Consider the following 144,179-nt stretch of genomic DNA (forward strand, 5'->3'; position numbering starts at 1 on the left):
TCGGTGTGGATTCCCATCCTTGGAGTAAAGACTGGTTTCCATGGTTTCAGCGGAGCATTAACCCTTTGATCCCCTTACAAAATGAGTGATTCAATTGATGCAATTGTACAGTGCCTACAGCAATAGCCTAAATTGATACTACTGTATGTGCATTTTTGGCACAAATTGGTCGCCAAATATTTTTAAAGTCTGCCTGGCATCATTTTCAGTGTTCACCAAGCAAGTGTCTGGTCAGGAGGTTGATTTATCTCCAGGGTTGCCCTGCATCAATAGACACAGCAGGACCCAGTTCAGGATGGAAGACAGGAAGGACTGAGTGGTGCTGAGCACAACTGTCCGCAAATGGAAGGAGTTCATTTTTAATGCAAGTACCTTTAATGAAAATGGTTTTAGGCGCAACTCACTGTAGGGAAAAGTGACACTTGCCCATTTTGCTTACAGATGTAAACGAGCCCTAATATGTAGGTTTATAATTGCTAGAACTTCAAAGATATATAGTTACAGATATACCAAATATACTATGTCATAGCATGATTGTAGGCTTAGACCAACAACTGGATTGTTGATGAAGTTTTGCACTTTCAGTCCAGCTAGAGCTTTCACTGGTAAATTACAATTGCTACTGGGGCTCATTTGGGTATCTCTCCTGCTCGCATGGCTCTCCCTGTGTCCAGACTATTCCACTGGTCCCCTGCAAATAATGTAGCTGTATAAAAGCCCATCATGCACTGGACATCTATTATATATCCAACTGCTTTGGAGTATCCCCTTCCTCTGTTGTGGTGCTCACCTAACTAAGATAAATTGGCCTTCAGCGTTATTACAGTTTTGCTTATGAAGGTGAATTGCCCTTTAAGCTGCAAGTCGCAGTTTCCCCAAGAGCCCTGCTTATCTTAAATTGAATCTTTGCATATCTTAAATTGTTACAAAAGTATCAGTTAGAAACATTGTATCTTTTTCTGGCTATTTAGTGCAGGAGGTCGAAGAGAGAGGGACAATTCTGTAACAATCCGGGACTGGGGGTTGAGCTGTCAAAATCCGACAGCGAAAAATGGGATAGTTGGGAGGTATAAAATTCTTCCCATACAATATCCTAATCTTTGAGGCGAAATCCAATCTGTCTCCAGAAGTACCTTTCTATCAGCTTGGTTTGTGGGCGCTACCCAATGAGCTGAACAGCCAATTTCTGCCCTCCAGTCTGCACTTAATAAGGAGCTCTGGTTCTTGTGTTGTTCTATGTATGTGAAAACTCCAGCTGTGTGTCCTGTGTATGAACAAACAGAGCATTGTATAACCTTTTTTTTCAGGAATATTTCATCCTGCATATTAACAAGAAATAACTAGTGATAGGCCAATTTATCCCGATTTGCTTCGCCTGGGTCAATTTGCAGGCATCAAAAATCGGCGCCCACGCCAATGCAGACACCGTGACAATATGAGCTGCATTAAAGTCAATCGGTGTACGTTTAATCATCGTGGCAATTTCGCAAATGTATTCGCTGGCGGTCGAAACTCGCAAATTCGCTGCAGATTTGCGCCTGCCGAATAAATTCGCCCATCACTAGAAATAACACACTATGGTCCAGATTCAAATTAATGAGAAAAGATTATCTCCCAATTTTAAGCCAGATGAAACAGCAGACTGCAAGTTGACTTGGAAAGGGCCTGACATCAACTCCAAATATTATTGAACTACCAATAACACTGTAATGTTTGAAGGGTTAACATGCCTACGTGCCGACCCTTGTAGGCCTCTGTACTTGTTTTTCTGTACGACCCTGTACTGTCTCTTCTTAGACAACCTTGCATAAGTATCATCATGTACTATAAACAATATTATCAGCTTGCCTCAGACAAAATATCTTAGCTAATGCGCATGCACATATTTGTCTCTTTTCTATCTTGTCCATCCTGAAGGATATACCTATTACAGACATATACTATGCTAATAACTATGCTAATAACTATGCTGATACGTCACTATATTGGGACGTCTTTACTTATAACCTATATAAGCCTATGTTTGACCTTCAATAAACGGAACTTGTTATTCTTATCCACTCGTTGGTGTTTCTTTGTGCAAGTTCCCCGGATCCGGAATTCGAGGCATTGTGGGACAGCTAGAATCCAAAGTTCCAGTGGCAGTCGGTTCGTTTGTCCCCTTCAGTCTGGTGTCAGAAGCGGGAAACGGCAAGCGGCACGGACAGGTAAGAAAACATCTGTTTTATATTTTTCTTGCCATCCGTATATGCTTAATGCTGTATTCTTAAGCTTACTGGGGAGATAAAAGAAATCCCTGACGAGGGATTTTAAGTTACATAAAGGAAATCCCTGACGGGGGATTCCAAAGGAGTTTTAGGTAAACTCCCGGTTTCTGGAGTTTTAGGTAAACTCCCGGTTTCTGGAGTTTTAGGTAAACTCCCGGTTTCTGGAGTTTTAGGTAAACTCCGGTTTCACAAGTTTTTAAGTAAACTCCAAGGTTTAGTTAGGATCCTGGTTCATATATTGTTACTCCTGGAACGGATTTCTGCTGTGACATCATTGCTTTGTATTCAACTGCATGTTGTATGTGTCTGTGTTTTACTGTTTGTATGTTATGACAATGTTTAAAGGTTAAGGCATATTTTTTGTTGTGTATAATTACATGTAAAACGATCGCTATATTAAGCAATACCTCTGTCAGTTGACAAGGTTTTGTCGGGACCCTCGATCCCAAGACAGCCCGTCAATTGTCTTGATTTATTGCGATCGATTTACTCTATTTCTTTTTCACGTCTTGCTTGTGCTCAGTAGTTGTATTTGAGTTTAGAAACCACATGTTCCCTATAAATCACTATTAGTGCACATGAGCTCTGCCATTCAGAGACAGGCTGTATTTTTTAGTATTTCTGAAATCTAGGATATAAGTTGTAATAACCACTTATATCGTTTTTTTTTTTCAAAAAAGCAGTCTTCCTTAGTAACTTGCATGTAACACTACATACATTTAATTTTAGTATTTCTATCCGCCCTCTCTTCTTTTCTCACTAAGAAACTCACTACTTATTTGGTGCAAGCAAACAGCGTGCTTTATTTCAATATGGGTGCGAAAAATTCAAAGAAATTGCCACCACCCATTAATGGTGAAACTTGTAAAGAATATGTGTATAGATGCAGTCCCACAGTAGGGTTTTATGTTGATCCCTGGGTTGATAAAATAGCAGGATGGGGAGAAGCTTTGACTGCTAGTGATGGGCGAATTTGCGCCGTTTTGCTGCGCCGAAAAATTAGCGAAATTCGCAAAACGGCAAAAAATTCGCGAAACTGCGCCGGCGTCTCGTTTTTGACGCCGGCGCCCGTTTTTGACGCCGGCGTCCGAATTTTCGTGGGCGTTTCGCAAATTTATTCGCTGGCGGCGAAATGCGCAAATTCGCCACAAATTCGCGCCTGGAGAATAAATGCGCCCATCACTATTGACTGCTCATCAGCCGATACAAAGGACACAGGTCGACCAATAGAGGACGGGACGGAGACTGATCATCTCCGGGACACGGGAAGACCTATTTTCTTTTGTTTCTTACTCGTGTCAAACCTGCTATTATTGTTCATACCTGTTGTCTAAATCGACTCCTGGCAGCCAGCAAAAACAGGTATTTTCTTGCCTGCAGCTCTTTATTGAACCTGTATAGAGCTATCTATTACCCGGTTTATGTTTTATGTTTTGTGATATTCTCTTTCTGAGAGAGTAGAATTAGATGATTAATGCGTGTGGTATCCGGAAGTCGATAGGACGCTGATACAACTCTGTCTCTGTACATCATAATGATAAGGGTCTTGTAGAGACCGCTGAAGCGTGGTTCAAAGTTGCTAAATGCTTATACAAAGAATTTTGGTCCGAACAAAGATAATGTCTTAAATAAAAATAACCCTCAGAGTTTTGGGAAGGTTGAAAGCCTAAATGGTGTATAGAATAAAATCTAATAGATTCTGAAAGAAACATTAAAATCTTGGGTTAACTTCCTTCCATTGCTTTGTTTTCAATATGCACCAATCCAGGATGCCCTTACAAACTGTCACCCTATGACATTCTGTTTGGGTCAGCCCTAAGAATGGGATTGTATATGTAGCTGTTGTACAGAAATGTCTAAATGAAATACACAAATATGTTTTTGATTCTATTCCAGATCCAAATGTCAATACTGGTTCACACTATCTTAAACCGGGTGACTGGGTAGTGATTAAAAAACACGTGAGGAACATCTTGGACCCAAGGTTTGAAGCTCCTTTCTAAGTGCAATCAGTAACACCTACTTCAGTAAAATTACATAAAGATATATAGATACATGTTTCAAATTGTAGTAGAGCCCGACAAGCATGTATTTGTATTTTGAGAATTGTTTACCATAGTAAAGTATAATATTTTTTGGGGAATTGTAAATAGGATTAAAGAGTTACAATATGAAGCAAGGGCGATTAAGCATAAGGGGTGGAACCCTTTTAAAGGTTTCCAATTTAGTAATATATTTAGTTTACTTAAGCAAGATTTCTTGTTCATGGTTTTCATTATATTACTATAATTTTATGCCCTTTATAAACTTACTGTGTTTATTATTTCTCAAAGTACAAAACCTAAGGCTAAACATATCTACCGTGTCAGGATTCAAGATCCTGACTCTGAAATTCTTTATAAAAGTATCATGTGCCTGTTTAACCCGAGCAAGGTGCATACAAAAACTAATGGCTAATTGATAGCCCGCATTGATGGAGGTGTCCACACTTACTTTAAATTGCCATATTTACCCACACCAATATGGGACTTAACCTCCCAATGCAATTAGACAATACTAGATAACCAATAGCCATACAAAAGTAGTTGAATTAAAAAGCAATATTTATTATCACCATGCCAAAATTACTAAAACCATTTAAAATAAACAGTGTTTCTTAGGGGGTGGGGATCCCAATATCCCTATTGATTCTCACTATAAGATACAATACAATGAGGGAGACTGCGTGCACGCTGTTGGTAGAAGCCACCAATTGTTTCCAGTTGTAACGAATTTTTGGGCAAGTACACGAAGCATCAATCTAGATAAATCCATGAATAAGTGTTCATGTAAAGAGGATACCGATGTACCATCGCAACTGTGGTATGAGTCGCCAGTAGGGCGAAACAGCTGTCGAGGTACAGCGCTGCACGGGGAATATTGGAATCCCTCTCCCCTTTTCTCTTGAGGACGATGCGCAACAGTGGAACAAGCGGCTGTGACATTTGGATGTGAGCACGGAGCGTTGAGTATTCGGTGTGGGATGTGATCAGTTACGGTCAGTACATTTTTTTACTTTTACAGCGGCCTGTCACAGCTTGGTTGGATGATTGTATAGCGATTGCTACACCACCAAGACTGTGTGACTCTGATGTCCATTGGATATACATAAGTGACAATCATTTTCAGTGCCTAATGTTTACATGATACAGCTTGAACTATACTGGGCACCAAATATTTAACCCCACACCGACTCCGCTCCCACATACCGCAAAATATTATACTACTCATTAATCTTACGGGATCAACCATCTCTCTCGCCACGGAATTAAGCACCCTACTGGCGACTCATACCACAGTTGCGATGGTACATCGCTATCCTCTTTACATGAACACTTATTCACGGATTTATCTAGATTGATGCTTCGTGTACTTGCCCAAAAATTTGTTACAACTGGAAACAATTGGTGGCTTCTACCAACAGCGGGCACGCAGTCTCCCTCATTGTATTGTATCTAATAGTGAGAATCAATAGGGATATTGGGATCCTCACCCCCTAAGCAGTGCTGCTTATTTTAAATGGTTTTAGTAATTTTGGCATGGTGATAATAAATATTGCTTTTTAATTCAACTACTTTTGTATGGCCATTGGTTATCTAGTATTGTCTAATTGCATTGGGAGGTTAAGTCCCATATTGGTGTGGGTAAATATGGCTCTTTATAAAAGTAGTTTCTAACATTATAATTTGTTTACTTCTATAGAACAATTGAGCATGTGGAAGATTCTGGCAATTGTTTTTCTTGCTACATGTTTATGATGATTTCAAATGAACACTCTTTATTGATAATTCAAAATCGGTGATAGATAGGAACCATTCTTATTTCACAGTTCCCTTTAATTACGGACATCTTTTCCATGTCTCTTTCCAAAGCACTTTAAAGAAAAAGTTTGCTGACACCTGTCTCTACAAGAACACGACTATATCATGGAGATGCAAGTATACGAAGTTTATCACTTTTAAGAACTATAATTGAGACAATACCTTTGCAGATGCCTTTATTCAAACCATCTTTTCTAAACGGCACTGGAACACAGGTAAAGAGACTTGTGTTTACTAAACGCAATATTTCAAAATACATGGCATGGAATCTTTTGGGTGTTGGTTGAATTAGATCTGTAATACTTCATGATAATTCTTTTAAACTGAAGTAGTAGGCAAATAACAAGATTGGGATGGATTAGGAACTCTCCAGCATGTAGTTGTGTTAATTCTGCTGGTCAAGAATAAGTTCTTGGTTTTGAAGACAGGCCTAGCCCCTCTTCAGAGCATAGTAGTCTCAATACGGTTATTTGCATTTAGGTGAGTTTATAGTTTAGGTTAATTTTACCTATTGCCAATTATCAACTCCCTGTTTCTCTGTTTCGTTCACTTATTCATCATCATACTGACACTGTTGCTGCATATCGCAAACACACTGATAAATTGTATGATACTGTTATTAAAACTGTTGCTACCAAACACAGATTAATTTCTTTAGGTTCTCAGTAGGGATGTAGCGAACTGTTCGCCGGTGAACTTGTTCGCGCGAACTTCGACTGTTCGCGTCCGCCGAATGTTCGCGAACGTCGCGCGACGTTCGCATTTTGAGTTCACGTTCGATTCGAATACAAATCGTTCGACCATTCGACCATTCGAATTCCTTCGGCCGCTAAAAATCGAACGATTTCCATTCGTTCGAACGATTGTAAGCATTCGATCGAATGAAAAGCATTCGATCGAATGCTTCGATCGTTCAATTCGAATGAAAATCGTTCGATCGAACGATTAAAATCCTTCGATCGTTCGATTCGAACGATTTTAGCGGGTGTTCGAAGTTCGCGAACTGTTCGCGAACGTTCGCATTTTTTGCCGGTGTTCGCGAACGGCGTTCGCGAACACCAAATCGGCAGTTCGCTACATCCCTAGTTCTCAGTTACAAGATGATTTACAACACCATTGGTATGATGTGTTTAGTGGTTGGTCACCTACTGGCTCTGCTATCATGCATTGATGGGCGAATTTATTCGCCAGGCGCGAATTCGCGGCGAATTTGCGCAATTCGCCGCCAGCGAATAAATTCGCGAAATGTGCGAAAATTCACGGCAAAAATGCGCCGGCGTCAAAAAAAATTTTTCGTACAAACGGACGCCGGCGGAAAAAACGGGCATCGGCGTCAAAAACGGGCGCTGGCGTCAATAAAACGGGCGCCGTTTCGCGAATTTTTCGCCCATCACTAGTTACTATCATTCTTGTTCTTCTTGTTATTTTCAATTTATATCTTTCCTGCTCTTTTAGGAAGCGTATCCGCTCTATGATACGTACTTCAGAAAATTCTCAGTTGAAGCTCATTTGTCTTTTTCACATTAGATGATCATGTTGTAATCAAAGAGGGGGTTGAAGGGTTAACATGCCTACGTGCCGACCCTTGTAGGCCTCTGTACTTGTTTTTCTGTACGACCCTGTACTGTCTCTTTTTAGACAACCTTGCATAAGTATCATCATGTACTATAAACAATATTATCAGCTTGCCTCAGACAAAATATCTTAGCTAATGCGCATGCACATATTTGTCTCTTTTTTCTATCTTGTCCTGAAGGATATACCTATTACAGACATATACTATGCTAATAACTATGCTGATACGTCACTATATTGGGACGTCTTTACTTATAACTTATATAAGCCTATGTTTGACCTTCAATAAACGGAACTTGTTATTCTGATCCACTCGTTGGTGTTTCTTTGTGCAAGTTCCCCGGATCCGGAATTCGAGGCATTGTGGGACAGCTAGAATCCAAAGTTCCAGTGGCAGTCGGTTTGTTTGTCCCCTTCAATGTTCATCCTCACACCTCAATATACTTTGTCTTATGGGTTATTGGTCCCATTCTAAAGCTATCAAGGCAAACCTTCAAAATTATAAATTATTATAGTGTTTAAAATATTAATAACTTTTAGCGGTTAACCGGATGTTATTTTCCGAATTAAAAAGTTATGAACTTGAATTTCATGTTAAAGGAGAAGGAAAGGCTAAAATGAAGTAAGCTTTATTAGAAAGGTCTATAGAAATACACCAGTAAACCCTCAAAGTAATGCTGCTCTGAGCCCTCTGTCAAAAGAAACACAGCATTTATTTCCTTCTATTGTGTACTCATGGGCTTCTGTATCAGACTTCCTGTTCTCACCTTAAAGGGCATGTAAAGTCTAAAATAGAATAAGGCTAGAAATGCTGTATTTTGTATACTAAATATAAACATGAACTTACTGCACCAGAAGCCTAATCAAACAAATAATTAATGCTTTCAAAGTTGGCTACAGGGGGTCACCATATTGTAACTTTGTTAAACATATTTGCAAGACTAAGACTGTGCACATGCTCAGTGTGGTCTGGGCTGCTTAGGGATCGTCATAAACAAAGCTGCTTGAGTTCTGCATGGCTGGGAAGTAAGGAGGGGGCTCCCCATGCAGTTCATAAGTATGATTGTTTCCCTGCTCAGCAGTTAGGGACCGTCTGACAATTCCTATCCACAGCAGTAAATGAAGGGAGAATTTCACTGCATACAGTCAGGTTTCTTATAAAAATGTTACACATCTTTTAATTAAAGTATATTGGAGATAGGTTTCTTTTTCATTAAAGAAAGTAAAAATGGGATTTTATTTTTTTGCCTTTACATGCCCTTTAAACCTCAGTTTAAGCCTTGAGTATGCTCAGTTTGCTCCTCTCCCCCTCGCTCCTCCCCTCCCTGCTGTAATCTGAGCCCTGGGCTATGAGTAAACCGGGGAAGGCTCAGGCAAGAAGTGATGTCACACCAAGCCAATATGGCAGTTGCTATCCTAAACAAACAGAGAACACTTCAAGAGCTGTTCAAGTATGGTAAAGCATTCTGCAGAATAAATAGTGTTATAGCTTGCACTATTGTGGCTAATCTAATGGCAATAAACAGTTTCAGTAGCCTTCCTTCTTTAAGTTGTGGCGTGCTTTAAAAAAAAAAAGAGCTATACCAACATTGTCCGGCAAAAACGCTAGTAAAAACCAGAAACTGCGATACCGCAGTTCTGCAGAATTAACTTTATTCTTGTAAATCTTGAGCTGGTGATCAGCATTTCACAGCAGTACTGTACACACATAGTTCCACGGTTTCCCTCTTCTGACGATTAACTTGAGATATGTACTTTTTATTTATTTGTTTAAATTAAAAAATAACTTTTCTCTATCTGTAATGCAGTGAAGTCGCATTTTCCATGGCAGAAAAGTATTATGGGTGGTAGACCCTAAGACAGTAACCATTTAAAGTTGACCTTTATTGCAAACCCCTGCCATAGGGCAATAGAATATAGGAAGTTTTACAGTTTTTAAGGAATATCTGATTAGCAGTTTTCATATATCACTTATTAGGGGTCATTTACAACCCAGGCGATCAAAGATCAGGAGCAGCACGCAAAGATGTAGCTCAACCCTGTCCTTAAAGGAGGAGGAAAGTCACCATTGCTGGGGGGGGGGGAGCTACACACCTTCCCCCAGTGATTGCATTCACTTATCTTATAACCATCAACTTCTACAATCACTGGGGTGCCTACATTTTGGCAATCCCTGGAGATTATGACTTTCCTTCTGCTTCAAGGACAGGTCCCCAATGCAGGCTGTGTCTTCTGCCACTCCTTTATATTGTGCCTCTGAAGGTGCATAGGCAGCACTTGATTCAAGGTCTTTGAAGCAGTTCTTTGTACTGCAAAATGGGTTTCAGAGGCCTTTGGCTATTTGCACAATGTGCAATGGGCAAGTGCCCAAAAATGTCAGAAACCCCCTGAGGCAGAGCAAATAGGAAAAATACAAAATTATATATGAAATGAGAACTCATGTAACAAATGGATAAATAAGTAATAATAAATAAATAAAATTGGCCAGCATCGGACTGGGGGGGGGGGTCAGGGCCTATACCTGTATACCTGCTCTTTTCTGTTATTGAGGACCCGGAACCACCATTGTTTTCCCTGGTGTCCTGCTGACCCAGTCTGACCCTGAAATGGGTTTTATTTTCATGGCAACAAGGAAAAACCTCTCCTGGGGTTTTTGGCATTTTCATCATTCATGCATTGTGTGCCATATTGCACTGCACACTATCATACTCTGCTTCCCAACAATACAATTGAGTAAAAATAATTAGGTATGAATAACTGTAATGTTATGTGAACACTATGGCTCACAAAACATAGAGACGTTAACATGAATATGGCCATTGTGCTGTGTGTGTTGGCCTGGAACAGATTATTATATTAACTCATCTGTCATTAAACCACTGCTTCTGGGAACAGCACCAGAGGAAAAATACACAAGGACTGAATAACGTTTGCAATATTGCTGTGTTCCTGTTCAAATCTTGTTAGACAATTATTAATTTGTGCTGATTTATTGCTTTGTCTGGAAATACTTTGCAATGCATTTTAGGAGTAATTGATTTTGAGTAGACAGTAGCAAGGCTTTTGGCTTGAATTAACCCTTTTCTTGTCAGGAATGGTAGAATGTATGACACTGACTCAGAATTACCATCATACCAGTGCTGTGTGAAGGATTTGAACAAACTTTAATATCAACTAATTTTCCGTTCAAACCATTTCTTTAATGGGTAGTGTAGACCTTCTAGTCCTTACAAAAAAGCTTACAGTCTTCTTTCTGTGGATTCACCTGGTGGGCACTTGTACATCCTCTGAGTTCTAGTGCATGCTGGGTATTGTAGTTTTATTTTAACTCAATACAACCTAAATCATGCACCCCACCTAGTGGTAGACATGGGAATAGCAATGCAAACAAATCCTTTAGCAGAGGTGTCAGGTAGCTGCTATTTGGTTAGCTGCACATTGTTCTGCTGATGATAGTCACTCCAACTTGCAGTGTAGCAATAAGGGCAGAGACACTCGTGGAGATTCCGGGAGATTCAGTCGCCGGGCGACAAATTGCCTCTTCTTCGGGCGACTAATCTCCCTGAACTGCCTTCCCACCAGCTAGAATCTAAATCGACGGTGGGATGGCACTTGGAGCGCTTAGTTTTCCGAAGTTGCCTCACGAGGAAACTTTGGGAGACTTTGAAAAACGAAACACTCTGAGTGCCATCCCGTCAGAGATTTAGATTCTAGCCGAAGGGATGACCTTGCGGGGAGATTAGTCGCCTGAAGAAGAGGCTTTTTGTCACTGGGCAACTAATCTCCCCGAATCTTCACGTGTGTCTCTGCCCTAAACAGAGGCAGACATTTATCCGAACACAAGTCACATGACTGGGGACATTTGGGAAATGACTAACCCAATGTCAAATTTCAAAATTAAATATAAAAAAAATGAGTTTGTTCTTTTACAAAATGGATTTCAGCACTGAATTCTACTGACGCAGCACTATTAATGGATGCGTTTTGAAAAAAACACGTTTTTCCACAACAGTATCCCTATAAAGGAGAACTAAACCCTAATCATTTATATGACTAAAAATACCATGTTTTATATTCTGAACTTATTGCATCAGCCTAAAGTTTCAGCTGGTCAATAGCAGCAATGATCCAGGACTTCAAACTTGTCACAGGGGGTCACCATCTTGGAAAATCACATGCTCAATGGGCTCTGAGCAGCTGTTGAGAAGCAGCAGAAAATTAGATTTGTCTGTAATACAAGCTGATGCTACAGGGCTGAATATTCAATTCTGGTGCTTGTTGCACTGGTTTCTGTTCTGCCATGTAGTAATTATCTGTATTAATTATTAATCAGCCTTTTATTGTGACATTAATATTCTATGTGTACTGTATATTTGAGGTCCCTAAACTCAGTAAGTGACAGCAGCACAGAGCATGTGCAGTGAATCAGCAGAAAAGAAGATGGGGAGCTACTGGGGCATCTTTGGAGGCACAGATCTTTGCTGAAAATTCGCTGAAATGCATTGAAGTCTATGGGTGACAATTTATTTTTTGTCTATGGGTGTAATTTTTTGGGTTAAAACTTGGCAAAAAAAATCAACTACCAAAAGGTTATGTACAACATTTCTATCCTATTTCTTTATTTAAGCTAGTTTAGTAGCAGCAAACTATAGCTAAAAGAACTATATTACCAGCATGCACTGGGTAATTGATCAAAAACAGGGGGAGATGGACCATGTAGGGCTTGTATTTTGCACAAAAAAAAAGTTGGTGAGTTGGAAACCTTGACCTTTACTGTTATACTGTGGACTGCAGCAGTGGACATAAAGATGTGAGTGAGAGACTACAGCTCCCAGAAAGCCTTGCCTTCACAGGACATAGAAGAAAAATGCTGGAAGGAAGTGCATATTTAACTGGCTTCAGTTTCAGATCCTGCTCAAAACATATAGCTATAGTGTTATTTTCTGCTTCTTTTTTATATTCCCGTCTGACTTTGATTCAAGCATCTTGCCTTCATCTTTAGCATGTCCCTGACTGTCTCATCCTTGTCTGTTCCTCGTAACCATTGACCTAATTTCTGGAATGTTCAGGTCCCCTGCTGGTCCTACTGCAGAAAGTACTGGCGCCACAAAAAAGGAAGTCGGTTAAGAGGGTTGTTCACCTTCCAAACAAGGGAAAGTTGTGCTCACCACTAATTTTTAAAAACATTAAGCGGGGTGCAATGAGGCTGTGACCACAAAATTCACATAGACAAATACAAGAGGCCTTCTGCACTATACCCATTGCCCTTTTATTGGCCACCAGTGGGATCACCTGACTATAGCTGGGAAAGGTGGGAACTACACTAACCTTGTTTGTTATCATTTATACAGGAGCAGTGGCCAGCTCCATGTTGTAGCTCCCACCCTTCCCATCTATAGTCAGGTGAGTGCAGGGGACTTCTGGATTTGTCTATGTGAATTTTGTGGTCACAATCTCATTGCGCCTAATGTTTTTAAAAATTAGTGGTGAGCACAACTTTCCCTTGTTTGTTATAGTTATACAGGAGCAGTGACCAGCTCCATGTTGTAGCTCCCACCCCTCCCAGCTATAGTCAGGTGATCCCACTGGTGGGAGTTTTACTTTGAAAGCAGCAAGTAAGTTGCAGGTAAAACTTAGTCACTTTGTAAAAGGTTTAATGAAGCAATAGAATTTTTAATGAATCAGATGCAAGTTGAGTGTGTAATTTCCCTTTGTAAGATGTATAATGAAGCCATATAATTCCTAATGAATCAGATGCAATTGAGTGTAGGACTGGCCAGACATGGGATGACTTTGACGTAGTTGGCCAGCTTAAATATATTGCAATATATGGACAAACAATCCCTGTTTTGTTTAAAGGGTAAGGCATTTTTTAGTAGCAGTATGTACAAAATGTCTCTGTCTTAAATATATTGATAATGGGTTGAGTGCAGAGGACTCTTGTATTTGTCTATATGTATTTTGTGGTCACAGCCTCATTGCGTTTTTTGCTGAGAGGTTTGTTTTTGTAAGTAATTGTTAGTTGAAGTTCCTAAACCTGACAGTTTTGCCAACCCGACTGTCCCATCTCCGCCTGTCAGTTAACAGTTTCTAATGCTAATGGACTCCTGCTGCACAAATATGGCAGCCCCCTCATAGGTGATAACAGGGAGTCAGATAGGTAATGTAAAAGCTTTGGGCAAATACTTTATGGCAAAGTTATAAGTAGCTTTGAAAGGTAATATTTTGATAAAAAAGTTACATTTCTGGTTTCCATGTCACTTTAAAGAGTAAGGCATTTTTTAGTAGCAGTATGCACAAAATGTCTCAATGTCTTAAATATATTGATAACGAGTTGAGTGCAGAGGACCTCTTTTATCTTCTCCCTATGGGGAAAATTTACTTATCTCCGAATTTGCGCCAGCGGTGCCTTTGCCGCACTTCACCAGGCGTAGATTCGCCAGGGCTGTGTAAATTCACGAAGATCCGAAGTTGCACACAAGTTACCGATCGTTTGCAAAGTTGCGCTAGCGATGTTACGTAGTGGTTCAAAGTTACGCTAGCGAAGGCTAATTTGCATATGGCGCGAAATTTAAGTTTAAATGGACATGTATGCTGCAGCAAATACAGTACAGAAGCACAGGGAAACTTATAGAAAGTGTTCTAATGCCCTACACATGTGCCCACAGTATAGTTAAGATGCCATATGTAATCAAATGTAAGGGGGGAAAGAAAAAAAATTCAATCTATTTCAGCCTATCACCCTTTATAAAGTTAAAAACGCCAGTATTTTTTGGGGACTTTTTTTTCCAAACTCTATCTACTCTATTGCACTCTATTGCACTTCGCCTGTTCTGACCTGGCGAGGTAAACTCTGGCGAAAGAGTTAACGTTCAGAAAAAAAAACATAGTAAATTTGCGTAGTTTGGCCCTTTCGCAACTTGCAACTTTGACAGGCGTTAGGGTGCGAAGTTGTGCTAGTCTAGCTACTTCGCTAGCGACTTAATCTTGCTAGTGATTAATCTCCCCGAACTGCCTCCAGTCAGCTAGAATGTAAATCTTCGACGGGATGGCAATCGTTTTCCGAAGCCGCCGGAAGTTGCCTCACAAGGAAACTTTGGAAAACGAAGTGCTCCGAGTGCCATCCCACCATTTACATTCTAGCTGACGGGAGGCAGTTCAGGGAGATTAATCGCCCCGAGGAAGAGGAGATTTGCCACCGGGCGACTAATCTCCCCAAATCTGAAAGTGTGTCTCTGCCTCTGTGTATGAGCAACACTGCAGGACACAATATCTTATTTAATTCCCTTTCACATTGTATAATGGATTAAGGACGGCCTGTATACAGTATGTTATATCACCTAGTTGGAGATTATTTGTGCCTCCTTCAGGGTAGGGTAATTGAGAGGACATCTACATGCCTCTCCCCACTTTATCCTTTTGAATCAAGCACATCCTAACACACACCGAGCTTGATTCAAACAGTCTGCTGATTGGGTCAATTGCAGCCTTTTGTTGCACTTTGCACACTATGTGGGGCATTGTGATTGAGGCTTGAGGTGATTAAAGGGGTCATTCATTTAAATGTTTTATTCTATGCGCTTGCCACCTGATAAAGTCTCTATGTGGAATTCTTGTGATGAGACTCGTTTTTATTTACCTTGGGAGCAAAGTCTGGGCTCTCTAAGATGGGAAACAGTGGACTGGGCCTTGTTTGCAGTACGCACCACGGCCACACCTAATGGCGGGCTACACTGGCATGTCTAGAATTTACTTTGGTTAGGGCACTTTTGTGGTCATGTATTGCTTTTGGAACAATCAATCTTGCAAATGTGTAGCATTAAAGTCATTAAACAAGTAATTAAACAAGGTGTGAGTTGTTTTTGTGACTTTATGCCAAATAAAATATTTTGCTCTAGCTCAGAGCTACAGAGACTTGATATGGGATAAATCAAAAAAGAAACCTAAAAAAAAAATACCAACCACATCAAATAAATACTATATTCCGTTAGGTCTTGAGTATTTCGGCATGGTAATTGACTGTGCAACAAAAACATAAAACAATGAAAATTCAGAAGTGCTTAAATGTGCATTGCTACAGCTTGAGTTTGGTGTTACAATGATTGGAGTATGTTCAGGGGGATTTATCTGCCTGTGTGGCGGATTCACCCTATAATGGAATTCAGAATTCAACACTAACTTGGGATATTTTTGTGCCTAAGAATTTGGCTAGGGGTATAGAGACACTATAAAGGAAATAATTATTTAATACCACGTCATACAGAGTGACTTTGATGCCAATTTGGCAGTACCCCTCGGGAATACTCAAAGGCACTTAATGATACTGAGAGGTACGAGATTTGCTGCGAAATTCTGCGTTTCCACTTTAAAAATTGTCATTGAGAAAACTGTTATGAAAAATGCATCATCAATGCAATTGAAAAATACCCATTCACTTCAACTGTGTCTATTTTTCATTGTTTTGCAAATTTTTCAGACGGTCCCCCAATTTTTTCCTGTGAAGAGAAGCAGGACAGATAAAGTAATACCTTTGTAAACTCGTTGTATAGCACACAAAGGGAATTACCTTTCTGTTTTATAAGTATATTTTTAGGGGGTTATTTACTAAAATTAAATTTTTTGGAGTTATTTGAATGAAAAAGAAGGCAAAATCATGGATGGGAATTTGGCCGAGCTTTGTTTAATAAAAAAATGAGAAAAATTTGGATTTCAGTAAATTACCCCCTAAATGTCTACTAGAAAGAGGATGTGGAGATATAATTAATTATTTCAATCTTCACAGCTCTTGCTCAGCGTCTATGCATGGGAACCAGCTTTTTTTTATCACAGAGAAATATACTTTACGCCTTAATATCACACATTGACCCTAGTGCAAGTGTATAGATGAACTATATTTTCCACCATGTTTGTTCTCAGACTATGAAACCTTATTCGTTTTGCAGTGTTTGTAGTTTTGTAACACTTAGCTGCCATCCTGTTAATACTAATATGAAAATACATTTACCCTCGCTAGAGTGACATCAGAAAGGCCTTTTTATAGTTATAACTTTACTATAAACCAGGGTGTGAGTTGATGGCTCCATAATAAAAAAGTATCATGAAAACAATTTGCTAAATCTTAGTCACTTGGATTAAAACTTGACCCAAGACACTCCAGAGGCAATTTCTCAAGAAATTCTCAGGCATGTGTGCTGCTTCTCACCAGGGCCGGCCTAAGGCCAATTGGACCTATTATGCCCATACCATAAGAGTCAAGAATCAAAAACATCAAGAAAACCACAGTCACAGTGCTTTTATAGTGCAAAAAAAAAATTCAATTTATTTCAACATTTCGGCTCAAATCTTAAGCCGTCTCTAAGATACAAGATTGAAGTTCTTATATTATAAGGGTAAAAGATGTGGGGTTGCATTAGATGCTCTGTCTGTCCCTTTCTATCTTGAAATGTCTATTGTCCCTTGCATTTCAATACTGGTGGAGTTGCTCTCTGCATTACAGTTAAAATAACTTGATTTCAGGTTGATATATTTATTTACAATTTGTAATTTTGGATGGTAGATTAAAGGAACAGTAGCATCAAAAAATTAAAGTTTTAAAGTAATACAAAATATAATGCATTGTTGCCCTGCACTGGTAAAACTGCTGTGTTTGCTTCAGAAACTCTACTATTGTTTATATAAATAAGCTGCTGTGTAGCAATGGGGGCAGAATTCAAAGGAGAAAAGGCTCAGGTTACACAGCAGATAAGCTCTGTAGTACATAATGGTGTTATCTGTTATCCACTATTTAACCTGTGCCATATAGGGGCATGCCCCATAGTCTTTTTTCAATTTCCGCCATTGCTCCACAGCAGCTTTTTTATATGAACTAAAGTAGTGTTTCTGAAGCAAACACATGATATTTTCATTACTTTAAAACGCTTTCATTTTTTTGGTGTTACTGTTCCTTTAATGTAGCCTGAATAATAAATGTTACCGTGTCAGTGTTGGAAACTTGTGAGCTTTTGAAACTGTTTTAAAACCACAGCAAGTAACAGTTAGTTACACACATTACCCAGCATTGGCACAGGTGCTTCATTCTGTATACTGAGCAGCATCTAAAGTAGTGGCCTTCACCCTACAACTACTGCTCAAGGCATACTTGCTACACTAATTTAGTAGCACCAATGACATGATCAACAGCAGTTTACATTTGGGGGCAGATTTACTAAGCTCGAGTGAATAGTTCAAATAAAAAAAATATTCGAATTACGAAAGTAATTTTTTGAGTACTTCGTCCATCGAATTGGTCAAATTCGATTGAATCAATGATTCGAACGATTTGAAGTAAAAATCGTTCCACCATTCAATAATCGAAGTACTCTCTCTTTAAAAAAAACTTTGACTTCATACTTCGCTAAATTAAAGCTACCGAAGTCCAATGTTAGCCTATGGGGACCTTCCAAAGGACTTTTCTACGTTTTTTTTGGTTGAATAAAAATCCTTCGATCGATTGTTTAAAATTGTTCAAATTGTTCGATTCAGATGATTTCATCGTTCCATCAAACGATTTTTATTCGATCGTTCGATCAAAGCTTTTGCGCTAAAATCCTTTGAATTTGCTATTCGAATTAGAAGGATTTTACTTTGAGGGTCGAATTCAAGGGTTTTTTAACCCTCGAAATTCGACCCTTGATGTATCTACTGTGGAGGTCCATGGTACATGGTGCCCAATAACGTATTGTGATGAATTAACCCTTTAGGGTATGCACCACTGTCATACAGGGGGACTTGTAGTTGGACATGTCAAGCCCAAACAAAAAAAAAAGCCAAATAAAACATAATTCAAAGCAACTTTTAAATATACATTTATTAAAAATGTCCAGTGCTTTTGTAAAAACAGTTGCTATTAAAAACAGCATTTGCTTAACTCCTGGGCACCAGGGCAGAGAATAGAAAGGGGCAGACACTGCTTTCAATAGCAATACGTTTACAAATAACTTAAAAGCCATAAAAAAATGTAATGAATGTATATTGCAAAGTTGCTTCAAATAATGTTTTCTTTTTTAGGCAAAACAATATTTTTTAGTCCCTTTAAAGGTGAATAAACTGGAGGTCCTCATGCTCTTGCAGATGAACACAGAAATAACTTTATTCACTGACATCAGTATAATAGTAACTTCTACGATAAGTCCCAAAGTTATCAAACATATTTATAACAGAATATGAGTTTACAGGCAGTTGGGCATGCCCATGACCTACCTCCATGCCACTCTCTTTAGGTCAGGATCTCTATCCTATACAGACCTCAGGAACATGGATCGTAAGGCTTCCCAGGAGACCAGCGCACATTCTTACCTTCAGATGCACTGGTACCCGGGTGCCTCTGGCCGCAATAGAGGAAAATGCACAACGATTCATTGTTACATCGGCGGATGCTCTGACATCACGTATTGGCACCACATTCAAAAAAAAAAAGTGCTTTTGGCTTGTATTGAGTGCCCAAGCTTGTGCTCAGTTTCCTGACATCAGCTAAAGCCTTATATCTATTGGATCTTCTGGATATTGACCTTTTTGCCTGTCTTCTGACCTCCGTACCTTGCCGCCTGCCTTTTGGCCCTCCGCCTGTCCACAACTTTTCTCTGCCTGATCCTTTTTGTACCCTGACTCAGAATACCTTGGCCATGTTGAGGATCCTCACCTGTTCTGCAGCAGAAAGTTCCGGGGCCCCAAAAGGGCGTCAGTGAAAACCGGAATAAGGTGGAGCTCTCCGACTACACCTAAAGGGTAATTCTGACAGTCCTTGGGCTCCTATACATGCAGAGCGTAACTGGGGTATACAGTACCTTGTGTTGAGGTACTAGACCCAACTTAACCTAGTTCCCTCTTTCTCTGTCTAGAGAGGTACAGCTGGGGCACTGGTCCATTCCTTACTCATCAATGGATTATTAACTGCTCGACTAACTACTCTACCATATGCCACCTACAATGAGCTCCACACATTTAGCCTATCACTAGTGATGGGCGAATTTGCGCCGTTTCGCTTCACCGAAAATTCGCGAAACGGCGAAAAATTTGCGAAGCGGCTCCGGCCTCCTGTTTTTGACGCCGGCGCCCATTTTTCCGACGCCGGCGCCCGTTTTTTACGCCGCAAATTTTCACGGGCGTTTCGCGAATTCGCGCCTGGCGAATAAATTCGCCCATCACTACCTATCACTATCTACCCTGGCTAACCTCAGGCTCCCTGGTATCATTTACTCTTCTTCTCGAATCAGCCACAGAGGAGGTCATCCACAATTCTCTTCCTTATATAACCTCTTTAGGAATATCCCTTCCAAGTGCCACTGAGGGGAACCTGCTTTAGAATCTCCTCAGGAGGATCCCCAACCTAACAGTGCTATCTAGTTACAAGACCTAAAATAACACTTTTTACTCAATAAACTATTTCTACTTCTTACACCCATAGGGTTACATTTTCCTATGGCTTGGTTCATCTTTACTACTACTAAACTATTTTCCCTCTATGCTTTTGTCAGATAACTGTGGCCATAATGGGTGTGAGTGTGTGGGGGACAGGCAAAATCTAATTTTATATGTGGTGAGTCTGAGTTGGCTTGCATGTTTGTGCGAGTGTCCATTATTGTGCAGTAAGTGGGGCCTGGGTGGCATGGGTACATGTGTGTATATATATATATATATATATATATATATACTGTATATTTCCATAAAGTCTCTTGTGTTCTGGCTCAGTCTTCCCACTGATTGACAGTTCTGCTCCTGTTTGGCAGTCCTGCTTCATTTCATTTATTAATTGTAAAATAGATATAATAGTGATTGCCCAGCCTTCTATGTACAGTAAATGCACATAATGAACTTTTTGGCTTTTATCTGTTGCAGCTTGGATAGACACATAAGTGACTGCTTCCAGTGAAATGTTTTCAAATAGATTTTTCCCTGGGTTGTATAGTGCAGCATATTTTCAGGATTTATACTCAACTTAGTCCCCCTAGCTACACTATTGCATAAATTGTGAGCAACTTTATTGACTCTTTCCAAGTGATTTGAACCTAGTTATCATATACAGGCTTAGTCTTTAAAAACAGGTTGTATATGCAAGTCTTGGGGATGATGCAAAACTTGCCATGATGATGGCTTTTGCCAAATGGCACCTGCCGTTTTGCTTATTTTGAAAGCATTTACAGAAGGGGCATATCTGTACTCTACTACTTATTGTCAGATTAAATAGCCAGCACAAAGTGCAGAGGACTGTGAAGGCGGGCACAATGCAGCCCTCTACCTAACATCCGCCATAAAGCAGTAAGAAAGGGCAGGGCATTGTAGCATTACAGTATGTGCCTGCAGCTCCCTCACTTATACTTTATGTTGGCCTATCATAAACAAGATAGAAAGGAATTTGGAATTACTTCAGAAAGTGACAGCCATGGGTAGAAGATGAATATGGATCCAGTTGGTTCCATTTATTTAAGCAATGGGCCAAAACACAAGAGTTTAATAACTGTGCACAGAAATTCTGTTTAAAGTCAAGTGTTGGGTCATGTGTATAGTATAAATCAAGTACAAGTTGTACTGCAAAATCATGTATGAATAATACAGTGAGAATACACGGTATATAAATAATTTAGTATTTACTTCAAAGCACTTCATAACTCTGCCCCACCCAGTCTGAACTCATCTCTGTAAACTGATCCCAACTGCTAACTACGCTCCTCTGCTGACCTGCTACTCAAATCTTCTCTCATTACCTTCTCACACACTCACAAATTAAGACTTTGCAAGGGCTGCACCCCTCCTCTGGAATTCTCTCCCATGGCCTACCGTCACTCTTGCTTAACTACCAAATGCAATACCACATACTACATCTCTCACCTACTTAATTCTGATCTTGCCCTCTCCCACTCCTTGTGTCTTATTCCCTGACCTTTAGATTGTTAGCTCTTTTGCACAGGGCCGCACTCACCTTTTGTACTGGTATTGGTCGTGATGTATGTAACTCCACATGTTCTACGTATGTAATTCATGTCATTTAGTTGTATAAACACATTTACTTTACAGTGCTGCACAATATGTTGACACTATAAATACATGTTAATCATAATAATACTAGCCATTATTAATCTTTTCCATTCACCAGAATTTGAAAGGGGAATGTTTTAGAAAAGTGCTGCATTTGCTGGAAAAGAAAGGGCAAACCAAAAACAGTGTAATATGTATTTCACAGGGTACAATGAAGCTTCTGCAGCCAAGGTTCTGCTATGAACCTGTAACATTTGGCAAAGAAACAAGAGCTCCATATTCTCCCCCACACCATATTTTCTACATATTTCTATGATAATTCATATATACAAATCTTTTCTCATCACTCTCTGGGCTGAACCAACGTCCAGACTTAATTTTGGGGGTCCAGTTGCATCTCTAACCTCAGTGTCCATGTACACCTGGTGTATTCTTCCTGAGGCTATCTCTAGTTAGTGAGACACTTGTGCCATTGTAGGTGAAAGTTTGTGCTGCATTCCTCTATAGATGTAGGTAATTAGTTCAAATAAAATAGGAAAAAGTTGGAGGAGATATCGCAGGTAGATTCACGCCATAGAGCTCTCCTGCTTCTCGAGTCTCCTGGAGTTGTACTGAAAGGTACAAACAGGAAATTTGAATGAGGAAGGTTCAAATGATCTGTTTCCCGTCTGTGCTGTGTAGATTGCTAGTACTTAGGTTGTGGTTTTATATTATCTCTCCTATCTTTATAACAGCCTTTACTTCAGATATTAACCATTGCTATACTTGTTCTTTTATACATCAGTGACTGCTGTGCTTTTTTTTTTTTCTTTTAGGAGGTCAGAATCAATACTGTTACATGAACAAAAGGAAGAATTTGTCGGAGAAAACATTGATGTGAAGTTGACTTCTTTGTCCGGATCTGGTCACTGAGAAAAGGCAGAGAAAGGTCTATTGGGGTGTTCATGGACTGTTGGCTTTGTCGATGCAGTGACAGATACACATCGCTCAGATATTTTTCAAACACTGTTTCACAAAGGCTATGCAAAAGAACCAGCTTGGTTAGGGTGATAAAGGTCTAAAAGGAGCAAAATAGCCCTTCTCAAATGCAAGACGTGCACCAAGACCCAAACAGAAGATATTTATATTCTTCATGCTACTCACATAAAAATCATAGGAAAGTGTCAGTATCCAGTAAATGCTGCCCCAGCCCCCGCAAACCTGCATTCACCTGACCCTCCGACACTGATAAATGACCTTCTGAGCCGTTTCAGTGACTTCCATAGGCTGGAACAGGAATTCAGCCTATGGAAGGATCGCTCCGCGAGGAAGTAGTGTTCTGGCTATTATGTTAGACAGTCACTCCAGCCTGCTATACAATACATTTTGGGCTAACTAACTTTATCAGAAACCTTTTTTTATTTTGCTCAGCCTATCTATTTACCCAGGACACCGCCGTGTCCTCGGAGTGGACGCCCGCTGCGCTGCTCCCTTCTCTCATGTGCCGGCTTCCTCTAAGGTGCGCGCCGTGCGCACGTCTGTCTTTTAAAAGTGCAGTGCTCAGGCGTGTGACGTCAATTCAAATGTTTAAAAGGGGAATTTAGGTTGCAGCACACTGCCCAGGTTCTATTTAGAAGTTCCTGGGTGTTAATTCCTTGAGAATCCTGACTGATCTATTGTGTTTTGATCCTGGCCTGCCCGATTTACTACTCTGATCTCTCCAATCCTGATCCTGCCTGTCTGTGACTGTTCTGACCTCTCCAATCTGACCTTTGCCTGTCCATCGACTATTCTATGCACTCTATCCTGATTCCAGCCTGTCTGACCATTCTATCTGCTTGTGCTGGCCCGGCCTGCCTGTGCTCTTCCTTCCAGTATCCTGGTGAGACGATCGTGCCCCTTTGCTCGTCCAGAACCGTTAGCTTTGCTTCTCTCTCTGTTAAGACCTGGCGGCATCCAATTAGCCGAGGGCTCTTCCCGAGGTGCAAGGCGGCAGTTAAAGGCAGAAGTGAGAGCCGAGACCAGGGAGCTTAGCTTGGGTTCTGGATATAGGGTGCCGAACGTGACACCTCCATTTCATTGCCACATCGCATTGGCTGACACGTCCAGGGAGTTAATCAGATGAATAAATTAGTTAATAAATTCATGAAGTTCATGGGATATTCAAAAACCAATATATATCATCAAATAAATAAATACAAATCAGTGATTAAGATAGTTAAAAATGTTAAAAGTGTGAGACAGTAAATATTAAATAAAACAATTAATGTCGAGTTCTATATTTAATCCACAAGGTTGTAGCGTTTTCAAGGAAATTAGCCATTGTGTTTCCTCCTGTGAAATATTTGGACATTATTCCCACCTCTCCAATTCCTTATTTTGTGTGAAATTCCTATAACTCTCAAACCACTTGGATCATTATTATGGTGCTTTGAAAAGTGCTCAGAGACACTGTGTGTTTTTAAACCATTTTTATGTTCCTTATGTGCTCTCCTATCTGTACTTTTAATTTTAACATTAGACGTATAATATGTTAATTGATTTTTTTCTATACTCTTTGTTGGATTGATTTGACCTAAAACTACATGTCCTTCTCTCTTTATTTTTCAATATTTTGCAAGCACAGCATTTCATACATCTATTAAACCCTTTGTCATTTCCTAGCCACGTAAGTCCAGTTTCTTACTTAAAGGGATACTGTCATTGGAAAACATGTTTTTTTCAAAACACATCAGTCAATAGTGCTGCTCCCGCAGAATTCTGCACTGAAATCCATTTTTCAAAAGATCAAACAGATTTTTTTATATTCAATTTTGAAATCTGAAATGGGCTAGACATATTGTCAGTTACCCAGCTACCCAGAGTCATGTGACTTGCGCTCTGAAAAACATTAGTCACTCTTTACTGCTGTACTGCACGTTGGAGTGATATCACCCCCTCCCTTTCCCCCCCAGCAGCCTAACAAAAGAACAATGGGAAGGTAACCAGATAGCAGCTCCCTAACACAAGATAACTCAATAGTAAAAGCCAAGTCCCACTGAGACTGATTCAGTTACATTAAGTAGGAGAAATAACAGCCTGCCAGAAAGTGCAGGCACAAGTCACATGACTGGGGCAGCTGGGAAACTGACAATATATCTAGCTCCATGTCAGATTTCAAAATTGAATATAAAAAAAATCTGTTTGCTCTTTTGAGAAATGGATTTCAGTGCAGAAGTTTGCTGGAGTAGCACTATTAACTGATGCATTTTGAAAAAAAAACATCTTTTCCCATGACAGTATCCCTTTAAGGAAACTCGGGGCTAATGATTGTTTAAGTGTACTTGGTCGAGTGAAGATTAATGATGGGTGTTCTCCTACTATTCCCTGTAAGTCTGCATCTGTAGGCTATGCAAGTGTCTCTTTAAAATGTCAGTAAGTTTATAGCCACCTTTGCTGAATTCCGTTATAAGTGGCACACACCGTAAATCTTTCTGGACTTACGTGGCTAGAAAGTGACAAAGGGTTTTATAGATTTATGAAATGCTCTGCTTGCAAAATATTGAAAAATAAAGACAGGCGGACATGTAGTTTTAGGTCAAATCAAACCAACAAAGAGTATAAAATAAATCAATTAATAACGTTTGATACGTCTAATGTAGTGCATCTAACCTAAGAGACAAGGAAGGCGTTCTAATGAAAGAGGGACTAAGGGGCAGATTTAATAAGTTCAAAAAGTTCGAATTTCGAAGTAGTCTTTTGGATACTTCGACCATCGAATAGGATACTACAACTTTGACTTTGAATTAGATTAGAAGTAAAATCGTTCGAATATTCGACCATTCTATAATCAAAGTACTGTCTCTTTAAAAAAACTTTGACTTCAATACTTCGCCAAAATAAACCTGCCGAATTGCTATGTTAGCCTATGGGGACCTTGGGGTGAAAAAAATTCGAATTCGATGAATTTCAAGTATTTTGTACTTCGAAATTCGACCCTTGATAAATCTGCCCCTTAAAGTGTTGTGGTAAAAGTTTTACTACAGGAAGCACATACTGAATTTATTGTATCTTAAAGACCCAAGTTCAATGGTTTTGGGGGCAAAGAACATGATAACAGATCCCCTGTTACAAACAACAAGAAATTCTAAAAGTCTGCTTAGGGGATTGATATGATTTCTCTATATTTCATATTTTTCAGCACTGCTGTTTATGAACGTATGCTTTAAACAATGGTATCTGACTTGCCTCTGTTCTAATACTCTCTATGTAATACCACATATTTTAAGAGGTCAGTTTATATTAAAACTTAGCTTTAAAGAAAAAATGCAGTGAAAAATAAACTGTGAATTGTGCAATTGGTGAGTGGAAAAAGATCTCAGAAGTCAATATATTACAGAACACAGTTAGCAAAGTGCAAATAAAGGCTGCAGTCAAGTTGGGGTTTTTTGCACTTTGCACACTGTGTTGTACTCTGCGTGCATTGCTCCAGGTCTCTGTGATAATGCTTTGGGGCAACTTGCCTCTTGACAATGGGACTCCTCAATTGACCCTTCACCTTCAGCCACCACATTGAACCCCTTAGTTACACACAGTAATGAAACACAAAGAGCCAGAAATTGTGAAAATGGCCACAGCATTTATTAACATTTTATCAAATAAATAGGACCTTGCCAGACTCACCCCAAGGCAATATTCAAAGCCAGAATTCCATAAGGGGTCGCTACTATGCTCTGCCGCTCCTCACTTGAGATCAGCTAAAAACTTTGGTTTTTAGTTACCAAAGTTATGATCATAAAATTGAAAAGCCACCATACCACGTCAAGGTAAACCCCATATGGCGGTCCCTAACTTACTTATTAAAAAGAAATGTTTCTCTGCATAATAGCATTACCTGTGTTCAGTGTATGTTGAACATTGGTTTCAATTTGAAGGCTGAATCCTCCCCCGCCAGTAAAGGCTTTTAAGAGAGAGTGATTGCCCAAACCAACGCCCACATTTAAAAGCGTAGGACCACCATTAGTTTTAAGGGGTGGGTATGGGGTGCTATTGAAAAACCAAATGAAGCTACAGTATGCCACAGCTTCAGGCCAATATACTATATTAGAGGGAAATTGTGGAAGCACTCAAGGCTAAATCAAAATATATTTAAGTATAATGGAAGTGCTACTTACAATGCACTTCCCTGGGCCCCTGTCTCATAAATAATTCAGTATAAATGCAAGTGCATGTTTACAAAACAGGGGTTTTTAGTTACCAAAGTTATGATCATAAAATTGAAAAGCCACCATACCACGTCAAGGTAAACCCCATATGGCGGTCCCTAACTTACTTATTAAAAAGAAATGTTTCTCTGCATAATAGCATTACCTGTGTTCAGTGTATGTTGAGCATTGGTTTCAATTTGAAGGCTGAATCCTCCCCCGCCAGTAAAGGCTTTTAAGAGAGAGGGATTGCCCAAACCAACGCCCACATTTAAAAGCATAGGACCACCATTGTTAATTCTATATACTTGCCCAGATACAGTGAACCGCCTCTAACCCCCAATAGCTATGCTAGCCGAGTAGCATGAAGCTGCAAGCAACTTTGTGCTAAGTGTACGGTAGTATTATTACTATTATTTTTATTTTTTGCAGGCGCTATGGATTTTATGGAAACTTAAATAATAAAGTGAAATTAACTCTTTTCCAAGAGAGAATGCTTGCCAATAATCAAACGCCATGCTAAAATGCCAAGTCTAAAATAGAATAAGGCTAGAAATGCTGTATTTTGTATACTAAACATAAGCATGAACTTACTGCACCACAATCCTAATCAAACAAATGATTTATGCTTTCAAAGTTGGCCACAGGGGGCTGTCATCTTGTAACTTTGTTAAACATCTTTGCCTGACCCTGCACATGCTCAGTGTGGTCTGGGCTGCTTAGGGATTGTCATAAACAAAGCTGCTTGAATTCTGCATGGCTGGTAAGTAAGGGGGGGGGCTCCCCCTGCTGTTCATAAGTATGATTGTTTCCCTGCTCAGCAGTTAGGGACCATCTGACAATTCCTATCCACAGCAGTAAATGAAGGGAGAATTTCACTGCATACAGACAGATTTCTTATAAAAACGGTACACATTTTTTAATTAAAGTATATTGGAGATAGGTTTCTTTTTCATTAAAGAAAGTAAAAATGGGATTTTTTTTTTCCCTTTCCTTGTCCTTTAAGGAGAGTGCAGCATTTCCCAGGGCTCAGAGGTACCAAGGGGCTGCTAATGCGTCCAGGGGAAAGGTAAAAGACCCCTCTTGTGCTGGAATCTATTGTTGCTCTTGTCATCTTGGATTTAGGGGCCCATTAACTAAGGGTCGAAGTGAATTTTCGAATTCAAAAACTTCGAATTTCAAAGTCATTTTTTGGTACTTCGACCATCGAATAGGCCAAAATTCGATTTGAATTGAAAAAACTTCGATTTCGAAAATTGAAGTATTGCCTCTTTAAAAAACTTCAACACTTAACCACCTTAAACCTGCCAAATTGCTGTTTAGCCTATGGGGGACCTCCTATAAACTTTGGCTAAACTACTAAACTTTTGAGTATTCTATGTATTTTTTGTAAAATCGTTTGAATCGTTCAATTCAAACGATTTAATCAATCGAACGACTTTTACTTTGATCGAAAACTGCCGTTTTCGATCTAAAAAATACTATAAATACTACTAAAAAATTCAATGGTCGAATCTCAAAGTTTTTTAACTTCGAAATTCGACCCTTAGTAAATGTGCCCCTTAATGTACAATTTGGCCTGCTTGATACATGTGTAAATAATAAAAACACATTGGCACAAGTGATTTCGGTATGATGTTTTAGCACGCAGAGAGCTTTTTTATGCGTATTGTTTGGATCACTGGTAGCAATTAAAGGAACAGTTCAATGGAAAAATAAAAGCTTGGTTAAATAGGCTGTAGGGATGGGCGAATCTTTTCACCTTGTTTCGATGCAGAAATGACGCCCTTAGACTTGTATAGCGTCGTGCGTAAAAAAAAAAAAGACGCACGTCCAAAAAATTTCGACGCGCGACAACATTTTTGGAGAACAAAACGGGTCAAATTTGCCCATCCCTGGGCTGTGCTAAATAAAAATGTTTCTTACATACAGTAGTTAGTTAGCCAAAAATGTAATATATAAAGGCTGAAGTGAGTGGATGTCTAACATAATGGCCAGAATACTACTTCCTGCTTTTCAGCTCTCTAACTCTGAGTTAGTCAGTGACTAAAAAAAAAACGAAACCCTAAAAATTACAGAAGCACAAAACATAATGTATAGAGATGCACCGAATACACTATTTTGGATTCGGCCGAACTCCCGAATCCTTCTTGAAAGATTCGGCCGAATACCGAACCGAATCCTAATCCTAATTTACATATGCAAATTAGGGGTGGGAAGGGGAAAACATTTTTTACTTCCTCGTTTTGTGACAAAATGGTATGTGATTTCCCACCCGCCACCAATTTGCATATGAAAATTAGGATTCGGTTCGGCCAGGCAGAAGGATTCGCCCGAATCCGAATCCTGCTGAAAAAGGCCGAATCCTGCCCGAATCCCGAACCAAATCCTGGATTCGGTGCATCCCTAATAATGTATAACATTTCTAGCTACTTCTTTATTTAGGCTTTAGTTCTCCTTTAAAGGGGGTCACATGGGACATAACTGTTCAGTGAGTTTAATTTTTACACTGATCAATTCCTTTAGCAATCATACAGCACCCACATTCCCAGTAACCAATGCTTCTCAGCTGTTGGGAGAAAGTTCAAATCTACACCTTATGATAAGAGGGGACCCTGTAATTGCTGCCAGTGGTTAGAAGTCTTTTTTACTAAATATGCTCCCCAATCATCTGATAAAGCTGCTGCTCAGGTAATTATTCACTGGATCAGCTGATCAACACTTTAATGTGTAGCTCAGCGTAACAAGCCACATGCACAGGGAGAAATCTGATCCTGATGCTCTTATGCCTGGGAAACAAGCTTCTAATGAATTCAATTATTCACACATAGATAAACTGCATTCCTCTAAGCCTTGTTGTACTTTCAGATTTTCCAGGATACATGTCTAGACAAAGTTAATGTCGTAGTGCATGAAAATATCGAGAGAAACACAGTATATTAAAGGGGCATCATGTGTACAGCAGAAGATATGAGGCTCGAGACCATGAAACTGGGCGGGAGCATGGAATTGTTGATCACTGCAGGCATGGTTTTAGAAGACAGTTACAGTAAATAACTACGCCCATCATTTCCTTTGAAACAGCAAGGGGAGCAGAGGAGAGAAATGCAGAAATGAAAAAGCTGCCCATAAGGTAAATAGAAAAGGTAAATTGATATTGTATTTTATTGCACGTCAGGGCTATTATTATATACCGTGACTGCAGATACTGCTGGAACTATTTATATCTCCTATAGAAATCTTTATGTCCTATATATGCGTGCTGAGAAAGGAAACCAAGCTTCAGCGATGAGAACGAAAGGAAGTTGGCAAAAGCAAAGAAAATGCTATTAAATCATCTGTCTCTAACAGATTATTAACCCAATAGAGAATATACTGTAGCTACAAAGTGCAAAATGTAGCCAGTAGATAACACGCTGCAACACTACATCTGACAGATAAGCATATAAAACCTTAAAAACACACCTACAGCTCGTTTTTGTCGAGAAAAGGGCAGACATTTTAAAAACAACTTGCTCATAGCAAAATTGCACTTCAGTTTGTAAGCTTAACTTTTTAAAAGTTTAGAAAAACTAAATGTTGGACATTCTGATTAACTGGTGTTCCTATATTAGGTGCAAGCCTCTTTAACTGAATAGGTACCTCTAAAAAAGTTATTGGTGATTTTGGAGAGTGACCTCTTCCTACACCAGTATGGCTGATGCTCTATAAGTCCTAGCAAAAAAAGTGGTATTTCAGTTGCATTCTCTGAAGTCTAACTGTCACCTGTGAGCAGTTTCCAGTTATAGTCCTTGGCTTTGACCTTCATTGCCTAGAACTTTTGTTACTGGAAATGCTCCTGGGTTTTAAAAACTTCAACATGAACAGAAGAATTTCAATTATGTTATAATTTGAAATTTGTTCCCAATATTTGGTTTGACTCTATAAACTATAGTCATTAATAACGAGGCTTGAAACATAATTCCATTGCCACAATCATGACCTTTAAGCATGTCATATAAGGAATATGTGGGATACTATGCCCTACTTTTCTGCATTTATCCTATGGTCAAAAGTCTATATAAATATCAGGGTCCCAACTATAGAAGAACGACGATGTATTCTAAATCTTTGGGTAGGCAAAACTAAGAGAAAGAAGTGTGGCAAGAGTCTCATGTGGAGTATAGGCTGCTAAGTACTTGGTTTGCATTGCTGAGTGCTTTCTTGAGTTATTTATCCAAACAAAGTGGAATTTAATGGAAACGTAAGATACAACAGAGACCCATTTGGCCAGGTTATTGGGTCATTACCAATAGATTTATTTTATGCTATACTCCAGAATGTGGGTTTTGGCTGATCAAAATCATCACTATTGATTAACCAAAAACAGTAGAATAGATGATCACAACCCTATCCCACTTTATCAACCTTATAAATATTTATATCAGGGATCCCCAAACTTTTTTACCTGCGAGACACATTCAAATGTAAAAGTTGGAAAGCAACACAAGCATGAATAAAGTCCCTGGGGGTGCCAATTATGGGCTGCAATTGGCTGTTGGTAGTCCCAATGTGGATTGGCAGCATACAGGAGGCTCTGTTTGGCAATACACATGGTTTTATTCAAGTTATAATGTTTCCAATCCTGGAATTCAAAACGGAGCACCTGCATTGAGGCCACTGGTAGCGACATCCAAGGGGTTGGTAAGCAATGTGTTGCTCATGAGCCACTGTTTGGAGATTACTGCCTCTAAATGTTTGTCTTCTTTTAGCCAGCTACAGGTAGAGCAATGAAAGCAGACATATGATTGGTTGCAAGTATAAACTGGCTGGCAAATGAGCCCCACTATTTTTTCCCTATCTTTTATTTGTCATTTGGTTGTAGGATAGATACAGTATAAAGCAAGGAAAATTTTTCTTTCTGAGGCTTTTTACTGAGTTTACAACACATAAATTTGGACTGTAGCCAACTCTGGGTAAGCCTCCCACATACTGCATATTGAGGAAATATTAAACATGCTCCTTGCATGCAAGTAGTTTTTCCTAAAGGAGTTTACACTATGTTAATCTGCAGTGCCCTGTGAGATGCAGAGCCATATAACAGCATTATAGTAACAGACACTAAATAGGACTCCACATTGCGCTAACTACACATTGCACTGTTACCAGGAAGTTAAAAAGGAGAAACATGCTAAAAATGCAGTACTGTAACATGCACAGTCATTTTCTGCCAGGAAGGAAAGGCACACTATGTGATACTGGCCTACCAGAAAACCACTGAAAATACCAATGATTAATAGTCCCAAACACAACTTCTTCATTTAGTTTTTTTAAGTAAAGTCTGAGAATATATTAGTCAAAGAGGTAGCATATAATATCATCTGTTCCACAACCTGCCATTAGTGTTTGGTGGGTAATTTGGATAGGCAATGACAAGACTAAAACAGACTCTGTGTTAATGCTTCAAGAAGTAGGGTTTGGCTTTGAATAAGTTGAGGTTCCTTATGGAGAAATTCAGGAATGGAGTAGGAAGAAAGATATGCTTGAGGCAGAAGACAGCATGGGAAGTGGGTGATGGTAAAAGACAGTGACTAATAATGCAGTCAGTTTGTGAGGCAGTAATAAGGAACAATAGGGCACTGAAAGTTAAACAAATATTTTTTTTTCTTACAAAATCTTTCAGTAAATAAAAGCCATGATAACCATTTCAACAATGAAAGAGTTGGCTCTTAACCAGAAGCAGAAAAGACAGGAAAATTGTATAGATTGAACAGGCAGTTTTGGAGAAACCGGTTAGTAGAGTCCTGGGGTAGTCCCAATATTTGGAAAAAAACAAAGAGGGACAAAAATATCCGCCCCATGTAACTCAGCAAAAATAGTTTTTGGCCATGCACACTTTATGGTCAAACACCCTAATTATCATGCCCTTTTCATAAAATTTGGTAGGTTATGGAAAGTTTGAACACATTTCTGGGGGGGTTCAGGGTCATGTTTTATGTGAAAACATAAAGAAGTTGAAATTGCCACTTTAAGCTACAAGTCTCAGTTCCCCAATATACCTACTTATCTTATTAGTTACAGTTGTATCTAAGTGCAGGTGCTTAGTATTCTGGGCTCACTGCCAAAAGCATCCTAATCTAATTAAGTTTCAGAAACGTTGCATCTTTTTCTGGCATCAATGCAAGAGATCAAAGAAAAAGGTAGGCCTTTCAGTAAGAAACCATGACTGAGCGGTAAAAATTGGGACTGTCCTGTGAAATTCGGGACAGTTGGGAGGTATAGTCCTGGAACTGAATTAGGAGAAAATCTTTCTCCTGGAATTAAAACTTGCCCATGACTTTTCATGTGATAAACCATGAGATAACTTTTTCTCATTTAATTGAATTTGGCCCATAGTGAGAACACACAATCTTTTCTAGGAGGTTTGAGGCCAGAGGTAGGCCAAAAATGGGGCAGTATTTGGAGAAGCAGAATCAGTGGTTTCTGAAAATCACTTGATGCAGGCCTATTTAATTGAAAAAAGAGAAGTTCGGAATCTCTGGGAATAGGTTAGATGGGAAGAAGAAAAGGGCAGAGTTTCATATATAGATCTATAGAATTTTCCAGGCAGGAGGAACTATTATAGACCCTCTAGAGGTGAGTACCACTTTGTGAATGGAATGTTATTTTGAAGAAGCTGGTGTAAAAAAATAAATGATGAACTGTAAGAGCACACAATCTTTTCCTGGGGGTTTGAAGCCAGAGGTAGACACAAAATGGGGCAGTATTTAGAGAAGCAGAATCAGTGGCTTGTAACATTTCTGATTGTCATTTTTGCCACCTAAAGAGTTCTTGACAATTCCACCAATACTGCACCCCCGTTTATCTTCTATCTGAACCAGATGAAGGTTAAGAGACCGACCTGATGTTTCTATATGGGTCATTTACATATAGGCAGGCACAATTCTAAAGAACTTGAGACTAGAAATTGGAAAATGAAAGTTCTGTTCCATGGTCTCAGTGGCACAAAGGAGCTTTGTGCTTAACATCTGTTTCAAATGATGTACAAGTATTGTAATTGCATTGTAATGACTAAGCACTGCCATTATGGACACACCTTGCATATCTGGTACAAGTTGCCCTTGCAAGTGTGCAATTTGCTGATAAAAATGGAACTTAAAATCACTTGGTTCACACAAGACAAACCAGAGGGTCCTTGTTATCTGGTGGAGAGTATACTAGTGGCCCGCTATGACCTTGCTTGATATTCCCCAAGTATACCCAAAGGGGAAGTTGGTGTGCCCATTTGGAAATAAATACAATTTACAAGAAACTTAACTAATTTGGTAGGTAGCTGATACATCAAAAACTCCTTTTAGAAAAAGCTGGGACACTACATGGGTATCTCTGCTCCATCTCTAGTCTAGATCCAAAGCTTTGTAGAAACTTCAATGGGTTCTAGCAATATCTGAGTTGGTTTTTGATTGGTTGACAAGAAGAAAACTTAAAAAAACATGGTAGTACCTACTAGCACCCACTGGTCAAGCTAGCTACCTGTGTAGACTTAAACGAGGATGAAGAAAGAAAATACCTTAAAGAAGGTTGTTCACCTATAAATTAACTTTTATTAAGATGTAGGGAGTGTTATTCTAAGACAGTTTGCAATTATTTAGAATTTTTCATTATTTGTGGATTTTGAGTTATTTTGTATTTAATTCATCAGCTCTAGGGGTGAAATTACCCTAGCAACCATGCATTGATTTGAATAAGAGACTGGACTATAAATAGGAGAGAGCCTGAATAGAAAAAGACGAGTAATAAAAAGTAGCAATTACTACAAATGAGTAGCCTTACAGAGCATTTGCTTTTAGATAGGGTCAGTGATTTGAAAGAAAAGGCCAAATTATTCAAAAACTATAAAAAATAATGAACAATTGAAAAGTCATAACATACTAAAAGTCACTTTGGAGGCTCAAGTTAGAGTACTAGAGCAACAAATTGCAACACTTGAAAGGAGTCTTTCAGATAGTTTGGGGGGAACAGAACAGCAGCAGGATATTGAGGCAGCTAGCTGGGTGACAGTTAGAAAATCTAGGTGTATCTTATACATGGCAACTAATATGCCAGATTGTGTGAAGATGATGGGAGTATGAACTCTGGAATGGCAATTCTAGATGGGGCTGATCTCTCTAACACCCGGGAGACCAGTTTCTCTAGTAGTGGTGTGGAGGAGAGCAGAGACAGGCCTAAGCAGATTGTGGTTGCAGGGGACTCAATTATTAGGAAATTGGATAGGGTAATGTCGTCCGGATCGCTACAACTGAACAATTTGCTGTCTAGCTAGTGCCAGGGTTCGGCATGTGGTTGATCGGGTAGACTTTTTGGGTGGAATTATTGGGTGGGGCTGGGCACGACCCAACAGTCTATTGTGCATATCGGTACTAATGACAAAATAAATGGTAGATGGAAGACCTTAAAGAGTGATTTCAGGGATCTAGGCTCTAAGATCAGGGAAAGGTCTTCCAATGTCATCTTTTCTGAAATTTTGCCCGTGCTATGTGCAAGTTTAGGAAAACAGTGGGAGCTTAGGGAGCTAAATGCGTGGCTCAAGTCTTGGTGCAGAAAGGAAGGGTTTGGGTTCCTAGAGCACTGGGCTGATTTTTCCTTGGGGTACAACCTATACAGTCGTGACCAGGGCCGGATTTACCCCTACTGTAAAGCCCCCCCCCGCACGCATTTTCTGGATGTGAATCTTTTTCCAATCAGGACATTTATGCAAAAGTGGATCAGATGGATCAACTAGCAGTTAGGCTTGTTTGAGATATATCTATATATATTCTCTATATATAGACACCTTTTTATACATAGATGCAGAGAGAGATGTGTCCCTTGTTTTGATAAGTTTGTCAATTGTGCTCCAGTGGGCAGCCGCAGCATCAGTTAAATATTTATTATAAAATAAAAAAGTCAAATCTTGGCAGCAGCATAATCTTTGTAGTTCCTATTTCTCAGCAGACATTATCCCTTATAATACATGAGTGATACTCAGAGTTCCCTGTATAACTCAGCCTGCAGCCTTGTGCCTTTATATGGTCACAGAACAACCCCTCAGTGACTTCTAATATCCTTATCATTTACAGTAGGGGGTACATTATCCCTTATAATACAGTACATGAGTGATACTTAGAGTTCCCTGTATAACTCAGCCTGCAGCCTTGTGTCTTCATATGGTCACAGAACAACCCCGTCAGTAACTTCTAATATCCTTATCATTTACAGTAGGGGGTACATTATCCCTTATAATACATGAGTGATACTCAGAGTTCCCTGTATAACTCAGCCTGCAGCCTTGTGCCTTTATATGGCCATAGAACCCCTCAGTGACTTCTAATATCCTTATCATTTACAGTAGGGGGTACATGATCTCTTATTATACATGAGTAATTTTCAGAGTACCCTGTTTCCAGTTGAAAAGATAATTTACAAATAGAACAAACTGTGTCTGATGTTGCACTTGGTACTGCAGCGCAGCTTATCTTATAAGAAGCAGTTTCTGGCTGTATCTGCTGCTGCACAAGTCTGTATGTCAGATAACAGAAAACCATTATGTTCTGCTGAACCCTGCAGCTAAGATGCAAGTCAATCACATTTTGTAAACAAGGGAAAAGTGTAAGGAAGGAAACCTAATTCTGTAATAGGTTGAAACGAAAAAGGTCCCTTATGTCGCACTCTTGTAAATTTCTTCTTAATGAAATATAATAATCATTAATTAATTAAATGGAGTAAATGGATTTAAATTAATTGAGGTTTTTAATTTCATCACACAATATATATAAAATCATGTACAAAATTCATTTATCATCCATTAATTTATAGCATTAAATTCATATTATTAGTTTGTATATAAATTTTTATTTCATCTTGATTATCGTAGCAGTAACATAAAGCATAAAAAGTTCTATATTAAAAATAGACTAATTGCGTAATAGAACTGAAATGGTTTTCATTTTGTAGGAAGCAGGAAAGGGCCATAAAAACATCTGTAACAGGTTTAGAACACTTGTGATTCTGCACCTCCAGCAAATCTGCAAGTTGACTGTGACATATTTCTCTACATGGCCGATATACAGCAGATCTGCAGGGGAAATATTAAATGTACATACCAGCTAAGGAACAGATCAGCTTGCTGGGAAACACGCAGCACAGCAGAGGCAGCAGCAGCACGAGCACAGAGAGGAGTGGGAGGGGGCGGAGCCAAAGCGGGAGATAGGCTGGAGGAGCAGTCCTAAACCCAGCCGGATCTATCAGGAGCAGCCGACTTACACAAGATGTTAGGGGGCGCCTTCTTGCCGACCCTAACATCTTGCCGCCCTAGGCCTGGGCCTAGGGGGCCTTTCCCTAAATCCGGGCCTTTCCCTAAATCCGGGCCTTTCCCTAAATCCGGGTTTGCAACTCAATGGAAGGGGTCCACTGTGCTAGGGGAAGGAATGGCTAAGAGGTTGGAGGAGTGCTTAAACTAGGCAAGGGGGGGGCGGGTGAGATAAAGAATTATGGGGAAGCTAGGGTAGACGGGGCAGGGGGGTTAGTAAGGGGTCATGGGGGAGGAGTGAGGAGGCATATAGTTTACCAGTTATGGAGGTCCCTCTGTTACAAGGAAAACAGAATAATGCTAACTTAACATATAATTCTCCACTAAGTAATGCAAGTTTCAAAAGTAAAAGTAGTAACCTCCGCTGTATTCTGGCAAATGCACAGAGTGTGTCAGGTAAAATAATTAATTGCATGCATTGCATGATATAATTGGTATCACTGAGACCTGGTGGGATGAAACATGTGACTGGACTGTGAATTTAAATGGTTACACCCTTTTTAGGAGGGACAGAGGGATACAAAAAGGGTGGAGGAGTGTGTTTGTATGTAAAGCCTGAATTAAAGCCATGCACTAAAGAAATAACCATAGCTGGCACTGGTGAGGGTGTAGAATCACTCTGGGTAGAGATTTTGACTGAGCAAAAGGTTACAAAGAGAATTATCATTGGTATATGCTATAAACCACCTCATATAAGTGTCGAGTATGAAGCCGAGCTACTCTTGCAGATACAAGCGGCTTCACAGCTGGGTCAAGTTGTTGCTATGGGTGACTTCAATTATCCAGAAATTGACTGGGGTAATGGGGTTGCTAAGACAGAAAAAGCTAGTAGGTTTGTAAATATGCTGAATGACAACATTTTATTCCAGCTCGTTCAAGAACCTACTAGGAATAACTCACTTTTGGACCTTGTAATAACTAATAATACTGAACTCATCTCTAATAGTGATGGGTGAATTTATTCGCCAGGCGCGAATTTGCGGCGAATTTGCGCGATTTGCCGCCAGCTAATAAATTCGGGAAACGCCCGCGAAAACTCGAGGAAAAAATTCGCCGGCGTCAAAAAAATTTTTCCTAAAAAACGGACGCCAGCGTCAAAAATGGGCGACGGCGTCAAAAACGAGACGCTGGCGCCGTTTTGCGAATTTTTCGCCGTTTTGCGAATTTCGTGCGAAATTCGCTAATTTTTCGGCGAAGTGAAACGACGCAAATTCGCCCATCACTAATCTCTAACATTTGTGTTGGTGAGCATTTAGGGAATAGTGATCATAACATGGTCTCCTTTGAGATCCTATTGCAGAAGCAATTCTATAAGGAAGTAACTTAAACACTAAATGTCATTACGTGCAAACATTGACAGTATAAGGGCATCTCTGCAACATATTAAGTGGGAAATGCTTTTCACAGCATTAAGCACGGAACAAAAATGGGAAGTCTTTAAAATACTGCTTAATAAATATACATGTCAGTATAGTCCCCTTGTAAGCAAGGAACAACGTTGCAAAGCAAAACCTTTTTGGTTCAATAGAAGTGTTAGTGTTGAGGTGGGTAAGAAAAGACATGCTTTTAAGGCTTTCAAGTTAGCTATGACAGCCGAATCATTTATAAGGTACAAGGAGGCCAATACATCATGCAAAGAAGCTATAATGCAAGCTAAAATTGATATTGCAGCAAGCAGTAAAAGGATATTGCAGCAAGCAGTAAAAAGAATCCAAAATTATTTTTTAAATATGTTAATAGTAAAAAAATCAAGCAGGAAGGGGTGGGACCTTTAGTTTCAGAGGGGGGTCAGCTGATTGATGAAAACAGAATAAAAACGCAGATTCTAAATTCATATTTTCGTCTGTCTACACAAATGAGGAAGCAGTTATTGAAGGTTTCCTTCTTAATAGTCCTAATTCTAGTAATATAACTAATGATGCATGGTTCACACATGAGGAAGTTCAAAAGAGACTAGAACATGTTAAGATATCAGATGGTATTCATCCCAGGGTACTTAGTGAGCTTAGCTCTGTGATTGCAAAACCTCTTTACTTAATACTATGAGTTTGTGCCAGCATGGTTTTATGCGTAATAGATCTTGCCAGGCTAACTTAATTTCTTTTTATTAGAAATGGCATTGAAAGTAATGTTTCTATTTTTGCAGATGATACTAAATTGTGCAGAACTATAGGTTCCATGCAGGATGCTGCCACTTTGCAGAGTGATTTGTCTAAGTTGGGAAACTGGGCAGCAAACTGGAAAATGAGGTTCAATGTTGATAAATGCAAGGTTATGCAATTTGGCAAAAATAATATAAATGCAAGTTATACACTAAATGGCAGTGTATTGGGAGTTTCCTTAAATGAGAAGGATCTAGGGTTTTTGTAGATAACCTCTTTAAGTGCTTCTTAGATTCATTTAGTCAAGAATAGTTGAAATTTGTCCACAAATACATTAGTTAGATCAAAGAAAAAAGTCATAGTCATTTTTTTTGTCAGCAATGAGCAGTAGGAAAAAAGCAATAACCCCAAATGTACATTGCTTTTTTAGTGTGTTCAGTGTCGGACTGGCCCACAGGGATACCAGGAAAACTCCCGGTGGGCCCAGGTGTCAGTGGGCCCTTCTGTTTCAAAACATTTGGCCTATTTCATGGCCATTTCCTATTTCTAAGAGACTAAATAGATAGAATAATAGATTATACCATGTAAAGAAAAGAGACTGGCAGAATAGAGGTTGCATGAGGAGAGGAATTATAATAGTACTAAGAGTGGGCCCCTGATCTAAGGTCTTTTGGTAGGCCCCTGGTCTAAGATTATTGGGTGGGCCCCTGGTTTCCCAGTCCAACACTGGGTGTGTTTCTACTATGACAACCTTTAAAGGCAGAGGTTATTAGAAAATATAAAAGAACAAGGATACTAATAAAATATGGATCATTACCATTCCACTTCACTAGTTGGCAATAAGGGCTGCTTCCTTAGAGTCCCTGTCCAAATCAAACAGATCAAAAATCTCTAGGTCTTTTTATTTACAGATGAAAATGGAGTAAGGATTTGCATATTGATTGTCTATGAGCTATTAATTAGTGGGATTGTCTAATCACTGAAGAATCATTGGACACATAATAATGATAAATGTAATCTCTCACATTCAAGGAGGATGACATATATATACAGGTATGGGATCTGTTATCCAGAATGCTCAGGACGTGGGGCTTTCCGGATAATGGATCTTTCCGTAATTTGGATCTTTATACCTTAAGTCTACTAGAAAATCATGTAAACATTAAATAAACCCAATTGGCTGGTTTTGCTTCCAATAAGGATTCATGATATCTCAGTTTGGATCAAGTACAAGCTACTGTTTTATTATTACAGAGGAAAAATAAATACTTTTTAAAAATGTGGATTATTTGGATAAAGTATGTAAGACAACTAGTGATGGGCGAATTAGTCTCGGCGCCTGTGTCAATTCGCGGGTCTCAAATAAAAAAAACATTGGTGGTCAGGGGTTTAAAATAAAAAATATCATTGTTCTTCTCCCTCCTCAGCAGGCGGTGTTCTTCCTTCTTCTCCGGTGACGGCAGCTTCTTTGGCGGCTATGGCTCCCTTCAACGGCTTCAGCTCTCTTCTGTGGATTCAGCTCTCTTTGGCGGATTTGGTTGTTCTTTCGGATTCGGTTGCTTCATTAGCTGCTCAAGTGCAGAATGGCCCAATACCATTTCAAATTCAAATCCACTGGGATCGGGACAACTGTCCCCTCATGCCCCCCTGATGCCAGCCCTGTACAGTATTAATAGTGAAAGTATGCCCCAGCACTCTCTTCAGTGTGTAAGCAGGAATCTCAGTACTCGCTCCTTAGGAGACGCTGTCTCGTCCCCCGGTAATATACAAAATAGGAATGAATGAATCAGCACTCTAATAATGCAAAGAGTGTATTGAATAGTTAATAGTTAGTATGAGGTGGATGTTGGCTGGTGTAATGCACAATTTGGTTCCTATCCGTTGGTTTAGTGTACAATGAAGTACAGATCTGGCCATCCAGGCCTTTATATACCATCCCCCATACTAGACAATCTGTATAGCTACGGGGACACTATACTTGTATTTCCAAATTTGCAATTTATGTACTGACATGTCCGTGTGGTCTCATCTATATAGGTGAGACCACACAGATGGTAAAGTCACACATTTCTCAGCATCGTTTGAGCATAAATCTAGGCAATACTACATTACCTGTATCAAAACACTTTATAGATAAGGGACACACTGCAGATCAATTAAAATTTATGATATTGCAAACAATACCTCCACTAAAAAGAGGGGGTGATAGAGAACTGAAATTAAAGAGAAGTTTGGTGGATTAATAAACTCAAATCTGTACATCCATTAGGTTTAAACAAGGATTACGACCTCTTTTTGTATTTATGAATGGACATATGTTAATTAATTGGAAATAATTGTGATGCAAGTTATGAGGTCATTTCCTTTTCATTGCCTTAAATATGTTTCACCTGTGCAATGCTGTTATTCATTTGGCTTGATAAAGGGCAAATAGTTTCTCCGAAATGTCTCTATGTGATGTACTAACTTTTTAATACACTTTTTGCATTATTCGAGTGCTGCTTCATTCATTCATTATATATATACATGCCTATACCGACCTTTGATACGCACACAAATATAGAAAATCAGTGATGAGCAGGGATATTCCGTATTATATCATTTGCAAATATGTTCATAAAACTGCTGCAAAAGGTTGGCGCAAAATAACGTCCAATATATGACACAGCTCCATTCAGAAGTAAATTAAAAAGCCTTTATTTGGCACATGGCTGAAGATCTGCATCAATACAACGTTTCGGGCAACGCTGTATTATTGTTGCAGATCTTAAGCCATGTGCCAAATAAAGACTTTTTACTTTACTTCTGAACAGAGCTGTGACATATATTGGATTTGGATTGACTCGGTCGTCTAGTGGACCACTGGACGCATGCACCGTCGTATAATAAGAGGTGGACATTGGTGTGTGGAGTGCTGACTAAAAAACTGCAAAATAACATGTCAACACACATGGGGGAAATGCAATAAAATTTGCAAAGAGAACAAATTTCAACACTAATAAGAATAAAAATGTGCATGTTGCAATGTAATATTCTTCATTAGGCTTTTATTCCATTGTGAATCGTAATTGTGCATTGCAAACTTTTAAGACGTACTTCAAAGTGGCGGAAACTTTTGAAGCAAACTGTTTCAGTAAGAAGTTTTTACTACATACAGTGCACACTAGGGGTTTGCAAAATGTTCGCAAAGACAACATTTTTCGCAATGAGACCATTTATTCCCATTGCAAATGATTTTTACGTTAGCAACCAATATTACATTGCCCCATTAGACTCCAATTAATTGTTGCTAAAAAAGAAGTTGCCACAAAAAATACACGCCTATAGTAGTAAAAAGTCGCCATAGAGAAATACACATAGGTTATTTACAGTATCTAAATTATAAAAGTCATGAAAACTACGCCGAACAAATCCGCACAGATTTATTTCAACTTAGTAATGAATAAAATTTTCTGAAAATTACTTGTGCGGGAATAAACTTGACAAAAAAATCGTGGAAAAATCTAAATATTGCAACTTATTCGATTTGGCGCCTGAATAGCCGAATACTGTGACTTTTTTCAGATTTGGCGCCTGAATACCACAACTTTTTCAGAAACCCAGCGCAGATCAGGATTTCTTTGGAACATCTCCCATTGACTGCTACATGAACTCGGCACGTCTGAGTTGGAATACTTTTTTATTCGGACTTTTAACACCATCAGGGTTTAATAAATCATGAAAAATTCGATAAAACTGTGTTTTTCCACTTTAAAAAGCCAATGAGAAAAAAATTGGACTTCAATAGACTTCAATGTATTTGCTCCGAAAAGGCTGCCGCAAATAAAAGTCGCCGCTGAAGAAGTCACAGGGAAAAAACACCCATTGACTTCAATGCCTTTTGTGAATTTTCACAGTTTTTGTAAAATGTTAAAAGATATACACCAATATCTATACTAAAAAGGCATTCTGAAAATGAGGGAAGAGCCACTATGGAGCTGAATGTAATTACAGAGCATATAATACTGAATTATGAGAGAACTTTGCCATATCAACAAGAAGTAATTGCACAAATTATAAACAATAAACATGATAAATATAAAGGAAGGCACGGGTGATCTAGAAATCAAATGATGGTGCCTTCCTGGGCAGGGTTGTATTTAGATCCAGTGCCACCCTAGGCACCGGACCTCGAGGAGCAAACTGAGCATGCTCAAGCCCTAGCCCTGGAGGTTTATGCTAAAAACAGGAAGTCTGATACAGAAGCCCATGTGTACACAACAGAAGGTAAGAAAAGCTGTGTTTCTTTTGACAGAGGACTCAGAGCAGCATTGCAGTTTACTGGTGTATTTATGTAAACCTTTCTGATAAAGCTTACTTCATTTTAGCCTTTCCTTCTCCTTTAAGGCAAAGGCCACATAGGGCCAAAATAAGCCTGTTGAAATCCGCAGGCCAATTTCAGCCCTACTGCAAGCAGTATCTTTTAGCAGATTTCAGTGCGAAATGTGAAGTCTCAAATTTCTTCACCGAAATCCACCAAGTGTGTTTGCATGGATTTAAGCAGTCTGATTTCAGCCCTGTATGGCATAGCCTAAAGCAGTATCAAAAAGTGTAAATTGTGTACAAACCAAAGCCATTATCTTAGGCTTTATTAAAAGAAAAAACAATTTTTTCAAAGAAATCAAAAGTGGCAATGGAAAAAAGGAGACAAAAAGGAAAAAAAAAGGAAAAAGTATACCTCAGTCATATAACCATAGTGGTATATCCCAATATCACAATGTGAAGTTCATCAGTACAAGATGTGCTCAGAGGCTGCCCATTAACTACAAGAAGCCACAATAAATGTATTATCATTTGGCAAAGAAACAATCTTATATTAGCTGCAGTGTACTGTTCTTGAATCATGAATAAAGGAGGCTGCATCATTAAGAGCTCTCAAAGCTAAACCAGACATCAGTTTGCTTTACAGGAAGAGGCACATTTATCAAAGGTTGAATTTCAAATTTTTTAAAAAATCCTCCAAACTCCCAAATTCGACCAATCAAAATGTATTGAAAAAATAAAAGAAATATTAATTAAATCAACCCGAAATCTCAAATCGAATTTGAATTCTCCGTAAACAACTTGAATGTCAGGAAGGCTGCAAACAACTCCAAATTGATCCCTGGACCGCAAACAGAAATTCAGCAGGTTTTAGGTGGCGAATAGTTGAATTCTAATTCTTAAAGAGCCAGAGTATGATAAATCTCAAAAATCTAATTAGTTTTTAAAAAAAACAAAAAAAAAAACTTGAATCTAATTTGAATAACTCCCTAGTTGAATTTGACAGTTTGGACCATAAAAAATTTGAAAATTCAAATTTTCAATTCGACACTTGATAAATCTGCCACAAAATGTTATGTTGACATAGTTAAGTAAATCTTCCGGTAAACCTTTGGTCTGGCGCATGAAAACAAGCATTAACCCCTGCATTATCAGAACAACACTGGATAACCAAGCCCTCTATATGTGACAGCTAAACAATCTGTATGTAACTAGTGATGAGCTAATTTTTTTGCTACTTATGGATTTGCGGTGAAATTCTGCATTTTGCCATCAACTGATTCGCGAAACTGTGAAACAATTTGCCAAGAAAAAACATCTTAACATCAAGAGTTCTAGAAGGATAAAGCATGTCTCAAACTCTACTGTGTGAGTGCTCTAGTTTGTTATGTAGCATGTGTCTATTTCTAGGTATAGAAAGCAAATAAAATTAGCTGCATGATCTGTCTGCAATCGTTTTCTAGGATTTGGGGTGGAGGCACTAGATGCATGGGGGTTTTACTGTGAGTTATTATATTCTGAATCAACTTAAGCTTTTTCCTACATTTAGGAAGTTACTTCCATTATACAAAAATACAAAAGAGGGTAGATTCCTATTTTTGAAAAAGTAAGGTGGGCTTGCAGGCATTCTCCCAGAACATAATTTCTTCTACTATGAAGAGCGAGAAGAGTAAAGGGAAATTCCCAGTTAATTTGCATAGATAGAAGTCAAGATCACAAGACTGTTGAGCTAAATCTTGGTAGATTTAAATTATATATCTAGTTTCACATTCTTGATCTTCCTTGCAAGGTGTAGTATCTACTCTTCATTTGAAAACCTACAGAAGCTCATAAAATATCTAGAGGGTTTCCTCAGATGACACTTTAGATCAGGGATCCCCAACCTTTTGAAGCCGTGAGCAATATTCAGAAGTAAAAGGAGTTGGGGAGCAACACTAGCATGAAAAATGTTCTTGAGTGCCAAATAAGTGCTGTGATTGGCCATTTGGAAGCTCCATGTGGATTGTCAACCTCATTGAGGCTCTGTTTGGCAGTACTCTTGGTTTTTATACAACCAAAACTTGCCTCCAAGCTGTATTTCAAAAATAATCACCTGCTTTAAGGCCACTGGGAGCAACAGCCAAGGGGTTGGAGAGCAACATGTCGCTCACGAGCTACTGGTTGGGGATCACTGCTTTAGATCATGTGTGTTGTGGCATTTGGTCAATGGTCTGATTAAACAGGCCATTGAGAATCTACCTTAGTACCACTTAGACATCTTCAGGAATGCTGAATTTGTGGGGATAACTACAGTAAGTTGGCTTCTTTTTTCTGCATCCTCCAGTGAGCAGCTCAAGGTGTAGATATGGTGTGCCTTGTGCTTGCTTTGTAAATGACATTGGGGGTCATTTATAAAGTTCGCGCAGTGCAAAATAGTTCGCAACGGGGGCTTTGCGCTAGATTTCACTTGTACTTAAAGCTAATTGCGGCGCCTTGCTCTTATTCGCAGTTTTGCGATCTGTATTTTGTTTTGCGCGATAGTTGGAAATGTTCGCAGTCCGCACGCTAATTTGCGAGTGTGCACCTTTACTGACCGTATATTGCGAGGTCGCTCTTACATATGCGCGTTGCGCATAACGTGGGTTTTGGACTGTTTCGCTGCGACACTAAAGTAGTAGCGTAATTCAAGCTCTGAATAGCGATGTGTGAATGCGCAAGCGCGCTTTGCGACTTTCATTATTTTACAAGTTCTATTGCTATCAACGTTGTGTTTTTTATTTTGTATGTAGTTCTTACAGTTTCCATTTTTACATGTGTGTGTTAGTTGATGTTTTAATTGTTATAATTATGATAATAATTGATCTATTTTGCATATTCCAGTATAGGATCCCCTATCTGGAAACCCAATATCCAGAAAGATCTGAATGACAGAATGGCTCCCATAGAGGGTCATTTTATCCAAATAATCCACATTTTTAACAAAGATTTCCTTTTTCTGTGTCATAATAGTACCTTGCACTTCATCCCAACTAACATATAATTAACCCTTATTGGAAGCAAAACCAGTCTAGTATGGGTCAATTGGCTTTATTTAAAGTTTACCTGAATTTGTAGTAGACTTGTATGAAGATCCAAATTATGGAAATATCCGTTTTCCGGAAATCCCCAGGTCCCGAGCTTTCTGGATAACTGGTCTTATACCTGTACTTTACTAATTACATTACACAAGTATGTTTAGTGCTCCTTCACCAGCTACAAATACATAGTACATGACATATATGTTTTAGATCAGAGATCAGCAACTTAGTTAAACATGTGACCTACTTTTATTTGTGATAAAATATTGCAAATGATTCCAACCTATAAATAACTAATTTTAGTGATGCAATTGTATGCTAAAAGTGACTATTGCAACTCCCTCAGCAGTTTGTTTGCCTACTGTTTTGCATTAGTAGTTTTTATGCATTCTACATTAAACTGCAAGTGTTGAATACAGAATTATGTATTTTTAGCGTGTAAACAAGTAACCACATTTTGCTGGTGACGCACTGGAGTACACTGCCTTACAGGTTGTTGCTTTGCACTTCACCACCATTGTGAAAAATTTGCTTGCCTTTTTTAACTTGCATTAATACATGGAAAACACAAGTAAAATAATCGCCTTTTTGGATGAGATCCCAGAATACTCAGCAATTGGACAAATAATCATATTTGAAACAAGTTTAATTACTTTAATGAAGACATAGCCTTAAATCCATATGCGTTAATTTCCTTTGAGGAGAACACAGCACCCAATTAAACATCTTTGGCCTCCTAACAACAATTTTAAATGCTAACAAACACCCAGAACAAACCCTACTAGGCTTTTGATCCACAGCCAGTGTATGGCACACTCAGGAAACATAGGGCTGGCCAAGTTTGGCATACTCAGGAAGCATAGGGAAGCCATACTACGTTAGGAGACAGGGATAGCTATCATGACCACTGTACTACATACAGTTGACACAGTGCTGGTGCCCTTTCAGCAGATTGCATGAGCGTGAGCAGGTGAACAATGTAGTCATTTTAAATCTGGGTCACAGGTGTCAACAATACAGGGCTTGAACAATAGAGGTGTCACTATTGTGAACAATGCAGGGGGAATTACATGTGTGAAAAAAGATACTACATTACAGACAGTAGTGTGCAATTGAGGTTTAAACAATGCTGGGGCCAGTTTTAACAGTTAAAAAAAATTGTCTATAATCTGTTGACGTACTAGCACACCTTCAGGAGTATCTTCAGGATGGAACTGATCTATGTCTTCCACTTGACTGAGATCCTCTAAACCGTCAATATTCTCATTATGTACAAGGGCAAAATTATGTAATATACAGCAGCAAAAGATGATTAGACACACTTTTTCAGGCCGATAAAACAGTGCACCGCCAGTTTTGTCAAGACAACGGAATCTGCTTTTTAAAATCCCAAATGTTCTCTCTATTATGCATCTTGTTGTTTTGTGGCTTTTATTAAAGCGTTGTTCTGCTTGCGTCTCTGCATTTAACAGTGGTGTTATAAGCCATGGTTTTATTTGATAACCATTGTCCCCTTAAGGAAGAAAAAAATTCATAATTAACAATAGAAAGCAAAATGTAATCAATCATGAATAATGTTTGTACACAATTTGGGCAAATATATAATGTTGTAATGGCATGTTGTTTTCTTTAATGTTTAATGTGGTCATAGCATAAAATGTATTTTGTGTTGTATATGAAAGTTATATAATAATATTAAAAAATAAATACATACATATAATTAAAAAAGTGTAACAATAATAATTTTTAAATAAAAATAACTTATTTAAATGTTGTATTATGGTGAACACAAATAAATGCCTTAAACTGTATCTTACCAAGTAACCATCCTTCTTGTGCTTCTCCTTGACAAAGTCTGTCGTGTAAGTGTGAGTTTCTAAATATGAAAGAATCATGGCTTGAACCTGGATATTTGGCAACTACATCAAGAATTTTGGTATGTGCATCACAAACCACCTAGGAGAAAGATTTACAACATATGAGTACAACTTTGAACATGGAAGAAAACAACCACATTTACTTCTAAAATACTGTACCTGCACATTAACAGAGTGAAAGCCTTTCCGATTATAATATAGTCTTTCTTTATCAGAAGGTGGTATCAATGCAATGTGTGTGCAGTCTATAGCCCCAATAACATTTGGCATATGAGCCATTGCATAAAAGTCTTCCTTAATTCGACATAAGTTATTGGTGCTCATGTTGTAGTGAAGAAGCTGTGGTGCCAAACTAGTTATCCCTGCTAATACTTGGTTTAAAATTTTGGAAAAAGTAGGCTGGCTACAACCTGATACTGCAGAGACAGTTGTCTGGAATGATCCAGAGGCCAGAAAATGTAAAGTAGCTAAAAGCTTCCCAATTCCAGAAATTGCATGGTTGCGTTTCGTTTGTGGATCTAAGTATGGTTTCAACTTTGAATGTAAATCTAGAATGGCAGCTCTTCCAAACCGGTAGCGTAGTTTGATTTCCTCATTTGTTAAGTTGTCCAAAATGGTTCTTTTGTTAAATAGTCTGGGTCTGCGAATCACATTTTGTTCCTTTTCCTCATTAGAATGTTGCTGAAAAGCTAATAAAATCTGCAGCTGTGGAGTGAGTGACATTTCGCTGTGCGTGAAAGTTCAGGAAAAAATATTCGCACAAATAAAATAGTTTGTCACCGTGCGAGTGCGCATGCGCACAGGTTATTGAAGAGGTTAAAATAAAACCCCTGCGCATGCGCAGAGTAGTTTGCGAAACATAGGCGGTCTTTACTTTGCAACTAAGTATTCGCAGTATATTTGAGCAGATTTGCAAGCCATCAAATAATTATTATACAAACAAATCCCATATGTCTCAGTAGGCACATATATAAATGACCGTTCTGTAATTAATTTTATTACAAACACAACGGCTTAGGTATCTTAGATTCGCAATGCGAACACAACCGTTCCATTGCGCAGTTATTTTCGCAATGACGTATTTCCGGTTCCTTCATTTCCGCTTGTTACAACATATGCGTAGAGGCAACATGGCGGATGCATTAGACAGAGCTATTCGCTTCTCCCATGCTGAAGTGATGTTTATGCTGAAACATCTTGCTCAGTTTAAATATAAAAGCACAGAAGGGGATTCCAGTGTCAAGACACGTCGCAAAAAAGAAATCATGGAAAAAGTATCCAAGCTAATGTATGCAAAATTTGGAATACAAAGAACAGTGCTCCAACTTCAGAAAAGGCTGTCTGATGTTAAAAGACGTGGATTTCCAGTGTATGATGAATACATTAACATTATTTTCCAAGGTAAGTAATATTAATATTCAAAATGTAAATACTAATGCTCGGTTGAAATGAAAATATGTTCCACAAATACGTAGAATATATTCTAAGTAGTGTTTTATAAACTATTTGGGGAAAAAATTTAGAAGTATCATTTCAGTTTTGCTTTTTAGCTAAAGTCAAGTAAATTGCATATTATGTGATGCATGTTATTTTTTTGGGGGGGGGAATGATTGATAACTATGGTTCTATTATATCATAAAACGCAATAATGTTATTATGTATCAATTTACTCATGAAGTAGCATAACAATATTATAGATGGCACTATATACACTTACGTTTATACTATTAGGGAAGTATAGTGCAACATTTCCAACGTATGAAACTACAAGGAGTATATATTGTTATAAATATTTTTAAAAACACACAGTATATATATTAAATGAGGACAGGCATCTCTGGTTAAATGATAAATTAATTACCAACAACAGTTACACAACGGCGTTTATTTTTTTGAAAATTTTTTATTTTATCTAAACGCAACTGTAAAATGTACACATTTACAATGTGATAAACTGACTCGTTAATTAAATTTATTTGTCCCAAACAGGAAAATGTTATAAAAAACGACCTCTTAAAAAACAAGTCTCAACTACTGACCGTCAAAGTCTAAATTCTGAAGGTAGGTGAAATTTTGGACGATAGTAACAATTTTATTCTTATGTGTTATGCTTTTATTGGGATATATATTGTTTAGTGCAAGATTCTCCCTTCAATGAAGTGGAGATTGGTCTGGAGAAAAAATAAAAAGCAAAAAAAAAAACACTTCTTTTTATACTAATGTATTGAAAACAAAAGTCTCCAAAAAAACTTCTGTTTAAAGGGATACTGTCATGGGAATTTTTTTTTTTTCAAAATGAATCTGTTAATAGTGCAGCTCCAGCAGAATTCTGCACTGGAATCCATTTCTCAAAAGAGCAAACAGATTTTTTTATATTCAATTTTGAAATCTGACATGGGGCTAGACATTTTGTCAATTTCCCAGCTGCCCCATGTCATGTGACTTGTGCTCTGATAAACTTCAATCACTCTTTACGGCTGTACTACAAGTTGGAGTGATATCACCCCCCTCCCATTTCCCCCCCAGCAGCCAAACAAAAGAACAATGGGAAGGTAACCAGATAACAGCTCCCTAACACAAGATAACAGCTGCCTGGTAGATCTAAGAACAACACTCATTAGTAAAATCCCATGTCTCACTGAGACACATTCAGTTACATTGAGAAGGAAAAACAGCAGCCTGCCAGAAAGCATTTCTCTCCTGAAGTGCAGGCACAAGTCACATGACATGGGGCAGCAGGGAAATTGACAAAATGTCTAGCCCCATGTCAGATTTCAAAATTGAATATAAAAATATCTGTTTGCTCTTTTGAGAAATGGATTCCAGTGCAGAACTCTGCTATAGTAGCACTATTAACTGATGCGTTTTGAAAAAAAACATGTTTTCCCATGACAGTATCCCTTTAACGTAAGTTTAAATCACATGAGCCATCAAGCAGTGCCATTGATTGTGGGACAAATATTCACATAGGATATAACCAATGCCAAGCAATACAATTTTTACTTAAAATTTATAAACAACAGTTGGCGGTCTTTTTTAGAAAGGTCAGGCCCCTGGATAGATGAGTTATTGCCACGGCTGTTTCATTGAGCCTTAATATTAAATATCTAAGGGAATATTGACCTTAAACATTCTGCATATGTTTTTGGTATATTTAAAATTTTAGATTTAAGAGGTCGAAGTTCATGTGTGTATTGTATGTAGCTACATTTAGGATATCATATCTATTTTACTTTGTGAAGAACTGTGTCTTCATTTTGTGCTTCTGCAACAGCACCCACTTGAACTGCAATCAGTCATTAAACTTTAAATAGTAAAATAAATTAAAATGTAAATGTTTAAAAAAAAAAGTGTTGTATTAAAAATATTCTAACAATAATTATTTTTATTGCCGAATAGACAAGTCTGATGCACCTTCTACCTCATCTTCTCAAGCAAAAGCTGGAGAACTACTTAATTCCATTAAGGTGATGAAGCGTAAATCTCGTACATCATCGAGACACAGAAATTTGGTTGTGCAAAAATGTCATCGTTCAACATGTGTAATGTACCTTAATAAGATTCAAAAGCTTATCTGTGCCATGGGTAAATACTGGCATCATCTGAAAAGGTTGCATTAAGGCATAACATGGCACGTTTTAAATTGAAAAGGTTTATTTTCTATATTGTCATCATAATGTCTATGCTAATTTGTACAACTAAAAAATTTCTTTGTATGTAAATTGTTTAATATGTATCTGAACATTTAGAAAGTACAGCACTATTTGCACTATTGATACATTATTATTAATATTTGTTAATGGTTTTATATTATATGTAAGTTGAACTAGTAATTGTACTTTAAAATCTCACCATTTGTGCCTTTCCCCATCCACATGTTGATTTATCATGAAGGTTTTGTAGCTAGGTTGAACGACATAAACATTTGCAAACAAGCTCAAATGTTCAGTGCAGCTATTGTACACAGACTAGGGAAGGGTGTAGTTGTCATTCTGTTAATCGTGGTAAAACCACAGCCTGCGGACATCACAGCAAATATGTGTGACAAGGGCCTTCAAAAAACAGTTCAATGTGAAAATACAAACTGTAAATTGATTGTCTGTGCAAAAAAAAAAATGTATCTATTATGTTTAGTAAGCTAAAAAAATATGTATAAAGGCTGGAGTGAATGAATATCTTACATAAAAGCCTGAAGACTACTTCCTGCTTTTCAGCTCTATAACTTGAAGGGGGTCACGTGGGACATAAATGTTCAGTGAGTTTGCAATTAATCCCTAGCACGCTGCTCAAATTCATAAGCAACACTTATGACCCATGTGCCCCACCTCAAGTATTTGATTCGTTAATTCCTGGTGACCAGGTTAACCTTTTACTTCTAACCAAGAGAGCTGAAAAGCAGGAAGTAGTGTTCTACCTATTATGTTTCACATCCAGTTACTGCAGACTTTATACATTACATTTTTACTTCTGCACAGCCAATTTATTTACCTAGTTTTTAGTTTGACACTGAACAATTCGTTTCAGTTAATTTTCTTATAGCGAGCATTCAAGTGACAGTGTTGCACATAATGTTTTATTTTTTCTTGAAAAAATACATTGCATAGATTGCAACCTTGCCTGTATTTTTTTTTTATTTTACAACAAATACACATGTTAAAGCAATAGGTGACTAGTGAAAACTGATAAAAACAACAACCAACAAAGTGCAATAGGGTAAGTAACCTTCTCTATATATAATTGAAAATAGACTTGAAACCATTAGAATTTGTGTAGAAAAACGTAATTTGGAATAATCTTTATAATGTCTTCCACAGCCTACACTCATAGCACTTAATATTTCTTAGGTAAAGAAAATTACTATTTAGTTACATAAATATAAATTTTTTTTTACCATGCACTTTTAATTATGAGTATTTTAACAGTGGAAATCAATGGGCTATTTTTTTAGAAGGTATACCATAATACCACAAGCAAACACATACTTCAGCATGTGTGTTTAATATATAACGTTGATAATTCTTTCAATTGTTGCCATTACACTTTGAATATTCTATCATGTGCATATTAATGACTACATAATTGTTTCTATTGCTTTGTTTACACATTTTACAATTAATGTGGATTTAACTGATTACTTGCTTGCTATGTATTAAAATAAATACTTTGTTCAAAATGGGAATTGTGTTGTTTTCTATACTTATCATGAATTATTGTTTGCAAAACTGATATAGATATTTGACGTCACATTTAAAAGTTGGAGTTTACTAACGAGTATATTGATATTTTGAGACCTAAAATTTCAAATCACCCTTCACTCTATTTTATTCCTTAATTCTTGGCATAACAAACATATTACCACAAAACGCACAGCAATTGTTGATAATAATTACAATCACACTTTTTTTAAACAAAGTAACATTTATTTGAAAATGTAGTTCAAAAATAAATGGTGATTTTAGAAAGTAACAAAAAATGGTCAGATTGTTTTTTTTTTCATACCCATGCAAGAAAATCAAGAATGGCCTATCTTATTTCTGTAAATTAGCTAGAAGATACATTTTTAAAAAGTATTTGTTTTCAACAAACAAATAAAAATGTGTAACCATTTATACAAGTTTGATAATAAAATTGGTTAGACATAAAGTAATTTAACCAAAAAAACATCATGTTTTCAACCAGTTTATATTTACTTTGGTAATTACTATTTCTAAAGTAAACTTGATTTGAATAAAACAAAGCTTGTTATTTTGGACACATACAACTAAACTAAATATATAGAACAAAATAGTCCATTTGAGTGTTTACTGGGGTACAACTGTGTATTTTTACATGTTGTTATTAATAAGGAGGGGATATACTTGAAGGACCTTTGTCTATTAAGAAGGCCTGTACACTATTGGACTAAATATAAATACTTTATTTTGTAATTTTTTTCTTTTTTCTACTAGAGCAATCAAGTAATTCTTTTTTTCCTTTTACTTGATGGAGTGATCGTCTTAAAGGCTTATTCTTATCCAAAAATAGTACATCAACATCAGGCACATTGTCAACAGACAACTTTGTAGTAGTCATGTTCTCGTTTGTAACAACATTACTTGATTGAACATTAGTTTCTGCAATTACAGGACACAAAAAAGGATCCTTTTGTAAATCGATACTATCGTCTGCAAGACTGCTAATAGAGCCCTCTTCATTCTCCACAGCAAGCACCAAATGTCGTTCCATTTTTAAAAAATCAAAAAAAGCACTCTCTATTCTACAGACACTCTCTGAAAATTTTTTTAAAATACAATTTTGATCAAGAATTGCCTTAGTTTGTTCTCTCATAAGAGTTAGCATTTCCTCCTGCTTTTCACCGATTTTTTCCTGAATTTTTGAAGTTTCCAGGCACATTTCAAACATTTTTTTCCCCATGGCAGCCTTAGTATCTTTGCTGACTTCTTTTATTGGCAACGCTGTGTTGCTTCTGTTTATTTCTTCTTCACTTTCACAAATTTCAATGGTGTCTTTATGTGGCAAAACATTGTCTACAACAGCTGACAAAGATTAAAGGAACAAAGTTAGTTTTGATAATCTAGTTGATAAGGTAAGTATGTTGTTTACAAAAACAAACACATTTCCTTTATTTACTTATTACAGGTTTTTGTGCAAAAAATAAACGTGGGTAAGTAGCAGTAACAATATGCACACATGACTTCTACCCATTGAATGGCAGGTGCCTATTTCCTGTCATACAATATACATTTTGAATGATGGCCAAATAAGCTGTATCACTGCAGGCAGAGGTGAACATGTTTTTGCCTACACCTGACATTATGGTCACAAACTTCCATGGACTTAAAAAGAGTTTTACTGAAAAACGATTTACTAATCTCTACTGATATTTACAAAATAATTCCACTCATAGGCTCGTTAATTTGTTTATATATATTATAAACAATATTTACCATATGTAGCAACTGACTTGGGATCACTACTATCCAAAATTGAATCACCCTTCACTAAAATGTCCGGGATTGTTTCTTGAACCTAGTAGACATACAAAAAATTATTTATAATGATTGTATAAATGATTGTATAAATGAAGACTTAAAGTGTTATTTGGTCTACCTTTACCACAATATTACAGAAATCAGAAGTTAGTAGACTGGTGCTTTCATTTAATGTATAAGAAATCAACACAAGGAAAAGTAATTTCAATTATAAATATTAGTTTTAAAATATTAATAATTCTATGTCAACATAGATGATATCTATGATATTGATAATGGGTTGAGTGCAGAGGACCTCTTGTAGTTGACTATATGTATTTTGTGGTCACACCCTCATTGCACCCCCGCCTAATGGTTTTAAAAAATAGTGGTGAGCACAACTTTCCCTTGTTTGTTATAGTTATACATGAGCAGTGACCAGCTCCATGTTGTAGCTCCCACCCCTCCCAGCTATAGTCAGGTGATCCCACTGGTGTCTAATAAAAGGGCAGCCAAGTTTGGGAGTTTTACTTTGAAAGCAGCTAGTAAGTTGCAGGTAAAACTTAGTCCCTTTGTAAAATGTATAATTAAGCAATTGAATTCTTAATGAATCAGATGAAAATTAAGCGTAGGACTGGCCAGATATGGGATGACTTTGACGTAGTTGGCCAGCTTAAATATATTGCAATATATGGACAAACAATCCCTGTGTTGTTTAAAGGGTAAGGCATTTTTTAGTAGCAGTATGCACAAAATGTCTCTGTCTTAAATATATTGATAATGGGTTGAGTGCAGAGGACCTCTTGTAGTTGACTATATGTATTTTGTGGTCACACCCTCATTGCACCCCCGCCTAATGGTTTTAAAAAATAGTGGTGAGCACAACTTTCCCTTGTTTGTTAATATAAACCTAAATATACTTTTTTTATTTTACATACATACATTTTTATGGTACACCCAAACTGGCAATGTGTTCAGCCAAGTACAACATGAATAGCCGTTGATTTACTAAAACAGGCCATATTTTGACCTCATTGTAATTGTGTTTCCTGCGGCTACTTAGAATTCCCACTATAAATGTTTTTATCTTTCAATGGCCAAAATATTATGACAAACATTATAGTTTACCATTTAGATTGATCTTTTAAAACATGTACAGACAAATTATGGCAAAATATTATTTTATTTCATTATCCCAGAAATACTAAAACCAGACATTACTTGGCTCTCAAATTGACTGAGTTGTTTACTTTCTCCATCACCTCCTCCAGTTTTTCGCCTGCTCTTTTCTAATACACTTAATTTGTCCTTTGTGCGCCTAATACAAAACAGACATAGATATTATTAACTGGCTGGTTCTCTCTGCAAGTTCATTTTTAACATTTATAGTATTTACAGACCTACAAGAAAACATAATATTAGTAAAGAATCACATTGTAGACTAGAAATGGAGAATATTGGTTGCTTTACATACCGTCTAATATCTAGCCATCGTTTCTTGAGATGGACTACTGTTCTCTGGCCAACTCCTACTGCACAAACTTTATTTTTAATTCCTTCCCAGATTTGGTTTTTCCTTTGAGTCGATATTTTCCCAGATATAGACCCGTACAGCAATTCATAGTTTTCTGTAATCTAAAAAAAGGAGTTAGTTTTATACAACCCCAATTTAAATTGAAACAAGGAAACTAATAAACATGAAATATGTATAATCATGTATAAATGTTACAGTAATTTATTAGCTTTAATATAAACTTTAACCGCAGCATAGTATATTTTACTATCATATTGTAAAACAAACTGTTTGAACTGCAAGGGTTTAGCATTTCATCACTGATGTTAAACAAAGGAGGGCATGTAGAAGGTATGTGTGTTAGTCAAAATTACAATTAAACGCAATAAGGGTTTTGTGCTGGTATCCCTTATATTGACTAATTAGAGGCAGCACCCTTAAAATAAATTTTTTAATATCAAATTTGTGTACACCTCAAAGGTAAAAACCATTGAGGTGGAAAAATAACAGAAACATTATATATAGTGTAGTACTTATGAGTAAAATGTCAACAAATACACTAAAAGATGTAAGAGCCAATGTCACAACAAAATTTTTTGTTGCATGCCACCTTATTACATATGTTTTTTGTTGAATACAACCCCTATAAACAAAGGGTATAAAAAAAATTAGGTATTGCACCCATGGTGTCTAGTTGTAGTTCCACAAAAGGCCACTATCTGATTACTTTGTGAGTTTACCAAGTGATAATAATTACAGGAAGTAAGTTAAAGTAAGCGTTTAAGATTGGTAGTTGTCCTGCTTCCCTTATAATTATTTTGTATACTTAATATGTAAAATTCAGCAACATGTGTGAAAGCATTTAAACAGTTGAAAAAAATCCCTTTAAAAACATTGCAGCGCATCCATCTGTTAATCCGAGTCAGTTTGCATCTCTGCAATGTTCATAAAGGGATTTGAAAATAGAAATGTTTTGGAGTGTCATTTTTACAATTTCTTAAAACTCTTAAAACGCTTCCACACATGTTGCTTAATTTTACACACTAAGGATACAAATATATTATGCTAATTAGAACTTTATACTAATATATAAAAGAACAAACCTTCAAAACAAGTTGACTCCACAACCGCAATTATTTTATGTTTTAAACGTCTACTCTTGTAGACCAACTGTTAAATATGTAAGTGTTCCTTGGCCTAGAGTAACTACATAATTCTTGCATCTGCAAAGCATCACTAGAATTATGCTGCAGTTGTGCTATAACTTACCTCTCTTATTAAGACTTCTAGTTCATTATTGGTAAATTTTGCCATTCTTTTTCTATTTTTCTGTTTTCGAAAACCGTCATCCATTTCACATTGTTCGTCATTATCAGATGTTTCATTTTCTGACAGGACCTTAGAACAGGACTTCGATGTAACCTTCTTAAATGCTTCATGAGTACCTTTAGAGCATGAAGGCACCACATTTTTGTCTAATTCGACACTCTCCATATTAATATTACTTTGTACAGGCTGATCATTTGGGACAACAGCATGTGCATTTGCCCTAAGTACAGGTAACAATAATAACAGTTGTTTCCATTCAGATTCAGTCATGGACACCTGTTCTTCAGCCATAGCCATTTTGTGTTAAACGGCAGCGAATTCGCTTAAAATATTTCGCGCCATAAATAATCACATGACTCGTAATGCGAATTACGTCATCACGTAATATGCGAATTGCATATTGAATTTTCGCGGCTGTTTCTAAAACAAAAATTTGTTGAAATAAACAACTGACCCATTTCCACCAAGACACACATTAAAAGAATGTAAATTAGTCTATAAGAAAAACAAATATTGCCAACAAACATTTAAATGTGCATCTTTTAATTGAGTTTTAATGCGCATTTGTAGAACATGCGCTCGCTATTTGCGACTGGATCTTATGTCAACGCTAAAAATCACAAAAAACGCGCATTTTCTGTAAGATACAGTAGGTCGAAGAACTGAGGTACTATCCACTATGCACTATGCACTACCTTTGGTTATTTAACCTATTGTGTTCATGTCCAAACTTTTGGTATTGCTTTAACACAAGACATAGGGAATAGGCCATACCTACTTAGGTGCCTCTGAGAGGACAAAGTGTCAGTTTACTCTCATTGCACACCATTTTGGAATTAACACTTGTGCGATATTTCAAGATCCAGCATACAAGGTGTTGGTTTGTCCGATGTTTTTCCCACAATGGGAGCCACCTAATTTCTTTCACTATAGACACCCTCCTGCTCCCCACCCCAACTCATACTACTATTAGAGGGCATATAGGCTGATGTAATGATCTAGGTGGGACCAGTATTCTCATTACTCAGATATACTGCAATCCTTACAACCGTGAAACCAGGTCGGGATACATCATAATTTTAAGTGTTTTTATATTTTATTAATTCCCTCTTTTGATTTTAAATGAACTATTAAATGTTATGTTTTATTGAGCGATTCCTTCTTCTACAGACTAGTGGAATGCAAACTGTTGTTTACGTAATTAGCACTCCTTACACTATTGCACTTTATTAACTCTTAATTGTTCATCACAAGATATAATAATGACAACACATCAAAGTGTGGACACAATGAATTTATTTTGAATGAATTTATTTGCACTCATCCCAAAAATTTTTTTAAGGCATTAATTATTCCTTTCATGGTTTCCAAGTTACACACACAATCTAATTATATTTATTAACAAGGCTGTGCGTCCTCGTTAGCTATTCTGGTTCTATGTTATGAATTTGTACCAGAAAGAAAGGAACTGCAGATCCTTTCTTTCTGGTATAAATTCATAACATAGAACCAGACCTATGACCATGGACTGATAACAAAAAGAGGAAGGCTACATGAAGATACCAACTGCACTACCTATAGCCCAATTCTGACACTACTATGCCCCTTTTGTCTTGTCTTTACTCACTCCTGCTATATGGAAATCATCAAAGAATTACATTGCTGCTGACTGGATAGTCTATTACTTACTGAAACCCTTTACAAGGTTCTGAACCTAACCTAGTGACTGGACACCCTGCTTGCAGCAGGATAATGCTACTTTGCAGTGGCAGCAGACCTGACTCTACTAGTTACTCAAGCAATGATATAAACTGGGGAGCCTAGAACCTTGATCTGAGAGTAAACATAGATTTTAAAAAGATAGCTGGGGCTCATTTATGTAGATTAACCCATAAGAACTGTTTTTGTTTTTTTTTTTTGCCTGCTATGGGTTAATGAAAGCATACATGTATGTTAATCTTTTTTCTTCATTTGCAGATTGATAATTATAACCAAATGAAATATTGCAATGATGAATGGAATAAAGTTATTTGGAATATTGCTATTCGCTCTGTCTGTTGGCTTTGTCTACAAAACCACCAGAAAACAATTGAGTTTTGAACATTTCCCTGCCTTTTTTTCAAAGCCTTTAATCAATAACAATACTAATACCAATACAAATAGTAATACCAATACCAATACTCATACCAATACCAATACCAATGCTAATATCAATACCAATGTTAATACCAATACCAATGCCAGTATGAATCCAGAGGAAATTCTAAGAGACGGAAATGGAGTTATATTTTTGGAGACTACTGACAGAATGGAGCCCCCTTCTCTAGTGCTGTGTGCTATTGAGTCTGCGGCCCGTGTGTACCCTGATAGACCAGTGGTTTTCTTCATGAAAGGATTAACAGACATTAACTCAGAAGAGGATGAGAAACGAGCAAAGGAAAGATTTCCATCTTTGTCTGCTTTTAAGAATGTCTACATCTTCCCACTCAGAATGGAGGAATTATTTAAAGACACGCCACTTTTGGAATGGTATCTAAAGGTATGTATACAAATGTATGAAGTTAAAATTATTAAGGGCACATTTTGCATACTGTGTAAAGCAAAATGATATCCTTTTTATAAGAAAGATGTATATTCACTCTAATTTAAATAATTATATTTATTAGTACCTTTGGGGGCACATTCCAAGAGCTCTATCATCTGTTCAGTACTTGACACTCACATAATATAATGCTATAGTTAAAGACAATTTCTTTTTAAATATTTTAGTCCCCTTTGACCTTTATTAAAAGTACAAGGTAGTTAATACAGCTATGGGGCCTGTTATTCAGAATGCTCAGAACCTGGGGTTTTCCAGATCTTTCCATAATTTGGAACTTCATACTATGGGGCAAATTAACTTACCCTATATTGCGCTAGCGACGGCTTTGCTGACATCGCAACACTTCGCCAGGCATAGATTCGCCAGGACAACGCTAATTCCCAAAAATCTAAAGTCCAGGGCGCCAAACGCTTGCGAAGTTGCGCTATTGTTACTGCGGCAAGCAAAGCAAAGTTACACTAGCATTGGCTAATTTGCATACAGCGGGACGTTAAATGGACGTATATGTTGCAGCCAATACATTACACAAGCCCGGGAACCTTAATAAAAGAAAATAAAGTTGTGATATTGCCCTACACATGAGCCCAGTGTATAGTTTATGTGCCATATGTTAGGAAATGTAGGGGGAAGCCGGGTACCCCCCAAAAAAAACCGATCTTTTGCAGCCTATCACCCTGTAAAAAGTAAAAGACCAAGTCCTATCTACTCTATTGCACTTCGCCTGGTCTGAGCTGGTGAAGGCAAGTCTGGCAAGAGAGGTAATGTTCAGTCATATCTCAATGATATTTTTTATAGTGTAACTAAAATAAATAGTATGTTAATAGTATGTTAATATTGATGTTTACCCATAATGTGGGGTAAGTAGAGGTAACGCATCTATATTTTCTTGTATAAAATCGGCAGTGTACAGAGACACGTTATTTATAGTGTATTTATTACAGACAAGGCAATAGCCAGTGATAACAATAGCAAAGTATTAACAGAATTAGGGAGAGTGTGAGTTAGACATTTCCTGACCTGTGCATCACTATAAGGAAATCACTGTGTCCAAAGCACTGATTTACTCAGTATGTCTCTGAGTTCCATCAACCATGGCTCTTTGTGCATCCCATGGGCAGAAGACCTACTTTCTTGACATTGGGCCTTCTACTTTAACTTCAAGTTCAGCCTGGAGAGGTAACAATGAGCTGAACATACTTATTACTTCCCTGGTTCCCTGTGAAAAGGAGATAAAATGGGATGTCCAATCAAACAAATAAATTATAATTCACAAGCTCAGAGCTACAGAGTTAGGTACTGTAACTATCATGAGATCTTTGTTCAGCCATTATAACTTAATATTAAATGAACCATATTGAGGAACCAGAAACTACAAACCCCTTTTGAAGTTTTTAGTGGGGGGCCCTAACCCTAATTTTAAATTTTCTAATTTGATGCATCTGAGGCAGCTCTTTGCCAAGCTTAACTTTTCATTAGCATGTTTTTGTCCTTGCAAGTAGTGATGGGCAAATTTTTCCCGTTTTGCTTTGCCGAAAAATGTAAAATGTGAATTTTGATGCCCACTTCAATTCTGATGCTCGCGTCAACTTTGACGCCATCATTAAAGTCAATGAGCATCCAAGTAATGTTATGCGCGACGGTTTTGATACAAGCGACGTTTCGATATTTGAGAATTTTTGGAGCATTTTCGCAAATGTATTCACCAATGGCTAAAAGTGGAAATTCGCACCTGATAAATTTATTCGCCCATCACTACTTGTAAGGCCTCCTTCCTCCTCATTTTCCATGCCTTTCAGAGGTTCTGCTTGTGAGGCACAGGCTGACCTGCAGTCTTTAGCCACTGGGGAGGTGGTAAGTGGGCATGTTTGCTATAACCTTATTTACCTGAATAAAGCATTCTCAACTCTTGCCAAACTTCCAGTTTCTCTGTAATAAATGGACAGGCATAGGAGCTACATCGAAGTTTAGTTTAAAATACCAAATATCAATCAGCTGTTACTTTTGAAATGTCGACTACAAAATTACTGCAAAGACTTGTACTGACAACTGCACTTGTGTAAGTTAGCCCCTGTGTTTAGGGAGTTTGGTAAAAGACACGCTTAAGGTGCCCATACACTGAGAGATCCGCTTGTTTGGCAATGTCGCCAAACTAGCGGATCTCCCTCTGATATGCCCACCTTGAGGTGAGCAATATCGGGCTGATCCGATCGCTTTGTCCCATCCGATCGAGATCTGGCCGACTTTCGGCCAGATCTCGATCGCTGAAGCCCGTCGGGGGACCCCAAACACGGGCCAATAAGCTGCCGACACGGTCTGTCGGCAGCTTTTATCGGCCCGTGTATGGCAACCTTTAGTTGGATGAAGAGATGAGTTCTGCTGGGAGTAGTCCCCTGTAAATAGCAGAAACATTCATTTTTATCTGTTATGTTAAAAAATATTTTAGCTGATTTAGATATCCTATAATCATAGTCCGGCACACGGACAAATACAGAATTTTACCTTTTTTATTATTGTGTTCTAGGCTAATAAAAGGTGGGAACGTTACTGGATCCATAACCTCTCCGATGGCTGTAGGATGGCTATGATTTGGAGATATGGTGGACTTTACTTTGATGCTGATGTCATCTCAATGCGACCAATCCCAGAAAATAACTTTTTTACTGCTCAGAGTACTGATACATCTGGCAGTAGTGTTTTTGGCCTCACTCCTCGTAACAAGTTTGCCTGGAAGTGTTTGAATGACTTTGTGCTCAATTATAACGGAGATATTTGGGGACATCAAGGCCCAGACCTTTTTACACGTGTTCTGAAACCACTATGTGGGACTGAGTTTAAGGTAGTAGAGGATATCATCTGTGGAAATATTTCTTGCTTGAACCCCGAGCGCATCTACCCTATACCATATCAAAACTGGAGGAAGTATTTTGAGGTTTGGAAGGAATTGCCATCTTTCAGTAACTCCTATGGTGTGCATCTGTGGAATTATATGAACAGAGACGAGAAGAAGTCTATAGTTCCTGGAAGTAACACTTTGGTGGATCATCTCTACAAACAGTACTGTCCAACAGTACATGGATCCCTTTAATAACCTTAAGGACCATACAGTTGGATTATTAAATCTTGATCAGATATGTAAACATCTATACACCCTCAAAGTCATTGTTTCTCATAGGTTTCAGCTAAAACATAAGGTAAAGGTATTTTTTTTTATATGACTTTATCCTGATTTCTAAAATGATTATGTACGCATTATATAATATCAAATACTTTATTAGTCTTTCATTTGTTTTATTTTTCTTTGATCCAACATCTTAAATCTTGCAGATTTAAAATCATTCACCATACAAATTAGACTGGCCAGCACTTTTTTGGGCCTGTTATAATGATGAATATTTCTTGTTGATATGGTAACCATTTGGTGTAAATGTTCTCTTTCATTTTATTTGAAAATAAGCATTTGTAACTAAGGGTTTAACCAAGTGGCCAACCAGTTGATTATGTTAATAGATTTATATTTCAAATGATCTTCAGGCATAGTTTTTGCACTGTACAGATAAGAGCTATACTTTATGTATTATTTTATAGAACAGTTTGTTTATATATATTTTCCTATATGCATATGCTAAATATGCAGTTCAATCTGTTGGGTGTTGTAATTGTGACTATATTTTGCCACTTCTAGGGTTAACGTATACTGTATAACTGGGTATATGTTAAGGATAAAGCTCAGGTCGTTACACTGTTGTTTTCTGTTGGTGACAGATAGACATCCAATTTCTGCCAGTACTTACTGTCATTTCAGGGACATTGTGATAAAAATACACAAGTGCTTTATAAAGCTGAAACATTCTACTTTTTTTCTGTTGTATCGAGAATGCCAGTTTGTCCAGATACCCCCTGCAAGTCTTGCACCTCCGGGATAGGTTCCATTGTCCTGAATCATTTTATTTAAAATATTTAAAGATTTTAAATGGGTAGTTTACCTCTTCTGAAATTCTCTTCAAGTTATTTACAATTGCCAAACCAGTTAGGGACTTCAAAAAATGCAAAAAATATTTTTTTATTTCCTTTAAAAAGCAAGCATTTATCCAATCATAGGGGTCAAACTGTGTGCACTCTGGAGCAACCAGAGAAGCAAGGCTGTGTAGATTTCCATCTTGCAAATGCTCTATGTCTTCCTAAATCATTTGTAAAGCACTAATCATAATGGCTTTTTAAGTAATACTGATATTGATACTCTGCAAGTGAGCAGGGAAGGGATGTGCATGCAAAAAAGCAAACTTGATTTCCACTTCCAGTGGGAAAATAAAGACCAATGATCGGGTAAGCCCTTGCTTTCAAAGGTAATAGAAAAATATTTTTTTAACAAGTGCCAATTGCCAAAATGCTTATGTAGGGAATACTAAGGCAGACATTCACCAATGTTCAACTTGTTGTTTAGGTAAACTGCCCCTGTAAAAGTTTACTCTGTTACATTCACATGCAAAGTGTATTTTATGTTGTTTACAGTTTTACCCCAGCCTGCCCTTGGGCTCAGACATCATCAATACAATTTAATCTATAATCAAATATGGGGCACAACATTGTACTGCTCTTATTTTTTTAATATGATTGCAATATTTCAAAATACTACTTGCCTTTAGTCAACTGTACATTAAATCATTATTAAATGACTTCTTGGTAAATTGCCTCCTGCTTTTCACTGAATTTGGGAGTGAGGTAATAAGGTCAGCTTTCCAATGAAATGTCTTATGTACATAGAAACACCATCTTTATGGTTCATGGCAGGAATTGTACCCATACTCTCAGGATCTCAGACACACAAAACAAAGTAGGTTCAGTTATTTAGGGTAATAGCACAGAGTGTCATGAGTTATTTCACAATAGAATTTTATAGCTCCATGGCACAGTGGAAAGCATTAGGTGCAGATGATTCCCTTCAACATGAATTGGAGTAATTTACAGCATTTTGCACCCCTCAAGTGAAGCTACAAAACTTTGGAAACAAAATGCTCAAATTGCCTTTGCAATTGACCATAATTTATATGAAAGGCCCACTAACATGAAAGATAAATAATTAGGGTTCATGTACATCTGCTAGTGCAGAGTACAAAGTGCAAATAGACGTAACGATGGCGAAGTTTCGCTAGCGTTAATTCAGCAGGCATAGCGAAGTTGCACTAGCGTTGGCTAATTTGCATACGGTGGGAAGTTAAATCTCAATGGACGTATATGTTGCAGCAAATACATTACACTACACAAGTCCAGGGAGCCTTAATAAAATAACGTTGTTATTTTGCCCTACACATGAGCCCAGTGTATAGTTTATGTGCCATATGTAAGAAAATGTAGGGGGGAAGCCGGGTACCCTAAAAAAAAATTAGGATCTTTTGCAGCCTATTACCCTGAAAAACTGAAACGTCGCCAACATTTTTGGACTTTTTTTCTGAGGAACTCCTATCTACTCTATTGCACTTCGCCTGGTCTTGCGTAGTTACGTCCATTCGCCAGAATGAAAATTCGCCTAGCGTTAGAGTGCAAAGTAGCGCTACAGTCTATCTCCTAATTTAGGAGCGCAAATTTACGCCAGCGCCCGTTAATAAATTGGCGAAGTCCCGAAATGACATCATGCTGGAGAATTTTCGCCAGCGTTAGTCACTTTGCACTTTAATAAATTTGCCCCTTGGACTTTCTTTGTTTCACTCCCAATATCATTAATAAGTAATTAATACATTAATAAGTAATGTAGTATGCCTTTGCAAAATATCTAATATCTAAACTATAACCTGTGCTTAGTAATTTTACATTTGTCCCATGGTCTGTTAAGGCTAAGCTCAGGGATAGTAAATGAGTACAAAAAGTCATGTGCGCTCAGGTATGCACTGTGTTTGGAATGTAATCCCGTTAATAAATAACTCACACACACTTATACAAACTGGTGAAGACTTATGAGTGCAGTACCATACAATGTTCTTTTATATTAAATAAACAGTGTGTAGTATATTTATAGTGCCACTTCAATCAGTGATTAAGAAATAGCAATGTAGTGTAAAACAGAGCATTAATTGCTTGAATTCAAAAATATAAAATGAAAACTAACCGAGCAATGTTTCAGGCATATAGCCCCCTCCCCAGGTTCATAATAATGAAACCCACATAATGATACATCAGATTAAAAGGCTTACAGATATAGATATGGGACCTGTTATTTGGAATTCTTGGGACCTGGGGTTTTCCCAATAACGAATATTTCCATAATTTGGATCTTCATGCCTTGTCTCCTAGTTCTACTTCTATAATGGCAATATATAACTACAACCTCTTTTGATAATAGGATATTCTCCAAAACAGTGACTCAAACCTCTGTGAAATCATTTCCCTTTTCTACAAAACAATTAAGGGTTGGATTGGTAGCTTGTTTTGCTCTTGCTTAGTGGTTTCTCTAATAACCAACCTACTGTATTTCTAATAGCCAGAAGTGATCTTAAATCCAGGACTGGACTGGCAATCGGAGGATTCTGGCTAATGCCAGAGGGTCTGCTGTATGATGTTATAGAGAATAACTATTTATTAGGTTGCTGGGAATTGTTTTGGCCACTGTGTACTGGAAATGCCAGAGCCGATTCTTTACCATAAAAATGTACATAAAGTTTCAGCACAATCTTTATTCTTAAATCATGCTCTTTTTGATTCAAGTAGAACCCAAAAATTACCTCTTTCTTCAAGTCTTATTTGTGTACCCTTTCAACAAATGAAATAGATTATATATATATAAATTATGCTAAGGGAGTAGTAAATTTGCGAATTTCCCACGTAATTTGCGAAACGGTGAAAAATTAGCAAAAGGTGTATTTTGATGGCGGTGTAAATTCATGGGTGTCAAAATTGACGCTGGTGACAATTCCGACGCCGCCGACAGTTTGACGCTCATTAAAATCAATGGTGGTGCGTTTAATTGTCTCCAGCATCATAATTGTCGCTGGTATTGGAATGGTCGCAGAAGTCAAAAAAACTTTTTTTGCTGCAAATTTGCACATTTATTTGCCGGCTGCGAAACTTGGAAATTTGCCGCAAATTTGCGCCTGACGAATAAATTCGCCCATCACTATAGGGGAGTGTTTATTGTCCTTTTCAGGTGCATTCCTCTGATTGAGGTCCAACCTTTGAGGAGAATTACTTGTAGTTCATGCAAATTTCCAGATATGGGAAAACTTTCAAACTTTTCAAATTATTGCAGTGATTCTCAGGGTCGGACTGGACATGGGGGGGCCCACCGGGTAACTATACTTGGGGCCCCCCGCGCGCATGCGTGAACGTCTAGCCGCATGCCAGCGCACATGCGCAAACGTCTTGGAGCACCGATTAATTTTTATTTGGGGGCCCAGACATCGGCGGAGGGGGGCCAGAACAATGGGGGAGGGGGGCTGGGCCGGCGGGGACCCATGAAGGCCGGGGGGGGGGTTTCCCGCTGGCCCAGTCCGACACTGGTGATTCTGTTTTTTTAGCACAAACTAGCAAATTAAATTAAACTTTCAAAAACTTACATTTTAAAGATTTATTGAGCAAAAAGAACTTCAGATTTATATATTCTGCATCTGAAATTCAAAATATTCAAGGAAATAAAAAAAAAATCAATGTTAATAAATCAGCCCCTAAGCATTTATCCCAAATCTCACCCTAAACAACGTTTAAGTCTGGGCTTTTAGGTATATAAGAGAGAGCAAATGAGCATTCTCCCCAAATCATACTTAAATAGACTTTAGACTAAGTCCCCCCCTGCCACTGCTCCAGGCTCCACAGCAAGGCCAGACCCATGATTTCAGTTTGATAATAATATTACATTTGGTTGTACCTAGTTCCCTCTTGCTTTGTGGCATGACAAAATGAAGAAGTAAGACAAAGAGATTCCTCTTTCTATTAGTCAATAAGGCAGAGGCAGAATAAATATTTCGAAACATGTCACTAGGCAAAAGATCCTTTGACCAGTGGGCGCCCACTCTTCGGTTCCTAAGAAATACCCACACATTCTAAATCACAAGCCTCTCTCATGCATTACCTGCATTACCTCAGAACGTATTTCTATAACTTTTTCCCAGTTGAATATTTCCCCATACTTAAAACAGCCAAACTTGTCTGTACTTGTCGCAATTTTTAACTTCAATCATTGGCAGTTCTCCTAAGGATTTTATTTTATAGGCTGTAACCCTTCCAGTTCTCTGCCTCTTCACACAAAAAGATGACCCACAAGGGTAGTAATTCAGTCTAATGACTGTGCTTGTCTGTCAGGCACCTACTTGACAACAGTATGACATAGACAGCTCTATTCTAAAATAACTTGTAATTGGACCTGTTATCCAGAATGCTTGGGACACGGGGTTTTCCGGATGATGGATCTTTCAGTAATTTGCATCTTCATGCCTTAAGTCTACTAGAAAAGCATGTAAATATTAAATAAACCCAATAAGCTGGTTTTGCCTCCAATAAGGATTAATTATATCTTAGTTGGGATCAAGTATAAGTTACTGTTTTATTATTACAGAGAAAAAGGAAATCATTTTTAAAAATGTGGATTATTTAGATAAAATGGAGTCTATGGGAGACAGTCTTTATGTAACCCAGAGCTTTCTGGATAATGGATTTCTGGATAAGAGAACCGATACCTGTACTATGATGGAGTACTAATTTTCGTACTGATTTCTATGACAAGATTTTCTTGTAAAACATGATGTGCCTTTCTACCTGGAATGTGAAACTCTGGAGGAGTACAGATAGCATGGTGCAAACCATTGAATAAAATAGCAAGGGTTTACCCTGCTAGCATTACCTGTGTGCCAGTGAATTTCCTTTGATCCGTCATTTCAAGGTGGGACGCCAATTCTACCATTGCTGTGCACCAGGGATTATCTTCTATCCAAGGCCAGGGTGTGCGAGTGCAATTTGCTAATTTTCCAGGAGTACAGATAAGACCTTTATGGGGAAATATAATAAAACCAGTACTCAGAAAAACAAACATATAAATCAGAACAAATATTTGCACTTTGCAATGTAATATTTGTTGCTAGACAGTTATTGGAATCTTAATTTGTGCACAGCATAATTTTTAAGACCTGCTTAAAGGTGGCGTATTTTTGGGCACAACAATAACAACTCTTGCAGGAAGATGTTTTCTTGCATACACTGTGCACTGGTGGTGCAAGCTATAACATGCACAATCTTTCCTCCTGTGACCGATGGCTTGCTAAATACTACATTTGTGAATTTACAAAAGCAAAATCAGGCTTGCAAAGGAAAAGTGGTTTGCAGAAAGGCGTACTTTTTCCATTGCGCATATTTTTCCACTGAACTACTTTTACGACATTCCCATGTTAGTGAGAGATAGCACAGAGTGGTTTAAATACAGTTATGGTGACATTCCCTTTTTAATGGTCTCGTTGTCAAGATCAATAATTGTCATTAATTTACATAGGATATGAGCACAGCTATGGACATCAAGCCAGACTGACCTTTCTCTCCTGGGAAATACAAACCGTATGGAAATATAAGGCTACAGGTCTGTGTTCTATTCCATGATTCGGGTGATCTGTGTGAATGTTTTGAAATTTTGCAGACCGTTTGAATAACAAGGAGAATGATAAATGATGAACGAAAACAGTATATGCCATAATTAACTTAAGAGAAAACTGCAGACGTCAATAATTGGTTACGTTTAAAGATATTTTAAAATAAAGGTATTAAAAATGTAATACTAAATATGTTATGTAAACAGTTATGTATGTTGATATGTCATTAATTTGACAAAGGCTGTTAATAATTGAAAAAAAAAAATTTCCAATAAAAATTATTGAAATATAAAGATATTTTAAAAATAGTTTAGCAGGAATGATGCTCCCTGGATACCAAGGGGTTAAAAGAGGGGGAGATTTGACCAGGTTAGGAAGGCAGGGAGAACATGAATTAAAGCTAGATAGCAAAGGGGGTGGGAAAAGAGTTGCTGGATAAAAAAGGGGTGCAGGGAGTTATGATTCATCTTATGTTTTCTGCAGCATTCTGCCTGCTACCCCTGGTTTTTGGTTGGGTAGAAAGTTTATTGCCACAGCAGTGGGCTATTAGTGGTAGGGTATGCTTTCCAGGGGCTCATATTCCCCTTTTTAGTGGAGTGTACCTTGATACCTCCGTGGGTATCAGTCCCAGGATGCAGTGGTTTGGAGTGAGGCTTTCCTGCTTCCACTCGTCCATCAGAGTTCGGCTGTGCCTGGTGGCTGCCAAGGCAGGGGGTCTGTTCACTTCTGCAAAGTGTCTTAGACACAGTTATTTGTGTAATTAAAGCTGTGCCCTTTTATATCCATCCTGGACTCTGTATCAATGTATTCAAGGTGCCCAAGTCAAGGGTATGGTGGAGGGCAAAAAGAGTTAATTTTGCTATGAGACAACTAGATGTATTGATGTTTCCCCGGTCAAATAATAACTACAGTATAAAAGTATATGACATAGTATCAGGAGGGATGAGGGATCTTTTCATAATTTGGATCACCATACCTTATAGGGGTGGTTCACCTTTAAATAAACTTTTAGCATGTTATAGAATGGCCAATTCTAAGCAACTTTTCAATTTGTGTTCATTGTTTTATTTTTTTATCGTTTGAATTATTTGCCTTTTTCTTCTGACTTTTTCCAGCTTTCAAATTGGGGTCTTTAACCCCATCTAAAAACAAATGCTCTGTAAGGCTACAAATGTATTGTTAGTGCTACTTTTTATTACTCATCTTTGTATTCAGACCCTCTCCTATTCATATACCAGTCTCTTATTCATGGATAGCATGGATGCTAGGGTAATTGGGACTCTAGCAACCAGATTGCTGAATTTGAAAACTAGAGAGCTGCTGACTAAAAAGCTAAATAACTAAAAAAAAAAACACAAATAAATAATGTAAACCAATGCAAATTGTCTCAGAATATCATCGTTTACATCGTAATAAAAGTTAACTCAAAAGGTGAACAACCCCCTTAAGCCTTCTACAAAAATAATTAAACATTAAATAAACTCAATAGGATGGTTTTGCCACCAATATGAAAAAATGTCACCTCCAGCTTTCAAGTGCATTAAAGTTACATGGCATTAAAGTTAGAATGTGTTACAATGCTGGTGTTGAGTGCATTCCTACAATAAACTCTCAGGCAGTTCCTAACCATCCTGCATTATTTTGGGTAAGGGTCACCAATACATTGAGAGGCCTATGTATTAAAGGTTGAATTTTAGCGGTATTAGAGCTTTTTGAAACCATGATTAAAATAGTTTTTCTCTAAAACCACCAACACCATGAATGTTATGAAATTATCCTTATATAAATTTATTAATAATAATTAATAATATAAGTACCAACAGAAAAAAATGCTGAATGATGCATTAAAAAATACGAAAACCTCTAAAAATTTGAGTTTTTCTGACAAGGAAAAAAAATCCCCAAACCTCTAAAAATGATTAAAAAAAAGGAACAATAGGATCAGCACATCTTCCAATTCATTTCTACGGGACCTCGGCTGCTTTTTTGGTGCAGTTTGTATTAGAGTTTTTTTTTGTGGTTTTTACATGTAAAAAATCTTGAATATTAGAGAATTTAAAAAAAAAAATTTGAGAAAAAAAATACAATTCGTGATAAAAAAGGAAATCTGAATGTTAATAAATCAGCCCATAATATCTCCCCTAAAATGTGCTCCACGGGTGATTATAATTCTAGACTAATGAGCATGATACCCAACATTTTCCTTGAAACATTTAATTAGCATCACCCTGTGCAAAGAAGACTCCTAGCTTTGTTATGTTTAATGAACTGTAGGTACATGTGCTTGTCTAATGGTATTTCCGACAAATGTGTTCTGCCATTAGTCAGTTTCCTGATGTCAGGACCTCTGGATCTGCCCATTCATGAAACTGATTTCCAAAAAGGGACAAAAAAATAGAGTTAAATTTGTTGGTCTGTAAAAGAGTGATGCAAATATAACCGCTGAAACACGTAGCTGACTTAATGTAATAAACACCCGACACTACTCGGGATATTATCACTTCCAGACTCAAAAGCACAAAGCTGATACCGACTGAGAAAGTGTAAATAAGGCCCGAGTGTGTTACAAAAAAAAAAAAACCTGCAGTTTTGAGATGAGTGGCGCTTGGAAGTCTGTGCTAAGTGGCCACATCCTTCACATTGTTGTGTTTTTCCTGCAAAACATTTAGCTGTTGGATAAGCAATTATTTCTTAGCTAGGGACGTGCAGCCTTTGGCTCAGTTCTCTATAGAGAAGGATGGGAGGTGTAGCAAACTGAAGGGCAAGTCTATCACAGCTTCAGGAATGAGATATTTCTGGTACAGAAATACCTGCAAGCCAGGGTAATTTCTAGCCCTTTAACAGGAGAGTTAATGTTCTGCTCCAGGACTGCAATCTTATAACAGCTTTATTTATAACTTACACCCAAACCAGGAATTTCTTCCTCTTTAGGTTTCAGAGAGATAAGAACCAGCCTAGCTGGTCTTTTCTGGAAAGCTCTTGCTAATTTTTTAATATTTGAATTCCTGCATGAAATCATGTAATTAAATATGCCGCCTCAGACTGTTACTAGGCCAGAATCAGCCCCTACACTTTTCTATACATACTCATGAGTTTAAACTCTGAAAATCGTTCCATGCGCTTGCACCCAACGACTTTGGGTGCAGTCCCAGGGTTAGGCTGATGCAAGAGTAGGTGCTGATTCTCAGCCTGGGGTAGCATTAACCTTATACTTCTCCTCAATAGATGTTTTTACCCACAATTAAGATTTTCAATGACTTTTAAAACTGTCATTTTTGGCATATACAGGTATGGGACCTGTTATCCAGAATGCTCGGGACCTGGAGTTTTCCGAGAAACTGATTTTTATGTAAATTGGATCTTCATACCTTAAGTCTACTAGAAAATCATGTAAACACTAAACAAACCCAATAGGCTGGTTTTGCTTCCAATAATTATATCTTAGTTTGGGTCAAGTTCAAGGTACTGTATTATTGTTACAGATAAAAAGGTAAAATATTTAAAAAATTTAGATTATTTGCTTAAAATGAAGTCTATGCGAAATGGCCTTTCTGTAATTTGGAGCTTTCAGATAATGGGTTTCCAGATAACGGATCCCATACCTGTATACAATAATTTAGGCTATAGGTTATAAAAAATGTTCACTACCTGAAACACTGAAAAAACTGCTGGAATGCTGTAATAATGTAAATACAACTATGTTTTATTATCATTGGCACAAAGGTAAAAATCATGGAAAACAATGTGACACATAACTTTTCATAAATGAGAAAATAAATTGTACTTCTCCAAATCTGCACTAGAAATAAAAAAAATTGACCTTTAGTAAACTTGCCCTTAAAGGGAAGTGATGTAAACATCAGAGGTTTTTTTTAAGTGAGCTACTCCAATGGGGTCTTTGACACAAGCAAAAGAAGTAAACAATAAAGGGTGGGGGGATGGAAACACCAATATCTTAATCAATTGCTTGGTTAGGGGTTCTCATTTAGGTAAAAGTTAGAGAATATTAAAAATAGTGTTTAGGTGGATTAAGTCGGAAAGGTAGAACTTTGGATGATTTGCAGAAGGATGGGACAGGACAAGGTCATGGATAAAAGTTTTGAGGTCACAGTACACTAAGGGGCCGATTCACTAACTTCGAGTGAAGGATTCAAAGTAAAAAAAACTTCGAATTTCGAAGTATTTTTTGGGCTACTTCGACCATCGAATGGGCTACTTCGACCTTCGACTACGACTACGACTTCGAATCGAATGATTCGAAGTAAAAATCGTTCGACTATTCGACCATTTGATAGTCAAAGTACTGTCTCTTTAAAAAAACTTCGACCCCCTAGTTCGCCATCTAAAAGCTACCGAACTCAATGTTAGCCTATGGGGAAGGTCCCCATAGGCTTGCCTGAGTTTTTTTGATCGAAGGATATTCCTTCGATCGTTGGATTTAAATCCTTCGATCGTTGGATTTAAATCCTTCGAATCGTTCGATTCGAAGGATTTAATCGTTCGATCGAAGGAATAATCCTTCGATCGTTCGATCGTACTATCTGCGCTAAATCCTTCGACTTCAATATTCAAAGTCGAAGGATTTTAGTTCCTAGTCGAATATCGAGGGTTAATTAACCCTCGATATTCGACCCTTAGTGAATCAGCCCCTAAAGGTGGTGATGTAAGTATAAGAAAGAGCAATTGAGAATATGGAATCCCAGGAAGTGTGGAATTTGCTTTACATGGAGACTTTTTATGGTAAGGAAATGCAGAGGTTTAATTAGAAGTATAAGAACAGTATCCTTTTATCACCCCTTATCAGTGATAGGCGAAAACGTTGTGAATTTCTCCCAAAATTCGGGAAATGGTGAAAAATTTGTGAAAAGCGAATTTTGACACCCATTTCAGTTCGTGTCAATCCTGGGGCTTGCGTCAATGTTGACGGTGGTGTTAAAGTCACTGGCCATCTGAATATTGTTGACGCGGAACAGTTTCAATGCGAGCGACTATTCAGACGTTTGTCCAAATTCTTTTGACGTCGCCAAATTTTACGTGGCAGCTTTGCGATGAAACGTGGAAATTTGCAGCAAATTTGCCCTGACAAATTTATTCACCCATCACTACCCCTTATGTAATTTGCAACTTTATCTCAGGCTGTCTCAGTAGAGTATTCAAGTGCAAAACAAACTTGGATGGAGCCTAACAGATTATTGATGTGGAGCTAAACAGATTATTGATGTGGAGCAAAAAACTGATTATTGATGTTGAGTCTAGTAGCAAAAGATGTTTGTGTATGTGATTTAACTTGGTGCTGCCAGATGTAGAAGTGCCACAGGTACAGCTGGAGGGCCATCAAGTGGCAGAGGTAATACTGGGTGCTCTAAATCCATGGACTGAAGTAGACACATAGGCGTAGATTTATCAAAGAGTGAAGTTAGAGCTCTCCACAGTCCGCAGAGTGAAACACCGCCTCTCTCCATTCATTTCTATGGGATTTTTAAAGGCGTATTTATCAAATGGTGAACTTTCACTATCACCCTTTAATAAATACGCCTTTAAAAATCCCATAGAACTGAACGGAGAGACGCGGTATTTCACTCTGCGGACTGTGGAGATCTCTAACTTCACTCTTAGATAAATCTACCCCATAGAGGGTTATTTATTAAAGGTTGAGTTATTTTTTTTACCCCAAAAATTCAAAGTTTCAAGGGTATTTTTCAGTCAAAACTCGAATTTTAAGGTAAAGAAAAACTTTCATTTTTATTATATCCCAAGCTGGAAATAGCTTGAATCCAAAAATACTCCAGCTCAAACCTGTCGAGGTCATGTAGAAGTCAATGGCAGAGGTCCCTTGAACTACTTGAAAATGTTTGTAGCCTTCATGATGTTTTTTTCAGTGGGTTTTGCTAAAAAAACTCAAATAATTTAAGCGATTTGAGTTTTTTTTCACAGAAAACTCAATCAATTAGAGTATTCGAGTTTTTCACTTAGAATGCACTGATTCATCCCATTCAAGTTTTTTTTTATAAATCAGAAAACTTTGTGAGTGTGAGTTTATTCGAGGTATAAAAATCCTCATAGACGACACTTGATAAATAACCACCATTGTTTCCGTATGTCCACTGCTTTTCTGGGTCCTTGGGGTGATTGAGCCCCAGGACCCTCCTGTACCTCCACTTTACTAGGGGAACTGAACTATCTTTAAAAAATGGTTTAGGGCTCCCTGACCCAGAACTGCTGCAGATCATAACATTTACAATTTGGCAGGATGAGCCTTCTACTTGCACAGTGTATTACATTCTGTACCAGGGCTTATTTACAACTACCTGGGAATATTTTATATAGCCATGTGGGAAAGCTCTCCACATCTCTAATAAATCAATCCATAAAGTAAAAAAAAAAAGAAAATTCTCTCCCAACAGTGTCCCTGTAACAGAAAGCTCTGAAGTACAGGGGTGCCAGTTTCCAGACATTTTTTGACTGGTTTCCTTTCTCTTTGTAATAATGAAACAGTACTGTACCTTGTACCTGAAGCAAACTAAGCTGCATATACCCATGTTGATGGCAAAACAACTCTATTGAGAGTTTTTAATGTTTACATATTATTACAGGGAGGTGCCAAAATATTACGCACCCTGGAGTGAATTCAATCCCTATTTTTTTCCCTGGCTCCTTTTTAGGTGAAAAAAAAGAACTTAATGACTGGATTTGCTGGGGGTGAAGCCAGATCCCAAGCACTCCAGAAAATAAATCTCATAACTCAAGTGTGTTGTAATGATTCTACTTCTCTTACCTGAATATTTGGTGGGGTATATACTGTAAACTTGAGAACAACTGTAGACTGTTCTGTTCTGTCCTCCTTTTATACTACCTTAAAGGCAGCTGTGCCAATGTAGTATAGAATAATATCTGTTTTGGGTAGCTTATCTTTTATTTTGTCTTGGTAGTGCTTAATAGCACTATTTAATGCTAGGCTTCTCTTATCCTCCTATAAATAATGTTTACTTATCCAAATGAACTTGTTAGTATGGTCAAGTTTCAAGGGTTGAATAGCAATTTATGAGGGGTTGATTGTAGCAATTCTACCTATCCAAAACAGCATGTTTGTACATCAGTTGCTCCTTATATAATTGTATGCAAGAGAGAGGAAATTGGGACTAAATATAGAATGGGGGATAATTAAAATGCAATCCCCAATTCATCTGTATGGGAGCATCTACAGTACGTAGATGGGTCACATTTCGGCAACCATTTCTCTAAATGATGGACAGGATCAATATTATATTCGGTTACATATAAAACCATAAATATTAGATTAAGCAGTTTATGTCCAGTTCTATATTTAAGCCACAAGGCTTTAGTACTTCTAAGGATATTATCCACCTTGTTTCATATTGGGAAATAATTTGAATATTGCTCCTACTTCTCCAATTCCTTGTTTTATGAGAAATTGGGTCACTATTATGATGTTGGAGAAAATGTTCAGAGACAGTGTGTAATGGTTGGCACCCAGAATTTAGAACCAATGCCAAGCACCCGGGTCTCGGCTCGTGCTTCCGCCTGTAGCAGCCGCCTTTGGCCTCGGGAGGAGCCCTCAGCTACTCAGATGCCACCAGGTCTTAAAACGAGAGGTGCAAGGCGAAAGGTTCTAAACAAGCGAAGGGGCACAACTGTAAGCAAAGTCTTTGGGCAGAACATCATGGTGCAAGGTGTTTAGACAGAATCGTAGTCGGAACAGGCCAGGTCGAGGCAGGAAGAAAGTGAGCGTAAACAAATCAGGCCGGGTCTGAGCTGGCAGAGTTAAAACCGTGGTCAGGCAGGCAAGGGTCAAAACCGGGAGATCAAATAGATGGATAAAGCAGAAGAGATAGTCGGATTTCAAGCAGTGGATCAGGATACAGAGGTCAGAATCGTCAGGAACAGGCAGGGGTCACAACCGGTAGTCAGAATCAAGATCAAGAACAGAATAGCAAAAGCTAACAGCACCAGGAACAAATCCTATAACGGGCAAGGATTTTACACATAGATGTCCCTTTTAAACATTTGAATTTCGCACCATTGCGTGCTGACATCACAACGCCAGAGCGCATGTGCCTTTAAATACAGGCGACGCGTGCGCGCCTTAGGAAAGTTTCACTGAGGAGGAACACATCGTGGCAGGCGTCCCAGCCGAGGGGGCGGCAGGCGTCCCTGCGGTCCCCCCACTAGACTACCAGGGTGAGTCTCTTTTATTACACAGTGGGGCTCATTTATCAACACTGGGTAAATTTGCCCATGGGCTGTTACCTATAGCAACCAATCAGATTGCTGCATTCATTGTTCTTCTTTCAGCTGGCTTTAAAAAGCTAATCACTGATTGCTATAGGTAACAGCCCATGGGCAAATTTGCTAAATTTTATAATCTTTGTTTGTTTGGTTTTACCTGAAACTGCATATCTGCCTCTCTTTATGTTTTACTATTTTACAAGCAAAACATTGCAAGCACCTATAAAATCCTTTATTATTAACTAGCCATGTGAAATGGCTAGGTAATAACAAAGGATTTTATTTTGTAAGTTTATAAAATATCATCCTTTAACAAACAGGCACCTAGTCTGTCAAATGTGCCCTGCCAGAATGTGGTCATAGGAACACCCCGGTGATAATTGTAAGATATTGGCATTTTCTCATAATTACCTTTATGGAGATAAGTTTCATTTGATCAAACCCAGCCTCTTATTTGCTAACCTTGAAACCTTCATGAAACAATATAAACAGACCCAGTTACATTGGCTCTATTAACGATTGTATTCTGATGTGGCAGGGGGTGAGTTGGGTGATTTTAAGTTCTTATATTAACCATTTAACTACACCAATCAGATTTAGTGTGAACAGAAATGATTGCTCAAATAGTCATCAGTAATGCAGAACTGAAAATACTGAAAATATTAAAAATGTATTAAAGTTTCAAAATCATATTTTTTTTACCCAATTATAACACTTAGGGGGTGATTTATCATTGTACCAATTAGAATTTTGCCACAACCCGATTTTCTTGCTCAAAAACAAAATTGAGCTTTAGTTTCAAAAACTAGATTGTTTGGTATTTAATAAGCACAATAAAACTCGAATGTAAAATTTCAACATCTAAAAGCTTGAGGGTTAATGTAGAAGTCAATGGGAGTTGTCCCAAGCAAAATGTAAGCCATTTTTTAATTCAAGTTTTTTCCGTTTTTTTATCTGATAAACTCACAAATTCAAGATATTCGAGTTCTTTATAATCAGATTTTTAATAAATAAGCAAACATTCATGGTTTTTTTTAAAAGTGAGTTTATTCGAAGTAGAAAAAAACATCTAAAACCTCACAAATTCGATTTTTGATAGGTAACCCTATTAATGTGTTTTATTGAAACATGGAAGAGAGCAATGTGAGGTTGGATTGAAAAAAGTGAGGAATTGAAATAATAGAATGATGAGCCGAGGAAATGGGAATGTTCCATGAAACACAATCAAAGTAATGTAACAGAAATTGCTGTAGCCCTAAATTAACATATAAAAGAGGGCTGGAGATGGGTGGTGAGCTGGCTCCTACTGTGATGGTGCACATGGTATTTTGCCACCCGCAAAAATACCTTTGCATTGAAGTCAATATGAATCACAGCTCATACAATATTTGAATTGTGTAACAGAGCTAAATTGCCTTCTCTTGTGCAATTCAAATGTTTTACCACCGGAAATCAGGATGACTTCAGTCCAAAGGTATTGTGATGTTTTGCTGCAATGTCTCAATGGAAGTGATTTAGGATGGGCAACAAAACGTTACAATGGCCAAGAAATTTAGGGGCCTGTCTACATTCAGATTTCCTTTTTTATCACGATTTGTATTTTTTTTTGAAAATTTCTTTTTCTGTCATGTCTCTAAAACTTGAGTTTTTATTTTTCTAAAAAATTAAATGTAAATTAAGTTTATTAAGGGGCAGATTCACTAAGGGTCGAATTTCGAAGTTAAAAATACTTCGAAATTCGACCCTCGAATTGAAATCCTTCGACTTCGAATATCGAAGGATTTAGCGCTAAACGTTCGTTCGATCGATCGAAGGATTTTTCGTTCGATCGAACGATTAAATCCTTCGAATCGAACGATTCGAACGATTTTAATACATAGATCGAAGGAAAATCCTTCGATCAAAAAAAGGTTAGCAAACCTATGGGGACCTTCCCCATAGGCTAACATTGACTTCGGTAGGTTTTATCTGCCGAAGTAGGGGGTCGAAGTTTTTTTTAAAGGGAAAGTACTTCGACTATCGAATGGTCGAATAGTCGAACGATTTTTTGTTCGATTCGTTCGATTTCGTTCGTTTTCGAACGAATTTAACCAATTCGATGGTCGAAGTACCCAAAAAATACTTCGAAATTCGAATTTTTTTCATTCGAATCCTTCACTCGAGCTTAGTGAATCGGCCCAAAGTGTAAAAACCATGAAAAACTCAAATAAAAAACTTCTCCAAGTAAATGCAATCAAGGTCCCATAGAAGTCAATGGGAGCTGCGCTGATCCTTTTAGACCTTACTTTTAGCCATTCAGACTTCTTCTTTTTTGCTTGTAATTGTCTAAAAAAATAAATTTTTAGAAGTTTTATAGATCTTTTTGGACTGTTCAGCACTTTTTTACAAACTTTTTATATTCAGACAGATATTTGGCATTCATTATATTAGAGAAATAAAGTTTAATCAAGTTTTCAAAAAGTTCTAATACCACAAAAATTCAACCCTTAATTAATGAGCCTCTTAAAGAATCCTTTGTATGTCTGTGAATAGATGTATTTATATGTGTGTTTTGATTGAGTGCTTTATCAGATATACCATGCTGTATAATGGCAATTATCTAATATCTCTTCATTCGGGTGCGTTTATCCATATTTTGCAAATCTTAGAAATAGAAACCACAAGTTGTCTTTTCTAAAGGACTTCTGCATAAAATTAGGTAAGTCAGGGAAAACTATTTGTACTTGGGTAGAAGACCATCTAAGAACACTACCAGGGAACAAGTGAGTTCTCAGAATATAATTATAGTGTGGGAAAGCAAGAGTAAATATTGATATATCTTGTGTTGGTGGTTACTCCCTCCTTAATCTTTTTCTCTTAAACTTCTTTACCAAACCCTTCTTCAATATGCAGTATCGAAATCTGCTGATCCAAAAGCCAAATCTGCCGATGGAACCAAAGTTGTTCCTTTTCTGTGGCACAAACTATAAAATGTGAAAAATTGTATTTTCTTCTTGTCTCTAGTACGAGATCTCGACCAAAATGTTTGCCAATAATTTTGTGACTTTTTGGCTTGGCTTCAATTTTATGCCCCCTATCTAAATTCATATTTGAACCAGAAGCTTTCCTGTCATTTTGGGCAAAGTATGGGCCCCTGGTGTGAATTGGACTTGCCAACTTCCTCATGGTCACCCTAAACTTTTTTTTACCCTCCTGGACTTATCATATTCAAAATTCCTATGTAATATCCCCTGAACTGTCTCTACCTTTTTAGCTAATCATTAATTAATGCTTAGTATAATAATCTTGTTGTGCAGCACTCCATTTAGATTTGATAGTTGCCCTGTCCTAATTTCTCTTATTCAAACCTCCATCTTAAGTGCCAACTGTATGCACCAATGTCTGGTTCCACTTGGATTTTTTTCCTCCCTATTGTTCGTTAGTTATGTATGTTTTACAATCAATAAAAAAAATGCCTTTAAAAAATGTAGGCTGTGTTAAAATTGTTTGCAAAAGAAAAAAAAATGATCTTCTGCTTGGTGACCAGGAGGGGTAAGGAAGGTTTGTTGAGGGAGATAGCAGTGAATAGGTCCTGATAAGGTGTCTGTAACCTGGTTGTGCTAATCTGTATTTTTCAGTTGAGAAAGGCAATATGTTGTTTGCTGAGTGTTTGGTAGTGGGGTTCAGAAGAGGAGAAGAAGGTCTGTGGAGAGAGCCAGGGTTGTCAGAAGGGTATAATGTTCCTTTAATAATTCTCATTACATTGCTCCATCAGTGTGTACAAAATGTATGTGGACTCATCCATAAAGGGGCACAGAAGAAAACAGCTTCTGCTGAGGAGCAAAAAAGAACCAAAGTCATGAGGCTAAAATAAAGTTATGTTTTGTTTTTAACTGTTGATCAGATGTAGGTAACAAGAATTAAATAAACAGTTTTTACAGTACAATCACTTCTTGTTTCATAGAACTCAAGGTCATATTTCTAAAGTTGTGTATAAAAAATAGTGTTGGTATAAATCAGTCATCATTACACCATGGAATCCCATGTAAACCACTGATTTTTAAAGCTCTGTTATGAATTATAGTGTATATTTAGCTAATATAAGCTTGGGAAAAAAAACTGGCGGTGAGTGCTTAATAATTGTAACACAGCTTTTTACAACACTTTTCATGCCAGAATTTCTTGGCTGCCTAAATTTTCCTATTGAATTTAATGAGGTGTTGTATATAAGTATATTTTTACTTGTGTATGAGGCTTTTTAATCATTTTTAAAACATGTAACGAGCACAAGGGAATGGGGCAATAAATGAAAAGACACAGGCAGCAGAATGTTGTATGATTGTAAAAGAAAAAGATAATGCTGATATCTAATGTAACAATTCATTTTCTGCATTGGAATTAACTGAACAATCACTTAAAATGTTCATGTCCACATTTGATTTGCACTGGGGAACAAGGATTCAGAGAGAATGCTAAAATATCCTACTGGATTCTACAATTCTATCTGCATAAACATAATAGTTATTAATATTATTATTATTAATAATAATAATCACATATTTATAAAGCACCAACATATTCTACCACTCTGTACTTAAACATGTACTGAGGAGGAATCTAAGAGGATTGTAGGCTGCAGTAGTCAACACAGAATAGGATGGGGACATGAATAAGTGGTTTAGTAGTTGCCTGAAAAAAAAAAAGTACATTGACAATATTGCCATAGAAAAATGACAGGTTTTTCATTGCAGGAATGGTAAAAGGGCAGCAGGACCAGGATTGTAGAAAAGAGAATCAGTTCCAGTTTGAGATGCAGGAGCATATACAGTAGCTAGGAGGTAGTTAGAAATACAATGCCTGTATATCGGTTTTTAGTGAAGGGGTGTATAAGTATAACTGAATATCATCTGTATACATGAGATAGTAAAAACTAGTGATGGGCGAATTTGCATCGTTTCGATTCGCCGAAAAATTCGCGAATTTTGCGTGAAATTCGCGAAACGGCGAAAAATGGCACCAGCGTCTCGTTTTTGACGCCGGCGTCTTGTTTTTGACGCCGGCACCCGTTTTTGACGGCAGCAAAAAAAAATTTTCGCTGGCTGGCGAATCGCACAAATTCGCCGCGAATTCGCACCTGCCGAATAAATTCGCCCATCACTAGTAAAAACCAAAATAGTGAATAAGGGAATCCCAAAGAAAGAGTCTATAGGACAAATTTAGGAATTTAGGGGCAGATTCACTAACGGGCATATTTTCGCCAGCGTCAGCTTTGCACCCATCACACCACTTCGCCAGGTGCAAATATGCTATGAATACGAGAGTTTGAAATCTGACATGGGGCTAGACATATTGTCAATTTCCCAGCTGCCCCCAGTCATGTGACTTGTGCTCTGATAAACTTCAATCACTCTTTACTGCTGTACTGCAAGTTGGAGTGATATCACCCCCCTCCCTTTCAACCCCCAGCTGCCAAACAAAAGAACAATGGGAAGGTAACCAGATAACAGCTCCCTGACACAAGACAACAGCTGCCTGGTAGATCTAAGAACAACACTCAATAGTAAAAACCCATGTCCCACTGAGACACATTCAGTTACATTGAGAAGGAAAAACAGCAGCCTGCTGGAAAGCATTTCTCTCCTAAAGTGCAGGCACAAGTCACATGACCAGGGGCAGCTGGGAAATTGACAAAATGTCTAGCCCCATGTCAGATTTCAAAATTGAATATAAAAAAATCTGTTTGCTCTTTTGAGAAATGGATTTCAGTACAGAATTCTGCTGGAGTAGCACTATTAACTGATACATTTTGAAAAAAACATGTTTTCCGATGACAGGATCCCTTTAAATCTACTAGAGAATCATGCAAACATTAAGGGGCCGATTCATCAATAGTCGAATATCGAGGGTTAATTAACCCTCGATATTCGACTGGGAACTAAAATCGTTCGACTTCGAATATCGAAGTCGAACGATTTTGCGCAAATCCTGCGATCGATCGATCGGATGACCGCATTAAAGTTAATCGGTGTCCAAATAATGTTGACGCTCGACAGTTTTGACGCAAGCGACTATTCCGACAAGCATCCAAATTTTTTTTGACACCGGCGAATTTATTCGCCATCGGTGAAATGCGGAAATTTGTTGCGAATTCGCCCCTGCAAAATTTATTTGCCCATCTCTAGCCCCCATCTGTGTTCAGTAGGATGCATGTAAAGTTGTTGTAGGAATTGTCCCCAATACAGGTTTTCTGACGTGTGGCATCCTAAAAATGGCTGAAAGTTGGATAAACTCATAAGCAGTGAAAAATATTTGTTATTAAATATGATATACATGGTTACACTCAGATTCCCAATTATAAGGATGATTTTTTTGTGGTATTAGTGGTATTTAGTGGTGTTACATTTTGAAACTAATTTTCTCTAAGGGCACGGACAACTTGCAAGCGATTTTGGCAGATCCGACGCGCTGCACCAAAATGCAGGCGTCAAGTCGGATGTGAAGGAAAATAAGGTAAGCTATAGCCATACCGGATGATGTTGCAGCGTTCATCCAACGCAACACAACTGTCGGATGCAGACGCAGCGTGCAGGAAAAATAAAGTACACAGAGCTTTGCAGTAAACAAATATAAACTTTATCTAGAAATAGAAAGAGACAACAGCATCTAATACAAATACTGTAACAAGCCTGCACTGGGGACATGGTCTATATGGCTAACTAGCTCAATCTCAAATGTCACCGTCCTACACTTTTCTCTGGATGGGATATATATTTGCACAGTTCAGTCCCTAGTAGAGAAATTACAATAGCACCCAATATTCTTCTGAATGAAAAAACTTTATTGGTGCAAGGGCAAACCCAGGTTTTTCCTTGGTCATCCATTTTTGTTTGCTTGGAAAAGGAAAAGGAAAGGGGAAGGGGGCCTCTCACTTGATGCTACCTCTTTGCCTTTATCTGCCATTTGTCATGAATGACTATAATGTGTACATATCTCTACTCTACTCTATGTTAAAGGATACTAATGGGGTTATTTATTAAAGGTCAAGTTGTGTTTTTCCAAAACAGTCAAGTTTTTCAAGGGTAGTTGCACTATAAACTCAAATTTTGGAGATTTATTATGCCCCGAAGCTGCTAATATCCCGAATCACGAAATACTCCAGCTAAAACCTGTCAAGGTCATGTAGAAGTCAATGGCAGAGGTCCCGTGAACCATTTGCAGATATTTTTTGCCTTCATGATTTTCAGGTTTTTTTACTGTGGTTTTTGCTCAAAGACTTGATCAATTAGAGGTATTCAAGTTTTTTAGCCTATAACTCAATTAATTCAAAGGTACTTGAGTTTTTTTCCCCCAATTGCATTCAATCAAGTTTTTTAAATTTTGATGTTTTCATAAATAAGCAAACATTCAAGTTTTGAGTTTATTCAAGGTAGAAAAAAACCTCACAAACTCAACCCTTCATAAATAATCCCCTAAATGTATGTAGGGACCCATAGGGTTAATGTGCCCCTATGGCTTTAAATCCCTACCCTTCCTCATTTACCTAGTTGCTGGTCAAAAAGCCCTATATCTAGTTTTACATTTACCTATCCCAGTTATTGGCCAAGAGGTGTTATGACCACTTCCTGCCACACTTTAATATAGTGCTTGGAAAGGGGTGGATCTTCCTTTTTGGCTCCTGGTGTCCAAATCATCTGGATGTTCCCACTGAGCCTGTGTACATCAAGGGCCAATAAAGCCCCTTAGCCCTAGAGGGACCAGTACCTCTAGTGTACAAGTCAGGGAGCAGGGACCCCGTGAACGAGGCCAGCTAAAGACAGTATTAGATCTGTTATAGCACTCTCTAGGAGAGTAAGATAGTGAGGAAAGTGAGAAAAAGCAGCTTTGTGCTCCATCAAGGATTGTAGCAGGGAGCAGCTTCCTAAGCTGTAAGATTTGCCTACAGTGAAGGAACCACAGTGGATAGGGTGTCTTTAATGATCTCGTTAATGGGAACCTTGTGAGGTGAACAGTACCTTTAGATGCACAGGTGAACCCTGTGGGTTCCGGTTTTCACCGACGCCCCTTTTGGGGCCCCGGGCTTTCTGCTGCGGAAGCCAACAGGTGCGTAGCCAAAAGCAAGGTACCAGCAGGGATGAAGAGAAAACGTAGTCAGTTTCAGGCGAAGAGTTCAAGGCAGGCGGCAGAAGTCGTAGTCGATTTATCAGGCAAAGAATCAAAACCAGGAAGACAAAATGCAGACTAACGCTTGAGCAGGAACAGATAAACTGAAGCCTAGCTTGGGGACTTAAAAAATGGCGAATCAGGCTTAAATAGGGAACTTTGGCACCAAAGTTTGAATTTGGCGCCCAGCATCAAGCGCTAGCATCGGGCGCCGGCGAAAAAAGGTCAAACCGGAAGTGCGCGCCTGCGCACACAAAGAGAGGTGAGCCGGGAGGTAAGTAAATGATTAATTTTCCCGGCGCGTCTTACAGTGTCAGGTTTAGATTCTTCTCGCTGGCCACTCCACTGGGGAGTCACATTCTCAGCTGTCTTGTCCACCTCTCTTAGCCTGCTGAAGTTAATCTGCATATGCCTCATTGATGACAATGTGGATCATTTGTCTCTGACCCATAAACTTACTCCTTTGTTTTCACCGCAAGAACCTCCTGGCGTCTATTCTTTTACATGTTTTAAATGTTTACACTTTTATTCTTCCGCTTAGTGAAGGCCCTGGCTTAAGTGTTAGAGTCACATGTAAACCCTGCTTTAATCACTAGCTGCACATTAACCGTGTTTGGTCTAAACAGCCCAATATAATGTTAAACTTATATTTATCTTAAACGGCTTCAACTGTTTAAAGGTTAGCAAGCTGTGACTACATTGCTTATCAGTCTAGAACAGCAGAACACTGACTTTTAATACAAAGACAGAGGACAAAGAGAAACCGGAAAAGACACGATCTCATACCAAAGAACTCAAAGAACAGGATGCAGACATACAGTATGTAAGTGGAAAGACTATATATTTAAAAACCTACAAGTTAGTGGATGATAACATATTAACACGGATCTGTAATATACGGTACAACAATACTGTATATAAAATCAGGGTTAGGGATATTTACATTGAATAGCACTCGGGGCACCTTCTTGTTTTTCAAACCCTCCCAAAACCTACTTAGCATATGGTGAACTTTGTTGCCTATGAAAATCTGCTCTTAACCAGGTTACATAATTCCCAAATTCCTTTTGTATATTGGATTTAGTGTAAATTGGAGTGGGGAAACCCCTGAAAGACAATTACATAATTTGCCTGTGGCAATTTACATTCACTCTGTTGTGATTATGATATTTACATGAATACATATCAATTGTGTAATTGTGTGTAATCACAAATTAAGGTATGGGATCGTTATCCATTATGCAGAAAAGCTTTGAATTATGGAAAGTCCCATAGACTCCCATTTTATCCAAATAATCCATTTTTTTCTTTAAATCATTTTCTTTTTCTCTGTAATAATAAAACAGTACCTTTTACTTGATCCAAACTAAGATATAATTAATCCTTATTGGAAGCAAACCCATCCTATTGGGTTTATTTAGGGGCAGATTTACTAAGCTCGAGTGAATTTTTGAAGTTAAAAAAGTTCAACTTTCGAAGTAATTTTTTGAATCGACCATCGAATAGGATACTACGACTTTGAATTTACTTCGACTTCGATTCAAAGTAAAAATCATTTGAATATTCGACCATTCGATAGTTCGAAGTACTGTCTCTTTAAAAAAAACTTCGACTTCATACTTCGGCAAATTAAAGCTACCGAAGTGCAATGTTAGCCTATGGGGACCTTCCACAGCACTTTTCTAGTTCTTTTTTTGATCAAATAGAAATCCTTCGATCGATCGCTAAAAATCGTTCCAATCGTTCGATTCGAACTATTAAATTGTTCGATCGAACGATTTCTATTAATTGTTCGATCGGTCAAATATGCTAAAAATCCTTCGACTTCGATATTCAAAGTCGAAGGTTTTCAATTCGAGGGTCGAATTTCAAAGTTTTTTTAACTTCGAAATTTGACCCTTAGTAAATCTGCCCCTTAATGTTTAATTGTTTTTTTTTAGTAGAATTAAGGTATGAAGATCCAAATTACGGAAAGATCTGTTATTTGGAAAAGCCCAGGTCCCGAGCATTCCAGATAACAGGTACTATACCTGTAATTGTTTTGGAAGGTAAGTTTGTGTTATGTTTTATTGGAGGTGATATGCATTTATCTAAGTGCAAATATAGTTTGTTTACAATTTGAAAATAACTTTTGTGAAGATTAACTGCTTTTTAATTTTGTGCTGTTTCTCAAGCTATATTTCACTTTCCCATCTTTATCCCATACATTTGTCTTGTAAGTGTTTGAACACTCAGGTCTTAAAGAACAAATATATTTACGTTTATTAAATGTATTATTTATTAAGTTTATTACTGGGAGACTAATAAACTTAAATATATTTTTTGTTCTTTAAGACTTGAGTGTGTGGACTTCTTTTCGAATTGAATAACGTTGCTGTGGCTCTGCACCCAGGCAAGTAACTACATTTTTTCGAGAGTGCTGGCATCTAAATGGACTATATATATATGTCTCTCCACTTATCGGCACGCACCACTCTATGCAATAATTACCGGGTGCTCACCAAAATCCTCATACTCCACCAGATGAAAGCACTCACGGGTCAGTCATATGAGTACAAATAGCAAAATTTTATTCCAACAACCACATATCTACGCGTTTCGATCCCACTGGATCGTCATCAGGATGGTGCTTGGTAGTGAAACACACCCTTTTAACCCCACTTCCACCAATCAGTGAAGAACCACAGAATCATCACTCCCCAATTAATTATCTATCACTGTTAACATGCACCTGTGTAACATGATGGTCATAGAGTGCAAATATTGAATGACCCATAGCTAAAAAGATATAAATACTAATAAAACACTTAAAAAAAAAACTAGGTAAGACGGTAAGGCATCATCCAGAGTTGGAACATGGAAAAAGAGTTTATTGTGCACCGCACAAAATTTGCTTGAATTCATTAATTTAATCATAAAAATTCTTGATTATAAAAATTTTCTTGATTATATTAGTGAGAATTGCTTTAAGTATCTGGTGACTGATTTTCCAAAGTGTCCGATTATCTATACATTGCCCAAAGTGCATAAAAATCAGCACACCCCCCCTGGACGACCGATCATTTCGGCAAGGGGGTCCCTTTTTTCTAATGTGGCATGTTATCTTGATAGTTTCCTGCAACCTCTTTGTACTGATATGCCTTCTTATATTGCAGATACAGCATCTTTACTTGATATTTTGAAACAAGTGGATGTATTACCTGATAACACAATATTTGTGACGATGGATGTGTGCAATCTGTACACTATTATACCTACTGAGGATGGCATATCAGCATGTAGACAGGCTTTGTTGGGGAAGCACACGGGTAATCCACCAATTGAATTTTTATGTACACTGCTTGAGCTAGTACTAACCCGTAATTACTTCCGCTTTGAGAAAAGTTTTTTCTTACAAAAGACTGGCACAGCAATGGGCTCCAATGTGGCCCCCTCATATGCCAATCTGTTCATGGATGCTTTTGAGAAGAAACATATTTATCCAAATTATGGTGAACAGGTGCTTTTCTATCGTAGATTTATCGATGATATCTTACTGATTTGGCATGGGGACCACACTGGAGCCTTAAAGCTTGTGACTGACCTGAATGCTTTATCTACGCCTGTAAAATTTACCATTACATGTCATAGTGATGTTATAGATTTTCTTGATGTGAGACTTTTTAGAACAGCAGATGGGATTGGAACCACGTTATTTCGGAAAAATACTGACCGTAACACGGTTTTACATGCACATAGTTTCCACCCTCCTGCTGTTCTGAAATCTATACCATATACCCAATTTTTGAGAGTATTCAGGATAAACACTGATCTGGTGGTTGCAAAACAGCAGGCGTGTGAGATGCGAGACCGTTTCCTTGCTAGAGGATATACGCTTGATTTCCTTGAGGAGGAGATGGAAAGGGCATATAAAACCTGTGGAAAAACTGATGAGATGGTGAATAAAACTGTAACAGCTCGGCCACAGAATATGACGTTTGTGACGAACTATATGCCGGTGAGTCATAAAGTAAAAGAAATAATGAAAAAACACTGGCCAATACTACAGTTGGACTCTGGGTTGCCATTTACAAATATGTCCCCTCCTATGTGCACTTACCGCCGTGGTCGCTCATTGAGAGATATACTGATGGTCACAGATTTACAAAGGGGTGAGCCTGTAAGCTGGCTACCAATGATGAAGTTGGGATGCTTCCGATGTGGTGGGTGTAAGACATGTGGATGTCTGATAACTGGTGGTACCTTCTCCCACCCCCACTCTGGGAAGAAGTATAAGATCCAACATCGCTTAACTTGTACATCAGAATTTGTGATTTATTGCATTATGTGCCCATGTGGTTTATATTACATTGGGAAATGCGTCACTCCATTCCGGATACGCATGAATAACCACAGATCGGCTATCCGACTGGCATTATCCTCGGGACAATCTGAAATCCCCCTTGCGAGACATTTCTTTTTGCACAAACATCCTTTGCCTTCCCCAAGGGCGATATTGATTGATCATATCCCTACCTTACCAAGAGGAGGTGACAGAGCTAAGGCTTTATTACAACGTGAGGCGAAATGGATACGCATGCTTGATACAATTGCCCCTAGGGGATTGAATGAGATGCATTCACTGTCTTGCTTCCTGTGAGAACTTCAATAGGAATGATTTAGAATCTATATAATGAGAATTGATAATATTATCCCTCCTCAAGTGTGGATTAATGAAATTTGATGATTGTTTGCAAATTATAATGCTATACAAATCGTTTGGTTATATTTAAACGCTCGACATCACAGGTTCTTTCCTGTATTCATCAGCTGAAATGTTAAAGATAGAAATCTAATGTATTTTAATTTTTTTTTTAATATACTATTTTAGATGCACTTTGTCACAGCAATATTTATGGCACGTGGGTACTTTACTGTACTGTAATAGTAAGATTTTTGTTCACTAGTTTGGGATAAGGTCACATCACTGTGATAATTGGATTATATCTGGGGACGATGGGGACTAATTCAGAATTGGAACCAATGGGGTTTAACTAGGCTGTTACGGATGAGATGAGGTTGAAAGTTTATACTGAAAAATTTTTATAATCAAGAAAATTTTTATAATCAAGAATTTTTATGATTAAATTAATGAATTCAAGCAAATTTTGTGCGGTGCACAATAAACTCTTTTTCCATGTTCCAACTCTGGATGATGCCTTACCGTCTTACCTAGTTTTTTTTTTTAAGTGTTTTATTAGTATTTATATCTTTTTAGCTATGGGTCATTCAATATTTGCACTCTATGACCATCATGTTACACAGGTGCATGTTAACAGTGATAGATAATTAATTGGGGAGTGATGATTCTGTGGTTCTTCACTGATTGGTGGAAGTGGGGTTAAAAGGGTGTGTTTCACTACCAAGCACCATCCTGATGACGATCCAGTGGGATCGAAACGCGTAGATATGTGGTTGTTGGAATAAAATTTTGCTATTTGTACTCATATGACTGACCCGTGAGTGCTTTCATCTGGTGGAGTATATATATATATATATATATATATATATATATATATATATATATATATATATATGTATATATATATATATTTATATTTTTATATATATATATATATATTGTATGTGTAGGCAAGGGAGTCTATCCATAAGGGTATCTCCTCACTAGTGATGGGTGAATAAATTCGCCAGGCGCGAATTTGCGGCAAATAAATTTGGCCGCATCAAAAAAAGATTTGCGGAAAAGTCACGCCATCTCGCGTCAAAACTATTCGGATGCTTATTGACTTTAACGATGGTGTCAAAATTGACGTGAATTGACGTGGGTGGGAAATTTGCTAATTTTTCAACCCAAATGCTCTTCTTGTGGTTTCACAATGTAACCTCACACATAAAATACTAAGAAATGACAGTAAACTATGGGGCCGATTTATTAAGCCATAACTTTTTTGGGTCTGGCTTTTTGACAGCAAAAAAAGCAAAAAGTTGTGGGGGAAAAAAGCGTGACTGTTTTGGGATTTATTATGCAACAAAACTGTAATCATTCCTAATACGAAAATACTCCAGCTAAAACCTGTCAAAATCATGTAAAAGCCAATGGCAGATGGAAGATCTTTCTTTGATTCGTAGTTTATAGGTTTTCGGGTACTTTTAGAGCTGACTTTTGTGCAACAATACGAAAAAATAGCAGTTTTCACAAATTTTCTGTGACTTTTTTAGTTTGGATTTTTAAATAAATTTCATGACATTCCTGGTTTTAAAGAAGTTTAACGAGTAGTGAGTTTAGTGATTTCAAAACCTCTAAAGCCACTAAAATGTGATCTTTCATAAATAAGCCTCCACATCATACTATAATTTATAACTGCACCTATCAACTTAATATCACATATAATAAATATAGCTAATTATAATGAATTCTCTAAGGAAGAGTAATCCAAGCTAGCCACTTCCTTTTTATATGTAATAGAAACTACGTACTGAAGTTCAATGGAACTATTGTGATTGGATATGTGTAACTTTACTACCCTCAAGGGTTTAAATGCCGGGTCTTCCCTGCCACTCCAGCTGAACTGAAGAAGCCACTTGGATGAGTGGTGAAAAGTTTTCAAGAAAAACTCTAAATGTCCAGTTGCCTTTGAATTACTTCTACTAGATACAGTATAAAATGTATTTATAGCATTGTAAATCTCGAAAAGGTACACCTTGCAAAATGTCACCTTGCAAAATTTCACCTTGCAAATTTCTTGCATATCTTGCAAGCTAATAAATAAAATCTACGACAGTTATGGGATCCATTATCTGGAAACACATACAATAATTCATAAAGCTCCTTATTAAGGGATAGCCATCTCCCATAGTCTTAATTTTATCTAAATAATACAAATTTTTAAAAAATGATTTCCTTTTTATCTGTAATAATAAAACACATTATACTTTATACAAATTAAGATATAATTAATCTTTATTGGAGGCAAAACCAGCCTATTGGGCTTATTTAATGTTTAAATAATTGTCTAGTACACTTAGGGGCAGATTTATCAAGGGTCGAATTTAGAGTTTATGGGAGTTTATAAAAATTCCCATATACTTGATTTTTGAGTTAAAAATCGTTTTTTTTTGTAAATTCAGGTGAATGGGATCGACCCGCAAACTTGAATCAAATTCTAATCAAATTTAATTCGAGGTTTTTTTTCTGAAAAAAAAAATAGATTTTCAGGATGCCTCCAAATTGATTCCAGGACGTCCCCATAGGCTAAAACAGCAAAAAAAGTGGCAAATAGTTGAATTTGAATTCTTAAAGGGCCAGTACATGATACATTTCAAAATTCAGATTTTTTAAAAACTTTAATCGAATTTTAACTATTCCCTAGTCAAATTACACCAAAAGAACCTTGAAAATTAAATTTTTTAAATTTGAAATTCAAATTCAAATTTTCACTTCGACCCTAGATAAATATGAAGATCCAAATTACGGAAAGATCCATTATCTGGAAAACCCCAGGTCCCGAGCATTCTATAGAACAGGTCCCATACTTTATATAAATATATATGTATATGTGCCAATTTAAATAAATAAGATGTGTATCCAAAAGTGATGAAAAATCCAGTATAAAAAAAAATCCAGAGTATCAAAAGTACATGTCCAACTGCATTGCATGGCAGAAAATATCCAATGAAATCATTGTTACAGTCTGAGCAGTGAGTTACAGACCTGTAATATTTGCAGTGCTTATCTAAATATTGCACCATTGTTTCAGCACAATGTAAACGTTTACATTGGCACCAGTGTGGATGAGATAATACAGACAACATGTATATGCAAATAAACATGTAAAATAAAAATGTTATTAGGTAATATAATTGTACTTGCATAATCTTTATAGGCCACTGCCAGCATCACATAAAATCATTTCATGGGCTGACAGAGCAAACAATCCATCCTGGCACATTAGTTTCAACAAATGATGCATTTCACCATGAGCAAATATTATCACAAAACCACTAAAAACACAGGACAAGTCATGTATACCCCAATTTTGTTGTGCAAAAAAGATTCCAATGTCCTTTGTGCTGAAAAAGTTGCTGCAAATATTAGCAGATTCACTTGTTACTAGTACGCACTGCTTTATAAATAAACACAAACAGTGGTATAGTTATAAATCATACAGGTATGGGATCTTTTATCCAGAAACACGTTATCCAGAATGCTCTGAATTATGGAAAGGTCATATTCCATCCAAATAATCCAAATTTTTAAAAATGGTCTCTCTGTAATATAAAAACATGACCTTGTACTTGAGCCCAAATAAAATATAATTAATCCTTATTGGAAGAAAATCAACCTTTTTTGGTTTTTTTAATGATAAAATGATTTTCTAGTAGACTAAGGGGCAAATTCACTAAGATTCGTAGTTGCGCCAGGCGTCGCACTTCGCCAGACGTAGTTTCGCCAGCGCATTGCAAATTCACTAAAATCCGAAGTTGCACTCAGGAGTAGCGTAAGGTTGCGAAGTTGCGCTAGCGTTGATTCGCTAAGCGAAGCGAAGTCACGCTAGCGATGGTTAATTTGCAGAAGGCGCCAGATTCAAATTTCAATGGAGGAATATGTAGAATCACTACAAATGCCTGGGAAACCTTCAAACCATCAAATAAAATTTTTATTTTGCCCTACACATGTGCCCACTGTATAGTTAAGTTGCCATGAGTTAGGAAATGTAGGGGGGAAGGAGGGGAGCCCCAAAAATTTTTTCGATCTTTTTCAGCCTATCACCCATAATATAGAAAAAACGCCAGAGTTTTTTGGGACTTAAAACATTTTTTAACTTTTTTGGAATAAATCCCTTTCTACTCTATTGCGCTTCGCCTGGTCTGAGGTGGCGAAGGAAGTATCGCGTAAAAGGTAGCGTTCAGAACAATGCGCGCGTTAGTGAATTTGCGTAGTTACGTCCGTTGCGCAAATTCGCCAGGCGTAAGAGTGCGAAGTTACGCTAGCGAAGTTACGCCAGCGTCCGAAGTAACAAAAATGGCCAATGCTAGCGAATTGACGCTAGCGTTAGGCGCTTCGGCGCATAGTGAATTTGCCCCTTAAGGTATGAAGATCCAAATTACGGTAAGATCCATTTTATATATATATATATATATATATATATATATATATATATATATAAATGGGGTCCAAAGGCACTCACCATTCAAAAATTTTCTCGCCGGGTGCTGACCAATAAATCAATAAAAGTCCTAAGAAAGCACTCACGGCATTGACCATCCAGTATGTTTCAAAGTGTATTTATTCGTGCATGGTGCATCAACGCGTTTCGACTCACATAGAGCCGACGTCAGGATATATATGCTTAAGTCCTAGGTGTTTCAATACAAAGTTGAAATGAGGCCCCAAAGAGCTCACAGTCACAAAACAGAAACAAAAAAGTGTGGGGCATACTCATGAACAACATGTTGCTCACCAACCCCTTGGATGTTGCTCTCAGTGGCCTCAAAGTAGGTGCTTATTTTAATTCCAGGCTTGTAGGCAAGTTATTGTCATGATCGGCACCCAAAATTCAGAACCAATGCTAATCTCCCTGGTCTTGGCTCTTGCTTCTGCCTTTAACAACCGGCTTTCACCTTGGAAGGAGCCCTCGGCTAATCGTATGCCGCCAGGTCTTATAAAGAGAGGAGCCAAGCGAAGGGTTCTGGACGAGCAGAGGGGCACGATTGTTATGCAAAAGTCTTTTGGGCAGAAGGTCACAGAGAGAAAGGTTGGTGCAGGCAGAAAACAAGCAGAGTCAAACAAGCAGGGGTCAAAAGGCGGGAGATCGTCAAGAATGGTCAGAACAGGCACGGGTCAGAATACAGAAATCAGAATAGTCGGTTTACCAGGCAGGGGTCGGGATCACAGAAGTCAGCTTAGTCAGGCAGGGGTCAGAAACAGGTATCAGATATCAGTAACTGAAGAAATAGCACCCAGGAACTCAAGGAGATAAACCTATAACGGGCAATCAAAAAATACAAAATGTCTTTTTAAGTACTTTTGAATTTCGCGCCATTGCGCGCTGGCATGATGAACGCGCCTATAAATAAAGAAGATGCACGCCACATGTGCCCTAAGTTTACCGGCACATGGAAGAAGAGGCGCAGCGTGGCGGGCGTCCCTGCCTTACCACTAGACCTCCAAGGTGAGTTATTACAGTTATAAAAACCAGATGTACTGAAAATTGACAGAACCTCCTGTAGGTTGACAATCCACATAGGGGCTACCAAATAGCCAATTACAACCCTTATTTGACATCCCAAGGGCTTTTTCATGCTTGTGTTACTCCCCAACTCTTTTTACATTTGAATGTGGCTGACAGGTAAAAAAAAGGTTGGGGACCCCTGCTCTAGAAAATTATTTTGAAGGAGCTTTGAGAAGAGTGTTGGGGCTTTCCTGATGCAAAGAGGTAGAGTATATTCTTGTAAGAGATCCAATGTGGGAATAATTAGCAGTTTTAGGCATTGTTTTATTTAAGTTAAGCTTTAGCTCAACAGCTCTCTTAAGCAAGAAAGTGTAAGCAACCCTAACTGTCTATTGCATTTCCTGTGTTCAGTTATCTCTAGGTTTACTGACAAAAAGCCTGGTATTAGCAGTCTAAGTGGAAATTTACATCGATTTGTGTTTAGATCCCCTTTAACAGAAATGTAAATACAATATTGGCTGGGTGGCAGTGCTGCTGAGGGAGATAAGCACAGTACTGGATTTAGTCAGACTGCCCACGGGTGCAATAACATTTATTTTCAAGGAACAGTACCCCAAAAAAACAAAAACATTTTTAAAGTAAATAAAATACAATGTACTGTTGCCCAGCACTGGTAAACTGGTGTGTTTGCTTCATATAGTTTATATAAATAAGTTGCTGTGTAACCATGGAGGCAGCTTTTCAGTCTGAAAAATAGAAAAAAGGTACAGGTGACACAGCAGCTCCGTAAAATACAATGGTTGAGGATTCCTGTGAAAGAAATAGACCATTTCTTGGTGTTACTAAAAACCATACCCCCTTACCCTACATAAACCCCTCTCCCTGCTCCCCCCCCCCAGCTAAGCTGTTACCCCTGGTAAATGCCCCTAACTCTTTACTTACCCCTGGGTGCAGATTCAGGGGGGGTGGCCTATGGAGGAACTGGAGCATACGACTGGGGTGGGGGGTCACCAGGCAACATCCCTGGTGGGCTCTGGAAACACCCCAGTCTGACACTGAAGCCAGCAAAAAAAGGTACTCCACATAAAAAAGTACAAAAAGAAAGACCACACTGGCAATAACCACTCTAGTATTTAATCAGCACATACTTTAACTGAAGCTGAACTTTACTCATTACAAAAGGGACTTAACATTTGTGCTATCAATTACTTTTGACAGTTTTCAGTGGGACATTTACTTTTTTTACTTCATTCAACCATTGAACTTGAAATTCACAATGATGGGGAGCTCAATCCGCTATATAGCATACACTTGTGGACATGTTGGGTGCTTATTTAGATGCGGTCAGTATTTATCTATAGGAAAAAAAACTGTTGGTGTGCTCCTGTCCTTTTCCAGTGATACATCTTGAGATGTATCTGAAGGGTGTCTGAAATTGATGAGTAACTTCAAATATCGGGGATTTTTTGTTTTTTTTACCACACATAAATGAGGGTAAATGTAAGCTGTCAAATGAGCATGTGCAAGGTAGATTTTGGAGTCTTTACATGCCATGTAATTTGATAAACCTATGTTCATTGGATTTCAAACTGTTCATTGGACCTCTAGGTTTTACCTGGTTACCTAATGCTATGTGGGAGAGATGATGCTGTAGACTGGACTTTTTGAGGTAATTTTTCAAGAATTTTACAAATTGATATAAAAAGTAACTTTAGGAAAGAAATGCTTGTTAGTTTAGAGTAAAATTTTGGATTTGTCAGAATCTACAATTAGGGGGTTATTTACTAAACTCAGAATGCAAAAATCACAAAAAAATTGTGATTTGTCTTTATAAAATCAGACTTTTAAAAAATCACAATTTTTTTCGAATTTATTAAACCCAGAGGATGGAAAAGTCAGAATCAGAAAATTCGGCATCTCAGACCTGTCAAGGTTGCATATAAGTGAGTGGGAGAAGCCCCAATGATTTTTTGATGTGCGCTGGGTTTTGTGCAATACCCTGACGTTTTTGGAGTTTTCGGGTGAAAAATCCAGAAAAATCGTAAAATTCAGATGAAAAATCAGAAAAAAAAAGTGAAAATCTAATTTTTTTCCCAGAAAGTAATTTTCGGGAAAATGTAATAATAAATAAGCGGAAAAAACCCGAGCGGATTTGATCGGAGCTTGTAGCTGAAAATATTGAAATAAATTTGGACTAAATAACCCCATTAATATAGATATTGAAATGTATAGTTTCAGTGGGTGTGTGTTCATATGTGCGCTGGGATTGATTTGGAGGGGCAGAACTTGATGGATTTTGGTCTTTTTTTTCTCTCCTCTTCTGAACTGGGTGACTAGTTACTGACTTCTGCTGTTAATCTATAACTGCGAAAAACTCTGAGATCTGATAGCTGTTATACAACATTTCTTGTTATAGGACGTGTTCTAACATGGGCTGCAAAAAAAGAATCAGCCCCTATGTGTCTGTGTGTCAGAGAGAGTGATGGAATGAGTGTACAGTATTATGAGTCTATACCAGTGTGAGAAAGGATGTATGTGTGTGTGGCTGTGAGAAAGAGGTGTGTAGCAAGAGTTTGCAAAAGTATTCAGAGTGTGTGTATGATATTATTAAGCACTCTGTAATAGTAGGAGCAGGTTGTATTTTAGCTTTTTTTCACTTTAAGTAATAGACCTGTGGCTAAATACTTTATTCCCATTTATTAGCTGAATAGCTGATGAGAATATTATGAAGAACATACCGGTTTCTGAGATATCTTGTAATTAATTACAGTTATCCACTTCTATCTCTCATTCTAGAACTAACCACCTCATTCCTGCGACTAATTCTTTTGTTGTGGCTCCACACATGGCCCCTCCTTTTAACAGAAATCCTATTTTAGAAATACCTCTTAAATGTAGTCATTCTATTACAGCAGATACATGTTTACTTTTGGTTGGAACCAGGAGGGGCTGAGACATCAACATGATCATAAAAGGAACCTACAGAACAATTTTCCCAGCTAGGAAGGTGACAATACTTCTCTGTTAGCATTACTAGTTTTCATGGGTGCTTTCTAGTTTCAGCTAACAGTACTACCATGCAACATAACTTATCCTGATAATAAAATAAAACAATTGTGTTGGCTTGCATAATAAGTTTGTCATACTCTACTGCCAATGATCTTGGAGCAATGTAATAAAATACATCAAATGAATAAAAAGTTGCAAAACGAAGGTGCAAACTAGGGGTAAATGGAAACTCATACCACAAAGAAATGGCAGGCAACAGCAAGCTTTATTTTAGGCAAATGTGGAACTTAAGACAGTCTTATGCATTTTGTGCACCAGGGCACTTAATCAAAGGCTGAATAAACAGGATGCAGGATATAAAAAATTGTTATCCAACAGGAAAGGAGGGGATGGGGGATGGATCTTAAAACCAATGTGAATAGTAGAAGTGCAATGGTGTACAAAAGTATACAAGAGTACAAAAATAAAGTATTTTACAAAAATACAAGGTATCTTTAAAGCAATACTCATAGCAGCATGACACATCAAAAATGGAGTTTAAAATCTGGGGTTGTCTAGTCCCCAGTAAAATATATCTATTTCACTTTTTTTTATTGTATAACATAATACTACACCTTTTTTGTTTAGCATAGTCCTTTACCCATGGCTATTACAGATACAAAACTGATATTGCCGGACTGGCCCACCGGGATACTGCCGGATACTGCGGGAAGTGTCGGACTGGCCCACCTGGATACCAGGAAAAGTCCCGATGGGCCAAGGTGACATTGGGCCCTCATGCTGCTAAATATTTGACCTATTTCATGGCCATTACCTATTTCTATGAGAACAAAGAGGCTAAATAGATGGAAAAATGGCCAGGCCAACATTCCTTAATTTAACCAGTAACCTTCTGTGTGGCACTGTATCAAATACTTTAGCAAAGTCTAAGTAAATCACATCCACTGCCATCCCAGAATCAAGGTCCCTACTTACCTTCTCATAAAAATAAATTGCTCGTCTGGCAAGATCTATTGCGCATAAAACAATGCTGGCACAAACTCATAGTATTATGATTTGTTATGAAGTCCAGTATCTTATCCTTTATTAACCCTTCGAAAAGCTTTCCTACCACTGACGTCAGACTGGCCTATAGATTTGCGGGTGAGAATGGGATCCCTTTTTGAATAGAGGCACCACATTAGCAATTTACCAGTCTCTCTGCACTATGCCAGATCTCAAAGAATCCTGAAAGATTATGTTAAGAGGTTTGGCAATCACAGAGCTAAGCTCGCTAAGTACCGTGGAATGAATACCATCTGGCCCTTTATTTATCTTAACATGTAGTCTTTTTTGAATTTCCTCATGTGTGAACCATGAATCATTAGCTGTATGATTAGAATTGGGACTATGTAAAAGGAAACCTTGATTAACTGGTTCTTTATTTGTGTAGACAGGCGAAAAATAAGTGTTCAGAATCTGTGCTTTTTGTTTGTTTTCATCAACCAGCTGACCCCCCTCTGATATTAAAGGTCCCACCCCTTACTGCTTAATTTTTTTACTATAAACATATTTAAAAAATAATTTTGGATTCCTTTTATTGCTTGCTGCAATATGCTTTTCCATATCAATTTTAACTTGCCTTATAGCTTTTTTGCATGATTTATTGGCCTCCTTGTACCTTATAAATGATTCAGCTGTCCCAGATAACTTGAAAGCCTTAAATCATTGCCCAATGTAGGTCTATCCTCATAGTTCCTGGGTGTGCTTAAATATTGTCTGTTTGATGTTCTCGACCCTTGCCTGTTGTTTGACAACTACAGATTCTGATTGTGTACCGCGTTCCTGTATGGTTTGACCCAAGTCTGTGACCTCGACTACGCTTCTGCTCCTGGTTTGGTTCCGTATTGTCTGATCCTTGTTATTGACCCGGACTATTCCTAGACTATGTTCCTTGTTCCCCATCCTTTCTGTACTACGTACGGTTCCCTTGCCTGCCCAGAACTCTCTTCCTGGTCCTCTCACTATAAGACCTGACGGCACCCGAGTAGCGGAGGGCTCCTCCTGATTAAGCAAAAGGTGGTTGTTAGACTGGGACCTTGAGTATTGTTCTGCACTTCTAAAGGGCTGTGAAAAAAATTATGTACACCATTTCAGCCCTACTTCTTTAGTAAGGCTTTAGTTATCCTCTATAGTGGTCTGCCAGTTTGACCTTCATACTGCTTTTTGTACTTAATGCATGTTAGTATATAAATCAGATTTTTGGAACTGCAATTAATAGACTCTTTTATATGATATTCTATAGTGGTTGTAGTAGACACAAAGGTCTTCGTTACTGACACATAAGTGCAAGTTAAACATCTAACAGAATCACATTTGTACATGCCATTACATGTTAACCAAGTGGGAGAAGTAGCTGAAACAAGAAACCATACTGGAAGCTAAAATATTGCAGAGTGTTCTAATACTTCTTGTTACAAATTTGCAGCCATTCTTTAAAGGGCTGGTTCACCTTTCCATTAACTTTTAGTACATGATAGAATGGCTAATTCTAAGAAAATGTTTGATTGGCCTTTATTATTTTTTTTATAGGTTTTTTTAAATTATCTGCTTTCTTCTTCTGACTTTTTCCAGCTCTCAAATGGGGGGGGGTCACTGACCCCATCTAAAAACAAATGCTCTGTAAAGCTACGCATGTATTGTTATTGCTACTTTTTATTACTCATCTTTCTATTCAGGCCCCTCTTATTCATATTCAGGGGTCTCATTAAAATCAATGTATGGTTGATAGGGTCATTTGGAGCCTAGAAACCAGATTGCTAAAATTGTAAACTGGAGAGCAGCTGAATAAAAAAAAATTAAAAACTCAAAAACCACAAATAATAAAAAATGAAAACCAAATGCAAGTTGTCTCAGAATATCACTCTCTACATCATACTAATTAAGTCAAAGGTGAACAAATTCTTTAAGAGAGTGCCAAGGGCAGGATTGGTAAGGAGAATAGAAAAATTCTTGTTGACTATCTTTTTAATGTGAACAAATTAGTAACTAAGTAAAGATACACAAAGCAATTAAAAACTCTCCTTTGCAGTATGTAGCGTCCCCTGCATAAAGCATTTGTGCTTGGTGGTGCAATAGAAGCCCTGCATTTGCATGAAGCACAGATCACAGCACTGACAGGCTAAACAAAGCCCTGTACAGGAATGGGATCTGTGATCTGGAAACCTGTTATCCAGAAAGCTCTGCATTAAAGGATGCCCATCTCCCATAGACTCCATTTTATTCAAATAATCAGATTTTTAAAAATGGATTTCCTTTTTTCTCTGTAATAATAAAACAGTGCCTTGTACTTAATCCCAACTAAGATATAATTAATCTTTATTTGAAGTAAAACCAGCCTATTGGGTTTATTTGATGTTTGGGGGGCACATTAACTTAGCTCGAGTGAAGGAATAGAATAAAAAATACTTCGAATTTCGAAGTATTTTTTTGGCTACTTCGACCATCGAATTGGCTACTTCGACCTTCGACTAAAACTTCGACTTCAAATCGAACGATTCGAACTAAAAATCGTTCGACTATTTGACCATTCGATAGTCGAAGTACTGTCTCTTTAAAAAAACCTCGACCTCCTACTTCGCCACCTAAAACCTACCGAGCATCAATGTTAGCCTATGGGGAAGGTCCCCATAGATTTTCTAGCCAATTTCTGATCAAAGGAAAATCATTCAATCGATGGATTAAAATCCTTAGAATCATTCGATTCGAAGGATTTAATCGTTCCCCAACGATTATTCCTTCGATCATTCGATCGAACGAATAGCGCTAAATCCTTCGACTTCGATATTCGAAGTCGAAGGATTTAACTTCGAGGGTCGAATATCGAGGGTTAATTAACCCTCGATATTCGACCATTAGTAAATGTGCCCCTAAATGATTTTTTTTAGAAGACTTAAAATATGAAGAAACATATTATGGAAAGCAGCCTTCTGAATGAGATGCAAGCTTGGGGTGTTCCACAAGGCATACCCCCTCCTCCTGTATGCAATTCTATGAGTGCAGCAAATTGTGCTTAAGCCACAAGCAGCAACAGAGACAAGGTGCAAAATGCAATCAACTTGCCACTTGGTTTTTGAAGTTGTACCATGCTGTTTGGTTTGTAAAATGAGTCTGCCAGTTATTTTTACTGCCGGTGGATGTGTTGCTAATTGCAACTGCTGATTTGCAAAAATTGCATATATTATGCATTGAGCAAAGTTCGTCCTCTAATGTTACACTTCCCCATAAAGTCCCCTCATTGTGGTGTCATGCATTTGGCAATTGCTTTGTGGCCATTCAAATCCGTACAAATGTATTGTTCTTAGGGTACTAATAAGTTATAAAACCCCTGGTCATGAGCATTCTGGATAACAGGTCCATACCTGTATCATGCAATAGGTTTCATAAACTCCAAGCTTAGATCAAGCCTAAGAGATGTAAGAGTGTTTTAATGGGCGTTAATACGAGGAGGTAGTGTAACAGCCTCAGCAGGCACAGTTCCAGAAAACATTTAACTAACTACGCCTGCCTCTCGTGTGCTCTGAAACAGAAAGAAGAACATATCAGAATAGTGGAGAAATTATATCTATTTAAAAGGTAAGACTTGGTTTTTTTTAGTCGTGAATTCACAGTTCTGTACTCACATTCTTTACAAGCTGCTGCTGGTTACAGAAAATGTAAAAGTGTAAAAGAAGTCAAGCTACTGTATAAGGGAACAGGAAGACTTATAACTGTCAGTAGGAAATGTATGTAAATTGTGCCAACAGTGAACATTAACCTATTACAGGACATAGTCGTTCATTTTAAAATTTGTGAAAAATGTGAAAATGAGACAAAACCTTAATTAAAAATAAAAAATATCAGTGACATATATACAAATAAGGAACAGGAGTTCAGTGACCTGTTTCCCCCACAGTGCTTTTATAAACAAAGTTTGCTATTAACCACATACAATACTGATTAGTGCAGCGCTGGTACTGAATACAACTGTATTAAGAGTAAACTTGTTGAATTTGTCTTTTTCAGCTTACTGAGCCACATCTTTGCTGTAATAATTTCTGCATTCTGAATTTTGCCCGTGCCTGTTTCAAATTTAGGAAGACCGGAGGAGCTTAGGGAGCTAAATGCATGGCTCAAGTAGGTAGTCAAGGTAGAGTTTGGGTTCCTGGAGCACTAGGCTGATTTTTCTTTGGTGTACAACCTATATAGTAGGATTGCACCTCAATGGAAGGGGGTCCACTGTGCTGGGGGAAAGAATGGCTAAGAGGTTGGAGGAGTGTTTAAACTAGGCAAGGGGAGGGGCATGAGATAAAGAATTATTATGAGGGACAGCTGGATTAGAAAGGGTGGAGGAGTGTGTTTGTATGTAAAGCCTGAATTAAAGCCATGTACTAAAGAAATAATCATTGATGCCAATGGGGAGGGGGTATAATCCCTCTGGGTAGAGATTTAAATTGGGCAAAAGGTTACAAAGAAAATGATCATTGGTGTATGTTATAAACCACCTCGTATAAGTGACAAGAATGAAGCCCATCTACTTTTACAAATAGAAGTGGCTTTGCAACTAGGTCAAGTTATTATTATGGGTGACTTGAATTATCCAGACATTGACTGCGGTAATAGGGTTGTCAAGACAGAAAAAGCTAGTAGGTTTGTAAATATGCTGAATGACAACTTTTTATTCCAGCTCGTTCAAGAACCAACTAGGAATCAGTCTCTTTTGGATCTTGTAATAACTAATAATACAGAATTTATCTCTACCATTTGTGTGGGTGAGCATTTAGGGAACAGTGATCATAACATGGTCTCCTTTGAGATTATGTTGCAGAAACAACTCTATAAAGTAAAGTAAAGTAACTAAAACACAAAATTTTAGGCGTGCAAATTTTGAAGGTATAAGGGTATCTCTACAACATATTAACTGGGAAAGACACACAGGGTTAAACATGGAACAAAAATGGGATGTCTTTAAAATGCTGCTTAATAAGTATACATGTCAGTATATTTCCTTGTAAGCAAGTAACATTGTTTCAAAACAAAACCTTTGTGGTTCAATAGAAGTGTTAGCGTTGAGGTGGGTATGAAAAGATGTGCTTTTAGTTAGCTGGGACAGTCAAAAGGTTTATTAGGTACAAGGAGGCCAATAAATCATGCAAAAAAGTGAAAACCTATATGGAAAAAGATATTGCTGCAAGCAGAAAAAAGAATCCAAAGTTTTTTTAATCATGTAAATAGTAAAAAGGGGTGGGACCCTTAATATCAGGGGGGGGGATCAGCTGGTTGATGAGAAACAGAATAAAAGCAGAGATTCTGAACTGTTATTTTTCATCTGTCTATAGGGATGTCGCGGACTGTTCGCCGGCAAACTTGTTCGCCGGCGAACTTGTTCGCGCGAACATCGACTGTTCGCGCTCGCCGAATGTTTGCGAACGTCGCGCGACGTTCGCCAATTTGGGTTCGCCTTAGCTGGCGCATATTTTTGACCTCTCACCCCAGACCAGCAGATACATGGCAGCCAATCAGGAAGCTCTCCCTCCTGGACCACCCCCACACCCCCTGGACCACTCCCCTTCCATATATAACCTGAAGCCCTGCAGCGTTTTTTCATTCTGCCTGTGTGTGCTTGGAAGAGCTAGTGTAGGGAGAGAGCTGTTAGTGATTTGAGGGACAGTTGATAGTAAGTTTGCTGGCTAGTAATCTACTTGATACTGCTCTGTATTGGAGGGACAGAACTCTGCAGGGATTTGAGGGACATTTTAGGTTAGGTAGCTTTGCTGGCTAGTAATCTACCTTCTACTGCAGTGCTCTGTATGTAGCTGCTGTGGCTGGGCACTGATCTCTTCTGATCTCATCTGCTGACTGCTGTAATAACCCAATAGTCCTTGTAAGGACTGCTTTTATTTTCTTTTTTGTTTTTTTACTTTGCTACTATAAGAGCCCAGTGCTATTAGTCTAGCTGTGTTGGGGAGTGGGACTGGTGTGCTACTGTGCTGCTCCTAGTAGTTCAGCAGCACCAACCCGAGTAATTTTTTTTTTTTAATATACATATATTTTTTTTTTATTTTACTTATCTTACTGTTCTTTAACGTGTCCAGTGCTGTTTGCTGTTCTTCATAGTAGTGCACCAATAGTAGTGCACTTGCAGGCATTATTTGCCCAGTGTGTTCTTCAAACAACTGCCATCTAGCTGTGTGAGCTTTTTCACATTCTGTCTATATATCAATAATAATGCCGTCTCCAGAAACACCACCCGAGTGACTTTTTTCAAGCAGCAATAATATATTCCGTATCCACTGCTGTAGTGTATACGTTGACCTTGCAGGCATTGTTTCAATTTGTTTGCCCAGTGTGTTCTTCATTTTCAAACAACTACCATCTAGCTGTGTGAGCTTTTTCACATTCTGTCTAAATATCAACAATAATACCGTCTCCAGAACCACCACCCGAGTGACGTTTTTCAAGCAGCAATAATATATTCCGTATCCACTGCTGTAGTAGTGTATACGTTGACCTTGTAGGCATTGTTTGCCCAGTGTGTTCTTCAAACCACTGCCATCTAGCTGTGTGAGCTTTTTCACATTCTGTCTAAATATCAATAATAATACCGTCTCCAGAACCACCACCCGAGTGACGTTTTTCAAGCAGCAATAATATATTCCGTATCCACTGCTGTAGTAGTGTATACGTTGACCTTGTAGGCATTGTTTGCCCAGTGTGTTCTTCAAACCACTGCCATCTAGCTGTGTGAGCTTTTTCACATTCTGTCTAAATATCAATAATAATACCGTCTCCAGAACCACCACCCGAGTGACGTTTTTCAAGCAGCAATAATATATTCCGTATCCACTGCTGTAGTAGTGTATACGTTGACCTTGTAGGCATTGTTTGCCCAGTGTGTTCTTCAAACCACTGCCATCTAGCTGTGTGAGCTTTTTCACATTCTGTCTAAATATCAATAATAATACCGTCTCCAGAACCACCACCCAAGTGACGTTTTTCAAGCAGCAATAATATATTCCGTATCCACTGCTGTAGTAGTGTATACGTTGACCTTGTAGGCATTGTTTGCCCAGTGTGTTCTTCAAACCACTGCCATCTAGCTGTGTGAGCTTTTTCACATTCTGTCTAAATATCAATAATAATACCGTCTCCAGAACCACCACCCGAGTGACGTTTTTCAAGCAGCAATAATATATTCCGTATCCACTGCTGTAGTAGTGTATAAGTTGACCTTGTAGGCATTGTTTGCCCAGTGTGTTCTTCAAACAACTGCCATCTAGCTGTGTGAGCTTTTTCACATTCTGTCTAAATATCAATAATAATACCGTCTCCAGAACCACCACCCGAGTGACGTTTTTCAAGCAGCAATAATATATTCCGTATCCACTGCTGTAGTAGTGTATACGTTGACCTTGTAGGCATTGTTTGCCCAGTGTGTTCTTCAAACCACTGCCATCTAGCTGTGTGAGCTTTTTCACATTCTGTCTAAATATCAATAATAATACCGTCTCCAGAAACACCACCCGAGTGAAGTTTTTCAAGCAGCAATAATATATTCCGTATCCACTGCTGTAGTGTATACGTTGACCTTGCAGGCATTGTTTCAATTTGTTTGCCCAGTGTGTTCTTTTTTCAAACAACTGCCATCTAGCTGTGTGAGCTTTTTCACAATCTGTCTAAATATCAATAATAATACCGTCTCCAGAAACACCACCTGAGTTGTTGTTGTTGTTTTAAAAATAATGCCAGGCAAAGGCAGGCCGCCACGCAGAGGCACTAGGGGCCGTGCTGCTATGCTATCCTGTGGCCCTAGGAAATTGCCCAGTTTTAAAAAGGCAATGACCCTGAACTCCCAAAATGCTGAAGAGGTAGTTTACTGGCTTACACAGCACACCCCATCCTCTACCGTTTCTAACTTTACCACAACATCCTCATCCTCCACTGCTATGGGCACCCCACGTAACACTTCCTCCACCACCGGCGCCCCTTCTTCACTGGAGTCAGAGGAGTTATTTTCACATGAGTTTCTTGAACTGAGTGATGCGCAACCATTATTGGCAGAAGAAGATGAAGGAGATGAGGACGTTACACCAGATTTAATTCTGGCAGATAAGACAACAGAGATGGACATAATGAGTGATGACGAGGAGGTCCCTGCTGCTGCTTCCTTCTGTGAGCTGTTAGAAGAAATTGATGCATCTGAGGAGAATGATGATGAGGAGATTGATGTTTTGTGGGTGCCCAGTAGAAGAGAGCAAGAGGAGGATAGTTCAGATGGAGAGACGGAGAGTCAGAGAGGCAGGAGGAGAATAAGACTTAGAAGCAGGGAGGACAGCTCGCAGGGAACAGTAGGGCAACAACATGTATCGGCACCTGTGGTCAGCCGGCCAACGCACCCGCCATTGCCGCCAACGCCGCCGACTTCTACTGTTACCGCCAGATTGCCAGCTTCAAAAAGGTCAGCAGTGTGGGATTTTTTAATGTGTGTGCCTCTGACAAAAGCGTTGTAATTTGCAATGAGTGCAGTCAGAAACTGAGTCTTGGGAAGCCCAACAGCCACATAGGTACAACTTCTATGCGAAGGCACATGAACGGCAAGCACAAAGCACTTTGGGAGCAACACCTCAAAGGCAACAGACAAACTAAAAGCCACCCTCCTTCTGGTCCAGCATCTTACTGCTCTACCTCTGCTGTCCTTGACCCGTCTGAACCACCCTCCACTCCGCCTTCCACCTTGACCACCAGTTCCCATTCCCAGTCATCTGCCCCCAGCCAAGTTTCTGTGAGGGCCATGTTTGAGCGTAAGAAGCCAATGTCTGCGAGTCACCCCCTTGCCCGGCGTCTGACAGCTGGCTTGTCTGCACTCTTAGCCCGCCAGCTTTTACCATACCAGCTGGTGGACTCTGAGGCCTTCCGCAAATTTGTAGCAATTGGGACACCGCAGTGGAAGGTACCCAGCCGCAATTTTTTTTCAAAAAAGGGAATACCACACCTGTACCACCATGTGCAGAGCCAAGTCACCGCATCTCTGTCACTTAGTGTTGGGCCAAAGGTCCATATGACTACTGATGCATGGTCCTCCAAGCATGGTCAGGGCAGGTATGTCACCTACACTGCCCACTGGGTGAACTTGGTAATGGCTGGGAAGCAGGGAATGTGTGGCTCAACAACAACAGTGGAGTTGGTGTCACCGCCACAGATTGCACGCGGTTCTGCACCACCTCTACTCCTCCTTCGCTCTCTACCTCGTCTTCTTCCTCTTCTTCCTCCTCTGCTGCTGGGTCCTCCTCCTCCACACCTGTGCACCCCCAGCTCCCCCTAGGCTATTCGACGTGCCAGGTACGCCGTTGTCATGCTGTCTTGGGATGACGTGCCTGGAAAGCAGAAACCATACCGGATCTGTACTCCTGTCATCTCTGCAGTCACAGGCCGATCGGTGGCTGACCCCACACCAACTGAAGATCGGAAAAGTGGTGTGTGACAACGGAAGCAATCTGTTGGCAGCACTGAGACTGGGCAATTTAACACATGTGCCCTGCATGGCACATGTTCTGAATTTAATAGTCCAACGTTTTGTCTCGAAGTACCCAGGATTCCAGGACGTTCTCAGGCAGTCCAGGAAGGTGTCAGCCCATTTCAGACGTTCCTACACAGCCATGGCACGCCTTGCTGACATTCAGCAGCGGTACAACATGCCAGTCAGGCGTTTAATTTGCGACAGCCAGACTCGCTGGAATTCAACGTTCCTCATGTTGGAACGTTTGCTGCAACAACAAAGAGCCGTCAATGAATACCTGTTTGAACTGGGTGGTAGGACTGGATCTGCAGAGCTGGGGATTTTTTTCCCACGTTACTGGGTGCTTATGCGCGATGCCTGCAGGCTCATGCGCCCTTTTGAAGAGGTTACAAACATGGTCAGTCGCACCGAAGGCACCATCAGTGACCTAATACCCTTTGCTTTCTTCCTGGAGCGTGCCGTGCGACGAGTGACAGATGAGGCTGTAGACCAGCGTGACGAGGAGCAGGAAGCGCACGATTTCTGGTCGGAATCACCAGAACGAGCCCAGGCACCTGCTGCAACGCAGGGAGAGGTGTCAGAAGTGGAGTCAGAGGAGGAAGGTGGCTTTGTGGAGGAGGAGGACCAACAGGAGCAGGCTTCCCAGGGGGCTTGTGGTGACCTTTTGGGGACCCCTGGTCTTGTACGTGGCTGGGGGGAGGAGACCGTGGATGATGTAGTCCTTGATAACGAGGAAGCGGAGATGGATACCTCTGCATCCAACCTTGTGAGAATGGGGTCTTTCATGCTGTCATGCCTGTTGAAGGACCCCCGTATCAAGAGGCTTAAGGAGAAGGACCTGTATTGGGTCGCAACGCTACTAGACCCTCGGTACAAGCATAAAGTGGCAGAAATGTTACCAACGTACCACAAGTCCGAAAGGATGCTGCATTTACAAACCAGCCTGCAAAACATGTTGTACAATGCTTTTAAGGGTGATGTCACTTCAGGAACTCATCAACATTCCAGGGGCAGAGGTGCCAGTAATCCTGCCACGAGCGCACCTGCAAGGACAAAGCACTTTGGCCACTCTGTAACGTCAGACATGCAAATGTTTTTCAGTCCAAGGCAGCGCCAGAACCCTTCGGGATCCACCCTCAAAGAACGCCTCGACCGGCAGGTAGCGGACTACCTGGCATTAACTGCAGATATCGACACTCTGAGGAGCGATGAACCCCTGGACTACTGGGTGCGCAGGCTTGATCTGTGGCCAGAGCTGTCACAATTTGCCATGAACCTCTTGTCTTGCCCCGCCTCAAGTGTCCTCTCAGAAAGAACCTTCAGTGCAGCAGGAGGGATTGTAACTGAGAAGAGAACTCGCCTAGGTCACAAAAGTGTGGATTACCTGACCTTTATTAAAATGAACGAGGCGTGGATCTCGGAGGGTTACTGCACGCCGGAAGACTTGTTCTGACTCCCCATGCAGCTGTCCTTCTCTGCACGCCTCATGACTCCACACACAGCTGTCCTTTAGCGTCCTCCTCCCTCCGCCACCGTTACAAACTAGGGTGCAAACCCTACTGGTTTCATTTGAATCCAGGTAAATCCTGAGTTTTTCTGGCCTCTGTGCTTCAGTGGCTGCAACCAAAAAAATTCATATTTTCAGCATTTATATGGCATATTTTTTCTGGCCTCTGTGCTTCAGTGGCTGCAACAAAAAATTTTTATATTTTCAGCAATTATATGGCATATTTTTTCTGGCCTCTGTGCTGCAGTGGCTGCGACAAAAAAAAATCATATTTTCAGCATTTATATGGCATATTTTTTCTGGCCTCTGTGCTTCAGTGGCTGCGACAAAAAAAAATGACTATTTTTAGCATTTATATGGCATATTTTTTCTGGCCTCTGTGCTTCAGTGGCTGCGACCAAAAAAATGACTATTTTCAGCATTTATATGGCATATTTTTTCTGGCCTCTGTGCTTCAGTGGCTGCGACCAAAAAAATGACTATTTTCAGCATTTATATGGCATATTTTTTCTGGCCTCTGTGCTTCAGTGGCTGCGACCAAAAAAATGACTATTTTCAGCATTTATATGGCATATTTTTTCTGGCCTCTGTGCTTCAGTGGCTGCGACCAAAAAAATGACTATTTTCAGCATTTATATGGCATATTTTTTCTGGCCTCTGTGCTTCAGTGGCTGCGACCAAAAAAATGACTATTTTTAGCATTTATATGGCATATTTTTTCTGGCCTCTGTGCTTCAGTGGCTGCGACCAAAAAAATGACTATTTTCAGCATTTATATGGCATATTTTTTCTGGCCTCTGTGCTTCAGTGGCTGCGACCAAAAAAATGACTATTTTCAGCATTTATATGGCATATTTTTTCTGGCCTCTGTGCTTCAGTGGCTGCGACCAAAAAAATGACTATTTTTAGCATTTATATGGCATATTTTTTCTGGCCTCTGTGCTTCAGTGGCTGCGACCAAAAAAATGACTATTTTTAGCATTTATATGGCATATTTTTTCTGGCCTCTGTGCTTCAGTGGCTGCGACAAAAAAAAATTAATATTTTCAGCATTTATATGGCATATTTTTTCTGGCCTCTGTGCTTCAGTGGCTGCGACAAAAAAAAATTATATTTTTAGCATTCATATGGCATAGTTTTTCTGGCCTCTGTGCTTCAGTGGCTGCGACAAAATTTTTTTATATTTTTAGCATTCATATGGCATATTTTTTCTGGCCTCTGTGCTTCAGTGGCTGCGACAAAAAAAATGTATATTTTTAGCATTCATATGGCATATTTTTTCTGGCCTCTGTGCTTCAGTGGCTGCGACAAAAAAAACATAATTTTTCAGGAAAGTACACATGCCTAATTTTTCAGGGTTCTGCAACAGTGGCAAAATCGCATCTTTTATGGTCACCGCAGGTGATCAATAAAGTAGACCAAAACTGGGCCCACACTGCAGAATCAGTGTTTTTTGGTTCACTTCACTGTACAGTGAATTACCTCTGCCTGACCGTGCACGTGCGCACAAGCACGGTGACTGCTAAACACACCACTACAGAAATATTGCCACCAACAGGACGAACATCCATTCATTAAAGCTCTTTGCGTTTTTTTGCGTTGCAGTAAGCGCCGCGTTTCGTCTTTGCGTGTGAACAGGCTGTAACCTTTACACGACTTGATTGGCATGTAGACGCCGGACGTTTTAAAGCAGTTTATTACACAGGTTTAGAAATGTAGTGTTATTTCTGCCCTTTACAGCACAAAACGCAGCGCTGTGTCAACAATGTATTTTTCAGATACATTTTTGCCCTTGATCCCCCTCTGGCATGCCACTGTCCAGGTCGTTGCACCCTTTAAACAACTTTAAAATCATTTTTCTGGCCAGAAATGTCTTTTTTAGCTTTTAAAATTCGCCTTCCCATTGAAGTCTATGGGGTTCGCGACGTTCGCGAACCGTTCGCATTTTTGACGCAAGTTCGCGAATATGTTCGCGAACTTTTTTTCCGACGTTCGCTACATCCCTATCTGTCTACACCAGAACCAGTTAATGAAGGTTTTCTGCTTATAAGTCCTAATTCTAGTAATACAACTAATGATGCATGGTTCATACATGAGGAAATTCAAAAAAGACTAGAACATATTAAGATAAATAAAGGTCCGGGTGGTATTCATCCCAGGTTACTAAATATCAGGGGCCTTGCTGCTCCAATCTCGGAGAAGACCAAGGAGGAAGCTTTAGGTTTAAATCCAGGTTCACTGTAGTAAAAGGGTCAGGCGTTAGAGTTAATGAGATTCAGGCAAAAGTTCAAAAGGCAGGCAGCAAAGGATCAAAGTCAGAGGTACAGGCAAAGGTCAAAAGTCCAGGAATCAATAATATAGAAATTTAGGAACACCCAGGACACAAGCAAGCATGACCTATAATCAGGCATGGAACCTGTGACCTGGAAGCACTTTTATTTTCTAAAGCATGCTGACGTAACAAGCCCCACTGGGCGCTCCTAGGGCTCCTGACACTAAACGAGCTTAGCTCTGTGATTGTCAAACCACTTTACTTAATTTTTCAGGATTCTTTGAGGTCTGGCATGGTGCAGAGAGACTGGCGAACTGCTAATGTGGTGCTGCTATTCAAAAAAGGATACCGTTCTCAGCCTCAAAACTGCAGGCCAGTTAGTCTGACATCAATAGTAGGAAAGCTTTTGGAAGGGTTATTAAGGGATAAGATACTGAACTTCATTGCAAATCATAATACTATGAGTTTGTGCCAGCATGGTTTTATGTGTAATAGATCTTGCCAGACTAATTTAATTTATTCTTATTACTAAATGTCAGTGTGTCGGGAAAACATAACATATTTAAATTTAATAATCCCCTGTCTAAAAAAAGAAAAACAGGGTTTTTTTGTTACAAAGTTATGATCATAAAATTGATAAGCCACCATACCATGTCAATTTATTGTAATTAAAAAAATAAAAGTCCTTGTATGCAGTAAAACAAAATGGCAGTGTGTCGGGAGTTTCCATAACTGAGAATCATCTAGGGGTTTTTGGTGATAACAAGTTCTCTAATTCCGGACAGTATCATTCTGTGGCTACTAAAGCAAATAAAGTTCAGTCTTGCATAAAAAAGGTACAAAAAAAGGAGGGTTGTGTGTGCACTCCTAAGGCTATATAAAAACATATTTAACTTTAATAATCCCCTGTCTCAAAAAAGAAAAACAGTGTTTTTTGTTACAAAGTTATGATCATAAAATTGATAAACCACCATACCACGTCAAGGTAAACCCCATACGGCGGTCCCTAACTTGTTTACCTGTGATCATGGGTGTCCGCAGAAAATTTTCCAGGGTGGGGCAAGGAGGCATCTGTGGGCGGGCCTGTGAGATAGGTGGGTGTGTCGCTGCCATCAGGGGGTGGAGCTATGCCACGGTGATCAGCCGATCGCCTGGTCAATCAAGGGAATCCTGCACAGTTTCCCTAATTTGAAAAACCATCCAGGAAGTTTTGACCCGGGCAACCCTTCAAAATACCGGTTGTCTGACAAGTGGCAACCCTAGTTCACACAAAGATGGCAAAGTGGCAAGTTCATGTATAAATACCCCCAGAACTCACAAACAGATGGCACAGGGGCAAGTACATGCATAAATACCCCCAGAACTCACAAACAGATGGCACAGGGGCAAGTACATGCATAAATACCCCCAGAACTCACAAACAGATGGCACAGGGGCACGTACATGTATAAATCCCCCCAGAACTCACAAACAGATGGCACAGGGGCAAGTACATGTATAAATACCCCCAGAACTCACAAAACAGATGGCACAGGGGCAAGTACATGTATAAATACCCCCAGAACTCACAAACAGATGGTACAGGGGCAAGTACATGCATAAATACCCCCAGAACTCACAAACAGATGGTACAGGGGCAAGTACATACATAAATACCAGCAGAACACACAAACAGATGGCACAGGGGCAAGTAATTGTATAAATACCCCCAGAACTCACAAGTACAAGGCTGCAGACTGCAATCAGGGTTGCCAGGTTTTCATTTCAAAACCAGCCAAAGACCATAAAAAAACTAGCCAAAAAGTAGCCATTTTAAAAGTAGCCCAATTCATAAATTGAAAAATCGTAATAAAATAAAGTAAAATAATATGGTTATCAGATCAATTAAGTGTCTGTACTTTTCCCAGACTGATGGCTGACTGGTACTGCAAATAATATTGGGTTCTTTTGGGTACTGCCTGGTTGGCACTGTAAATAAAAGGGGTAACACAAGGCATTAAGTTTGCTAAGAAAACAATAACACAACCAATTAGATAACATTTACTGTTCACCTGTTTTACCCTCTGTGTAAGTCCCCTCCAGCGACGTTCACAGGGCCATCTTCTCTTCAAACCTCTTCTTTCGGGATCCGGCGGCGCTAGGTGGCGCATGCGCAGTAGGATGCCGGTACTACTGCACATGCGTACAAAGTTCACGAAGTTCGGCGATTGAACTTCGGACACTTTGTGCGCATGCGCAGTAGTACCGGCATCCTACTGCGCATTCGCCGCCGACAGAGCAGCATACAGGAAGAAGCGGTTGGAAGAGAAGATGGCCCCTGTGAACGTCGCTGGAGGGGACAGAGGGGTAAGTAGCAACTTAGGGGCAATAGCCTGGGGTGAGAGGTAGGTGGGGGGAGGAGGGAGGTGAGGTGTTAGCGCCAGGGGGTTGGATTCCCCTTTAATACTGTAACCCCCTTAGTAGGAGGTCATAGCCAAATGAATTACGTGCGCACAACCACAGCGCCATTCGCATGTGCAACAGAACAATGGGCAGGTAACCTGTACACGTCAAAAGTTTATGTCATCAAAGGATACAGCTATGGGATCCGTTATCCAGAAACCTCTGAATTACAGAAAGACTGTCTCCTATAGATTCCATTTTTTTTTCCAAATAATCCATATTTTTAAATTTCATTTTCTTTTTCCGTGAAATAATAAAACCGTACTCAATCTCCACTTAAATATCATTAATCCTTATTGGAGGCAAAACAATCCTAATGGGTTTAAATAATAAATGATTTTTTTAGTAGACTTAAGGAATGGAGATCCAAATTAGAGAAAGATCCCATATCTGGAAAACTCCCAAGCAGTCTGGATAACAGGTCCCATAACTGTACTGACAGTACTGCGAATACATTGAGCGCTTATAAATGTGTGTTCATAAAAACTGTGCCAGTCAAGACATAATATATCCAGAAGAGCAACAGAAGAGCTTCAGAACATCTTACTGAATGTGGGCTTACAATCAGAAATCTACTGTTCCCTGTACAACATAAAGGAGCATTTGAGTCCTCTTGTGACACACCCAACCGAATATTGTTTTATTGGGGACCGGGCAATGACAGGATCCCAATACTGCCCAACAGCCCTACATACAAATAAGAGAGACACAAACACAACGCACAGTCGCAGACAGCTACTAACAAGTCCCGCAAAGCGGCACTGTCTGTGTCGTCGTCGTGTCCAACTCCAGTCTCCAACCAATTCCCGCCAGGAGGACCCAGAGAGACAGGCCCAGGCGTCGGCGTGCCGGGCGTGGTGGCACCGCGCTTTGCGCGCCCTGCATCATGACGTCACGCGGCCGCCCTCCTCCTGAGGGACGCTCGCTGCGTGTTCTTCCAGCCTGCCCCTGAGCCCTCTCTAGTCTGAGTCTGATAATCCCAAGTCTCCGGCTCCGCCCCTTTTAAGAACGTATCGTTCGTAATTATCCTGCGGCTGCCGGCTGGCTGGCGGCGTGCAGGCAGGTGCAGCCAGCAGTGCGTGCTACTATTTGGGCATTGGTCGTTTTTCCAAGTCCAAACCTGCGGCACCTATTAAAACTAGCCCAAAACTAGCCATTGATGGGTTTGGACGTGGAAAAACCGCGCACAGTCCCAGGGGGGGGGCACTGCCCCCTCTTGCCCCCCTCTGTGGACGCCCATGCCTGTGATCAAAATATAAAAGGAGATATACCTCTCTGCTTAACAGCATTACTTGGAGTAAAATCTCCTGAAGCTTGGTTTCAATCTGTGGACTAGATCCTCCCCCGCTACCTGCATATGCGACTTTTAAAAGAAAGACTGCCCAAACCAACGCCCATTTTTAAAAAATGTGATTGTAAAGAGACTATAATAAAGGCAAAGTAAAGTTGTATATGTAGGTGCACACTTGTGTGTGTATGTGTGTGAGTATAGGTATGAGTACTTTGATTTTTCAAAGTCCACCAAATTACTCCAAATAGGTTGTAGGAGGTCCCCCATAGGTTAAAACAGCAATGTGGTAGGTTTTAAATGGTGAATGGTCAAAGTCAAAGTTTTAAAGAGACAGTACATGATAAATTTCAATATTTGAATAGTCAAATTGTTTACAAATTCAAATCGAAGTACACTAAAAATAGCTCCATTTTTCAATTTGACCCTTGATAAATCTGCTCCTTAGAGTTTAGAGTTTAGTTGTGCTCAAACCACTAGAATTCCACCTTTAATAAATAGGCCTCCCCATGTATATGCATATATAAATATTGGTTGAGGAAGGGGCTAGATAAATCCAAAACATTAATTAATTAATTAATTGCCTATGTGACTTTTAAAGGGGTAGTTCACCTTTAATTTAACTTGTAGTATGTTAGTAGAATGGTAATTTCTTAGAAAATTTTTCAATTGGTTTTCATTTTGTATAGTTTTTTTTAATTATTTTCCTTCTCTTTGCAGTTTTCAGATGGGGGTCACTGACCCCAGCAGCCAAACAGAGGTGCTGCTGCCATGAGGTGAGTTGAGAAAGTCGCCTCAAGAGGTAGCAGCCCACAAGTTAACAGGGGTGGCAAAAAGCTGCTCCTTGGTAACTTACAAGAGATGAAATACTGAATTTGAAATCACAATTTTGGCTCTGCTAGTGCAGAGGGCATAGTTGTGCTCTCTGCGCTAGCAATGAGTCCCCCCTGTAAAGACCAATATAGAGTAGGGAGCACCATTCATCACTTAGAGAAACAGTGGATGGTGTGCAGGGTCCGATATATTAGTCACATGTGAGAGAAGAGAAAGAACTGACACATAAGTTTGCACCACCCCATCCGACAATCCAATCACTTGGTAAATAACCTTAAAACATAACTTTTACTATATAAACATAAAAATTGATGAACCTTCCATCTCCCTGTTTTTCCCCTTATTTTAATGCTTTTCCTGGATTTTTATGTTTATTTAGTAAAAGTTATGTTTTTAGGTTATTTACCAAGTGATTGGATTGTGGGATGGGATGGTGCAGTCTTATGGATCAGTTCTTTCTCTTCTTAGAGTCCCCCCTCCTGTTCTGCTCTGAAATATATGTGCCAGGTGCAAGGGTGGGCGGCATCCAAAAGAACAACGGCAAAGAACAACGGAATAAAAAAAAGTGAAGACCAAAAGTGTGAAAGGAAGAGTGTTACAAAGAGGAAGACACTGCCCTGTAACTTACAAAATAAGTGGGTGGACAATATACAAGCACAAATACAAAGATAAGACATATTGCTATGCTATAACTGATACAACATTACAACATTGGATAATTAGGGCCAAGCTTGAACCAGAAACTGTGTTACTGCTCCAAAAGGTAGGATATATATTATTTCTGAAAAGGTTCAGGGAAAGTTCCTTATGGAGGAAGTCAGGGATGGAATTCCAAAGATAAGAAGCAACAAGATAGAACTTTTAAAGATAAGACTTAGCAGTGGAAGTGGATGGTGTGAAATGGTGATGGATCTAAGAAGAACCGAGGAGATAGCCAGGACAAAAGGAGTGAATAGATCTGAAGGGGAAGAGTTGCACTAATCTAGCAAAATCTTACAACCATTCCTATTGTGTAAAAGCACCACAGATGCGAGTGTTTACATAATTAAAAGTACAGCATTGTTTACTTTGAGTAGATAAGCAGAAATGAGCAAACTGTTCCCTGTTTGTTATTTGTCCAGGCACTTGTTTTGCAATATCCCATATCATTTTAGTGCAGTCAGGGTTCTAGTACAATGAAACAAACTGAGGGAGGAAAAGTAAAGTGTAAAGGACAAGCAATTTCTATGGTAAGAGACCTATACAGTTCACTGACATTGGATTTCACAAAATATGTTGTTGAAAAAACACCAGGCTTACTAGGAGTGTCAGGACATGTAGCCGCACGCCACTCACGTACTTCCACTAAAGACTATAAACACCGAAAAAAAGCTTTTATTGCATTTATTATGGACGTTAGTTTATGATTTATCTTCCTGGTATTTCATCCTTGCAGGTTGAAACTCTAATGCACAAAACATGTTTTACTACATTCATACACAAGTAAAAACTAATTCCAATAACCACATTAAAATAAAAGCCCATGTTTCCAATTGAGTATGATACAGTATTGGTCGATGTACTGTAACTTGCTATTCAGACCTTAGTCATTGCTATTAACAAGCAGCACCAAGAATTTATTTGAATATACAGCTTCGCCCACTAATACTTAATGCTTTCATTTTTGTGCAAATGTGCCAGTTGCATCTTGTCTTGCTCAAATGCAGTGATGCCTCTATATAACTCGTTTATCAAATAATCAGCTTGAAAAGGTTTGTTTGGGAAAATTCTCGACAAAATCCCAAGAAAATTAGAATTGATTTTTTGGGATTTGATGCCCGATTCATACGATTTCTTTTGAGTTGTCAGATTATCGTACAAAACCAGTGCAGATCACAATGTCAATGTCACGGCCGGCACCCAATACCAGAACAGGTGCCAAGTACCCTGGTCTCGGCTCGGCTTCACCAGTAGTGTGACCACCGTTGGGCTTCGGGAGGAGCAATCAGCTTACTTGGGTGCCACCTGGACTTAACGAGGGGTACAAGGCAAGATGTTCTGGCTCGCAGAGGGGCAAGGCAGGTAGCAGAGTCTTTTGGGCTGAAGGTCACGGTACAAATGGAGCAGGCAACAGAATCGTCAGACAGGCTGGGTCGAGGCAGGCAGATAACAAGAAACGTCAAACAGGCAAAAGGGTCAAAACCGGGTGATCAATCGAAGGGTTAAACTGTAGAGTAGTCGTAAGCAGGCAAGGTCAGGATCAAGAATTCAGAATAGTCAAAATAGCCAGGCAGGGGTCAAAACAGGAATCAGACAGGTTCAGAAGGAATAAGACAATAGCACAAGGCTCAGGAGCACCAGGAATACAATCCTATCACGCGCAAGGTGCTGTGGACATGAAGGGCTTTAAATAGTTTGAATTTCGCGCCCTTGCGCGCTGACGTATGACGTCAGCGCACCTGCGCCTTTAAATGGAAGGAGGCGCGCCGCGCGCGCGCCCTATGGAGGAGCCGGTGCCAGCGAAAACGCGCTGGCGCAGCTTAAGAGGAAATAAGGTGCGGCGGGCGTCCCTGCCGATGGCGTGCTGGACGACCCCGCCGCACAGGTATCCTCACATTACCCCCCTCTCCAGGGGGGCCACTGGACCCCCAGGCTTCTCAGGAAACTTTTGATGGAATTGCTTCCTGAGACGGTAAGCCTTGATGTCCACAACTGAGACCCAAGAGTTCTCTTCGGGGCCATAGCCCTTCCATTTAATCAAATACTGGAGCTTACCCCTAACCAGGCGAGAATCAAGGAACTCTTGGATCTCAAATTCAGGTTGACCCTCAACCAGTACTGGGGGAGGAACAGATGACTGCCGGATTTGTGAAGCTGGTTTGAGAAGGGAGACATGAAAGGAATCAGAAATTTTAAAATTACCAGGTAACTTAAGACGAACAGAGGAAGGGTTAAATTATTGCAGTGATGGGATATGGACCAATGAATTTAGGACCCAGTTTGAGAGAGTGCACCTTCAACTTGATATTCTTGGTAGATAACCAGACCAAATCTCCCACTTTATACTGGGGTGCCTCTCTACGGGATCTGTCAGCAGCCCTTTTTTGAGCTGATGTAGCTGCAGACAGAGATTCATGCACTTGAGACCAGACCTTAGAAAATAACTCAACAGAGGAATTGGCAGATGGTACAGGGGAACCCGACCCAGAGAACGAAAAAGCTTTGGGGTGCAGACCATTGGCAATAAAGAAAGGGGATTCCCCAGACGAAGAACGAGTAGCATTATTGTATGCAAACTCTGCCCAAGGTAATAGTTCTGCCCAAGTGGACTGGTTGTTGGACACATAACACCTGAGGTACTGCTCCAGTGACTGATTCACCCTCTCAGTTTGGCCGTTGGTTTGGGGATGATAAGCAGTGGAAAAAGATAACTCAATCCCCACCAAAGAACAGAAAGCACGCCAAAACTTTGAGACAAACTGAACCCCCCTGTCAGAAACAATATTTTCAGGAAAACCATGTAACTTAAAAATGTGATTAACAAACAAATCAGCCAAGGTTTTAGCAGAAGGTAGGTGTGGAAGGTGAACAAAATGGCTCATCTTGCTAAACCTATCCACCACCACCCAGATCACAGTTTTCCCCTGTGAAGGGGGCAAATCAACAATGAAGTCCATCGAAAGATGGGACCAAGGTTTTACTGGAATGGGTAAGGGAATTAACAAACCCTGGGAAGATTTTCGAGAAACCTTGGATCTTTGGCAGACTGGGCAGGAATTAACAAAGGCCTTTCGCATCCAGTTTGAATGATGGCCACCAAACATGACGGGATAACAAGGACACCGTTTTATAAATGCCAGAATGCCCTGCCATCTTAGAATCATGAACCTCTCTCAATACTTGCTCCCTTAACTCCTGTGGTACAAACCATCTCCCTGAAGGGTTATCCATAGGAGCAGATGCTTGAAGAGGGAGCAATAGAGAAGAAAGGTCAGATTCAAGGGTTGCAATGATAATTTCCCTGGGAATAATGGGAGTACACTCACTAGAGTCAGAAGAAATGGATTCGAAACTCCTAGAGAGTGCATCCGCATTGGTGTTTTTAGTCCCAGGCCTGAAAGTCAAAGAAAAATTAAACCTTGTGAAAAATAGAGCCCACCTAGCCTGCCTTGGATTAAGGCGTTTAGCAGACTCTATATACAATAGATTTTTGTGGTCAGTATAGACCGTCACCAGATGTTTTGCACCCTCCAGGAGATTCCGCCATTCCTCAAAGGCCCATTTGACTGCCAACAATTCCCTGTTACCTATATCATAATTCACCTCTGCGGGTGAAAACTTCCTGGAGAAGAAAGCACAGGGATGTAACTTGTTGGTAGTCGGGTGCCTTTGAGAAAGGACTGCCCCAGCTCCTACCTCAGAGGCGTCAACCTCCACAATAAAAGGAAGTGCAGTGTCGGGGTGACGAAGGATTGGGGCAGAACTGAATTCCTTTTTGAGGAATTCAAACGCTTGAACGGCCTCAGGGGGCCACATGCTGGGGTCAGCGCCCTTTTTAGTTAGATTAGTGATGGGGGCCACAATGAGGGAAAAGTTTTTGATAAATTGACGGTAATAATTAGTAGGGATGTAGCGAACGTCGGAAAAAAAGTTTGCGAACATATTCGCGAACTTGCGTCAAAAATGCGAACGGTTCGCGAACGTCGCGAACCCCATAGACTTCAATGGGAAGGCGAATTTTAAAAGCTAGAAAAGACATTTCTGGCCAGAAAAATGATTTTAAAGTTGTTTAAAGGGTGCAACGACCTGGACAGTGCCATGCCAGAGGGGGATCAAGGGCAAAAATGTTTCTAAAAAATCCATTGTTGACACAGCGCTGCGTTTTGTGCTGTAAAGGGCAGAAATCACACTACATTTCTAAACCTGTGTAATAAAATGCTTTAAAACGTCCGGCGTCTACATGCCAATCAAGTCGTGTAAAAGTTACAGCCTGTTCACACGCAAAGACGAAACGCGGTGCTTACTGCAACGCAAAAAGACGCAAAGAGCTTTAATGAATGATACCGTCAAGTGAGCAAATAATAGTTTTTAATTACTAGTTGCTTCTCACCTCCAGGATGTTCGTCTGTTGGTGGCAATATTTCTGTAGTGGTGTGTTTAGCAGTCACCGTGCTTGTGCGCACGTGCACGGTCAGGCAGAGGTAATTCAATGTACAGTGAAGCGAACCAAAAAACACTGATTCTGCAGTGTGGGCCCAGTTTTGGTCTACTTTATTGATCACCTGCGGTGACCATAAAAGATGCGATTTTGCCACTGTTGCAGAACCCTGAAAAAATTAGGCATGTGTACTTTCCTGAAAAATTATGTTTTTTTTGTCGCAGCCACTGAACCACAAGTCCAGAAACAATATGCCATATAAATGCTGAAAATATATTTTTTTTTTGTGGCAGCCACTGCAGCACAGAGGCCAGAAAAAATATGCCATATAAATGCAAACAATATTAATTTTTTTTTGTCGCTGCCACTGCAGCACAGAGGCCAGGAAAAATATGCCATATAAATGCTAACAATATAAATTTTTTCGGTCGCAGCCACTGAAGCACAGAGGCCAGGAAAAATATGCCATATAAATGCTGAAAATATTCTGTTTTTTTTGGTCGCAGCCACTGAAGCACAGAGGCCAGGAAAAATATGCCATATAAATGCTGAAAATATTCTGTTTTTTTTAGTCGCAGCCACTGAAGCACAGAGGCCAGAAAAAATATGCCATATAAATGCTGAAAATATTCATTTATTTTTGTCGCAGCCACTGAAGCACAGAGGCCAGAAAAAATATGCAATATAAATGCTGAAAATATTCAATTTTTTTGGTCGCAGCCACTGAAGCACAGAGGCCAAGAAAAATATGCCATATAAATGCTGAAAATATTCTGTTTTTTTTAGTCGCAGCCACTGAAGCACAGAGGCCAGAAAAAATATGCCATATAAATGCTGAAAATATTCAATTTTTTTGGTCGCAGCCACTGAAGCACAGAGGCCAGGAAAAATATGCCATATAAATGCTGAAAATATTCTGTTTTTTTTAGTCGCAGCCACTGAAGCACAGAGGCCAGAAAAAATATGCCATATAAATGCTGAAAATATTCAATTTTTTTGGTCGCAGCCACTGAAGCACAGAGGCCAGGAAAAATATGCCATATAAATGCTGAAAATATTCTGTTTTTTTTGGTCGCAGCCACTGAAGCACAGAGGCCAGAAAAACTCAGGATTTACCTGGATTCAAATTAAACCAGTAGGGTTTGCACCCTAGTTTGTAACGGTGGTGGAGGGAGGAGGACGCTAAAGGACAGCTGTATGTGGAGTCATGAGGCGTGCAGAGAAGGACAGCTGCATGGGGAGTCAGAATCAGAAACTCAGAACAAGTCTTCCGGCGTGCAGTAACCCTCCGAGATCCACCCCTCATTCATTTTAATAAAGGTCAGGTAATCCACACTTTTGTGACCTAGGCGAGTTCTCTTCTCAGTTACAATCCCTCCTGCTGCACTGAAGGTCCTTTCTGAGAGGACACTTGAGGCGGGGCAAGACAAGAGGTTCATGGCAAATTGTGACAGCTCTGGCCACAGATCAAGCCTGCGCACCCAGTAGTCCAGGGGTTCATCGCTCCTCAGAGTGTCGATATCTGCAGTTAATGCCAGGTAGTCCGCTACCTGCCGGTCGAGGCGTTCTTTGAGGGTGGATCCCGAAGGGTTCTGGCGCTGCCTTGGACTGAAAAACATTTGCATGTCTGACGTTACAGAGTGGCCAAAGTGCTTTGTCCTTGCAGGTGCGCTCGTGGCAGGATTACTGGCACCTCTGCCCCTGGAATGTTGATGAGTTCCTGAAGTGACATCACCCTTAAAAGCATTGTACAACATGTTTTGCAGGCTGGTTTGTAAATGCAGCATCCTTTCAGACTTGTGGTATGTTGGTAACATTTCTGCCACTTTATGCTTGTACCGAGGGTCTAGTAGAGTCGCGACCCAGTACAGGTCCTTCTCCTTAAGCCTCTTGATACGGGGGTCCTTCAACAGGCATGACAGCATGAAAGACCCCATTCTCACAAGGTTGGATGCAGAGGTATCCATCTCCGCTTCCTCGTTATCAAGGACTGCATCATCCACGGTCTCCTCCCCCCAGCCACGTACAAGACCAGGGGTCCCCAAAAGGTCACCACCAGCCCCCTGGGAAGCCTGCTCCTGTTGGTCCTCCTCCTCCACAAAGCCACCTTCCTCCTCTGACTCCACTTCTGACACCTCTCCCTGCGTTGCAGCAGGTGCCTGGGTTCGTTCTGGTGATTCCGACCAGAAACGTTGGTGCTTCCTGCTCCTCGTCACGCTGGTCTACAGCCTCATCTGTCACTCGTCGCACGGCACGCTCCAGGAAGAAAGCAAAGGGTATTAGGTCGCTGATGGTGCCTTCGGTGCGACTGACCATATTTGTAACCTCTTCAAAAGGGCGCATGAGCCTGCAGGCATCGCGCATAAGCACCCAGTAACGGGGGAAAAAAATCCCCAGCTCTGCAGATCCAGTCCTACCACCCAGTTCAAACAGGTATTCGTTGACGGCTCTTTGTTGTTGCAGCAGACGTTCCAACATGAGGAGCGTTGAATTCCAGCGAGTCTGGCTGTCGCAAATCAAACGCCTGACTGGCATGTTGTACCGCTGCTGAATGTCAGCAAGGCGTGCCATGGCTGTATAGGAACGTCTGAAATGGGCCGACACCTTCCTGGACTGCCTGAGAACGTCCTGGAATCCTGGGTACTTTGAGACAAAACGTTGTACTATTAAATTCAGAACATGTGCCATGCAGGGCACATGTGTTAAATTGCCCAGTCTCAGTGCTGCCAACAGATTGCTTCCATTGTCACACACCACTTTTCCGATCTTCAGTTGGTGTGGGGTCAGCCACCGATCGGCCTGTGACTGCAGAGATGACAGGAGTACAGATCCGGTATGGTTTTTGCTTTCCAGGCACGTCATCCCCAAGACAGCATGACAACGGCGTACCTGGCACGTCGAATAGCCTAGGGGGAGCTGGGGGTGCACAGGTGTGGAGGAGGAGGAGGACCCAGCAGCAGAGGATGAAGAAGAGGAAGAAGACGAGGTAGAGAGCGAAGGAGGAGTAGAGGTGATGGCAGAACCGCGTGCAATCCGTGGCGGTGACACCAACTCCACTGTCGTTGTTGAGCCACACATTTCCTGCTTCCCAGCCATGACCAAGTTCACCCAGTGGGCAGTGTAGGTGACATACCTGCCCTGACCATGCTTGGAGGACCATGCGTCAGTAGTCATATGGACCTTTGGCCCAACACTAAGTGACAGAGATGCGGTGACTTGGCTCTGCACATGGTGGTACAGGTGTGGTATTCCCTTTTTTGAAAAAAAATTGCGGCTGGGTACCTTCCACTGCGGTGTCCCAATTGCTACAAATTTGCGGAAGGCCTCAGAGTCCACCAGCTGGTATGGTAAAAGCTGGCGGGCTAAGAGTGCAGACAAGCCAGCTGTCAGACGCCGGGCAAGGGGGTGACTCGCAGACATTGGCTTCTTACGCTCAAACATGGCCCTCACAGAAACTTGGCTGGGGGCAGATGACTGGGAATGGGAACTGGTGGTCAAGGTGGAAGGCGGAGTGGAGGGTGGTTCAGACGGGTCAAGGACAGCAGAGGTAGAGCAGTAAGATGCTGGACCAGAAGGAGGGTGGCTTTTAGTTTGCCTGTTGCCTTTGAGGTGTTGCTCCCAAAGTGCTTTGTGCTTGCCGTTCATGTGCCTTCGCATAGAAGTTGTACCTATGTGGCTGTTGGGCTTCCCAAGACTCAGTTTCTGACTGCACTCATTGCAAATTACAACGCTTTTGTCAGAGGCACACACATTAAAAAAATCCCACACTGCTGACCTTTTTGAAGCTGGCAATCTGGGGGTAAAAGTAGAAGTCGGCGGCGTTGGCGGCAATGGCGGGTGCGTTGGCCGGCTGACCACAGGTGCCGATACATGTTGTTGCCCTACTGTTCCCTGCGAGCTGTCCTCCCTGCTTCTTCTAAGTCTTATTCTCCTCCTGCCTCTCTGACTCTCCGTCTCTCCATCTGAACTATCCTCCTCTTGCTCTCTTCTACTGGGCACCCACAAAACATCAATCTCCTCATCATCATTCTCCTCAGATGCATCAATTTCTTCTAACAGCTCACAGAAGGAAGCAGCAGCGGGGACCTCCTCGTCATCACTCATTATGTCCATCTCTGTTGTGTTCTCTGCCAGAATTAAATCTGGTGTAACGTCCTCATCTCCTTCATCTTCTTCTGCCAATAATGGTTGCGCATCACTCAGTTCAAGAAACTCATGTGAAAATAACTCCTCTGACTCCAGTGAAGAAGGGGCGCCGGTGGTGGAGGAAGTGTTACGTGGGGTGCCCATAGCAGTGGAGGATGAGGATGTTGTGGTAAAGTTAGAAACGGTAGAGGATGGGGTGTGCTGTGTAAGCCAGTCAACTACCTCTTCAGCATTTTGGGAGTTCAGGGTCATTGCCTTTTTAAAACTGGGCAATTTCCTAGGGCCACAGGATAGCATAGCAGCACGGCCCCTAGTGCCTCTGCGTGGCGGCCTGCCTTTGCCTGGCATTATTTTTAAAACAAAAACAACAACAACTCAGGTGGTGTTTCTGGAGAAGGTATTATTATTGATATTTAGACAGAATGTGAACAAGCTCACAGAGCTAGATGGGAGTTGTTTGAAAATGAAGAAGAAGAAGAACACACTGGGCAAACAAGGCCTACAAGGTCAACGTATACACTACTACAGCAGTGGATACGGAATATATTATTGCTGCCTGAAAAACGTCACTCGGGTGCTGTTTCTAGAGACGGTATTATTATTGATATTTAGACAAAATGTGAACAAGCTCACACAGCTAGATGGGAGTTGTTTGAAAATGAAGAAGAAGAAGAACACACTGGGCAAACAATGCCTACAAGGTCAACGTATACACTACTACAGCAGTGGATACGGAATATATTATTGCTGCCTGAAAAACGTCACTCGGGTGGTGTTTCTGGAGACGGTATTATTATTGATATTTAGACAGAATGTGAACAAGCTCACAGAGCTAGATGGCAGTGGTTTGAAAATGAAGAACACACTGGGCAAATAATGCCTACAAGGTCAACGTATACACTACAGCAGTGGTGGATACGGAATATATTATTGCTGCTTGAAAAACGTCACTCAGGTGGTGTTTCTGGAGACGGTATTATTATTGATATTTAGACAGAATGTGAAAAAGCTCACACAGCTAAGTGGCAGTGGTTTGAAAATGAAGAACACACTGGGCAAATAATGCCTACAAGGTCAACGTATACACTACAGCAGTGGTGGATACGGAATATATTATTGCTGCTTGAAAAATGTCACTCAGGTGGTGTTTCTGGAGACGGTATTATTATTGATATTTAGACAGAATGTGAACAAGCTCACACAGCTAAGTGGCAGTGGTTTGAAAATGAAGAACACACTGGGCAAATAATGCCTACAAGGTCAACGTATACACTACAGCAGTGGTGGATACGGAATATATTATTGCTGCTTGAAAAACGTCACTCGGGTGGTGTTTCTAGAGACGGTATTATTATTGATATTTAGACAAAATGTGAACAAGCTCACACAGCTAGATGGGAGTTGTTTGAAAATGAAGAAGAAGAAGAACACACTGGGCAAACAAGGCCTACAAGGTCAACGTATACACTACTACAGCAGTGGATACGGAATATATTATTGCTGCCTGAAAAACGTCACTCGGGTGGTGTTTCTGGAGACGGTATTATTATTGATATTTAGACAGAATGTGAACAAGCTCACAGAGCTAGATGGCAGTGGTTTGAAAATGAAGAACACACTGGGCAAATAATGCCTACAAGGTCAACGTATACACTACAGCAGTGGTGGATACGGAATATATTATTGCTGCTTGAAAAACGTCACTCAGGTGGTGTTTCTGGAGACGGTATTATTATTGATATTTAGACAGAATGTGAAAAAGCTCACACAGCTAAGTGGCAGTGGTTTGAAAATGAAGAACACACTGGGCAAATAATGCCTACAAGGTCAACGTATACACTACAGCAGTGGTGGATACGGAATATATTATTGCTGCTTGAAAAACGTCACTCAGGTGGTGTTTCTGGAGACGGTATTATTATTGATATTTAGACAGAATGTGAACAAGCTCACACAGCTAAGTGGCAGTGGTTTGAAAATGAAGAACACACTGGGCAAATAATGCCTACAAGGTCAACGTATACACTACAGCAGTGGTGGATACGGAATATATTATTGCTGCTTGAAAAACGTCACTCAGGTGGTGTTTCTGGAGACGGTATTATTATTGATATTTAGACAGAATGTGAACAAGCTCACACAGCTAGATGGCCACTGGGCAAATAATGCCTGCAAGTGCACTACTATTGGTGCACTACTATGAAGAACAGCAAACAGCACTGGACACCTTAAAGAACAGTAAGATAAGTAAAATAAAAAAAAATTATATGTATATTAAAAAAAAATATATATTCTCGGGTTGGTGCTGCTGAACTACTAGGAGCAGCACAGTAGCACACCAGTCCCACTCCCCAACACTGCTAGACTAATAGCACTTGGCTGTTAAAGTAGCAAAGTAAAACAACAAAAAAGAAAATAAAAGCAGTCCTTACAAGGACTATTGGGTTATTACAGCAGTCAGCAGATGAGATCAGAAGAGATCAGTGCCCACAGCAGGCAGCTACATACAGAGCACTGCAGTAGAAGGTAGATTACTAGCCAGCAAAGCTACCCTAAAATGTCCCTCAAATCCCTGCAGACTTCTGTCCCTCCAATACAGAGCAGTATCAAGTAGATTACTAGCCAGCAAACTTACTATCAACTGTCCCTCAAATCAGTGAAATCACTAGCAGCTCTCTCCCTACACTAGCTCTTCCAAGCACACACAGGCAGAATGAAAAAACGCTGCAGGGCTTCAGTTTATATATGGAAGGGGAGTGGTCCAGGGGTGTGGGGGTGGTCCAGGAGGGAGAGCTTCCTGATTGGCTGCCATGTATCTGCTGGTCTGGGGTGAGAGGTCAAAAAAAAGCGCCAGGTAAGGCGAACCCAAAATGGCGAACGTCGCGCAACGTTCGCGAACTTGCGGCGGACGCAAACAGCCGATGTTCGCGCGAACAAGTTCGCCGGCGAACAGTCCGCGACATCCCTAATAATTAGCAAAACCAAGAAATCTTTGGGTTGCACGTAACGAAAGGGGTTGGGTCCAATCCAGGACTGCTCTCACCTTGCCTGGATCCATTTCTAGACCCTTGCTGGAAATGTTAAACCCCAAAAACTGAACAGAAGAAACCCCAAAAGTACATTTCTCTAGTTTCGCATAAAGATTATTTCCCCTTAGCCTTCGTAAGACTTCACGAACATGATTTTGATGTTCCTTCATGTTAGAGGAAAAAATCAGAATATCGTCTAGGTAGACCACTACGAAGATCCCCAGCAGGTCCCGGAAGATGTCATTAACAAACTCCTGAAACACTGCGGGGGCATTACAGAGGCCAAAAGGCATAACGAGATACTTGTAGTGGCCATCCCTGGTGTTAAATGCAGTCTTCCACTCATCACCCTCCCTAATACGGATCAGGTTATAAGCCCCCCTAAGATCAAGCTTGGAAAAGATTTTAGCATCTTTGACCTGATCAAAGAGTTCAGAAATTAAAGGGAGAGGGTAGCGGTTTTTTATGGTGATCTTATTGAGCCCCCTATAATCAATACAGGGGCGAAGACGACCATCCTTTTTCCCAACATAAAAGAAGCCCGCCCCCGCAGGGGAACTAGAAGGTCTGATGAAACCCCTTTCTAGATTTTCCTTTATATACTCTCTCATTGCCTGGGCTTCGGGCAATGAAAGAGGATAGGTTCTACCACGAGGAGGAGTTGACCCAGGAACCAGATCAATTGGGCAGTCATACTGCCGTTGTGGGGGTAAGGTTTCTGCTGCCTTTTTAGAGAAGACATCAGCGAATTCTGCATATGCAGCAGATAACCCTTCAAGTGATGTAGTTGCTACTACAGAGGGAACATATACTCCACCGCACATAGTACCCTACTGAACCACCGCCCTTGAGACCCAGTCAATCAGAGGGTTATGCCTCTGGAGCCACGGTAACCCCAAAATAAGAGGAGAGGAAGCACCTTCTATGAGGTAAAAAGCTATCTCCTCACAATGCAAATTATTAATACACATGGAAAGAATTACCGTCTCCCTGGAAATTACACCTGACCCTAAGGGTCTTCTGTCCACTGCCATTATTCTCATGGGGGCACTTAGGGGAACTACAGGGATACAGAATTTATCTGCAAAAGCAGTATCCAGAAAATTACCCTCCGCCCCTGAGTCCACAAATGCAGACACCCTGACAGAGCCTGTAGGCCAGGTTAGTTTAACCGGTAACAAAACCTTGGAGGCTGACTGGGGAGCGGAAACTCCTGCACCCAAATGGAGCTCCCCTTCTCCATTTAGGCTTCGGAGTTTCCCGGCCTCTTAGAACATTGGTTCAGAAAATGCCCTTTTTCACCACAGTACATGCAAAGACCCAGGGAACGCCTGCGTGCCTTTTCCTCAGGAGTTAGATGGGATATGCCTAATTGCATAGGCTCCTCCTGATGTAGAAGCACAGAGGGGTTAGGAGATTTTACATGCGTCACCACATTAGATCTTAAATTAGTAACCCCCGAGAAGCTTGTACTCCTCTCACCCCTTCTCTCCCTTTGCCTTCTATCTACCTGGATGGCGAAGGACATGAGGTCATCCAGGTTAGAAGGTAGGGGATTATTAACCAAACTATCTTTTACAGAATCGGATAACCCCAAACGGAATTGACTCCTTAGAGCCAAATCATTCCACCCAGTTTCCACTGCCCACCGGCGGAATTCGGTGCAATACACCTCCGCATCCCTTTTCCCTTGGCACAACTTACGAATCGTGGTATCGGCAGACGATGCACGATCCGGGTCATCGTAAAGAATGGCCATGCTGTTAAAGAAGTTGTCTAGGGAATAACGAGCAGGGTCTGAAGAAGGCAGCCTGAGGGCCCAAATTTGGGGGTCACCCAAAAGCAGGGTCATTATGAACCTTACTTTCTCCTCATCAGATTGGAAAGAATGAGGAAAGAAACTAAGGTACAGCTTACATGCCTCTTTGAAAACAAAAAATTTAGTACGATCCCCACTGAACCTTTCGGGGAACACAATTTTTGGTTCATGGGGTTTAGATGAGTTACCCCAATTGGCAGAGGAACCCACAGAAGGTGTTGGAACAGGAACAGATTGCTGCTGCGAAGCTTGCGTACCCTCCAGCTGTCGGGTTAGATTGTGGAAACCCTGCAGGAGGTAATTTTGCTTCTGTTCATGATCCTCCAAGCGCTGTAACAGAGTGGTAAGAAGCACTTCGGTGGTAGTTGGAGGAGCAGCAGCGGCAGCAGCTTCATCGTGACTTTCGTCCTCCATGGCCCGTGATAATGTCACGGCCGGCACCCAATACCAGAACAGGTGCCAAGTACCCTGGTCTTGGCTCGGCTTCACCAGTAGTGTGACCACCGTTGGGCTTCGGGAGGAGCAATCAGCTTACTTGGGTGCCACCTGGACTTAACGAGGGGTACAAGGCAAGATGTTCTGGCTAGCAGAGGGGCATGGCAGGTAGCAGAGTCTTTTGGGCCGAAGGTCACGGTACAAATGGAGCAGGCAACAGAATCGTCAGACAGGCTGGGTCGAGGCAGGCAGATAACAAGAAACGTCAAACAGGCAAAAGGGTCAAAACCGGGTGATCAATCGAAGGGTTAAACTGTAGAGTAGTCGTAAGCAGGCAAGGTCAGGATCCAGAATTCAGAATAGTCAAAATAGCCAGGCAGGGGTCAAAACAGGAATCAGACAGGTTCAGAAGGAATCAGACAATAGCACAAGGCTCAGGAGCACCAGGAATACAATCCTATCACAGGCAAGGTGCTGTGGACATGATGGGCTTTAAATAGTTTGAATTTCGCGCCCTTGCGCGCTGACGTATGACGTCAGCGCACCTGCGCCTTTAAATGGAAGGAGGCGCACCCTATGGAGGAGCGCGGCTTAAGAGGAAGGAAGGTGTGACTTCAGGGATATCTGCCTTTGACTTGTACATGACCTAGACAGGTTTTAGCTGGAGATTTTTTGTATTTGGATTTTTAACAGCTTTGGTATATAATAAATCTCTAAAAAATTTATGTTTTTAAAAATTTGAGTTTCCCTTTCAAAGACTCAACCAGAAAAAAATGCAGCAAAACCCATGGGCCCCTGACCACTATGTGCCCCTAGGCTAGCCGATGCGTTAATCCACCCCTGTTTTCGTTTGACTTTTTCGAGAAGAATTATTGATAAATTAGTTCAGTTTGTGGATGGGAGTTTGCTTGACTTTGTTTTAATAAAAAAAATTGATTAATGTAAGTTTTAGTAAATAACCCCCTGATTGTTATTGCTACTTTTTATTACTCATCTTTCTATTCAGGCCTCTCCTATTCATATTCCAGTCTCTCATTCAAATCAGTGCATGGTTGCTAGGGTAATTTGGAGCCTAGCAACCAGATTGCTGAATCTGCGAACTGCTGAATAAAAAGCTAAATAACTCGAAAAATAAAATAAAATAAAATAAAAATGAAAACCAATTGCAAATTGTCTCAGAATATCCAACTCTACATCATACTAATCTGTAACTCAAAGCTGAACAACCTCTTTGAAGGCAACTGTTAGATGAATTGTAACAGTCCAGAATCTGCACCTGAATTACTGAGCTGCCAGACTGAAACAGCAGAAACAGGAACATTCAACTTTAAACTTCTGTTTTGGAAAAACGGTGAAAAAAAAGGCAGAAATGAATTTAAAAAAGTCTTTATTTCTGGAGAACAATCTGAAAACAACCCAAATAAACAAAGTTTTTGGAAGGTTAACAATTAACTTTTAGTATTAAGTAGATTAGTGATATTTTGAGACAGTGTGCAAAACATGGCAGGCAGATATTTTGCACTACTTTGATGAATGATCGTTTAGGCTTAAAAAGTTAAGGGTCCAAGTTATGGTGTACATTCAAATATGTTGAAATATAATAATCACAATGCGTGTATCACTATTAACCAGCCATTGTAGCAAGTCTACAGGGACAGGAGATAACTGAGAAAAATGTGGTTTCTGTTTAAAAAACAGCAAAATGTTGTAAATGATGACAAATATAGATCCGGAATCTTGGGTGGATAAAAAGAAAGTTTAAAAAAGCACCAATTTTTGACCATTTAGACTACAAGCAGTTTGGGTTCTAATTCTCCAGAGGAAACAAAACTAAGATTTTCTTTTTAATTGGAAACTATAGTATTAGATTGTGAAGGGTAAATGTACAGTATTTACACATATACAATTTAAAATGACACAAGTGCACATAGTGTATTTCTAGCAAGAACATCAAATAGTGCACATGAACATGAAAATGCATTTATTAATCCATTAAATAGGATGCAGGTATGGGATCCATGTTCTGGAAACACATTAACTGGAAGGCCATCTCTCACTGACTTCTTTTTAATCAAATAATTAAAATGGTTTGTTTTTCTCTGTGGTAATAAAACAGTACCTTGTATTTGATTCAAACTAAAATTAATTACAGGTAAAACAATCCTATTGAGTTTATTTAAAGGAAAACTCCACAAAAACATAACTCAAGCTTTTTGAAAAGTAAACATAATTTCAAGCAACTTCGCAATACACATCAATTAAAAAATGTTCATGATTTTTAATGGTTTCTGACAGTTCCCTAAGCCTAGCCCCCTGATCTTCTGCTGATCTGTCTGACTACTTTGCTGAGCTGGCTGACTACTTGTCACAGCTAGCACCCTAAATTCAGAACCGATGCTAAGCACCCTGTTCTCGGCTCTTGCTTCCACCTTTAACAGCTGCCTTTCACCTAGGGAGGAGCCCTCAGCTAATCGGATGCTGCCAGGTCTTATTAAGAGAGGTGCAAATTGAGGGGTTCTGAACAAGCTAAGGGGCACAACTGTAAAGCAGAGTCTTTTGGGCAGAGGGTAACGGTACAAGGCGTAGACGGAATCATAGTCAGACCAGGCCGGGTCGGGGCAGGCAGAGTACAAATGGAGTCATGCAGGTAAGGGTCAAAGCAGGAGATCAATCAGCAGGGATATAGAATAAGCGAAGTCGGATATCAGGCAGGGGTCAGGATACAGAAGTCAGAATCGTCAAAAAGCCAGGCAAGGGTCACAACAGGAATCAGAATCAGAATTACAGATAGCTAACAGCTCAGAAGCACCAGGAACACAATCCTATAACGGGCAATGAATAGGACGCCAAGTCCCCTTTAAATAGTTTTGAATTTGGCAGCGCTAATGCACCTATAAATACAGAAAATGCGCACCGTGCGCACACTAAGGAACCGGCATAGAAGAGGAGGAGGACTAGACCACCACGGTATGTTACACTACTGTTACTTTGTATCAACAGCCCTCTGTCCTTAGCCTGCATCCTCCAAACCCCACAATTCCCTGCACACATGATTTCAATAAGGAATATCACAGTGCAATGCATTGTGGGTTATGTAGTTCCTGCATGCTGTCTGTAACAATTTGTAACATCAGTGTTTAGTCCCTCCTTCCCTGCCAGGATTTCAAATGATGCAGAAAGAGAAGAACTGTTAAACAGCTGGATTTCACCATAGAAAATGGCATTTATCCATACTTTATGAAGAAACCGGAAACTGTGATGGGTATATTATGGATTTCTGTGTTATGTGGGCCTCTACATCAAATTTTGGTTTGGAAGCCGGAGTTCCCCTTTAATGTTTCTATCATTTACTGTAAATTACAGAAAAAAACCCTAATCTGTAAAACCCAAGGTCCCGAACATTCTGGATAACAGGTCTCATACCTGTATATTATTTTAAGGCATACTCTCACTCTCAAAGCAACCTTTTTCATTTTGTTGAGATTATACTATGGAAAGTATCTATTGAATGTTAACATTCTGACTAAGGCAGGGCAACCAAAAGGAGTTGTTGGACTACAATCCCCATAATTCCCCAGACGAGTTTGTAATCTGTATCTTCATATAATTTAGTGGCAATCTCTAGTCATTGCCAAATGTTTCCAGCTAATTCTGAACTGCATGTTTGATGACCAGAACAGAATAAAATGATCATGTCATTCAAAGAAGTCAATAAACCTATACATCAGATTGGGGAGGGATTAAAATCTTTTGCAAAGCCGCAACTGTACTTTTTTATATGCAGAATGACATGGCATTTGTGGTTTTACAGAAAAAAAATCATATAGTTAACTATGCCACAAAGGGTCCCAAATGTACCAGGGCTCAAAATTGGTTCATGTACACCCTCTGATCAGTATTTGTCAGGAATGTGTCTTAGTTATGGAAACATTAGTAGAAAGGGAAATTTTGGGTGCCATAGAATCTCATGTTGCAGGACTGGTTATTAATCAACTCTGATGCATACTGCTATGTAATGTGAATCTTAATGTATTAGTACAGGTATGGGACCTGTTATCCTGAATGCTCGGGACCTGAGGTTTTCTGAATAATGGATCTTACTGTAATTTGGAACTTCATACCTTAAATCTACTAGAAAATAATGTAAGCATTAAATAATACATTCAAAGAAGGACTTTTCCAATGCAAAGCCAATAAATTTGTAATCTCACCAGTAGTACGTGGGGTCTGGATGTACATGCCCCAGACCTACAGCTCAATTTGAAGGTATCCAACCAAACAGAAGACAGCAGGCACTCACCGATCTTGTAAAAGAACTGAGAAATGTATTTAAGGCCACAAAGTAAATTAATACATAGCCACGTGTTTTGTTCACTTGGGCACTTTCATAGGCATTATGCCTATAGACCACTGGTTTTCCTTCCAATAAGAATTAATTATATCATAGTTTGTATCAAGAACAATATACTGTTTTATTACAGAGAAAAGGGAAATACTTTTTTAAAAATTTGGATTATCTGGATAAAATGTTATATATGAGAGACAACCTTTCCACTTTCTGGATAACAGGTTTCTGGATAACAGATCCCAGACCTGTACTCAGAGATGGTGTGGGATCTATTATCCAGAATGCTAGGAACCTTGGGTTTTCTGGATAAGGGATTTTTCTGTAATTAGGATCTCCATACCTTAAGTCTGTTCTATATCATTTAAAAATCAATTGACATCAAATAGCAACAAATACAAGGTACTGTTTTATTACAAAGAAAAAGTAATTTTTAAAATATTATTTGCTTAAAATGGTGTTTATGGTAGACGGCCTTCCTCCAATTTGGAACTTTCTGGATAACAGGTTCCTGGATAATATATTATGGGGCTGATTTATCATTGGTTAAATGTTGGAGGTTTTTTTTTACCTCAATTGGCATTGAAACTTAAGAAAAGACTTGAATGGCAAAAACTTGATTCCCGCAACCCAAAAACTCGAATTGATTGAGTTTTCGGTGGAAAAAACTTATATTGATTGAATCAAGCTCTTGATACAAGTTTTTGGCCAAAACCCTCAGAAAAAAAACTCGAACATCAAGCAGGCTGTTAACCTCTTTAAATGGTTACAGGGACCTCTGCCATTGACTTCTACATGACCTTGACAGGTTTTAGGTGGTGTATTTTCATATTTGAGCTATTTCCAGGGTCGATGTATAATAAATCTCAAATATTCAAGTTTTTTTTAAACTGAAAGTGTGAGTTTTGACAAAAAAATACAACTCGAATATTAGAATTTTCGTGGAAAAAAACAACTTGAATCTTAATAAATCTGCCCCTATATTTTCGTGGAAAAAAACAACTTGAATCTTAATAAATCTGCCCCTAAATGTATCTAATTTTAGGTACATGTTACAAGTCTAACTTACAGGTAAAATCTTTTGCAGTCCATATAAGTCCTTTAAAGCAAAAAATTAATTGACCTTGTATTTTTTTTTTCTTGAAACAGCTCTTAGCAAAATGCATGGTCTTCAATTTGCATGCAGAATGCGGTTGTCACCAAACCCTATAATATTGGCCACATATGAAATTCCAACAATATACGGTTGATCAGTTCCGCAGCTACATCTTTCATAGCTACTTAGAAAGCAGCGCATTTGGAAATATAAATGCCATTCAGCGTATGAAGGTCAAATGCAGCCTTTGACGTCGCAAATTACACATTTCGAGATAAACAGATCCAATAACTTAACCTACAATAACATTTACAGAAGATTAAAATATGCAATATACTTATTCCAGCATATTTAACGACTCATAAACCTTGGTGTTTTTCATGTAGCTGTGCCCAAACTTTAACAATGGGAAGGATTATAACTTTACTAAGTTGCTAAAGTCATGATGGTCTAACCCCTGAGGTGGTGCGGGTAAGGAAATATAACATTATTGCATAACACTGAGAAAAAAATAGAAACTTTTGTATTCAAATTTACAATGCCCAAGTTTCAAGTTTACAATGCCCAAGTGGGGGCCGATAATTCAGCCTGACATCCATTCCGAGGTAGCTAGCTTGTGATCAGGATCATTCACTTCTGGCGATGGACACGTACACAGCGTTTAGAAAGTGGAGAAGTGGAGTCTGTTTGGACTAATTATCCGCGCCTCATTTAGACAAGGAATCGTGTAACCGTAGCAGTAATATTTGGGCACATGATTAGTAAAATGATCGTCTGTACTGCTGCCTGTGTGCTAAAGGAGTTAGCAATGGACACGTACTGGCACATAGAGAAGCTCCACTCTGCCATGCAGTAGAAGCTTGTCAGGTTTTAGTTTCCAAATGTTTTCATATTTTGCTTTGATAACGTCTCAAATATTTCAGTTCAAATAAGCTGAATGTGAAAATATGCTAATTTCAATTTTTAAAAATTTGTCCCTGAGAATCACATTTCTCAGGGCAAGTTCCAAACTGCAAAAAAAATCTAAACATTTTTAAAACTGCAGTCATTTAGAAGTCACATGAGTCTGTGTGTTTCTCCAAAAACTCTTGTCTGCCCTAGTGTACTAATCTTATTGTATGTCTTTACAGGGGGGATGCATTATTACCAGTGTACATTTAATGATTAAACTAGGGGGCATTGTTTGCATGTGTCTTTAGGCACCAGTCAGCTTTTGGATTGATAGTCATGGCAAGGGCAATCAAATATTATTTTTGTTTTAAGAAACCACCATAAAATAGCTCATACATTCCTTCACCTACCAAAAAAGTTCATCCATGTAAAGCTTTTAAATACAAAGCTTTTTACCAAGAATGTCAGTGGAGGGACTAATGCTCTTTTGAGCAGGTAAGAAGACCCAAAGCACATGTAGGATTTATGTTCCAACATAGGCTAACATTTTAATGAGTTTGAGGGGTGTATTAGTATATAAGTTAGTGTGGCATGTGGTCCAGTATTAGAAGCTGACGATGGAGTAGGGAGAAGCAGCCAAAATCTGCCCACGAATATATGATATTTATGTTATTCATGTTCACGTGTTCTGCAGGTGGACTATATAAATAAACAAAATTACACCAAGGATGAATGGATTAAAGGTGCTTGGCTTTCTAGTTTCTGCCGCCATCTTGGGCTTCATCTACAAGACTACCAGAAATCAATCAACCATTCCTTATATTCTTTCCTACATCTCAGCACCCTCAAACAATACAATTATGAATCCATGGAATATTCTAAGAGAAGGGAATGGAGTTATGTTTTTGGAGACAACTGACAGAATGGAGCCACCTCCTTTAGTATTGTGTTCTATTGAGTCTGCGGCCCGTGTGTACCCGGATAGACCAGTGGTTTTCTTCATGAAAGGATTAACAGACATAAACTCAGAAGAGGATGAGAAACGAGCAAAGGAAAGATTTCCATCTCTGTCTGCTCTTAAGAATGTCTACATCTTCCCACTCAGAATGGAGGAATTATTTAACAGTACACCACTTCTCAGGTGGTACCTAAAGGTATGTTTGTTTCAAATGAAAGTATTTTAATGTATTGTAGTCCTTTTCATATATTACAATTCATTTTACTCATGTAAGTTACCTGCTGGACAAACATAGGAAATCTCTGCTACAGCTTTATGTATGACGTCATCTAATGTGGTGAAAGAGGTGTACCTCAAAGGACTCTAAACTGTCTCTTATATTAATAATAATACTAGGGATGCACCGAATCCTTTGTGAAAGATTTGGCCGAATACCGAATCAAATCCGTACCCTAATTTGCATATGCAATGGGAAATTGTTTTTACTTCTTTGTTTTGTGACAAAAAGTCATGCGATTTCCCTCCCCACCCCTAATTTGCATATGCAATGGGAATGGGAAATTGTTTTTACTTCTTTGTTTTGTGACAAAAAGTCATGCGATTTCCCTCCCCGCCCCTAATTTGCATATGCAAATTAGGATTTGGATTCAATTCGGCCGGGCAGAAGGATTCGGCCGAATCCAAATCCTGCTAAAAAAGGCCGAATCCTGGCCGAATCCCGAACCGAATCCTGGATTCGGTGCATCCCTAAATAATACTTAAAGGAAAAAAAAATGACTCCCTTATGCAGAATGCTGACACAAGAAATGGGGGAGTAAACCACTGTATATCACTCCCAGCAAATGGACACAATAGATAGGCGGCACAAGGATGGGACCAGAAATACTGCAAGTTAGGGAAATTATGGAAATATAATGGGAATAGCAAAGACAAGCCTTGCTGACTTAATATTACTTTCAATGTCTCAGTATTATGAAAGCAAGAAAATACAAGGCTAAAGTAAGAAAAAAGTAGTAATACTGTTTAATTGCTGATGTTTTTGTTTCTGGGTTATACTCTTTTAGGCTGATCCTAAACAGGAAAAGTATTGGATCCATAACCTCTCTGATGGCTGCAGGATGGCTATGATATGGAGATATGGTGGTTTTTATTTTGACTCTGACGTCATCTCAATGCGACCAATCCCAGAAAAGAACTTTCTGACTGCTGAGAACCTCCATACATCTGGCAGCAGTGTTTTTGGTCTCACACCCCATCACAGTTTTGCCTGGAGAAGCTTAAATGACTTTGTAGACAATTACAATGGAGATGTGTGGGGAAATCAAGGTCCAGCTCTATTTACACGAGTTCTCAAACAATCATGTGAATTACATGACTTTAAATCTCTAGACAATGTTGTATGTGGAAATATCTCCTTCCTGCACCCTGAGCGCATTTATCCTATACCATATGTAAACTGGAGGAAATACTTTGAGGTGTGGGATAAATTACCAACTTTTGATAATTCATATGCATTGCACCTCTGGAATTACATGAATAGCCAAGAAAAGAGGACTGTGGATATAGGCAGCAACACATTAGTGGAGAATCTCTATAAACAGTATTGCCCATCAATTTATGGACTTCTCTCAAAAAAAATGTGACCACTGCAAATCAGCACAACATGATTTTCCTCAAGGTTATTCAGGAAACCAGGAGTAAAAGTTGTGTAATGTATCTTTATTTTAATAAATAAAGGGATTTACTTTTGTATAGTTGTTATCAAAAGAAAGTGAAATGAAAGTAAAATGTTTGTACAGGGTGCAATGGTTTCATTCCCCTGTCAGCAGGGTCGAACTGGGGGGCCCGGGGCCCACCGTGACTGCTGGTCCAGGGCCCCCCGCCCCCTTCTGCGATTCGCAAACTCAGCGCGACTGTGAGCGGCGATTCTCGGTGCGCATGCGTGAGCGGCGATGCGCATCACCGAAAACTTTTTTTTTTCTAAATTTTTATATTGGTAGAGGGGGTCTGGCCCGGCGGGGGCCCACGAGGGTCAGGGCCCACCGGGTTTTTTCCCGGTGTCCCGCCGGGCCAGTCCGACACTGCCTGTCAGTAATCCTCCTATAGTAGCGTGTTCATACTATAGTGCTTATCTATACTGAACACACTTTTTTTTAAAAAAAATAAACATTCACTAAAAGATTGCCAGATCTATAACACTCTCTCCCTAGGAACTATATAATCATAATATTCTGTGGAAAAGAACTGTAATTGTACATATAATTTTTAATTATGCTGTTTTGTAATTATTCAAAATTGCTCTTTTAAATAGCAGCACCTTTATTAGAATTGGAAAAGAGATTTCTATGTATCTGTAACTTTTTTATATTTATTTTTATTTCATTTCCTGGGTAAAAGGATGTGGAAATTATTTTATTTTCAGGACTTTACCAGAAGAACATTTTTTTTTCTGGTACATTTTTTTACTGGTACATTTCACATTTATAAAATATTGTGAAAACTGTACCAAACATTCTGAAAATTTCACAACGTTCCTCAAGAATTGAAAATAAGTTTACCAGTCTGGCACTAATTTATCAGAGCATTTTTTCAAGTTTTTTTCTACAGAAAGGATTCTTCGGGTTTAAAAGGGGAACTGCAATGAAAATTAAAATGTAATATAAGCTACACCCCATAATAATCCTTGTAAATATGATCACTTAAAATGAATTAGTACCGTAACATTGTTCTGTCTCAGCAATTTGTCTCGCGACAGCTGTAATATGATATCAAGGCAAATGGAGCAAACACCAATATATTTAACCTGTGATTTCAATTCTGACTGCTAATCTCAAAAATATTACAGCAATTTTCAGTGATTGAATTTTATTCAATTTAAAATTCCCCATCACTGATGATTAAAGCATTCAGTTCCTAGTAAAGTATAAGAAACCACTCACAGGGGAACATTTATCAAGGGTCGAATATAGAGGGTTCATAAACCCTCGACCCTCAAATTTAAATCCTTCAAATTCGAATATCGAATTCGAAGGATTTAGCGCAAATAAAGAAAAAATCGATAGAACGATTAAATCGAAGGATTCGAACTATTTTAAGCGATCGATCGAAGGATTTTTCTACAATCAAAAAAAGGTTACAAAAGTGCTGGGGAAGGTCCCCATAGGCTAACATTGTACCTCGGTAGGTTTAAACTGCCGAAGTATGTAGTCGAAGTATTTTTTAAAGAGACAGTACTTCGGCTATCGAATGGTCGAATAGTCGAACGATTTTTAGTTCGAATCGTTCAAATCAAAGTTGAAGTTGAAGTTTGTAGTAGCCTATTCGATGGTCGAAGTACCCAAAAAAATACTTCGAAATTTGAAGTTT

General features: G+C 39.2%; 4 protein-coding genes across 6 annotated transcripts; 2 read left to right on the top strand and 2 right to left on the bottom strand.

The window, feature by feature from the left end:
- Positions 1-29,767: 29,767 nt before the first annotated feature.
- Positions 29,768-65,638, top strand: LOC108717148 (alpha-1,4-N-acetylglucosaminyltransferase). Of its 3 annotated transcripts, none has more exons than XM_041563498.1 (3): positions 29,768-30,020; positions 60,329-60,890; positions 63,475-65,638. In XM_041563498.1, the coding sequence occupies exons 2-3, from the start codon at positions 60,360-60,362 to the stop codon at positions 64,036-64,038; spliced, it is 1,095 nt and encodes a 364-aa protein (XP_041419432.1). In that variant the 5' UTR covers positions 29,768-30,020; positions 60,329-60,359; the 3' UTR covers positions 64,039-65,638. The 3 variants fall into 3 exon arrangements, with proteins under 3 accessions (XP_041419432.1, XP_018119455.1, XP_041419433.1); XM_018263966.2 differs by having other exon boundaries at positions 29,768-30,007; XM_041563499.1 differs by lacking the exon at positions 29,768-30,020 and adding an exon at positions 43,544-43,569.
- Positions 47,810-49,261, bottom strand: LOC121393945 (putative nuclease HARBI1). Its single transcript, XM_041563799.1, has 3 exons — positions 48,698-49,261; positions 48,479-48,617; positions 47,810-48,174 (listed from the first exon to the last, which is right to left on the bottom strand). Exons 1-3 carry the CDS (start codon positions 49,259-49,261, stop codon positions 47,810-47,812), a joined length of 1,068 nt encoding a protein of 355 aa, XP_041419733.1.
- LOC121393831 (myb/SANT-like DNA-binding domain-containing protein 4) lies at positions 54,289-59,112 on the bottom strand. The gene is made up of 5 exons (XM_041563497.1): positions 58,292-59,112; positions 56,984-57,144; positions 56,731-56,827; positions 55,486-55,567; positions 54,289-55,074 (listed from the first exon to the last, which is right to left on the bottom strand). The coding sequence occupies exons 1-5, from the start codon at positions 58,646-58,648 to the stop codon at positions 54,455-54,457; spliced, it is 1,317 nt and encodes a 438-aa protein (XP_041419431.1). The 5' UTR covers positions 58,649-59,112; the 3' UTR covers positions 54,289-54,454.
- Positions 65,639-104,573: 38,935 nt separating the features above from the next.
- Positions 104,574-142,563, top strand: LOC108716372 (alpha-1,4-N-acetylglucosaminyltransferase-like). The gene is made up of 3 exons (XM_041563500.1): positions 104,574-104,694; positions 140,550-141,009; positions 141,878-142,563. Exons 2-3 carry the CDS (start codon positions 140,584-140,586, stop codon positions 142,454-142,456), a joined length of 1,005 nt encoding a protein of 334 aa, XP_041419434.1. The 5' UTR covers positions 104,574-104,694; positions 140,550-140,583; the 3' UTR covers positions 142,457-142,563.
- The last annotated feature ends 1,616 nt before the right edge of the window (positions 142,564-144,179 follow it).

The sequence above is a fragment of the Xenopus laevis genome, chromosome 5L (assembly GCF_017654675.1).
Source record: "Xenopus laevis strain J_2021 chromosome 5L, Xenopus_laevis_v10.1, whole genome shotgun sequence".
In the NCBI taxonomy this organism is placed as follows: Eukaryota; Metazoa; Chordata; class Amphibia; order Anura; family Pipidae; genus Xenopus; species Xenopus laevis.

Coding starts and splice junctions, on each gene's coding strand:
- LOC121393945 (XM_041563799.1), bottom strand. CDS start 49,261: ATGTCACTCACTCCACAGCTGCAGATTTTATTAGCTTTTCAGCAACAT. Junction 48,618..48,697: donor TTCACTCTGTTAATGTGCAG/GTACAGTATTTT, acceptor TCTTTCTCCTAG/GTGGTTTGTGATGCACATAC. Junction 48,175..48,478: donor ACAAGAAGGATGGTTACTTG/GTAAGATACAGT, acceptor TTCTTCCTTAAG/GGGACAATGGTTATCAAATA.
- LOC108717148 (XM_041563498.1), top strand. CDS start 60,360: ATGATGAATGGAATAAAGTTATTTGGAATATTGCTATTCGCTCTGTCT. Junction 60,891..63,474: donor TTTTGGAATGGTATCTAAAG/GTATGTATACAA, acceptor ATTGTGTTCTAG/GCTAATAAAAGGTGGGAACG.
- LOC108716372 (XM_041563500.1), top strand. CDS start 140,584: ATGAATGGATTAAAGGTGCTTGGCTTTCTAGTTTCTGCCGCCATCTTG. Junction 141,010..141,877: donor TTCTCAGGTGGTACCTAAAG/GTATGTTTGTTT, acceptor ATACTCTTTTAG/GCTGATCCTAAACAGGAAAA.
- LOC121393831 (XM_041563497.1), bottom strand. CDS start 58,648: ATGGCTATGGCTGAAGAACAGGTGTCCATGACTGAATCTGAATGGAAA. Junction 55,568..56,730: donor TCAGTCAATTTGAGAGCCAA/GTAATGTCTGGT, acceptor TATGTCTACTAG/GTTCAAGAAACAATCCCGGA. Junction 55,075..55,485: donor CAAGTCAGTTGCTACATATG/GTAAATATTGTT, acceptor AATCTTTGTCAG/CTGTTGTAGACAATGTTTTG.